The 119386-nt window shown below is 43.9% G+C and overlaps 4 protein-coding genes and 1 long non-coding RNA gene across 11 annotated transcripts; 2 read left to right on the forward strand and 3 right to left on the reverse strand.

Moving 5' to 3' along the window:
- Window positions 1-7746: 7746 nt before the first annotated feature.
- Window positions 7747-11693, reverse strand: UQCC6 (ubiquinol-cytochrome c reductase complex assembly factor 6). Its single transcript, XM_073323804.1, has 3 exons — window positions 11601-11693; window positions 11077-11223; window positions 7747-8190 (listed from the first exon to the last, which is right to left on the reverse strand). The coding sequence occupies exons 1-3, from the start codon at window positions 11604-11606 to the stop codon at window positions 8095-8097; spliced, it is 249 nt and encodes an 82-aa protein (XP_073179905.1). The 5' UTR covers window positions 11607-11693; the 3' UTR covers window positions 7747-8094.
- Window positions 11694-11795: 102 nt separating this feature from the next.
- On the forward strand, window positions 11796-34803 carry TDG (thymine DNA glycosylase). Of its 5 annotated transcripts, XR_012156152.2 has the most exons (11): window positions 11796-11990; window positions 16480-16628; window positions 21199-21416; window positions 21940-22009; window positions 25844-25979; window positions 26067-26149; window positions 26231-26325; window positions 28102-28273; window positions 28624-28752; window positions 30372-30571; window positions 34666-34803. XR_012156152.2 is itself a non-coding variant. In XM_073323733.2 (10 exons), the coding sequence occupies exons 1-10, from the start codon at window positions 11878-11880 to the stop codon at window positions 30509-30511; spliced, it is 1305 nt and encodes a 434-aa protein (XP_073179834.1). In that variant the 5' UTR covers window positions 11796-11877; the 3' UTR covers window positions 30512-32636. The 5 variants fall into 5 exon arrangements, 4 of the variants coding, with proteins under 4 accessions (XP_073179834.1, XP_073179859.1, XP_073179848.1 ...); XM_073323733.2 differs by lacking the exon at window positions 34666-34803 and having other exon boundaries at window positions 30372-32636; XM_073323758.1 differs by lacking the exons at window positions 11796-11990; window positions 34666-34803 and adding an exon at window positions 13477-13533 and having other exon boundaries at window positions 30372-32636.
- On the reverse strand, window positions 32821-71886 carry GLT8D2 (glycosyltransferase 8 domain containing 2). Of its 2 annotated transcripts, none has more exons than XM_078850544.1 (10): window positions 71828-71886; window positions 47990-48034; window positions 44782-44877; window positions 43465-43633; window positions 41955-42072; window positions 39607-39691; window positions 37261-37373; window positions 36371-36537; window positions 34697-34809; window positions 32821-33457 (listed from the first exon to the last, which is right to left on the reverse strand). In XM_078850544.1, the coding sequence occupies exons 2-10, from the start codon at window positions 48006-48008 to the stop codon at window positions 33285-33287; spliced, it is 1053 nt and encodes a 350-aa protein (XP_078706670.1). In that variant the 5' UTR covers window positions 48009-48034; window positions 71828-71886; the 3' UTR covers window positions 32821-33284. The 2 variants fall into 2 exon arrangements, with proteins under 2 accessions (XP_078706670.1, XP_073179892.1); XM_073323791.1 differs by lacking the exon at window positions 71828-71886 and adding an exon at window positions 50699-50935.
- Window positions 71887-81674: 9788 nt separating this feature from the next.
- LOC140906344 (uncharacterized) lies at window positions 81675-86933 on the forward strand. Its single transcript, XR_013635299.1, has 3 exons — window positions 81675-81748; window positions 85203-85480; window positions 86580-86933. It is a non-coding gene; the product is annotated as an uncharacterized LOC140906344 (long non-coding RNA).
- A 2289-nt stretch (window positions 86934-89222) lies between these two features.
- LOC140903086 (C-type lectin domain family 2 member B) lies at window positions 89223-111723 on the reverse strand. 2 transcript variants are annotated; one of them, XM_073323827.2, is made up of 6 exons: window positions 111302-111723; window positions 107389-107463; window positions 103594-103754; window positions 94792-94895; window positions 94332-94490; window positions 89223-93916 (listed from the first exon to the last, which is right to left on the reverse strand). In XM_073323827.2, the coding sequence occupies exons 1-5, from the start codon at window positions 111654-111656 to the stop codon at window positions 94373-94375; spliced, it is 813 nt and encodes a 270-aa protein (XP_073179928.1). In that variant the 5' UTR covers window positions 111657-111723; the 3' UTR covers window positions 89223-93916; window positions 94332-94372. The 2 variants fall into 2 exon arrangements, with proteins under 2 accessions (XP_073179928.1, XP_073179919.1); XM_073323818.2 differs by having other exon boundaries at window positions 89223-94490.
- Between the last annotated feature and the right edge of the window lie 7663 nt (window positions 111724-119386).

The raw sequence follows: 119386 nt of genomic DNA on the forward strand, positions 1-119386 counted from the left end.
ACCCCTCACCTTAGCATCTCCCATTGAGTAGTTTAAGTGACTCCCAGCTTAGAATGCAATCCACAAAAGCCAGCATGCTAAGGTACCCAACTCAGGCTTTGTGGAATCTGAGTGGTGTTCCTGTGATGATTTTTTTTTCCCTAAGCACCTAAAAATTAACCATGGAAATGCTGAGCATCACAAAACCTAAATTCCTTCATAGATCCTAGCCAAAATCCCATCAACTGTATATGGCTGGTAGAATTGCTCAAAGCAGCTGGCACAGTTGGAGATACAGGGCAGATCTCAAATGAGCTTCCTTTGAGTGCTGCTCATACAAATTGCCTATAGTATGGACTTAGCTTAGTGCCATAACACAATAATTGATGGCTTCTAGTCCTCTAATACCTTCCCACAACTCCCCATCCCATGACTTATCGGGTTCCCAGGTTGGAAGTTAACTACATACAGATTTTTTAAGGCCATAAGAATCTAGTTAGACCTCCAGCATAGCACAGACCAAAGAACATCACCTAGAAAACTCTGTGTTAAAGCCATAACTTCTGTTTGAACTACACTCAGATCTTTTAGAAAGGCATTCAGTCTTGCTTTAAAGACTTCAAGTAATAGAGAACCCACCACATCCTTACATAAGTTGTTCCAAAGGTTAATTGTTGTTAAAAATCTACTCATTTCTCAACTGAATTTGCAGTTCAGTGAATGTAGTGTCTATGTACATGCTCTCTGTGTAGCTAAGATGGTAAGATTTTTCAGTAGCAGTGTCCATTGGTCAGGGCCTGTGACTCCTTGTGCTCTGAATTGAGGGCATAAGGGATGGCGTGGACTACCGCTTCTCCAGTTCTCTACAGCTCATGATCCAAGGTGTCCACATCTTTGGCTGGCATTCCCCATCAAACTTTTCCAGTTTTCTTGTAAATAGTTTTAGTCTTAGCTAGTTCTTATTGTTAATCATGTGTAGGATGGTTTGGGGGAAAAGGGTCCTCCCCTTACTCCCACCATCATTTGGAGCACATAGTATGCCCAAGATTCTAGGCTTTAAGCCCTGACTGGCCTGCCCTGGGTCATCCCAGTTAGAAACCCTCAAGAGCTGCCTATACTGTCTTGTGGAATCACATGTTCCCTTTAAGTATGAAAGCTGCTGCTCCTTTCACCTTTGGACAAAAAAAAAGTCTTAGAAATTCCAATTCCCCAGGCACTTAACGGAGCTCTCTCTGAGTTTCCAGTCCAGTCCTGTGCCTTCCTGCTCCCCTCCAGCACCAACACACCATAGCTTCAGATAAGCTCAAGGATCTGTCTAAACAGGCATGAGGGAGGGTAAAGGTAAACACACCCTTAAGAGGGATAAATTACCTCATCTTTCTTTTATAAAGAGGACAGCCTCCCCCCTACCCTCAGTACCAAGAGAGACTCCACACCCCCGTGCAAGTGTGTCTGGAGTTCATGGGGAATGTCTGTTGGCACCAACAATAGTGACAGCTCAGTGCACTCTGAAGCTGTTGACGCAAGGGATGGTTCTGAACACTGCAAGAGAGAGAAGGAACCTTTCACTTCCTGCACTGGCAGTACTGCACTACAAGAAGACTGCCTCACACAAACTTGCACCACCAGATTGCCTCGAGTCAGGAATCCTTCCCACTGTCTGCCAGACTAGCATATTCTTGAGGATCTAGCTATCTATAAAGTTGCCAGTCCTTTCAGTCCCAGTATTGCCCATGAATATTCCTACACCAATGCTGTGTCAGATGCCAATTCTGAGTAAAGTCACGCTGTCAAGGCTCCGACAACAGTTCACCGCTTACTGGTTCCTTCCCTCAGAGTGTCACAAGGCAGATGGTACCATCAGTTCCACCAGTGGAGTCAGGCAACTCATTCCTCCACTGAACAGGAAGTGATACCAGAAGTTTCACTAACAGTCCTGAGGTGAGAAGTGGACCCTGATAGGGCTTCCAGAGCTTTCCCAATGCCACCACATCCCCACACAGAACATTATTGGCCTAATGACCAGTGATTCCCCCACGGGGTCCTCCTCTGATCCCACTCACTGGTCATATTATAATTCCTTAAATCCCTATTTCAGAGTTCTGAATTACAAAGACCCTGGGCAATGCTTTAGACAGAGATCACTACCCGGAGAGGATTTTCAGGCCCCTCTGCCCCCGGAAGGTTTTAGAGGAACAACCACTACCACCAGATCCGCTGGCAGCACTTTCTTCTTCATGGATGAGGCAGTGGCACCAGCCTCACCTTCACCACTAGATGACTATAAACAATATTAGGACCTTTTTAGGGAAGATTACAGATAGTCTCCAGATCCCTTTGGAGGATGTTCTATCCATAAGCTTCTGGAGATCCTCTTTAAATGAAGGCAACTTGTTTGCAGCCCTCAATTAGAAGGAAGCCTACTATCATATAGACATTCATCCAGCACACAGGAGATTCTGCACTTCACAGTGGTCCATGAATACTTTAAATACAGGGCTCTTCGCTTCAGCTTATTGGCAGCACTGTGAGTTTTTACAAAGTTTCTCTCTGTGGTAGCAGTGTATCTGCAGCACCAAGGCAGCCCTGTATTTCCACAGCAATTGGCTGCTCAAGGGACAGCCATACAAGAAGGTGCAGATGGCAGTCCTCTCCTCACTCGATCTCTTTCACTTGTTGGGGCTTCACGCAGCTCTAGAAAAGTCCACTTTGACACTTATATACAGTTACAGATTTTATCTGAGTGAACCTGAATTCAATTTCAACCAAAGCATACTTACCACTAGACAGATTCCTCATGATATGGGATCTCAATGCCCTACTCCGACTCAGCCACCAGACAACAGTCTGGTTCTGCCTGGTTCTTCTAGGTCACATGGCTGCCTGTACCTGTGCAGGGGCATATGCAGAAATTTAAATTTGACTGCTTTTGGTGGGGCAATTTCTGTGTCCCCACCACAGCTTCAAGGCTGGAGGAATTGTCAGTTCCTGCCAGGGCAGGAAGAGCTCGCTCTCCCTGCTGTGGCCCCAGAGCTAGAAGAGCTGTTAGCTCCGCCGCAGCCCTGGGGCTGGAGGAGTTCTATGCTCATGCCAGTTGTTGTGGGTGTGCCCCTGCTTGCCGCCCCCACACACACACACACATACCTCTGTGGCTATGTAATACCTTTTGTGAGACTTCACCTCTGTTGCCTCCAGGCATGGCTGAAGACAGTCTACATCCCAAGCAGGCACACCCTGGACAAAACAAGTTTTGCTCCCTCAGGGTGTCCTCACATCCCTCACTTGGTGGGAAAACAGACTGTCTGTGTAGGGATTTCCTTCATCCCTCTACCACCCACAAAGACACTTATGGATACCTCCCTACTGGCCTAGGGAGACCTGGGTGACTATATAACTAAGTGTGCTTGGAATCCACCAGAATCCAAACTGCACGTTGATCTTCTTGAGCTTCAGGCACTTCATGAAGCTTGCAAGAGGTTTCTACCCTTTCATCCAGTGCACACATCCAAGTCATGTCAGACCACATCATTATAGTACATTATGTAAATAAGCAGGGAGGAGCAAAGTCTTCCCTACTCCACGTGGTGTGATCAGACTCTGGAACTGGTGCATCTGGCATCAGATCACGCTCAACAGTTCACCGACCAAGAGCAGTGAACGCCTTATCAAACAGCCTGAAGCGCTTCCATCAGGATCACAAATGGGAGCTCCCCTCTTTAGTGGCACAGATCATTTTCTGGCAGTGAGGTTTCCCATCCTGGGACCTCTTTGTAACCCAAGCAAACAAGGAATGCCCAGACAACTTCTCCTGAGCTGCACAGCAGCACAACTCCAAAGGGGACTATGTCTTTCTGGTACCATGGTCAGATCCACTCATGGACGCCTTTCCTTCCATTCCTCTATTATTTTGCAACCTCAAAAATGTCAGGCAGGACAAGGCAAAAGTAATCCTGGTAGTACCTTGTGGCGGAGACAATTTGCGTTCACCACCACCCTGTAGATAGCCTCTCACCCATGAATATATCTACAACCGCTTCTGCGCCTACTGTCTCAGAACAGGGGCAGAACTAACCATCCCAACCTGGCCTCTCTATCTGGCAGCCTGGTTTTTGGATGGTCAACAGATTTAGAGATCATGCTCTGAACAGGTCCACTCCATCTTCAACAAACAGCAGGAGACTCTCTACAAGAAAGTACTGTGTAGCCAAATGGAAGTTGTTCTACCTCTGGCGTCAACAGCATAACTTATCTCTAGAAGAGTCTGGGATCCCTTTTATTCTGGACTATGTTCTTTCCTTGAAGACATCAGGCTCATCTGCCAGTTTCCTGCGTGTGCATCTGGCAGCTATCAACGCCTTCCTTCTCCGATGGAGAACTCCTCCATCTTTACCCATCCCACAACAGTGTGAAGTTCCTGAAAGGCATCATCAGAGCCTTTCCAGCAGCACTACGATGTGCACTGGCCAGGAACATGAACTTGGTACTCTTGGCACTTATGAACCCACCATTCGAGCCTCTGGCCTCTTTTGTATCTCTCCATAAAAACAGCCTTTCTAATGGCTATCACCTCTGCTAGAGGAGCGGGTGAGCTCGAGGACCCCCTGGCGGATCCTCCCTACACAGTGTTTCACTGGGAGAAAGTGTCCTCAAGATTGCATACCAAGTTCATCTCGAAGGTTCCCTCTGAATTTCACCTGAATCAGACTGTTCATTTGCCCATTTTCTATCTAAAACCTCATAACAAACAGGGAGGACAGGAAGCTCCACTCTTCAGATGTCCACAGAGCTTTAGCCTTCTACTTGCAGAGGACTAAGCCCTTTAGGAAGTCTCTGTTCTCAGCAATGAAAACAGTCTTGAAGCAGCATTCCCCATAGACTCCCGAGATGGATTTCAGAGTCTGTTCTCCTCTTCTGTGAGATTATGAAGCCCCTTCCCTTCCCTTCCAGCTGTCAAGGCAGACATTACTAGAGCACAAGCTGTCTCAGTGGCCTCCCTGCAGGGAGTTCCCCTCTTGGAATTTTGTAGCGTGACAACTTGCGGTTTCATTTGCATCATTACTAGGCTTTGCGCCCGTGTTTAAATTTCATCTGGGATGCCTCCTTTAATTCAGTGATTTTACAATCTGTGATGCAGCTTCCTCGCACCCTTCTCCACAATGAGTACTACTTGGGAGTCACCCACTGTGAATATCCATAGGGACCAGCACTCAAAGAAATGGAGGTTATTTCCCTTATAGTAAGTGGAGTTCTTAGAGATGCGTGGTTCCCATGGGTATAGTCCATGTGTCCTCTTCCCTGCTGTTCAGACTGTCACCTGATTCACAGTGAAGCAGGAACTGGAGAAACAGTCAGTCCACAACACCCTTTAAACCCTCAGTTCAGCAGAGGCACAAGTACGAGACGGCACAGGTGCAGACCAACAAACACTGCTCTTGCAAAAGCATCCAGTCTCAGGAACAGGGAGCATATGTACACCCACAGTGAATACTCCTGAGGACCACACATCTCAAAGAACTCTAGTTACTATATGGTAAGTAACCTCTATTTTCCAACCATTGGATCTCATGTCTTTTTCTGCTAGATTAAAGAGCTCTCTACTATTAGAAATTTCTTTCCTATATAGGTACTTGTAGACTGATCAGGTTACCTCTTAGACTGAAATTCTTAAACCTCTCAATATAAGGCATGTTTCCAGATCTCAAATCATTCTTGGAGCTCTTTGCTGAACCACTTCTAATTTTTCAACTTTTTTATTTTTTTAAAGTGTGGACACCAGAACTGAACACAGTATTCCAATAATGGTCTCACTATGCTTTATACAGCGGAAATATCGCCTTCCTACTCCTACTTGATGTTCCCATTTACATATCCAAGAATCCCACTCTACTCCCTCTGACAGATGTCAGAAAGATTAGGTATTAAAACTGAGGTCACCATGTGCAACTGGAGCATTAACTGAACCCAACAAGAAGTTGCACAATCCTAAGTGTGACTGACACTCAGACCAACCGTGTGGAAAGGATCCTCCCCATCCCAGGGTTAAAAAGATAAGAAGAAATTGAAAAGAAATCTCACCAAGATTATATTTCCACTTCTATTTCTTTAATATAGTAACTATAGATTTTCTTGCTAAGTTTATACATTCTAGTGAGACCTCAAGTAACCATATTTTAGATTGTAACTCCTTTATAAATCCAAGCAAATTAGCCAAAGACAGACTGAAAACAATACCTTTAAGCAATTGTTTTTAGTAGTCTACAATTGTCCCTTTTCAACCAATTCATTTGAACAAGAGTAATCAAACTTAAAAACAAGTGCATCCTTGAAAGTGTGATAAATGAGTTAGATACTAAAGAATTATGAATCGATGATCATAAGTAAACATAGTAAGAAACCTTGATAATTTGCATCATTCCTTGATATAACTGTTGAGCCTCATGTCTGATAATTGCTTGCAAGACTGTATCGTGTATGTATAGTACACACCTACAACATTGGTTTGGTTACACAAGTGGTCAACAGTTGATTGTATACTAATGTGCTTCTGGGTGGATTAATAAATTATTGATTAGATAAGAATAGGCAAGTGTCCTGATTTGAGAATAATGTTCAAGTTAAAAGTTGATCTGAAAAGAACCCAGTATTAATATTAGTTAGCTAACACTCCCAGGACTCAGTAAAAAAGGGTTATTCTATTAAATTCCATTCTATATTGGCTATAACACATATTCAATTGACAAACCTAGTTTGTTAGATTTCAGCAAATAAATAAAAATGGACCTCCTTTCACGCTTACATAATTTTGCAGAAAGGAGGACTAGTATACATTGTGATTCCTTATTACTGGCCATCAGGGCGCAGTATTACTACCAACTTTAGGACAGTGTACACCCATTGATTCATTTACCTCCTGAAGGAATAGAAGTCAGCAGCAGTAAGATTTTGCAGAGGGTCACACAGGTTTCAGGCATGATCTCCATGCTTCATAGGAAGTGTCAGAAGGGAGTAAGAAATCACATCCATGATACTTTTGTTATAATTAAATATATATGACTTATTAGTGTAAGTTTGGCTAGAAGTTATGTTTGTTCTGGACGTTCACAACAGTAAGATGTACAACTTTTTGAGAAACCTTCATTAAAGTAAGTTTTTCTTTCTGTCTTTTATACTTATTAAATCATCGTAGTGCTTTTATTTTTACTCTTCCCTCTTTACATTTTGAAAGAGATTTCTTAAAGCAGCCCATACTGAGATGTTCCACTGCTCAGCCAAAAAAAAACCCCTGCAAGCATACACACCAACAGGACACTCAAATCCACAGTGTTTCTGCCTTTCCCGTCCATACAAGAACAGCAGCTACGCTGAATTATACATATACATAAACAGCATTATGAAAAAAGATGATTTGCTGACAAAATTTCTGATGAGAAATCTAGCATAACTGCTCATAAAAGCACTAGTAAGCAAAGTTATATTTAACCTCGTCTGCAGATACCTTGTATATATGCACATACAACTAGAGAAAATATTTAAAGCATGACTCTGTAGTATTAAATGTCCACTTAAATAAAATTTCTTTTTTTAAAAAAGGCTAATTAATTCAATGTGGTGGTGCTACAGAGAATGTCAAGCCACTGTACTAAAGAGGACTTCTGAGTCTGCAGAGCATTCTTTAATTGTAATAATTTTTATTACATTAATCCTAATAAAATCTTATTAATTTTCAAATTCCTAATAACATTTCTTTAGATGGGGAGCCAATATGAATTATACTTTCAATAGATTTTAAAAATTCTTACAGAGTAATCAAAATAAAACATTTATATTTGTTTGAAAACAAAAATACAAGGAGTTTTAACGAAGAACTTGGCTGGATTTCTGATAAATAGTATTCCTCAATTATTTCTTACATACAAGTTTTTTTTTGTTTTAAATAAATAGAAATAGATTTACAGGACTACAGCATTTCATATATGGACTTTGGGTACAATTTTCAGAAGTGCATAAGTCCGAGTGACTTGGCTTCCTAAATCACTTAGGAAAAGGAGACTCAGGATCCTAAGTTATTTAGGCACTTCTGAAAACTCTACCCTTCATGACTTCAATATTCTATGGTCACTGTTGTGAAGTATGAACTTCGCTTGATCTTTGTTTTAGACCCAAGAGTTCCGTTTTCAGTTCTCCAGGCTTAGGCGGCATTTCAGGTATAGTCTATAAAATAAATAAAACAAAGAGGTGTCAGTGCTCAAAATCTGTGACTGATATATAGAAAACTGAACTAAACAAAACAGAAAATTAGACATCCCCTGAGAGGCAAAAAAGAACACTACATTCAAGTTACAATTTTGTCTCCCTCTTTCTTGAGCTAATTGTAAACTGATCTCTAGCATCAACCAAATTTCTTTCTAATTCAACTTCAACTTCTTACATCTGGCAATTTGACTTTAATCCTTTGGAACAACTTGATCTTGGGGGAGGTGGGGAATACCTTTTCTTTTCCAAGGAACCCTTCCCACAGTACTAAATTCCATTCCAGGGATGGAGAAGAGCCACTGAAACCTGGTTATTTTATAGGACATTAGAAGTGTGGGTGGCATTTTAGTTACTAGAGATCTGAAGTGGACTGTTTTTTCACCTTCTCCCTTAAGAATAAAGCTCAAACTGATGTATCCTTCCCTTAATCGTCATGTATTGCCACATGGTTTCCTGATAAGCAGCTGTCTCACTTCAATTAAGTCATCCACCTTTGTAACTGCCATTCCAATTAACCAGGTCAGGGTGCACGTGCACAAGGACTCCCAAAGATACAATTTGAAAATGGTGGGAGAATATGGGAAGTGCTTGGCCACAGGAACAAGAGCCTCTTCTACTCTTCAGAAGAGGAATGTAGCTGTATTATGTGGCCAGTATATATTTAAATTGCCAAAGGGAGCTTCAGATTATACTCCAAACCAGCATGGGTGATTGTGGAAATTCTCATCCTCACCAGCCCTCACACTGGTCTTGAAGATGAAACACTTACACTGGGGGTGGGGGAAAAAAAATGAACCCTTCACATTATTTAACCTTTGCTGCTTTTAAAGCTATAAGCTTTTAGAGTCTTCACTAGTTTAAATAACTACAGATAAGCATTTTGTACAGCTATACATTTTGTCATTATATGTCAAATAAACCATTTCATAAAATTACTATATACTTCCTAATTACTAATCTACTGGTAGGAAAAGTATCACACTAAAACTGTGGAAAGATTCTTTAAGGATAATTTTTCTTTTTAAAGAATTCCTGTTTTGAAAAGGGCATTGTGAAACTGGTCTTTTGTTTCCTCTACTAGAGGGCAGATCTACCCCACCACTTTTTGAAATAAAGTTACACAAGTTTAAACAACAAAAGCTCTAATACAGATGGAGTGGGATGTCTTATAGGTTGCAGAAGCTCTAGGGCATTGGTTCAAATTTAAACCTGGTCACCAGTTACCATCCGATGGCTGCTGGATTAAGACAATCGGTTCAAATGAAACCACCCTGTACCTAGTGATTGCAATGTGGACGCATCTTCTATCACCGCAACTGGTACTTTTATCAGCAGCCTTATGAGAGAAGCCAAAGTTCTAATAGGCATGGAAACAGAAGTTACCCCCTCTCCCCTCGAAGGATTGCCTCCAGATCAGGGAGAAGACATATGGGTGGTACACTGTGGAGTACCTTGTGCTGGTATTGCCATAATTTCTGTTCTGTGGAGATAAAAAAAATCTGCAGTCCTGAAGAGTGATGTTAAGTATTAAATTCAGTTTCTTTTTAATAGATTTGTTCTTAACAGCAAAATTTTTATTCTATTTCCTCTACATTTTTGGGAAAGATGGAAGAATAAATAAAAAGAGTGTATAATAGCTCCATCTGAGAAGATAATAAAAGCTCAGTTACCACTGCGTTAATAAGACAGCAACTGTTTACATCGGAGCCACATAAAATACTTTACGCTCTATGCAGCCACACTTTGCATCTGCACAGGTGTAGTAATAGTAGATTATGCTAGTGTAGAAATAAGGCAACAAAGCCATGTTAATTTCAGCTCCATTTTTTGAAGCGAAGGAATATTGTGGGAAGAGAGAATGGTTTTCCTAATGTAAAAGGGACAAAGTAAGGAAAAAAAAAAGGTTGTAAGAGTCAACAGCTTGGGAAAATATGGGAGGTAAAAAGCAAGCTGTAAGACTCAGATGTCAAACCATTACAATACTTTTTCAACATTTGATTTGCATGGATTTTCACCCCTTAAATTTCTAGACAAAGTGAACTACAAATCTCTACCAAGACTGGTTTCAAAGTAGCAGCCATGTTAGTCTGCATCCGTAAAAAGAAAAGGAGTACCTGTGGCACCTTAGAGACTAACAAATTTATTAGAAGCATTTCACCTGGTTTAGGATTGAATTCACAAAAATGTCACATGCTTTCCACTCAAATCATAAGTAGATCCAACTTTGCCCAGAAGTTCACTTCGGAGCTTTAGGCCTTAATAAAACAAGTTAACCTTTTCCTGGTTCTGTGTCCAATTCCTTTAAAAAACAAAGATTTATTATATACTTTCAGGTCCTGGAAAAACTACTACCTCCGCACGTAGTATTGCGTTACTACTACAATCTGCTTCCCAACCAAGCTGTGAAAGCAACTAACTGCTGACTCTGATTTAAGTGAAAGAAGAAAACAAAATATATCTTGTAGCTATTACCGACTTGGGATTCTAGCTCTTCTAGTCTAGAGCTGAAGAGAATCTTTTAACTCCAGAGAAAAGGTAACTTTGACAAAAATACGCTTAGAAGAGTACCAATTTTCATTGCACTCTAATACACATTGTTCTTCAAAACTGAGGGAAAATCCCAAGACATGACTTTCTAGCAGCTTCACATATTTGCCTCTTTTTCCTTATTATTGTACTTACAAACAAGCATATCAACCTTTTGAAATGGAAGTGTTTTGGTATTTTTGCCACAGTGACCTTAACTATGTCCACTGAACAGCATTCCTATAGGAGAAATTTCAAAACGCATATTACTTAGCAGTTATATAAGTGAAATGAAAATCAAAACCTTAAATCACTTACAAGATCAGGTCTGTAATATCTATGCACAACTTCTGCACCTGCAAACATAGCCAGTGTACTTGCACTGAGCATTTTCAAGTAGCGAGGCCAAGATACCCCAGCGGGCATGATGAAGAGCAGACGGCACTTGAGATTGGAATACTCCAACTGACCGAGTGAAAAATTAGGGGAAAAAAAGTTGCAATAAATTAGTATGCCAACTAGCCCACTCTGAAATACAATTCGCCCTATTGGAATCTGTTAACAAGAAACTACATCCACCTTCGGCAGGAAATAGAGATGGGGTGGGGAAGCCTTTTGCAATGGAGCCTCACTTAAAAAGTTTAAAAGCAAGTAAAGAAGAAACCGTGCTTTTAAAATGTTCAAACCTCTTAAACACACTACAGAGGTAACAGCTCCCCCCGTGGACATCAGCCGACGGGATTCTTTGTCCTTACCCCCAAAGGCACCTCCACAAACTCTGGAGAGAACCCCACTGCCCAACCATGCTACACCGGTGATTAAGGCATGGAAAATGCACCTACCTGCATGCAGCAAAGCTCCACTACACCGGTCTGGCAGCGCTTGTGCTCTGTCCCGGACACTGAACATTAGGAGGAGGTCCCGGATGACAGGCTGTCCGCTCACAACAGCCCCAAGACCCCTGGGACAAGCTGGCCGACCCGGCCTTCCGCAGAAAAGGAGGAGCCGAGCGCCTCTCATCACATCATGTGACTCAGGGCAGGCCGGTCATACCTCACGTGAGTGTAGCGGCTGCTACGGAGCTACGTCCATTGCCCGTCTGTCCTCGCCTCCCCGCAAATGGGAGACCCCCATAGGGAGCCGCTGCTGCGAGGCCCCCTTCCAAACTGGCTGGGGAGAGAGGATGCTGCGGTGATTAGGGAGGCACCCTCACTGTTCCCTTGTTTGGCTCAGTAAGTCTGTGTTCATTCATATCCCTGAATGGCCTAACGCATCCGTCAGAGACTCTCTGCTCTATCCGTAGTACACAGCAGTGGCCTAAAGGCTTAGCCCACTGTAGCAACCCACCCCCCCCCCCGAGGTAAGAGTAGCATTAACTGAGTGATTGCCTTAACAGTAAAATGCTGTAGGAATAGGATAGTAACTCCTAACGCTAGGAACTGTAGTTATGTTAACAATCCGGGAACAGTATTAGGACTGGCCAAGGGTCAGAATGGTTGGTGTTTTTCATTAGTTGTCCCCGGTTCTTGGCGTTGTGTGAGTATGTGAGCGTCTCAGCTTTGGGGGTTGTTGGGTTTTTTTAGGTTTCTAGCCCTCGTGATTGTGGGGAGAAAGCTTGGAAATGTGACAACTACAGGCTCAAAGATAAGGCAAATATTTTTATGGCCGTCTCATATTTGGGGCCTGATTCATGATTTTTGGCATTTTGTGGTAGCAGAATTGTAGTTCTATGGTAACACTAGTTGCCTTGTTACAATATAGGCCCTACTCTTGCAAACATTTACATGCCTTCTTAACTTTATACGTGTGAACCATGATCTAGCAAGGCACTTTTGCGTGTGCTTAACTTTAAGCATAAGTAGCCCTGTTGGCGTCAATGGGCCTAGTCACATGCACATAGGAAGGCATGGGTATAAGTGTTTGCATGATCAGAGCTGCAGTAGCCATACGGAAATACACTAGTTCTCTGTTGTAACTCTATAGTAAGCTGCAGCGTTAAGAACTGTTACTTTGGAATACGGTGGTAGTTTCTTTTAAAGGCTTTGGAATGTCCTTTAACAGTTACTAGAGACTGCTTATTGGATTTCTTCCCTCCCTTGTGTTATGTTACTTTTCCGGCATGCACTTGCATTGATGTGCACAGAGCAAGCAACCAGTAGTATGGGCAGGTTTGATGGACTGCCTGGCAAACACTGATCACATTCTGTCTTTAGTCTCCCCAATAAGAAGTACACAGGCGCTTTTTAACGTCTTATGGTCAGCGATGCCTTAACTGTGACCAAAGCCCAGCCTCTCAGCCGCGTCCGACTTCACTGTGGCTCAGTGTGAGAGCCACGCTTACTAGGAATGTCAGTGAGCAGATTGCGGATCCCCTCTCTCCAGCCCCAGGAATCTCAGAGCGTCCCGCCTTCTGGGCTGGGAGCGTGTCTAGCGTGGACCCAGAGGCGAATGCTGCCCAGTGACCAGCCCCCCTTGCACTGCCAAGAGAAAAAGCCGGAAAGTGGGAGGGAGTCAGAGAAAACTGGAGCCATGGAACAAGCCCGGCACACGTCCTGGGTCTGTCTGTCATCTAACAGGCTGGGGGGCGGGGTGGAGGCAGTCATCCAACAGGCTGCTGTGGTCCCTGGTGGTGGTGGGAGCAGGGAGACCCCCGCCCCCTTTCACCCCATTTCGCCTCTTCTGCCTTCTCCCCACCCCCGCGAGCCTCGTGGTCATGGCCCGTGCCTGATCCGGATTGGCTGCCGTTCCCCACGTGACCGTTCGCTCGGCAGGCAGGTCGGCGGCGCTGTGCGCTTGAGGCGGAAGGGGCCGGGCAGGGGGGGGGGCTGCGCGGGGAGGGGGCAGCGGACGGGTTCTGCTGTTGGCGCTCGCGGCAGCCCGCTAGGCCGGACGCACCAGCGCTCGGGGATGGAAGCCGAGGAGCCGGGCAGGTACACGGGACAGCCGGGCCTGGGCCTAGGCCTAGGCCTGGCGCGGGGAAGGCCCCTGCCCTCCCCATCTCCCCCCGCCCCACCCCTGAGCCGGCTGCCCGGCTCCCAACGGCCGGGCCCGGCGCATGGTGACGTAGGCGGGGCGGGGCCTGGGGGCCGCCGCCGCAGGGAGGGTGCCCAGGGGGTGCTGGGCCTGTCTGTCCGCGCGTGGCAGGGTGCGAAGGGGGGGTAGAGCGGGCGGGGACTGAGGATGTCGTCGCGCGGGGGGGGGGGGGGTCTCTAAGGTGCCACAAGTACTCCTTTTCTTTTCGTGTATACTAAGGGTGTATGGAGCAGGGGCCGGGGGGGGGGCGTCTCTCCGTCTGTCTCTTCAGTTGCATCTGAAGAGTTGGATTTTATTACCCCCGAAAGCTTATGTCCAAATAAATCTGTTCGTCTTTAAAACGTCACCGGACTCCTCGTTGTTTCTCTGTTTATGCTAAGGGTGTATGGATCAGGGACCTGTGTCTGTGTGGGAGTTTGTGCCCATAGATGGGGGTTGTATTGAGCAGAGACCCTATGTTGGCTGGGTCTGTGAGTATATATGGGGAGGCATATCTGGCGTAGGCGCCTCTGGTGTGCCTGGGTATGGGTTGCAGGAGTGTCTCGGATGTCACTCGCCAGTGTTTGGTACAGTATTGCTTAAAGATACAAAACAGTGTGCATTATGCCTCAAATCACCTAGGCACCTATAACATCTTGCAACCCAGAGTGCTTCACGCACTCTGTATGTGTTAGATAAAGTAAAATAATTTGCCAACTTTGAATTTACTTAATCTTCCTTCAAAAGTCAGGTAATTCTAATTGTTTTATGCAGTGTTGTAGCCATGTCGGTCCCAGGATACAACGTAGTAAGGTAATATCTTTTACTCAGCCAACTTCTGTTGGTGAGAGAGACAAGCTTTCAAGCCCACCTAGAGCTCTGCTTCAGGTCAGAGTTCTGTATGGACGCTCCCTGACTTACGCAATCGTTCCGTTCCAGAAAGCCTTGCATAACTCAAATTTTGTGCAAGTCGGAAATGTATACCCGAACATTATGCAAAAAAACAACCCAAAACCCTCTCCTATTTCTAGCTTACGGAACTTTTTCCGTAAGTGCGAATTTGCGTAAATCGGGTCTTGCGTAACCCGGGGAGCGTCTGTATAAGCTTGAAAGCTTGTCTCTCTCACCAACAGAAATTGGTCCAATAACAGATGTTATCTCACCCACCTTGTATCAAATAAATCTAAGGCTTGGTCTGCAATACAGAGTTAGGTCGTTGTAAAGCAGCTTACATCAAGCTAACTCTGTAAGTGTCTACATTACAATGTTGCTCCCACTCATGTGGGTCCACCACTACGCTGACCTAACAATTCTACCTCTGCGAGAGGCATAGCACTTAGGTTGATGTAGTGAGAGTGACACAGTGTCTGTGTAGTCGCTGCGTTACTGAAATTTCCCATAGGTTGTCAGCTCTGCACAGGACTCATCACTGTCAGTGCCCTACACAGGTAAGCTGGTGGAAGTACTCCTGGTAAGGATGTGCACCACAGACATAGGGGGCGTAGTGTGGACATGAACCACCGCAGTAACTACTGACTTAGGTCGACTTAATTTGGTAGCTTAGGCAAAGCCAAAGTTAGTTGGATGATAGCTTTAACTTACCTAGATTGCCCACATTCTGTGTACTTGATGGTATACTTTTAAGAACATAAAGTGTAATGTGTTATAATTAAGGCTAAGATTTAGTCATAGGTATTTTTGGTAAAAGTCATGGACAGGTCACGGGCAATAAATACAAATTCAAGGCCCATAACTTTTACCAAAAATACCTGTGACTAAATCTCTACTTCTGGGGCCCCACTGCCCCCGGGGGGGGCCTGGTGGGGAGGTGGGGAGCTCTGCTTCAGTGCTGGGGGTTGACCTCCCCCCAAACCCTTCTGGTTGCTGCTCCTGGGGACCGCTCTCTGGACTGCTGCTGCTGCTCAGGCAGTCCCCAGGGTACCCCCAGGACAGCTGCTCAGGCACTCCCCGAGGAGTCAGCCACACTGGCTGTTGTTCCAGTGGTCACCGAAGCCAGCTGCCCAGGGCCGCCCAAGCAGCAGGTAGTGTGACTAGCCCTGGGATCTCTGCTCTGGCGTTCACCGGGGCTGCCCCCAGGATCGCTGCTTGGACAGTCTGCGGGACCAGCCCCACTGACTGCTACTTGCGTGGTCCCAGGAGCCAGCTGCCTCCTGAGCAGTGGCTGGAGCAGCTGGCCCTGGGTCACTCCAGCAGCGGCCAGTGCGACTGGCTGTGGGGTGCCCAAGCAGCTGGCCCCAGCTGCTGCGGAAGTCATGGGGGTCTTGGAAAGTCACGGAATCTCTGACTTCCGTGATGTCCGTGAAAGAATCACAACCTTTAGTTATAATTGTGTTATAGAAAAGTGGAAGAAAATAAGGCATATATTTAATGTGACTGTCATAATCTGAATATTCTGATTCTTGTATGCTTAATATTAAATTAATTAAAAAGGAGATGGGGTGTTCAGCAATGTTTGATTCCCACTATGTGATCAGAAGCATTGACCATTTATTTAATGGAATTGGATGTTCTACGTGTTGCTGTAATAGACTGTAACTGGAGAATGTAACATGCAGTGTATGCCAACCCTGGTTAAGAATGTCATGATTTTATTTTGATTAAGTAATGTACTGAACAGGTTATAAACTTAAGAAAATTCTGAAAGATTAATGTTATATGGCTAACAATACTAACTTTTTTTCTTTTAAGATATTATTCTCCTCTTCAGCAAGCTCAAGCATTTTATACATTTCCATTCCATCAAATGATGACTGCAGCTCCTAACATGGAAATTATGAATGAACAACAGACTGTAGAGGGCATTCCAGATCCAGACTTTGCTCAAGAACCTATTCAAGGTAGTGTGACCAAATTAGTATAACTTAATAAAATTTAAAATCTTGATTAACAAGGCTGAAAATGAAATTGATACTTAGTAGTTGATTTTCAAGGATCATTTGTCTTAATAATTTGCTTCTCTAGTCTCCTGGTTTTTCTCTTTTTGGCACTCTTTGAACAAGTGTTCAGAAACTTGTTTTTTGTAACATATTTCTAAAAGAATAATGAAAATATTGCTGCATGCATATAGGAAAATACAAAGCAAACCCTGGTTGTAGTTTTGACATTGGTCAGTCTTAGGGGCGTATTCCTTCACCCGCTTACTTCCCTGGTCCTTCTTTCATGAACAGAGAGCAACAATTGATGTTTATTGGGGTGAACTTCCAGCAAGCATGATTTCAAAGAGCCCAATAGCACCTTATTTCAATGTAACTAGTTTAAAATGTAAAAATGTGATCGTTCACTTCCCAGCTTATGGCTGCCTTTGCTGCTTAAGAACCTAAGAACAGGGCCTCAAAGCTGTCACAGTAAAAAAAGGCCTTTACACCAGCAAACAGTAATTTTTAATTCTTTCTTTTATACCTCTATAACTAGCTAAGTAATAAAAAATACACCTAAATTCTTAAAGTATAGGCCTTTACAAACAGGCCTAAATATCTATATCCTAACATTCAGCCTTGCCAAATTCTGATCTTTCATGATGAATGAAAATTTTCATAGGTGAGTAAACTACGATTAGTTGATTTTGTGTTGTGGTTTTTCTAAATCAGTCATCATGGTAAAAGGCCGGCAGCTAGACTTTTTTTTGCTTCAGCTAGTAAATGTTCATAGCAATTTTGTAAAATTAGCATAGTAGGATCTTGTTTTACTGAAAGTCTTTATTAGGGATACATATTTAATTACTTTGTTTTTGTGGTGAATTATGATCATCTGAATTTTTAATTACTACTTTAAAAACGAACTTTAACCCACCTACAAATATGAGAAGGCTAGAAAACATGTCTTGAGATACGTTTCAGTTGGGTGCTCTGAGCATTTCTAGGTAGGCCCTATTATCTTTAACCTTCATATATATCTTCCCTTTATTAGTTTTGGTGCTAAGTGTGCCAGAATGGGAGCCTGTGTAATATTGTCACCTTATTGCTTACTACTTGTAATGTCTGCCATACTTGAATGCTAGTTCTAAATCATTAGTAACTGTACTTTTCCACTATTTCAGAATTAATCCTTTATCCATATTTTGAATATAAGTGTGAGTCTCTCTGTATTAACATAATGCAAGAATGTTAAATCTGGGATGATGGTATCCCAGGCCTAATTGTGTGCCACATCTACATAAATATTTACTTTCACAGTAGTTGCTGTAACCCTTGGCAAGATTAAATTGTATAGTTCTCCATCTTCTAGTTCAAGCAGTAAATGCTCTGCTCACTCTAACAGAGACACTATATTATTCACTACAGTTAGTGCACAACTGTAGTATTGTATTTAGTACAGTTAGGCGTCTCATGTTGTGTTACGTGTTGTGATGAGGAAACAGTGTCTTTTAATTACGCTTTCATTTTGCTTTAGGTATTCCAGTAGTGTTCTGTTGAGCTATTCCAGGTCTTGCTGTAAACACTGAGAACTAGGTGAAGTCTCCTCAGGCTCATTAGCAGGGCATGAAAAACTAACCAGACACCTACTAACAAGAAGACTAAACCTACTCTTCGGAGATAGATATGAAAGATCAGGGTGGTGTGACTCCTCTGGTGAGAAGCCCATCAACTCCCAGCCTTGGGAAGGGAGAGGTTTTTGGGGTTTCCTGTTAGGATGCTGTCCCTGGACCCTGTTTGGGAGCTCCATCTGTAGTGATAGTCTGGGTAGTAGGTGTCTGATAAATTTGAAATTCAACCCTGTTTTTGCTGCTGGGATTGGGAAAGACCTTGCTCTTCTCCCTTGAGAGTCTGCCTACTGGGAGTAGGCGTGGGTCTCTTCCATTCTGTGACTACTGGCAAAGATTTCTTGCTCCTGCAAGGAGAGGAAGAGGGAGGGAGATCTGTTGTTCTATCACTGCTACAGACTTCAATTTTTTGGGTCCTCCTTCCTTATGAAATAACTCAGTGCCTGACTGCTGCTGCTTTTAGCTTTCCTAAATAGCAGCAACAAGAGTGTGAAATTAACATGATTCTTGACAGTTTTGCTGTTGCCCATTGCAGTTCTGCATAGCAGCAGTGAAATAGATTACTGTGGTGCTAATTTTGTTATGCTACTGCTTGGCAAAGTGCCACAGATGCATCATGGATGTCTGCAGACTCAGGAAGGCAGTGAGTATTATATTTTTCTCATCTCCAAGATTATTCTCATGCTGAAAGTTCTTAAAAAATAAAATAAAAGCTTAAATTTTGCATTAGTTGATGGGGTTAGGCTTATCACTTGCCATTGTTAAATGGGCATTTGAGTTTTTCAAGCCCTGTTCATTAGTGTCACAGTGTTAGGATGTCAAGAATCAGAGGGGTAGCCATGTTAGTCTGTATCCACAAAAACAACAAGGATTTTGGTGGCACCTTAAAGACTAACAGATTTATTTGGGCATAAGCTTTTGTGGGTAAAAAATCGCACTTCTTCAGACATTTTTTACCCACGGAAGCTTATGCCCAAATAAATCTGTTAGTCTTTAAAGTGCCACCGGACTCCTCAATATTAGGATGGTGGGTAGAAAGTTGTCACTAGGATCACATGTCATGACCAAAGTAGTGTCAGAACTGATAGTAAGTATAGAAATTCTATGCTAGAAGTTTATAAAGATTTTTTTTTTTCCTCAACTGCATGAATTACTTTCTGTTCATATATATCCTGGATAACAAATTCCCTTCTGGTCTCACTTTGTCAAATGGAAAGGATAATGGTGCACTCAAGTTTTTAAGTTATGCCTCACTGGAAGATGTCTATTCAGAGAAGGATAAACTCTAAATAGATTGTGCAATTTTATTTAAATTTCCTATATATGCTGTATGGCTGGGTTTGTGGTATAGGCAAGCTTATATCTTACATCGTGTGTTGTTTATCTTCCCTCTTTCTTTTGGTACACCATTCACCCAGCACCCTGAAGTATGCTAGGTGCTGAGAAACTGATCTCTAGTCATCAGCCTTTGCTTGTGTATATATAAGCTGAAGTCCCCTATAGCAGAGTAGAACTTACAGTATTATTCATTTGAATTTAGACTTTGCTGCTTCTGCCTCCACCCACAAAACAAAAGAAAAGCTTATGAAATTTTCTTACCTCTTGAAGTGTTTCCATATATGGTGTACTGTATATGGCATATTAGCCTAAATTATCTGTGTGACTACTGCCATCTTGATTTGTGTTCTGTAGCCACAACATTGTAGTTTCTTCCACTGTGAGAACTGAAGTAGTGGTAGTTTGTTCAGGGTGGTTGTTTCTTTTTTTTTTTTTTTTCAATTTATATTGCCCCCCCCCCCAAAAAAAAAAAAAAAACTGGAGGGAGACAAAAAGAACAGGAAAGGAAAGGAAGGGGGGCATGGAGGGGAAAGGAGAGCAACATCTCAGTTTCCATCTGCTTGGAATTACTAAAGATTTTTAGAAAGTCAGACCAAATATTTTCAAATTTATTTGAGATCCCTCTTCTCTGAACTATTACCTGCTGCTGGTCAGCAAACCGTGGAGGCTGTCTGCTCTGCTGTCTAAGCAATATGAGTTGGTGGCCTTTTTTGTTTTTTAAATAAATTACTATGCAGTCATAGTGGCTACTCTGATTAGATGTGCATGTAGTTTTTGCTCTGCATGTATTTTCAACATCGAAGAACTGTTAAAGGTTTTGTTTGTTTGTTTTTTGAACAATTCTCAAATAGACAAGATGGGGCAGCTAAGCATATAAGGAAATAGGAAAAACTCCCAGTATTTACTGTGGCTATCAAGCATGTAACTCTTCAAGTCAGTTATAATTTATAGCTGAACTCTGACATGTGTCTATAAAGGGTTATCTGCGAAACTTAAATTCTCTAGTGAAGTCCCAGATGGCCAAAGAATTAGCAATAAACATAGTTAATTAGGAGGTATGGTAGGGAACTTGTATATGGACTTTTGTTGAGCACATCTTAAATTTTCTATAAAGTAACCATTTTTGTGTGTGATGTTCATTAAGCCAGAACCATGGTTTTGATTTAGGTGATCCTGTCAAGTGATATTCCCTGTGAGATAAAGTAGCATTCCATTGGACAATGAGTCTAATTTTCATCACTAGCAAATGAAACCAAATGCTCCCCTTTTTCGTGTCCAGCAACTGTCAAAGCAAAATATGCCAGTACTGTCTGTCTGTTAGTATGAACCTAAACCTCCACAACGTCACTTTCTGACATGGGCTAGTGCTGTTCACAGACCAAACCTGGAATACAGAGCTTCAGCTGAAGGGTGTTTTATGTAAGGATTATTTTGCATGAATATTTTGAAGATGAGAACAGTTTTTAGTAGACAAGTTTAAAATTTGAGCAGCATATTTTTGTATTAATGTTTGACATCAATATTATTAAAAAGAGTTCTACACTTTTAGAAAAGCCATGCAAAAAGGAAACTATTAATATGTGTTTCAGAAGTTACAAAGGGAAGGAAGAGAAAAACCAGATCAACAGAGCCAAAGAAACCAGCTGCTAAAGCAGCTAAATCAACTAAATCAAAAGGCAAACAAGAGAAGATCACAGATACATTCAAAGTGAAAAGAAAAGTGGACCGTTTTAATGGTGTATCCGAAGCTGAACTTTTGACCAAGACTCTTCCTGATATTTTGACCTTCAATCTGGATATTGTAATTGTAAGTCATACATTTTAAGTAACATTTTTGAAGTCTAACTCATGAATTATTATTTACTTTATTGTTTATCTAGCATTTTCATGATGAGGTTTCACAGGATAAAGAAGCATCCAAGTTGTTGTTTGTGTACAGTAGTTTCACGCTTTCTGCCAAGGATTATAGTAACTGCATTCTAGTTTATGGAAAAAATCTTAAATTTAAATATGAGGGAAGGTGGAAACTGTTCATACTATTATTCAGTGTTCTTTCCTTATTGTTTTCCCCTAAGTGCTACACCTAACTGTTGTAAAATACATGTTGCGGTAATGCTGTAATGTTACACCTATAAACTGAGATCTTGTCTTAAATTTTTAAAATCTTGAAATAATTGAAAATTGTTAATTGAGCTCTGATTAATAGGCTTGACAAATGCATTATTATGCATTTCCAAGTAATTAGATCAGTTTGATAAACGTATTCCCTTTTCCCTTCATTATTTTAATCTGTTTTTGAAGCTACAATTTACTAATGCTTTGCTCTGTAGATTGGCATAAACCCGGGTTTAATGGCAGCCTACAAAGGGCATCATTACCCTGGACCTGGAAACCACTTTTGTAAGTTTATTGTTCTTTTCTTCTTTTTATTGGGATTTGCAGAAATCTGTCATAAGATTACAATTCAAATGAGGCTGTTTGTATTTTTTAAACACTCTCAGCATTGTCTGTAATTTAATGACAGGCACATACTACTATGTTCTATCATGTAAAGCCACACACACAAAACAAAGATGGATCGTCAGTGATTCCTCTGGTCTTGTTTATAAATGCGGGTTCAGAATTATGTAAACATAGTTACGGATTATATAATTGAAAAAATGACTTTGTTTAGTCTTAGTTTATTACAGCATATAATTAAATCAAAATCAAATGACAAATATTTGTGTTTTCATGGTTTTTTTAATAAGTCAGCGGTCACCAACTTTCAGAATAAAAACAGACCATCTTTCCCAAATACAATTTTCTGAATGCCCTACCAATTCTGTAAAAAGAACAGGAGTACTTGTGGCATCTTAGAGACTAACAGATTTATTTGAGCATAAACTTTCGTGGACTATAGCCCACTTCTCAGAAACTGCTGAGCTTGAATTAATATGCAAACTAGATACCATTAACTTGGGTTTGAATAGAGACTGGGAGAGGCTGGGTCATTACACATATTGAATCTATTTCCCCATGTTAAGTATCCTCACACCTTCTTGTCAACTGTCTAAATGGGCCATCTTGATTATCACTACAAAAGTTTTTTTTTCACCTGCTGATAGTAGCTGATCTTAATTAGTCTCTTACTCCACTTTTTCATGTTCTCTGTATGTGCTCTTATTGTATGTTCCATTCTATGCATCCAATGAAGTGAGCTGTAGCTCACGAAAGCTTATGCTCAAATCAATTTGTTAGTCTCTAAGGTGCCACAAGTCCTCCTGTTCTTTTTGCGGCTACAGATTAACACGGCTGCTACTCTGAAACCTACCAATTCTGTATTTACCTCTTTATTAACAAAACTCCTAGATGTCTGAATAAAACACAAACCCCTTCCACCCCACCTTCCAATCCCTCAAACTGGTAGTTTCCAACATTAATGGTACACCATATTTTGAGATTTAAAAAAAAAAAATACTGCTATATCTTTACAACTGCCTCATATTTATTTTAATAATTCTGGACACTTTCATTTTTCATCTGAATGTTGCTATTGGGGTAGAAGGGAGAAGTACAAAATTTGACTTAATTTGTGATTCACTGTAAACAAACTAGGGCTCATTTACCCCTTTCTGTTGTAGGTAGGTGCATAGCTTGTTTTCTGGGTTCTTTATAAAAGACTGTCTGCCCTTGATCTGTGTGAGCACCTGTTAACATCAACAGGAGTGACAAGTCCAGATTAAAGGCTGTGTATGAGACACAAGTCTGGTGCCCACATCTTGTACTGGGTTTTTGTGTTAATGGATTTTTCATTTATTTTCCTCTGAAATGAGTGTGACACTGTCTAGAATGGCTCACAACTTTGAGTGCCTACCTCAGGGCAGACACCCCAAACTGGCCGTGTGTTCTATAATTAGACTTCACCAAGCCAGTAACAAATGTGAACTCCTGGATTATTACAACAATCTTAACACTTAGTCACAGACAGTCCCCTTAGACTCTCCAGCCTATTTTGCCACCCAGACAAACTGGACTTAGTGAAAAATGGTCACTTATATAAAAAAATCACACCACATTCAGGTTGCTTCCAGTCCCATGAGACCAGTCACTTATCCCAGATTGATTGGTACCCTAGCTCTTACACCAAAGACAATGCCTGTAGCCAATCCTGTAATAAACTGTCTAAACGTTTATTAACTAAGAAAGAAAGAAGCGTTATTTACAGGTTAAAGCAAGCAAATGTACACACAAATGAGTTTCCATCTAAATCTTAAGAGTGACAGAACTGTAGTGATCTGTCTATTCAAATTGTCTTTCAGGGCAGACCCTGGAGGATCTCTGGGGATGTCTGGCTTCAATTTAGAGTCTCTGGGCCCTTCAGAGTTCAAAAAGCTAAAAAGATATAGTTTCTTCTTGACAGGGATTTGTATTCCTTTCCCCCAGAGTACAAGATGTTGGGATGAGTTTAGGTGGAGGGGGAGCAATAAACAGTCTTTTGTCCTCTGATGTTCCACAGTGGTTTGTCCGGTATCTATGGGCCTTCTTTGGTTGGCAGGCAACAACCCCTCCTGTGACAATCCAGTATTTCACACTTGATGTTTTTCTCCTGACTAGGGAGATTTACATTTCAGAGCAAACACTTAAATACTAACTTGATAATATGGGCTATAGATATTATAAGTGAGATTAATGCATGCAGCAACATACAAGCATTTCATAGAGTCTAAACACATTCTTATAAGACTAATACCTGTTTTGAGCAAAACAAACATACGTGTGACCTGGTCTGGTCCCCAGCTATGAGGTTGTCAGTTCTTAGCTAATGTATGCAGCCTGGGCAAGAACTGGCATCTAACCTGCCAGCATCACAATGAGCATTTTACTTAATGTGTATTTTATCATGAATCAGTCCAAATGTGTGCATGCTGATAAAACCATTTCGTAATATGAAGATGCTTCTTTACAGTGAGACAAACTAAACTTGTCATTTTAAACTTTTCATGCTACATCAAAAATTGGGGCGAGGTAGAAATAGTACTAAAATACGTAAGATGATAAGTACAGAAAAAGTAAGTGTGCTTACTTTATGCCAAAGAGCTCCATGGCAGTGTACAGCACATAACATAACTCAAATAAATAAAATGTTAATCTACTTATTAAAATTCAAACAATCCATGTCCAATACAAAAAGATAAGTGATGACAGGATAAGGTAGTAAATTAGACTAACAGGTATACCAAAAAATATAAGGGAAAAAACAACTCTGAAATGGTGGTAATTGGTGTGGGTTTTTAAGTAGGTGGGGAATAACAGATGAACATCAAGGGGAGTAGCTTTCATAGTAAAGATATGATTGGTTGCTGACTGAAGACATGATATCGAGATCTGTAAAAGTCAGGGGATGTGCTGAACATGCGTAGCAGTTCAGAGGAGCCTTGAGGAGATCTCATACTTAATCAAGGCTTGCACCATTTTGGGTTCCTAACATGAACAGTGTCAACTTGCTTAATATTAGAACAGCCTAGATTTTTGAAGACTTTCATTATAAAGTTAACTAACCTTTCAACTTCGTTTGTTTTGCTTGACCAATATTGCTTTCTTTTCATGCTCTTTGTTTTGAACCTCTGGTAGTCTGTAGTGGTCTGTCGTCTGGGTTTTTTTTGTTGTTGCTTTTTGTTTTGGGAGCCGCTGTTTGTTTTTGTTGTTTTGTTTTTATAGCCCTTGCTGAAAATGTGTTCTCTCCAGCACCACAATGAATTCTCCATATCTACGATAATGTTTCTAATGCTAATTTTGTGGTCCTGAGCTTCACAAGAGGAACCAAATAGAATAAGGTGGAAATAGATATTGATCAAAGTTGTTCCATTTTTACTTAAGTCATAAAATTTAAAGCTACAAATTTAACTTTTAGGAACAAAGCCCTGTTTATGGAAACAAGGAATCCCGTGGTGGCATTACATTTTTCAACAGGGATTTTCTATCTTGAATCAGTATAGAAACAATGCTCACTATAAGCAGTCTTTAAAATAAATAAACGTAGACAAGGCAATCATCTTCTGAAATGTTCGCTTAACATGGAGTATTTCTTTAGCATTCCAATACTATATACTGGGCAATCCCTTTTTTTAAATAGCTTTCATATTTTTCTTTATTTTAGTATCTCCTTAGAAATAAATACTTCATTATAGTATTTTGGCATCTTGAAGTATTTCAGAATGCAGATGAGTAAACTTGTATCTTCTCTCTTCACAGGGAAGTGTCTCTTTATGTCTGGGCTGAGTGAGGAACAATTGAACCATATGGATGACCACACTTTACCCCAAAAATATGGTATTGGATTTACAAACATGGTGGAAAGAACAACACCAGGTAGCAAAGACCTCTCCAGGTAGGAAAATGCAGGATAGTACTATATTTAAACAAGGAGTGGTAGCCAAGGTCTTAATCTCGAATGCAATTGTTTTTTCTCATTTAGCAAAGAGTTTCGAGAAGGAGGACGAATTCTGATGCAGAAATTGCAAAAGTATAAACCTCGCATAGCAGCTTTTAATGGAAAATGTGAGAATCTTAATTTTGAATCATTCTTTTTCCAGCAGCCTTCTATGTGGCGTATAATGATCTATCTTCATTTCATTTTAGGTATTTATGAAATTTTTAGTAAAGAAGTTTTTGGAGTAAAGATTAAAAAATTGGAATTTGGATTGCAACCCCACAAAGTCCCAGACACAGAAACTGTAAGTTCTTGCAAAGTTATTTCAACACTAGTGAAACCAATGAAACCCACTTACACCGGTGGTGAATTATGCCCAAAATGTGTGTGGGAAAGTGAAGGGGTCTTATTTAAACAGAAAAGAATGGGATTGGGCAAATATAATCCTTTCCTCAGCCAGACTTTTGTAGGGGTTTATAGGTTTGCTTTTGGAAATAGTGTATTATTGTCAGCAGGATAAGTTACATGCTGAAAAGGCATCTGTAGTCTGAATAAAAAAATTATTGACCATCATGAATACCCCTAATTCACCCACAAATAGGATATTATAACTTGACAACAAGTATACCATTCAGAAACTCAAAAATCCAATCTAAATACTATGGTAACAACCCCCCCCACACACACACACACACACCCCACCTTCTTTGTTAACAAGGAGGTACTCAAGCATAGACGCCGACTTCATGGGTGCTTCAGGGGTGGAGCACCCACGGAGAAAAATTAAAAGGAGTACTTGTGGCACCCTAGAGACTAACCAATTTATTTGAGCATAAGCTTTCGTGAGCTACAGCTCACTTCATCAGATGCTATTACCAGCAGGAGTGTGAGTTTGTGTGTTACTCTCCTGCTGGTAATAGCATCTGATGAAGTGAGCTGTAGCTCACGAAAGCTTATGCTCAAATAAATTGGTTAGTCTCTAAGGTGCCACAAGTACTCCTTTTCTTTTTGCGAATACAGACTAACACAGCTGTTACTCTGAAACCTGAGAAAAATTAGTGGGTGTTTAGCACCCGCCGGCAGTCAAGCTCTCCCTGCAGCACCTCTCCCCTGCCAGCGGCCCCACTGGTCACGCCTCCTGCTCCCTCCCAGTGCCTCCTGCCTGCCACAAACAGCTGTTTCACAGCATGTAGGAAGGTGGGGGAGGAGCGGGGACAGCGCATGCTTGGGGGAGGAAGCAGGGAAGGGACAGAGCTGGGGTGGGAAGAAGCAGGGGCTTGGGGGAAGAGGTGGAGTGGGGGGTAGGGCCTGGGGTGGAGGGGAGTGTCGAGCACCCCCTGGCTAGAGGGGAAGTCAGTGCTTGTGGACTCAAGGATGACCATGACACTAGTCCAAGCATGGGGGAGGGAACACGTAGTCAGGCACTGTGCTATTAGTGGTAGTAACAAAACTGCTGTATCTGAGCATGCAAGGGGATCAGTACTTTTAAATGCAGCCTTCTAAAGGTGACTTTCAGTTGCACTCTGTTGAATTTTGATGTTTCAATACAATTCTTTGAGGAAGAGTGTTCATGGTGGACTGTAAGTAATGAGTGGACCATAAAGTACTAGCATGGATGGAATATACATAGACTTGATCCACAAACTGTTCTTAAAATACCCCTTCGATGGATACCTTGAATTTTAATATTGTAACATATTGGTTGTGTTCTAATTCATAAACTCAAATACTGTATTATTCATAAATAAATATTGTAATACTTTATTGGACAAGTCACTTAATTTTTCTGAGTTAGTTTTAAATCTTAGTTTTTCTAGGGCAGATCCTCAGGTGGTGTAAATTGTCATAGCTCTGTCAGCTGATGATCTTACCTCTCTGTCCGAGGTAAGATCCTCAGCAGGTAAGCGAAAACAAGGACGTAAGTATTACCCAGTCTCATGAGGATTAATAAATGTTTGTACAAAAGCTTAAAAATATAAAGGTGATTAAGTGCTTAGTCATTCTTGAGGTTTTTACATATTGTATGCTTTACTGACCTCTAATTTAGCATTGCTTGCTTTTTGTTGTCTCTTTTGTAAAGCTCTGCTATGTTATGCCATCATCCAGTGCAAGATGTGCTCAGTTTCCACGTGCACAGGATAAAGTTCATTATTACATAAAGCTTAAAGATTTAAGGGATCAACTGAAAGGCATTACGCCAAACACAGAGGTGCAGGAGGTGCACTATACGTTTGATTTACAGCTTGCACAAGGTATAGTGCTTTTTGGTAATCTTTTTCTTAAAATGTATATGGTAGCCATATCATCAGGTTTGATATGAGAGAGATAATATATAGAATCAGCAGTTATCAGGGTAGAAGGAAATTAAGAATTATAGGAAACACATAACTATATTCCCTCTAATTTACAACAGACTGTGTAGAACTAAGCATGTTACTTATGTCATCTTTTCTTAATCTTAATTACCCATTATCTCATGGAAGGTGGGATAAGAACTTTGTTTAAAGTAAAAATACATGTATACAGTGTTGTGTTGTGTGATGTAATGTTCATGGTTTACTATTATCCTGAAGATTAAGATATTTGAGGCCTTTTTCTCCAGAGGATGCTAAAAAGATGGCAGTTAAAGAAGAAAAATATGATCCAGGTTACGAAGCGGCATATGGTGGTGCTTATAGTGAGAAAACCCCCTATGAGCATGAACAGTGTAACTTTGCTTCAAATGGAACAGGTAAAAAGTGATGCTTGTGGCTTTTAATCTCCAAGTCTTTACATACGAGGATTATTTTTCTGCATTTCTACCATTTCAGGCAGCTTCCACAGTTTTTGTTTAAAGTTTTGAAGAACAACATTTAAACTGTTAAATTTATAATTTCTTCCATATCATTTTATCAGGACATTAGGGCCCCCTTTTCTGTTTGGGGGGGAAGAGGGGAGACATTTTTTTTTCTTTTTTCCTGGACACTCATTTGTATTTAAATAAAATATCTTCTGTAACTTCAGCGACTTTCCCAAAATCAGATTTTAGGGATTCTTCCACAAATCTGTTGTGTAAAAATAACTAACCATTTACAAGTCATATATGGAATCAACCTAGTAGAGCATCATAATTATCATTTTTTGCCATAAATTTACATAGGGCTTTTCATTACAAAAGAAATGGTCATTACCTCTGAATTTATACTCTAAGAATAGCAAGACCTGACAAGTGATAAAAAAAGAGAGAAATAAGGTTATCCCGTTCATCTTGCTACTGGTGACGGAGGATGTATTCAAATGTATTTTTCCTGTATCAGGATGGTTTGTGGTTCCCATATAACTTCATAAATTGATTTGAAGGCTAGTGTAAATGCACATTTTTGTATTAATACACTGTTAAGACTGAGAAATTGAAAAAAACCCACCAAAACCACAGACAGTGTAGTGTATCCCATTTAATGTTGTGTAGGAAACCTTAACTTTTGGTATTCCCCAACTTTGAGAACATTGTTTTAACTTTATATCAAAACTAGGTTTTGCACTTAACTTTTTTGTGGATTTCTAATTGTAAAGAGATATTGGGTGTTGGGGAGAAAAAAAGAAACATAGAGCTTATGTATGCTGTGGAGCCTGAACATTTCTTGACCTGGGACAGAGCTGCTATCTTGCAGATCTTTCACAAAGTACACAATTTCAGCCCCAAGTGAATTTGAGAAAACTATTAGCAACAGAAAAAACTCAAGGGGAGAATAGAATGAGAGTTGGAACTCTGACTGTAGCAGAATAGCCATTATTAGGAATTCTGGTTTTCATTTCAAACCAAAAATGGAGGAGGTCCCATTGGTCACAACTGAAGAACAGGTTTAAATTCTATATAGGGGAACTAATGAATAATTACCAATTTCTGATAATGGTCTTTAAATTTCATGTCCTAATCTTGTGCTCTGATGTAGATTGCTTCCTGTTCATGATCTTTCGAGTTCGTTTCTTAGTCTCATATAATAGAGTAAGAAACACAATGGGGTTTGGTGTGGTGTTATGAAGACTGGGTAGGCAGGATCCAAACAAAATTGAGAATTTTTACATGTGTTTTCTGTGTGTTCATTGCTAATGAAACAACTAATTTCTGCTCAGACTTGCTCAGTCACAATTCAAATAAATATAAGTTATTTTTTAGGAAGTTAACATGGATTAGAGAGTAATGTAAAAACTGAAAACATGTCTCCGCACCACAGCTAGCAGAGCAAATAGAAAAATGGGAGGCGGGGGGAGAAATGCTTGGAAAAAATTTTCATCAAAAGCAACTTTTCTGAAACTTTCCTACAAGTATGATGCCAGCTAAACTATTAATACTTTTGTTCGTTTCACTAGAAGTGAACAATCTAGACTACAGTGGGGGGTCATCCTTCGGTGACATTCCTAACGGACAGTGGATGATGCAGTCCTTCACAGACCAGATTCCAGAATTCAGTAACAGTGGGGCACAAGAGCAAGAAGAAAGCAGTGTGTAAAAGCTGCCTCTTTGGCAGCTATGCATAAATGCTGCAGTTTTAATGCAGTTATCAAGAACGGTACCTCAGTTCTCTAACTGAAGCATTTTAATAGTATTTTACTTGTTATTTTATTATAGTCCAAATCAATTGTGTGGTAGATTTAATCCTATGAAGTAAGTAATTTTTAAGGGAATGTCCAACATTTAAAAAAAAAAAAGTAGCCCTTTTTGTATATGAGTTTTATATTTAACTTACACCATTTCTTGCAGTTTGACAAACTGCTTTCTCGTATGTGAAGACTGATTTCTTTTGGGGTTACTTTAATTCTGTAATTTGTAGTGCAGTAGTTTGTGGAATTCTACTTTTTACTGATTCCTTCATATGGGGGGATATTTTAACCCTTTTATATGCAAAGTGGAAAATGGGAACATAAAAGCCACTTGCTGATTAAGATTACCACTGTTGCTTGACAGTGTAGCCCTGCTCTCACAGGGAATAGGGTTTTAAAGTCAATGTAGTTACATGAATTGTGCATTTTCAAGGCCTGCCTTCTGTTCTCTGCCACAAGTGAGAGTTTCCCACTTTGCTTTCCAAGCTCCATCCCCATTTAGCTCATTTGCCATTTGGCACCTGGAGCCTAAGACACTTGAGACCTCATCTCCCCCACCTTGTAAAAGGGGGGGAGGAGAATCCAGTTTGTTGAGCGGGGGCAGGGCTTGAAGACTCCTGCTTAGTTGTCTTGAATAAGGCTGCCTAGTATCAGCTTCACCCTCTAAGAAATGAGGTGGAGCCGGTTGGGCTCTGTGGAGCTGAAGTGCCCTCCCTCTCCTCCATGGCTGGTCTCTGACTTCCCACTTGGCTTACACTGAGCAGCTCCTTATGGTGCAACAGTAGCACTAAATGGGGGGAGAGCACACCTTGGTACTGGCCAGCTTAGAGAGCATGCTTTCAGACAATGGGGAGGCCATACTCCCCGTAAAATATAAAAGCAGACACCTTATTTGCACATGTCACCAAGAGGGAAAACTAGCATGGGGCTGGAACAGGGATTAGGGGGGTTTCTCCTCCTTGCTTCCTCTTCCCCCTCCTCCCCCCCCCCCCCAAATAATTATGGTATGAAGTTAAAGCCACGGGCAGCTGCTATGTGAATATAAAGTCAACCCTGGAAAATAGTCTAAAGTACTTAATAGTTTGTGTTTCTAGACAAACTTTGACTTATGTGGCCAATGTAATATTCAGGGAGTGAAATGAGTTTTCCATGCTTGTGTATAAAATATCACTCTCTTTCCCTCTTTTGAACAGAGAGGGGAAGATATGTCTTGAAGTAAAAGCAATAAGCTGATCAAAACATTTAATGTTTTGGTGATCTTATGAGAGTAGGTGCTTTGTATACTTGAAATATGCACAAACTGTATCTTCTTAATCCAAACTGGTCAGATATTACACTACCAGAGATTTTATCCTTTCTTCCACGCTTTGGCATTTGCTGTCATGGATTGAATGGAACCAGGCAATGCAGAACCTAAGCCTGCTAACAACTTTGGATCTCACACACCCAGGTAGCACACTGCCAGCTCAGTGGGAGGCAGGCATGATGTTTACAGTTCTCTTCCCCAGTTGTGTGTCTTAATCCTAAGAGAAATTTTTAAATCAAGACAAAATGTGCGTTGTGGTTCTGATCATGTTTGTTAGCCTCAGTGTAAAGCTGTTCATTATGTGGTCAAAGATATATGGAAATTGTTCATTTGTTATTTAAAATGTACTGTATCCTGTATCGCTGTTTACATGGACATGTTCCTGCAGGTGCTCAAAAGTGCCTTGCATCAGGGATTTGTAACAATTCGATTTATTTTTCAACAAAAGTATGTGAAGCATGTAACTACTATTGCTGAGTAGATAGTGCAATAGTACATAAATTCTGTAAAGGTGGCTTTTTAATTTGAAGGGAAAGTTCTGTTCTTTGACAGAGGTGCCTACTAGATTATGTAGGGATAAAGTAGAGTTAAATGTACAATGACAGTTTCATTAAATATGGCAAGTAATGTGTGTGCATTCTCTCAAATTGGTGCTGTAACATGGAGGTTTTAAACCCATCTTGAAAATCTACCGGTGTTTCACAATAAAATCAGGAATTGTACTGAAATATCTTATTGCGTTAAAGTGTGATATTTTGCCCTCTGACTAGTGATGGGATCTGATTATGATGCATGTAAACACCTGCTGAATGGCTTCACTATAGTGTTTTGAAAAGAAGCACTAAGTGGCTGCACTGAAAAAGAAAATTAGACCTATTGAAATGTTTTTCATTCATTTTGGTTTAATGCTGCTTAAAAAAAACAGGACTAGAAAGCTAAAACATCTTGTACTCAGCACTAAGTACTGCTCGTATAGATTCAACAAGCAAGTGGAATCTTCTTTAGAGGATACAAAACATTGCATGAAAACCCATTCTGTTTAGTCCTGATTTTCATATTTGTAAACATTTTAAAATGTCTTTAATCAAGTAAACATATCTCACAATATTACTAGAAACTCAAGCTAATCTGAAGTTTGTATGTGTGTTTTACCCCCATACCAGTACATTAACTCAACATTTATTTTTAGGGTGAAGCTTAAATACTTAGGGTTAGTTTTGTAAAATCAGTTACACATACAGTTTTACACAATAGTTATATTACACAGAAGATAAACTGTATTGCAAAGTATGGTATAGAAATAGAATAATCCATTACGATCTTGCTGGAAACGGATTTATTTTTAAAAGCATAAACATTTTAGATGTCTTTCAGTATCAGCTATTGGGACGAATCATTTTGAACTTCCCTGATGGGTCAGGGATAAACCAGTTTTCCCATAGGTCATTATGAACACTAGGGTAATCCCAAGGTTTATACCTTCCATTCCAATGAAGTAATTTAGCTTCTTGAAGAAAATGCTCTGAATACCTGGCATCGGGACTCCACCCTGTGTGGTTTTAAACATAAATAAATCTCTAGCTTTCATAAAGTTCAGTATTGGAAGATACTATGCAATTAAAGTACAACTTTTATTAAAACTGATTTAAAGAAAAAATACACGAATTAGTATACTTTTTACTGGTACTAAACATGATGGGCTATTTTGTAAAAGAGTGTTGATAAACTTACTTCTGCGCTGCCTTCAGAGTTGGGTGGCTGGAGAGCGACAGCCGGTGGCCGGGAAGTGGGGGCTGTTGGCCTGGCACTCAGCTCTGAAGGCAGCACCCCGCCAGCAGCAGCAGTGCAAAAGGTTGGCAATACCATACCATGCCACTCATACTTCTGCCTTCAGAGCTGGGTGGCTGCTGATCAAGGGCCCAGCTCTGTAGGCAGCAGCATGGAAGTAAGGGTGTCAATACCACACCAGGCCATCTTTACTTCTGAGATGCTGCTGACAGCAGCTCTGCCTTCAGAGCTGGGCTCCTGGCCAGCAGCTGCCACTCTAGCTGCCCAGCACTGAAGGCAGTGCTGTCGCCAGCAGCAGGGCAGAAGTACCACAACCCCCTCCTACAGTAACCTTGCGACCCTCCCACAACTCCTTGTGGGTCAGGACCCCTACAGTTACAACACGTTTTTGATTTAAATTGCTGAAATCATGAAATTTATGATTTTTAAACTCTCATGAAATTGATCAAAATGGACCATGAATTTGGTAGGGCCATACAAATGAAAGGCTGCTTTACAAATAGGAGGAGGTGGCCCGCTATTGCCAATAAGATCTGGCTAGCTCTTTGTGTAAAATACCTATTCCACCTTTAATCCCAGCCCAAGGGCTGTTACAGGTGATTTAGCCTGCAACTGCTTCTCAGCCCCTGGCTTTGTAGAGCTTAATACCAGAAGGACCCATCAGATCACCTAGCCTGACCTCCTGCATGTCATTGGTGGTTACATTTCACCCCTGTATTGAGCCCAATAACTTGTGTGGTTAAAGAATATCTTCCAGGAATGAGATTAATTTGAAGACTGGGAGGGAGGAGAAGCTTCAAGTAAATAGCTATAGTAGGACAAGGAAAGCGATAAAGGGCTAATTTTGAATCTGGAAGGAAGGGGAATGAGTGCAGAGCAGTGATGTGGGATCTGAGGCATAAAGTAGTGTACTGAGGATGAGCAAAATCATCCATAGGGTCCTTAAATCTTATTTGTATTTTGTTCCAGCCCAGAGTGTTTTGAAATGAAACATACTTACCAAGATGTCGCACATGCCACAAGGGATTAATAGTGGAATATTTTCCATGGAATACAATGAGCATTGGAGAAGTGGCCACACCTCCCCCAAGGGTGCTGCTGTAGAGGTTTTCTCTGTGAAAAGGCAAAAAAGAGCAGCTCAAAGTCCTGAAATGAAAAGGAACTTTACTACAAAACCAGAAGGCAAAAGCAATAAATAGTAATGCTCTACCTAATTTACTATTAAAATCTGCTTTGTATAGATTGAAACGCTACTTCTTTACCTAATTTGAAATATGCACCTTTTTACTGGCATTCCAACACTTACAGATTTTTCTTCTTCTAATTGTGGACAATGTTTGGTGCTGTATAAGAAATCTTGCCAAAGTCTACCACTCTTACTCATGCTGAGTCGTACCTTACTCTGTAAGTAGTCCCAGCAAAATCAATGGGTTGCCTCAGGGTGGCAGAAATGAAATCACTGGGATTCCTCTCAGAATGAGGGGCTACTCAGAACCTGACCTAAAATGAAGCCAACCCCTGTTCAGAAGTGGCTAAAGTTTAAATGACTGGCACAGCATTTACAGATACAAAAGGTAGTCCACATGAGACCTGGAAGTGGTGTTTTTATTGGGGGCTCAAACGCCAGGTACAGAGAATGTGTGGGCACTTTAAAATGTAAAAACCCTTTGTTATATCTTTACAGCAATTTGCTTTAGTGTTCATGGGTATTTTTCTAAGCATTAAAAAGGGATAAAAAAAATCAAGTGTTAGGCCAAATGAGACATGCAGAATAAGTGAGAGAGGAAGGAGGGAACTGGGGAAGGCTTCTGTTCATATGCAGTGTAGTTGTAGCTGTTGGTCCCAGGATATTATTCTTCCTCCCCTGGTTCTCTGTGCTTCCTTCCCCGGCTTTCATTTGCTTTCCCAGGGTAGCAGAAAACTGACAAGTGGTCAACACTGTGATCCATTTTCATTTCAGCTCTGCTTTACTGCAGTTCGACTTACCCTGTGCGGAATACAGCAGGTGACATTCAAGTTACCAACACACGCTGACAATGGATTGATACCACAAATACTTTGTGAATAGACTCATGTCATTGACCATACACTGGTTTTTAAAGAGAATGCCATAGTCGTCCCTCACCCCCACCACTTCTCATAGTGGAATTGCCACTTTTTACAGCTTCTTAGGGTTGGGTCTTTTTCTGATTTTCAGCAGTTTATGTAAATTATGGCTTATCTTTTTAGGAAGAAAAATGGCCTTTTTTTTTGTGTTTAAGAAATGGTTCTTGGGTTGTGTAAAAAAAAACTGTCCCCTTTCCAGTATTGCTGACATTGCAGTTTATAGGGCCCACTGCAAGAAGGAGAGATCAGCCCTCCCCCTAAGCAGCCTGATCCTGAATGGGGCTGATCATCCACAATGAAAACTGCAGGTGCTCAGCACCTCTCAGGATTAGGCCTGGCTTGCTGAGTCAGCACAAGACTGCAGAGTCCCAAGTGGTCACTTGATGTTGTTCGTGACTGCAGTTGGATTAAAACAGGTGGAAATTGTGCAACATAAGGTTATCTTGCCTTACGATCTGTGAAAGGAAGCACATCTTAAGTAATGGACCTTTGAAAAATGAACAGAAAATTCAACTTTAAACAGCACATTCAGTCAGGATAAAGTGAAGACTTTGATATCTGTACATACTCTACATTTCTTTGCATCCATTTTTCTAATTGCTTTGTAATCCGCTGGTGCTTCCATTCTGTCATATTAGCCACAATTACACCAGGGTTAAAGGAGCAAGTGCTGGGGCTGATGCCAAGGTCTCTAATTGTTTGCTTCCGGTAGTCCAGATATCCCATGTATGTGTTCTAGAGAGAAGGAAAATTATATATATCTCTACTATAAATCTAATTTATGTCTAGATATACTTAGATGCAGCTGAATCTACCTCATGCACATGCAGAATACATAGGCATTGAACAATAAGCTCTGAGAACTTGATTTCTAGATGATTATTACCTGCCTTGACTTCAGTGTGAGGCACAAGGCTAAAGGACAGGATATTCTAATCATTATGTGTTAGTGATATTTCCATGGGAGTCCTACAGGGCTTTGTCTTTTGACCCACTCCTCTTCTCCCTTTACACCTTACTCTAGGTGATCTAGCGTAAGACCAGTGTGGTTATCGTAAGGCTACTGGACTTTAATGGCAGTTGCAGATGTTCCGTACCACTCAGGATTTGGTTTTCAAACGATATCTTTTGAGCAGCCCACAAAGTTCAACCCTCACTCCCTCTCAGTTAACAGAAAGTCTAATATCAATCCTATCAATACTCTCTTCTAAATATGTTGCACATGTGACCTACCAAAACAAGAAGAGTTTAGTAAAATACAAAACATACTGCAAAAGAATCAGGAGACAGTGCATCTTAAGATGATTACAGGAAACAATTCCCCTTACTAAACTATGTATCTAAATCCAAATACTACACTTTACCCTGAGAAAACTTTCATTTTGGGATGAAGAAAATCATGTTAAATCTGTAGGTAAAAAATCCATCAACAATCTGAATTTAAAACTAACATCTTACCTGCATTCCTACACTTCTCACCATTTCATGAGTAGAAGGCAAATCACAGTCGTCTGAAAAAGCTGCAGCATGGCCTGGATCTAGCTTTGTGTCATACAGTTCCTGGATGTCACCTGATAATACAGAATTGGGAGTCTAAGAATGGTTTTGTTTCATTGCCATGTATCTGTCCTTTGAGCTGTTTAGGACAATATCTGTTCTCAGTTACACTGGTACAACCCTATCAATGTCAAGGGATTGCTTGGATGTAAGGCAGGCAGAATTTTGCTCTGTGGGCATTAGTTTCAAACATAGGTCCTGTAACTGGAAGTCAAAATCCTACATTTGCATGTATTCATCTATACTTAAGGTGCCTACATGCGGATTTGAAGGTCCAAACATGAGCTGTAGCCTGGGTGCACAGATGTGCATGTCCGTACCTTGCCTCTGGATGGGGGACTGTGTTCCTTTCCCCTTACATCCCACTTTGGTTACCTGGGATTTTGTTCAGGGGAGCAGATTTTCTTCTTAGGGCATTATTTCGCTATATCTTATTAAGATACTAGGCCTCGCTGCTTGAAAAGTGGGCTCACAATATCCATAGACTAACTCCAGCAGCTAAAATGTTCACAGTGCTCCTGGCTATACCAGTGATGAAGTAAATCTGTTTTGATTTGCTAGGGACCCCAAATAGAGCAATATTAGCATGAGGTAATCCAAATCCTGGAAATGAGCAGGAACTGCATCATCTTGTAGGGGCAACGCACCAGTTTGTTTGAAAACCTGAAATAGGATTCATGTCCCACAATGGGACAGTGTTTGAATTGAAGGGACACTGTTAACCTATTTATGGTTCAAAATTGACCTACCTTAAAATTGTTATGCTCTGGGAAGGAATTTCCTCTAGATTCTAAACAGCTTCTGTTTTGTGAGATGTAAAACAAAACAACAAGAAAATCAAAAGCAATGCTTTTGGTGTGACACACCAAAATTCAGTGTGTGAACCTCTTGTTGCTTTGCAGAAAGCACGTAGCTAACAAATACTATTTCTATAGAGCTAAATCCTGAAATCCATATTCAGTGTTTCCTCTGCAAAACTCCTATTAATTTCAAAGGGAGATTTGACTAGGCAAAGACTTCAGAATTTGTTCCACAGTTAATATTCCTGCTAATATTATTGATAATAAAAAAGGCAGAGATGTTGACTCCATTGGAAAGGTGTATGCAAGTGAGGGGGAAATCTATTTTTTCCCCAAATAGTATAAGGTGGAAGAAATTGCATCATCAAGCTTATCGAAAGGGAAGGGAAGGCAAAGAAAACAAATCCAACTTTAAAAAGTGATCAACAGTGCCCTTTTAAGTGCTGCTGCTCTGAAATCTACATCTGAAGGCAAGAAAAACTGCACAAAAGCTGTTGGAAACAAAATGAACCAAAAACTCTTTGCTGTTGTAATTCCCCTGACTTCAAAGGTGTTACTCCAGAGATTAATTTGACCCAATGTCCTTGGACGCTCTACTGCATATGGATTTCATAAGGTTTAATTAATTAACATTTGCAAAGTTACTTCTGAGATCCTTGGATGAAAGGTGCTATAAAATAACAGGGATGTGGAAGAATGCTGAAGGGGAAAAAAAGACAAAACAAGAGAAGACATCAACACTAGCAGGAAGAAAGAACAGAGAAAGTGGCAAAGAAAGGAATGAACAGACTGAGAAATCCACCTGACGAAGATAACTCTGCCTCTACTTAGCTTTTGCTGTATGGATGTGGAGGAATTTTCCAGCATTTGAATTGTTTCCTGATTTGTCTTTATCAACCATAAGATACAGTATCAATGAGCCTGATTCTGTGAGGTGCTGAGTGCCCTTAGGTTCCATTGATATAAATAGGAATTGAGGGTGCTCAGAGCAACAGGATCCAGGGTCTTTTACAACCTGATCTGAGTAAATTCTTCTCTCTCAAGAATAAGCAGTTATTTGGGGTAAGGATGGGGGGATTGAAGGTCATCTTCACATCTACCAAACAAAATAGGAAACGTCGAGTCCGTCTGTTTAGAGAGGAGTATCGCGGCCTGTTCTAGTGAAACCATGCTTCTTGAAATTGCCTCGTACACTCATGCACAGCAACTGATCAGATGCCATAAACACTGAAAGTCACCCACACACCGACGATCAGGATCAAATATCCAAAAGTAGAAATTGGCCCTTTGCTTTTCCTTTGTTAAATACTATGTAAGGGGGAGTGTGAAGCTGTCATAAGTGCAGCACTCCAGACAACATCCTCAATTTCCTGGTGAGCATTAAAGCAGCTGAATTTCCTGCGGCAAACTTCTGCTACATTCCAAGAATTTTTGGATGACAGCTTACCTTGCACAATCACATCATCATCCAAATATATGACTTTCTCGTGTTTGTGGATAAGCAGGGGGAGATAATATCGAACGAAGTTCAGCTGTTAAAAAAAAACAATCAAAATGACAGACGGTAAGTGGCACAATGGCTTAATGCAGTCATCTTGAATGTCTTTTTCAGGATTCAAATGTGACTTAGTCACCTCATCACTGTATATTGTCCAACGACCATTTACTGATTGCCACAATTTTGAACTTGCCTCCATATTTTCTTTAAGACAATGTCGTCCTGGCCCCACTGAAGTCAATGGGAAATTCCTCCCAATGACTTCAGAGGGGCCAAGCTTTCACTCAACAACTTTGTAAATATTAACTACAGATTCTCTGTCAAATGTTGGGATTATGCTAAAGCACACGGGGTCCATATTCTTCCTTAGTATAACTCAGATGAAGTCAATGGTGACACAACAGGCGTGCATCTGACTCACAATGCCACAAGATAATGTTAGAGACGCCCCAGGAGATCACCTTTCTCCCTGTCTCAGACTTAGTCTGCTTACATTCAGAGATTTGTCCTGCCACTTTAATTTTAAAAATACAATAGGCCAAGTGGTCAGTATTTATTCACAGTGGCCCAGATCTAGGTTTGCCAACTTTCTAATCACACAAAACTGAACTCCTGTGTCCCACTCCTTCGCTGAGGCCCCACCCCCACTCGCTCCATCCCCCCTCCTTCTGTTGCTCACTTTCACTGGGCTGGGGCAGGGGGTTGGGGTGTGGGAGGCGGTGAGGGCTCTGTCTGGGGGTGCAGGCGGGGGTTCCAGGCGGTCGAGAGGTTCAGAGCGTGGGAGGGGCTGTGGGCTCTAGCTAGGGGTGGAGCTGTGGATGAGGGGTTTGGGGCACAGGAGGGGGCTCCAGGGGGTGAGGGCTGGGGAGGAGGGTTTTGGGGTACAGGAGGGGGCTCTAGACTGGAGCAGGGTGCTGGGGTGCAGGGTGTGTGTGCGGGAGGGGGTGAGGGCTCCAGCTGGGGGTGCAGCTCTGTGGTGGGGTTGGGGTGGAGTGGGGGTCCCAGCGGTGCTTACCGTGGCGCCGAGGAAGCCTGCCTTAGCCCTGGGCCCCTGGCGTGCCACCAACCGGACTTTTAACGGCCTGGTCGGCAGTGCCGATCAAAGCCACCAGGGTCACTTTTTGACCAGGCGTTCTGGTCGAAAACCAGACACGTGGCAACCCTACCCAGATCTTCCACTGCAGGGTAGCAGCTTTTCACAGCACTCTCAGCACAAAGCGTTCCTAAAGGCAGCACAGCCAACCACAGGAGAATCACCCCAGCATAAGGGATTCCACCAGTGGCACATAGCAAATCCTATACTTCACACGGTACCTACTGTGGGAGCAGGGGGCATTGCAGAGGAAAAGAGTGTAGCGAGGGTTGCCAGTTTTGGCTGGAGGTTTCTTCACACGACATAATCTTTAATTGAAGATTCATCTTTAATTCCTGGGAAACTCCAGGACAATACTGGAGGGTTGGCAACGCTAGAAAGGGGACAAGTTTGCAGCTTCCTTGCATTTTAGCAGTTCTTGTCTTCCACATCAGTCACTAGCAGTTGCAGGCAGCCAGTGGAATTTAGAGTAGCTTTCAGGCTCTAAATTATGCTGGGAGGGAATCACTAGCCCACAACATAGTCAGCTCAGGGTTGCAGCTGAGTTTAAGTTCTTAAAGTTATAATAATAAGCCCCAGGGTTAAGCTCCCAAACTGACAACATCCCCATGCAAGAAGATGGGCAAATTAGCAGGGACTTTGCTGCAATGATCTCCTCTCTTTGAGTAATGTCTCAACATTTAATTGTTGGTTTCTTCTCTGAGTGATATGTAAGAAAAAAAATGTAATCCTCTGTTAGGAGTTATAGTCTCGGAGGGCAAGGCAGTAAGAGTGATTATTTTGATTACATCTCTACAAAAGTGTTATTTTTATGGATCTCTAAAGTGCTAGTTAAGCTTGGTTTCCCCGCTGGCCAGCCCAAGTATATGGCCTGGCCAAGATTTAACCCAGGTCAGACCAGGATTTAATCAAGTCAGGTCATCCACAAGGAAGGATGTCCTACAGCATATAAAGGGGGTTGTACCTCAGGAGATAGAGCAGGAGAGCAACAATGTGGAGTAGAAGCACTTGCCACAGGAGGAATGCTAGTCTAATAAGAAAACCATCCAACATTACCACCAACTGGTGTGGTGCCTCTAATACCCCTGTGGTTCTGTATAAAGGGGCAGAGCACAAAGAAGATTTGAAGTCTTCAATGTGCATTAAAATCTTGGAGACTATGACAGCTCTGTTTTGGTGATATGTGTGGTATGTGCTTACTCACAGGCTGGAGTAACTCAGGGCGTGATGCATCTGGTCTTATTTTTCCTTTTAGTACCATAGGGTTGAACTCCACAATTTTATACTTTATTTCTTTCAATTTGGTATTTTCAATCCATCTTCTGAGATGAAAGAGAAATGATAAAAGTGTGTTACAGAAAACCACAGAGATCTTCAGTATCAAATGTCAGAGTGCTTAATGGCACATGCCCTGACTATATTTAAGACTACTGGTTTTAAAACAAAACACAAAAAACTTTCAATGAAAAAAAAATACAATTTTTTGTATTTTTTTCACAACTTTTTACTTCATTCTGTGACCAGCTCTGTACGAGATTCTCTTCTTGAGCCTCATCTTGACAGGTATTTGCACCGTTTAATGATCTTCCAGACCTGGGTTCGAGTCCCTGCTCCACCACAGACTTCCTGAGTCATCCTGGGCAAGTCACTTATTCTCTCTGGCCCAGTTCCTCCAAGGTACTTAGCTTTGGTCTACACTGGGGGGGAAGGGGGGAGTCGATCTAAGTTACGCAACTTCAGCTATATGAATAACGTAGCTGAAGTCGACGTACTTAGATCTACTTACTGTGGTGTCTTCACTGCAGTAGGTTGACTGCTGATGCTCCCCCATCAACTCTGCCTGCGCTTCTCGCTCCGGTGGAGTACCAGAGTTGATGGGAGGGCACTAGGTGGTCGATTTATCACTTCTTCACTAGACACGATAAATCAACCCGCTGGATCGATCGCTCTGGAGGTAAGTGTACACATGCCCTCTGACTGCTACCTTCCATTGATTTTAAAGGAAGTTAGAAGCCCAAATACTTTTGAGGCTCTGGACCGCAGTTCCTTATGTGTAAAATGGTGTTAACAGGGCTTTTCTACCTCACAGATGTGTTGGGAGCACAAATACATTAAAGAATGTAAAGAAACTATAGTAATGAAGGCTATATAAAAGTGCTAAAGAGAGAGACTCCTGAATGAGTTTGTTTCTTCATTGAGATGGCCCCTACACTGATGGACTCATTCCTCTTTGGTATGCACCTGGGTTCAATCCACCCCACTTTAAACAATATCTACAACTTTGTATGACCATGGTTGGACCCCATATCTATAACCTTTACCTCTCCTTTTTTCTGTGTTAGCCCCACTCTCTCTGTTGTTCGCCTCTGAAGTTGAAGGCGCAGCCCTGAATACGGAGCGGTGCAAAGCCAGAGGGAAGGATTGTGCAGGAGAAACACACACACTGTACCATCTTGCAGCATGGCCTCCCTTCTACCACTAGTTGGTGCAGGGCTGGCTTAGATTAGTCCCCTTTTGGGGTGGCTGGTGCCCCTAGCAAGCAGCAGTCCCTGTACCCAGGGGACTGCAGGATCTGTGACTGTGATGGCCTTTGCACAGCAGGGAGGAATGACTCCCTGGGCCCTGCCCCAATCCCTGTGCACCCATGCAAAGCCCAGTAACAATCTGGCCCTAACTAAGCAGCAGAATGAATCGGTTTTGGTAAATCCCGTTACCGGATATGTGGAATTGTGTTCTTTAGGCCAACGATGTAGAACAAAACATTAGCATCCGTGTTGCTGTAGATGCTGCTGATTGCTGCTACAGCTGCGCCCATTCTACCCGTAGCAGCACATATCACCACTGGAATTTCTTCTTCCATCTCCTCGGGACTCTCCAAATCAACTGCATATAGCAAAAACCCAAATTATTGTACAGAATTCAGCACCATCTTATACCAGACCTAGTCTCTGAATTGTATAAACTAGAAACAGAGCAAAAGTGTGACAGCACTCAGGAAGCTGCTAAGGGGTGAAGAGCTGGGGAACGCGATTAGCAGTACTGCGATTGGTGCACATAAATACCAAAATAAACACCAAGGCTAAGTCTACACTAAAAGAGCTTTACTGATTAGGAATGCACCGAGATACGCCACCATCAAAGCTCTTCTTGTGTGGATGCAGCTGTGCATTGTACATTATAATCACCTCCCACCAGTTAAACAAGCTATAACTTCTAAAAACACGGGTTTCCCGATATAACTGTGTCCACACAAGGGGCTTCTGCCAACACACCTTTGTTGCTCAAGAATCACACCTTTTCACACCCTGACTTATGCCAGCAGAAGTCCGTAGTTTAGACCTGGATTAAGATCTGAAGCCTTTCACCCCTAACATCTGGTCTGCACTTAAAAGTTTTACTGGTATAACTATGTCATTTAGGAGTGTGATTTTTTTAATCAACATAGTTATACTAGTAAAATCCCTAGTGTGAAAGCAGTTATACCCTATAAAAGTGACTTATACTGGTACAGTTTATTCCCTACATTTTACACCAGGATAACTGCACTCAGTACAGTTAAAGCAGAAAAACTTTCTAGTGTAGACAAGTCCTTAGTTAGTGGTTGGCTGGCTCAGGTTGGTTATTACCTGTTGCCGCTGTTTGATAGCCTGTTGGAAATGAACTAGTGGTCTCAATCTATTCCCAAGCAGGCAGATTCCCATCATTAAAAAACATCCTCACAGTTGTTACCAATTGACTTCTCCGTTAGTCTCTGCAAAAGTTGAGAATGTGACCCAAATCCCATTGACGTCAATGGAAGAATTCTCATTGGCCTCAAGGAGAGTTGGATCAAGCCCTGAATCACAATGGATATTCTTAGCCACTACTGACCTGGTATTACTCAAATCAGCTGATCTAGAAATGAACAGTTCTGGGTCCTAGATTACATCAAAATAACACAAGCGATTCTGTTATAAATTCCTATTTATCCTACAGCAGGAACAGAAACCAGAATAAAATAATGGAATAGAATAAAATAATGAGCTACTTACTTGTTTCATTATTTAATGTAGATGGCACCTTGTGAACTTTATTAAACAGAATGACACAGATGGTCAAAACAAGTAGGAATAATAAGATCTGATTAACTGAAATAAAGAGGACAAAGGTTAGTATAAAAATTAATGCTAATTGTTCATATATCTGTATTTTTATTTTACCAGCTACATGACTGCCATTTACTGTATTTCTGTATTTGTTTTGAAAATCTCATTTGCCATTTGACTGAATTAAAAACAGAAACTGCTTGTAACATTTATTTAGAAATTCGCACTGTAGCCTGTGTCCAGTATAATCAGGACTCTGTAGTCAGTTCTTTCCAGATGTTTTGGTTTTCAAGGATGTTCTGATTGCAAGTACTTCCAAAATAGGAAAACTGTGAAATCGTTAAGCCTCTTATTCAACGGCTACTTACCCTAGGAAAATTGCCTGTTGCTGAAAATGGTTGGCAGCCATAGGTTCTATCCCAATTTTCTCCTTAACTATTGTTGAAAATGATTTTAACTGCTTTTGTAGATGAGAGAAATCCATTTTCATCATAGTTACAGAAAGCAAGATACAGGCTTGGTGGGGAATGGTCTCAAACACACTTTCTATAGTGGTGCTGCAAACTGTTTCCATCCCCAGAGTGGGATATTATCTACTTCATACCAATATGAGTATCCTCTGTCCCACACAGAATGCTGGTTCAGCCACCTTTGTGATTCTGACCTCACAGTTCTTCTACCCCTCAAAAAATACACTCTATGGCCCAAACATGGGTAGGGCTAGGTGGGCAGAGGGAGCAGTGGGCAGGTGGGGGACAGGATGCTGTCCATCATCCCCAGCAGTCATTGCTTGGAAAAGGTAATACAGCCTGCCGTATATGTGGTAATAAGTACTATATTCAGTAATAACTCCTTGCAGAATCAGGTCCTAAGCTAAGGAGGAACTGACAACACAGGGAGGGGGATGAAAGTGGAAGGACGAGGAAGAGAACATAATTATGAGGTCACTTGGAAGTCTAATACACATATCTAGAGGGTAACGAAAAAGTGCACCATTTTTCTTTGTTTGTATAACTGAATGTACTGATTTTAAAATGTGTAAAAGACGTATAAAAAGACGTAAACTGATTTTGGAACTTTTTTTCTGGCTACCCTGTGGTCCTCTAGTTGCCATAGGATTTCAGAATTAACACTACCTGTCCCTTTCCTTTATCTCAAACCTCTTTGGGTAGACCTTCAAACAGTGAAGCATGTCAATGAACTAGTTCAGCTATTCAAGGTCTATTTGAGGATAACTCTAAAAGCATTACAAAAATAAACTCGGCATGCCACAGAAACTGTGCATGTTCCAAATATTTGTAAAGGTATAAATATTTTGATTCAAGTACTTTACTTAGCAAAATCAAAGCATACAAAAAGCAAATGCCTTACTCTATATTTGGATTTTTCACCTTCTACCAGAGTCTGTCTTGGACTGAATGCTTAAGCAATCTAACATAAATCACCCCTGACTGAGAAGGATGTTACTGGAAAGGCTAAAGGTAAATCATCATCATCAATGAACTTGCTGAACGTCATCTTCAATTCTATTTTGTTAGTTATGTAGCATCATAAATGTTCTCAGAATGGGCAAAATATACAAAAAACATAGAATACAGAATTCTGCCCTCAGTTACACCTGTAAAAATCTTTTGAGCGGGATTGTCAGCTGGTGTAAATTAGCATAGCTCAAGAATGTCAGTGGAGGTATCCTTGTTTACACCAGCTGAGGATCTCACCCATTAACTTCAGTGGGGTTGCATGGATCTAGTGAGGGCACAGTCTGACCCACTTTAGCTTGATCCTGAGGGGTTTTGAGAACCCTGAATCCCATTGGGCCAAATCCTAACTATGGTGCTGAGCATCTACCAGAGCTCTGCAGGAAAGCTAAGCTCAGCACCCGAAGGCATTAATTGTGTCTTGAATATGGAGCCCTCCTCCTCAGTAGTGGCCACAGAGCTGCTCCATAGCCAAAAAGATCCATCCATTCCCCCAGAGGCAGAATTCCAGGAATCCATCCCCTCTGCTATATTGGTAAGTGATGTCAAGTGGGAGGCAGTGCCTCTCAAGATGTTCCTGCTTGGGGGATGGAGAGCAGCTTACTGACAACAAGGGAAGCAAGTGGCCTACGGAACCAACTGATAGCATCACAACAGAGCTGTTAGCCAAGCAAGCAAAGGACTTGTCCACATTGAGGGTCGCCATGTTCCAAGAAAACTGGAATTTGGGAGCTAGCATAGCCCCTTCAAACTCCCAACCATCCACTTTTTGGAAGGCTCAGAGTGAGCCCCAGTCCCTGGATTGCTCTGTCTCACTCTTGCATACTGCTTTATGCGGTTTAATATTGCCTCAACACTGCAGTAGCTTCCATGGCTCCTCCATGGGGAAGACAGAAGGATCAGGTTCTGCAAACGGGTATAGGAGGAGGTGGAATTGCTTACATGCAAGAGCTTCTATAACTCCACCGGACCTAACTGTGAACCTGATGAGAAGCCATTCTACAGCCTCACTGTTCTCAGTGTCAATCAGGCCAACACAGAGTGGCACCTCTCAAGATTTTCTCCATTGATTCAAATTCAGAACGGATGCGCAAGATGATGCAAGTTACACATCGATGAGCAGATATAAGACAGTCTACATTTGTATAATTTCCACACCGAAGACTGGAAGAGAGGCAGGTCATAGGAAAACACATAGAAGGAAAATGTTAAACTAGCCTCTTCCACACATTTTAAATTTACTCCCCTTGAGATCTATTACCAGACACTCAGTATATAAATTACATCAGTTTAGACTCACCCACTTTTACTAACTTCTAATTTACACCACATTACACTTCATTTATGAATCTGGCCTATTAACTTCAATGGAATGTGCAGGTGCTAAGCATGTGTCAGGATTAGATGCTGTCATTATAGCCTTTAATACAGCAAAGCACGTGAGTATTCCCATTGACTTCAATGGGGTTAAGCACATGCTTAAGCTTTGCTGATCAGGGAAGGGGTTACTCATCATAAAGTTAGGAATGGTTTAAGTGCTTTGCAGAATTGGAGTAATAAATTAGCATGCAACGCTCCTATACAATCTCCTGTAAAATTTTTACATGATCTTTATCTAGCTGTTCAAAAAAATATGTGAATCAAATTGATACTGAAATGTTCTGAATCTTTCTTACTTTTCCTTAACAGAGCCATATGTTCCTTTGGTTAAGAACTGTGATCTGTAATCCAAAAAAAAAAAAAAAAGAGAGAGAGAAAGAGAGAAGTTATAAACACAGTGATGAATATTTCTTTAGTATTTTATGGGTTCAGTTTTGCACCATTAGTTTTGCCTTTGACTTGAATGGAAGCAAGATTGGATCCTAACATTGAAAAGCTTTTCATGGAAACATATTACATTTGCAATGTTTTGGGCAACCATTTATGACTTTATATAATCCAGAAATTAAAACGCAAAAATGTTTTAAATACGTGAACCAGTTTCAAAGCTATATAACTATAGTGAAACAAGTAATGTTTTGATAAACTCAGTACAGTCACTTATATCAGCAATACATACATTTTATAACACAGATTTTTTTCTTAATGTAAAACAGAAAATAAAACACATCCAAATATACAATGTGTTTACAAAATGCATCTGTAGGTATTTTAATCTGTTGAAATTATCCTTGACTCCTCATACAGCAGAACAACAAATGTAAACACCATAATGCCATTTCTAGATCTTGTTATAATCAAACACACAGCAACATAGATATTGCCATATTAAATCAGATAAAGGATCTATCTAGCCTAGAATCCTGTCTCTGTCTTGGGCTGTGTCTGCACTGACAATTTTAGGGAACTCTTCCACCACTGCGATAACATCAGTGTAATTTCACAGGTAACAGCAACCAGGGGACAGCATAATTCAACAGGTCTTAGCAACAAGGGGAGAGCGTTGGTGTGGACTGGCCACGAGCGTTTTAACCACATCATCTATAGCACTGGAGCAACTAGAAGTTTCCTTAAAACTGTAATTGTCGTCAAGAGCTGAAAGTGGTCAGTATCAGATGCCTCTGAGGAAAGTATTAAATCCCCTTAATGGACATTTATGGAAAAATCCCACATTTACTTATATTTTGGAAGCCAAATTACCTTTTTCTTTGTACTTTAGGGAGTACAAATTTAGAAAATCTTAATAGTAAAAATCAGATTATGATTTATTTTTAAATTTATGGGTCCAAATTCAGACCTGTCACAACTCCCACTGATTTTAATGATGGGCTCATCATACAGATGTTGTGTTGCATCATTTAAAAAAACATAATATTACTTATTTTGTTTCTTCTCTGGACATAGGCCTTTAAAAAAATCCCTTGTAAACCGTTCTTTTTAAAAATAAAATACCCCGCTAGGCACACATTTGGAAACAAAAAGGATGAATTAGTTTGACACTCCTGCAAGGGCTCTGATGACAACAGTTTGTTGTGTACCAGGAGCACAGCCAAGGCCTTTCTCCTGTCCCTAGTAAGAGCTGCCTTTGGTGCTAGCCAGTCCACATTCCTCATGCTCCCAAGCACAGCTAGCCTTCTGGCCCCTCTACTACACCTATGGAGGGTCAGTCATAACCTGGAGCAATATGTTTAAGGGGAATTTCTTTTTACATTCCAGTCTCCTGAGGCTGGTAAACCTATGAAAGCAAACTGAAAGGTCAGGAAACAAGTTATTGAAGACATGAGATGAGATATCAAAAATTAAAACCAACAAGAACTACACAGCACCACAGGCTAAAAAGAAAACAATGTACGCTTGTGACATTTCTCCCTCTAGCAATGTAGCTATTCATGGCATCTCAACCCCCTTTTTCCATATTTTCATGTCTGGAGATACAGATATTATGTTTGTTATTTTTAAATATAATTCATTTTGATTAATTGAGAAGGGAGAGGAGGCTAGAGTGGAATGAATTCTTGAAAGCTGAGTCACAAAATACAGTTATGTCTTATTGGTTAATTCTGAGTTTACGAAAGATCTCGAGTCAGTCTCCAATTTTGATTGACAAGTTAAATTCTAAACAGAACACATAAACAGAACAGTCTGTATGCATGTAAATATTGTGACTGGTTTGAAAAAAACAGATTAATAAACATAGTGTAAGGTAATTGTTATCTTAGGGCTAAATTCTTACCAGATCTGCACAGTTTATCTAGACTCCAATATTCTGCTCTCTCCATATGCACAGAACCCCCTTGATTTACATATGTAAGTAGATCAGGCGATCAGTCAAGAGAAGAGCTTTGCCTTTAGAAATCTCCTCTCTTGTGCACAGAACACAAAATATTTTTTCCTTTCTAGTCTGGAAATTTGAATCAGTAATTTTTGTAAGTGGACAAAATTCTCACTCCTGGGGTGAAATCCTGGCCTCACTGAAATCAATGGCAGTTTTGACATTGATTTCAATAGGACCAGGATGTCACTCTTGCAATTAGAATTTGTCCCAAACTGTAAATGTAACTTGCAGTCACTACGATGTGCAGCTGGCCTGTCAGAACCCTACACTAGCTCCAGAAATAATTAAAGCACTCCGAATCACTCCAAGTTTTTAATCTTTAAAATCCAAACCTAGAAAGACTCACATATAATAAAAGTTTTAGTTCAATATTTGAAAAGATTCTTAATATCAGTGGCCTGCATTTTGTAGCTTTTGAAGAAAGAAATGAACACGACTTGTTACTCTGCAAACATTTACCCCTAGTTTTCCTAAACGCGGATTACTGGAATCTGACGTCTCTAGACACAATTGCCAGATCATATAACAAAATGAGGGGCGGCAGCAGGGAAAGCTGCACATGAAACAGTGACATTACTGTTTAGATATTTCCTGCTTAATTAGTCTTTACCTTTCAAACGCAGCACAGCACTCACGGCTTCTTTCTCCAGAAGAATTACAAGGCGACAACACTCGGTTCCTAGCTCACCCAAAACTGCAAGTACTCATGCCAAAACTGCCGTGCCCATGACTCCCCTTGGAAATCCTAGGTACATGAGCCTTAAAGGGCCACAGTAATGCTTTTAAATTGGGAATCCTTTTTCAAATCCTTCAAGTGTACTTTGGAGAGGTGCTGGTTTTTCTTTCCTTTTTCTGCCTCTGAGAAGCTGCTCAGAATCCAGACATTGCACTGACGGAGTGAAAGAGCCCCATAAACCACTTCCAGATGTGCTGAATGATGCAGCCCCAGATCTGGCAAACTCCCCTCAGATCCTCCTCCGGCAGATTGCAAATAAATCCCATAGGAAACAAAAGTCCAGATGGGGGAAAAAGCAAATACCTCCAGAAGCAACTTCAACAATCACATGGTCTCGAGTTACATCTTTATTTAATTGTTATTTTTGGTAATCATGAAGAGATAACTATTGGTAAGCAAGAATCAAGTAAGAAGAATGGGCACAAATCCAATGTATTAACATAATACATGACTATTGTGAACACTAATATGACATCAATAAGTATATTAATTCTTAGAAAATACTCACAATTAAGGACAGCATGATATGTGTCTTTAACAATCGCTGTGGATTAAAGGTATTAGGCTGGCTTTTTTCTTAGCATCCTTATTGACAGGTTACATTTAAAAAGAAAAATAAACCAATTGTAATCTCAATAACAGCAAAGCCTGAACATTTGCAGTGAAATTTCTCCCCCGCCTCCCGCCAATGAAATCAATGGCAAAAATCTTATTGACTTCAACAGGGCCAGGCTTTTACCCTTGGAATTTTGCTGGAATCTTTAGTACTGATACTTTGCCACTGGACTACTGTAACAGAAACAATTTATTTTTATTTTTTGGATTACGGATTTTTTCTATTGTTTTATCACAGTTTCTATTACAGTCAAGCTCAAGATGTAAAAATGTAATGTGGATTTCAAACGTGCTAACATTTTCAAAAGCGTTCACATCCATGATGTTGGTTTGTCTCTTTATAAAACTAGGGGACATTTACAAAATTCAGCTCTGAATGAGGGTTGTGATTTTGAACTCTGTCCCTCCCAAATCTTGGGGAAGTTATGGAATGGGGGTTTGGTTTGAACAAAAAGGGAATTTGGAATGTCAAAAGTGATTACTATATGTGGATATACCTTCCCTCCTGACACCCTCTTTGAACCTTTTCTTACTCTTTTTTCCATGTCTATTTCCATGCCACCTCTTGTGCTTGGAATTTCCTCCCTCCCCTTGTACCAGTCAAATGCCCTTTCCCCATTAAAATATTTTCTTTACAATAAAACCATGGGGCTTTCAGGAGGAAGTATTGAAAGAAGTATCATACTATACTACTATTCTATACCAGTAGCATCATACTGTACATACTATTCTAAACTCTTTTTAAAGTATTAATACAGCTTGAGACAAAACGCAAGATTTTAGGGAGCCTCTGAAGATAGAATTTTTTAATTTCCAGGCAACAAACTAAAGGTATATGTAAACTTAAAGCACTACCGAGGCACAGCTGTAATCCGTAGATGTAGACGCTATCTATGCTGACGGGAGGGGTTCTCCAGTCAGTGGAAATAACCCAGATCCCCGAGAGGCAGTAGCTAGGTCAACAGAAGAATTCAACCTAGTGCTGTTTACATCGGGGGTTAGGTCGGCTTAACTACACCTCTCAGGGGAGTGGATTTTTCACACCCCTGAGAGAGGTAGCTATGCCCCTATAAATTTCTCATGTAGATCAGCCCTAGGTGGCTGATTACCCATGAAGTGAGCACATTGGGCAGCAGGGCAGGAAGGCTGGGCCCTGCTCTGCTTCAAGCATTTGCCCTGACCTGGAAGTTTTTTGAGGAAATGTATCCGGAGTGGCTGAAAAACTTCAGCCATTTGGGCCAAACAGCAGAGGGTCATGAGGTCAGGCACCTGGGCCTTTCCCATGGGAGGGCAGAGCATGGCAGAGCCAGAGGGGACCAATCCATGCCACAGAGAAGCTGGTCTCTGAGCCCCTTCCCCACTCACCAGAAGCGCTTGCAGTTGGGGACAGAATATTCCCCTGACTCAAAACACCCCTCCCTGCCCTGACTGATCTGTGGCCAGGCTCCTTCCCAGGCGGGGCAAGGGAGCTGAGCACAGAGGGAAAAGCCTCCCCCGACACTGCCTGCCAGGGGAACAGCAGCCGGAGCTCTGCCCCACACCTGGGGACAGCAGGCAGCTGGGGAGTCCCAGGCCCCCTCCTCCCAATGACCAAGTGTTCAGGTCCCCCCGTGATGTCTGACCCTCACTTAGTGGGAGGGGCTGCTGAGGAGCCCCCAGGATCACGTCACCCATATCCCCTCATGGCCAGTGTAGTATCCCCCCCAAAAAACCCACGTCAGAATTTGCTACCTCTCCACCAACGAGAAAGGCAAGATGTAGCAAATTGTGACAGAGGAGCAAAAGAACATCTCTACTGGTAGCACAATCCGTCAGACAGCAATTTAGCGCAGGGGTGGCCGACCAGTGGCTCCAGAGCCACAGGCGGCTCTTCAGAAGTTAATATGCGGCTCCTTGTATAGGCACCGACTCCAGGCTGGAGCTACAGGTGCCAACTTTCCAATGTGACGGGGATGCTCATTACTCAACCGTTGGCTCTGCCATGGGCCCTACCCCCACTCCACCCCTTCCCACCCCATCCCGAGCCTGCCATGCCCTCGCTCCTCCCCCCTCCCCCCCAGAGCCTCCTGCATGCCACAAAACAGCTGATCAGGAGGTGTGGGGAGGGAGGGGGAGGCGATGATCGGGTGGGAGGTGCTGGGAGCGGGGGTGGGTGAGAGCTGATGGAGGGCTGCTGACGTATTACTGTTGCTCTTTGGCAATGTACATTGGTAAATTCTAGCTCCTTCTCAGGCTCAGGTTGGCCACCGCAGGTTTAGTATAATGTTACAAACTGCTACAGTCATAATTTGCTACTTCCCACCTTTCCCATCCTCAAATCCAGTGGTAGCAAATTAATGGATGTGGTTACACTTGGCACAATTTGATACCTCTCACCCTTCCCTGTCCTTTGGTCCATGGGTAGAAAATTATGATGGACAGGGGTACACTTGTCAGAAATTACTCTCTCTAGCTTTGCCCATCCTCTGCTCTAGAGATAGAAAATTGTGATGAATGGGGATACACCTGATACAATTTGCTAACTCTTACCCTTCCCCATCTCCTGATCGGGGGTAGTAAATTGTGATGGTTAGGGGGACACCCATCACAATTTACTGCCATTGTGAAATCTCTGTTTTACATTTGGACACAAATAAAGAAAGGTATTTTTATAATTTGGAAAAGCATTCTACAGAGTTAAACCACAAGTCTATTATATGTTAAATCTTGAATGAAGGTATTGTATTTTCTTTATTAGTCTCTTTCCAGTGTAGATTAGAAACTGAATGGCTTACAGTAAACAAACATTTAATGTACACAAAACATTTAAACTATTGTAAAACATTGTGAACAGTATTTGAAATACTTAACGAATACATTTTAAACACAAGCTATCAGGTGGAAAATCCACTATTGTTCCTTATACAAACTTCGCCTCTGCCCCCTTTGTCACTGTTACACACATTGATCAAGTTTTCAGAAAAAAATTTGCACTTCTCTACTTTGGCACAAACATATAAGCATATTGCCCCCTGATTTTATTCTGTTTTCTTATGCCTTTTCCTCACTGCTCTAAAATCAAAGTGCCCTGCCCTCACTGTGTTTTTAACCTCAATAGAGATCCACACATTAGTGTTAGCCCATACTGAACAAAACAAATTTCACCTTTCTTAGCAGGGAGAAAAAAGCCTAAGGGCTAGATTCACAAAGGGACTTAGGCATTGCAATGCCCAGTTTCATAATGCCTAGCTTTTAAGCACCAGGAAAGTCACAGGAACACCCCTGTGATTCACAAATCATGAGTTAGGTACCTAAGCTCCCTATACAGTGAATGGGGGGAGGGAGAGAGAGAGAGAGAGAGAGACCTCAGAGTTGGATCCACAAAAGCCAACACTCTAGGTGGGGAGCTGCCTAAGCCAACCAATTGGAGATGCTGCCTAGAGAGGTGTGCGCTAAGCCCCACCACCTCACAGAGTTTGGTGTCTAAGTCCCCTGTCACGGTTCCTCCCCCACTCTGAACTCTAGGGTACAGATGTGGGGACCTGCATGAAAAACCTCCTAAGCTTATCTTTACCAGCTTAGGTCAAAACTTCCCCAAGGTACAAAATATTACATCCGTTATCCTTGGACCGGCCGCTACCACCACCAAACTAATACTGGTTACTGGGGAAGAGCTGTTTGGACGCGTCCTTCCCCCCAAAATACTTCCCAAAACCTTGCACCCCACTTCCTGGACAAGGTTTGGTAAAAAGCCTCACCAATTTGCCTAGGTGACTACAGACCCAGACCCTTGGATCTTAAGAACAATGAACAATCCTCCCAACACTTGCACCCCCCCTTTCCTGGGAAATGTTGGATAAAAAGCCTCACCAATTTGCATAGGTGACCACAGACCCAAACCCTTGGATCTGAGAACAATGAAAAAGCATTCAGTGTTTTACAAGAAGACTTTTAATAAAAAATAGAAGTAAATAGAAATAAAGAAATCCCCCCTGTAAAATCAGGATGGTAGATATCTTACAGGGTAATTAGATTCAAAAACATAGAGAACCCCTCTAGGCAAAATCTTAAGTTACAAAAAAGATACACAGACAGAAATAGTTATTCTATTCAGCACAATTCTTTTCTCAGCCATTTAAAGAAATCATAATCTAACACATACCTAGCTAGATTACTTACTAAAAGTTCTAAGACTCCATTCCTGTTCTGTCCCTGGCCAAGACGACTACAGACAGACACAGACCCTTTGTTTCTCCCCCTCCTCCCAGCTTTTGAAAGTATCTTGTCTCCTCATTGGTCATTTTGGTCAGGTGCCAGCGAGGTTACCTTTAGCTTCTTAACCCTTTACAGGTGAGAGGAGCTTTCCCCTGGCCAGGAGGGATTTCAAAGGGGTTTACCCTTCCCTTTATATTTATGACACGCCCCCCAAATCTCAGCTAGGGTGAAACACTGGCTGGGATTTCTTCCTGGAGCTCTAGGAAAACAGAGTTAATAAGACACATGCATCTCTAAATATACTACCAAGTACATAAAGACTAACAATATTTTCCACATCTCAAGGACGATTTTAACCAGTTGATTCTGGGAAACTTTCACGGGAGAGTGCATCAGCCACTTTGTTAGAAGCTCCTGAGATGTGTTGGATGTCGAAATCAAAATCTTGGAGAGCTAAACTCCACCGAAGAAGTTTTTTGTTAGTTTCTTTGACGGTGTGAAGCCACTTTAGTGCAGCATGGTCGGTTTGCAGGTGGAAACGCCGTCCCCAAACATATGGGCGTAGCTTTTCCAGAGCGTAGACAATGGCATAACATTCTTTTTCAGTGACTGACCAGTTGCTTTCCCTCTCAGACAGTTTTTTGCTGAGAAACACTACAGGGTGGAATTCTTGATCAGGTCCTTTCTGCATTAAAACTGCTCCCACACCACGCTCGGATGCATCTGTGGTTACTAGGAACGGTTTGTCAAAGTCTGGGGCCCTTAGTACAGGGTCAGACATGAGTGTCGCTTTAAGCTTGTTAAAGGCCTTCTGACACTTTCCGGTCCACTGAACAGCATTTGGCTGTTTCTTTTTGGTTAGGTCTGTCAGTGGGGCAGCGATTTGGCTGTAGTGCGGTACAAATCGTCTGTAATAACCGGCCAAGCCTAAGAAGGATTGAACCTGTTTCTTTGACTTTGGGACAGGCCACTTTTGGATAGCATCCACTTTGGCCTGTAGGGGGCTGATAGTTCCTTGACCCACCTGGTGTCCAAGGTAAGTCACTCTGTTTAGGCCTATTTGACACTTCTTAGCCTTAACAGTTAGTCCTGCCTCCCTTATGCGCTCAAGGACTTTTTGTAGATGTTCCAGGTGGTCTGCCCAGGAATCCGAAAATATGGCCACATCGTCAAGGTAGGCGACTGCATATTCTCCTAATCCCGCTAGGAGACCATCTACAAGTCTTTAGAAAGTGGCGGGTGCATTTCGCAGCCCGAAAGGGAGTACATTAAATTCATACAGCCCGAGATGTGTGATGAAGGCTGACCTTTCCTTGGCAGATTCATCTAGCGGTACCTGCCAGTACCCCTTGGTTAAGTCCAAGGTAGAGATGAACTGGGCCCGTCCCAGTTTCTCTAATAGTTCATCAGTGCGTGGCATTGGATAGTTGTCTGGGCGAGTTACAGCATTTAGCTTACGGTAGTCAACGCAAAAACGTATTTCCCCATCTGGTTTGGGAACTAGAACCACTGGAGATGCCCTTGCACTTTCAGAGGGGCGGATTACACCCATTTGTAACATATCCTGGATCTCCCGTTCTATAGCAGTTTTAGCTTGAGGAGACACCCGGTAAGGGTGGACCCTAATTGGGTGAGCATTACCTGTGTCAATGGAGTGGTATGCCCGTTCAGTCAGTCCTGGGGTGGCTGAGAACGTTGGCGCGTAGCTAGTGCACAGCTCCTGGATCTGCTGTCGCTGCATACGCCCAAGGGTCATGGAGAGGTTCACCTCTTCCACACCACCAGCACATTTCCCTTCGTAATAGACACCTTCAGGCCACTCAGCGTCGTCTCCTCCCTGGGCTGTAAACTGACAAACCTTTAATTCTCTGGAATAAAAGGGCTTTAGAGAATTAATATGATACACCTTAGGCTTTCGGTTGGAGGTGGGGAATGCTATGAGATAATTAACAGCTCCCAGGCGCTCCTGGACCACGAATGGCCCTTCCCACGATGCTTCCATTTTATGGGCCTGGAGCGCCTTTAAGACCATGACCTGGTCTCCTACTTTGAAGGAACGCTCTCTGGCATGTTTATCATACCAGGCTTTTTGCTCTTTTTGAGCATCCTGTAAGTTTTCTCTAGCAAGGGCTAAAGAGATTCGGAGGGTGTTTTGTAGGTTGGTTACAAAGTCCAGAATGTTAGTTCCTGGAGAAGGTGTAAATCCCTCCCATTGCTGCTTCACCAACTGCAATGGCCCCTTAACCTCACGGCCATATACAAGTTCAAATGGGGAAAACCCTAAACTGGGATGTGGTACAGCTCTGTAGGCAAAGAGCAACTGCTGCAATACTAGGTCCCAATCATTGGAGTGCTCATTTACGAATTTACGTATCATGGCCCCCAAAGTTCCATTAAACTTCTCCACCATGCCATTTGTTTGATGATGGTAAGGAGTGGCAACCAAGTGATTTACCCCATGAGCTTCCCAAAGGTTTTTCATAGTTCCTGCCAGGAAATTAGTCCCTGCATCTGTGAGGATGTCGGAGGGCCAACCTACCCTGGCAAAAATGTCTGCTAGTGCCTGGCACACACTTTTAGCCCTGGTGTTGCTTAGAGCTACTGCTTCCGGCCATCGGGTGGCAAAATCCATGAAAGTCAGTATGTACTGCTTTCCTCTGGGTGTCTTTTTCGGAAAAGGACCCAGAATATCCACAGCTACTCGCTGAAATGGAACTTCACTGATGGGGAGTGGCTGGAGAGGAGCTTTGACCTGGTCTTGGGGTTTTCCCACTCTTTGGCACACCTCACAAGACTGGACATAGGTAGAAACATCCTTGCCCATTCCCTCCCAGTGGAATGATCCCCCCAAACGGTCTTTGGTCCTGTTCACCCCAGCATGGCCACTAGGGTGATCATGGGCTAAGCTCAAGAGCTTGGCCCGGTATTTAGTTGGAACTACCAACTGTCTCTGAGGATGCCAGTCTTCCTGGTGTCCCCCAGAAAGAGTTTCCTTGTATAAAAGTCCTCGTTCTACAACAAACCTGGATCGATTAGAAGAGCTGAGAGGCGGTGGGTTGCTCCGTGCCGCCGTCCACGCTCTCTGGAGGCTTTCATCTGCTTCCTGTTCGGTCTGGAACTGTTCCCTTGATGCTGGAGACATCAGTTCCTCATTGGATTGGGGACATAGGCTTGGTCCCTCTGGAAGCGATATAGGGGATGGAGCTGTTTCTGTTGACTGTGAACCGCTCTCCGCTGGTGCACTATGTTGGGATTCAGGCTCCGGCTGAGCCTCTTGTGTAGGGTTATCGGCTGCTGCCAGTTCAGGTTCGGTGGGGCCCTCTGGTGTTGAGGTTGCAAGTACTGGATTCAGTGCTGGCACGGGGTCTGGTGTTGGTTGTTTGGCTGGTTCCGGTTCTGGGACTGGTTCCGTCTGGGTCTCTGGGACTGGATCCACTACTGCTGTTGCAGACATTGGCCTGGGGTCCGGGTCCATCACCTCTGACCGGGCCCTGATAGAAGTTTCCAGAACAGAGCTAGGCCTCACGGCTTGTTTAGCCTGGCTGCGGGTGACCGTTCCCACCCTCTTGGCCTGCTTCACGTGATTGGCCAAGTCTTCCCCCAACAGCATGGGGATGGGATAATCATCATAGACTGCAAAAGTCCACATTCCTGACCAGCCCTTGTACTGGACAGGCAACTTGGCTGTAGGCAAATTGAAAGAGTTGGACTTGAAGGGTTGAATCGTCACTTGGATCTCTGGGTTGATTAAATTGGGGTCCACTAAGGAAGCATGGATAGCTGACACTTGTGCTCCGGTGTCCCTCCACGCGGTGACCTTCTTCCCGCCCACACTCACAGTTTCCCTCCGCTCCAAGGGTATCTGGGAGGTATCTGGGCCTGTGGACCTCTGGTGTGATTCCGGTGCAATGAACTGTAATCTGTTGGGGTTCTTGGGGCAGTTGGCCTTTACATGCCCCAGCTCGTTACATTTAAAACATCGTCCAGCTGACGGGTCACCGGGGCGAGGTGGGTTGCTGGAGAACGGGGTGGTGGGACGATAAGGGGTCTGGAGGGTTCTTTGGGAGGTAGGTGGGGCTTTGGGCGGCCCCCGGTAATAGGGTGTGGTCTGGGGTGGTCCCTTCTGGTCTCCGCTCCAACTGCGACCAGTTTTCTTCTTCTCTGCCACCTCCACCCATCTGGCTCCAATCTCTCCTGCCTCGATTACAGTTTTGGGTTTCCCATCTAGGATGTATCTTTCTATTTCCTCAGGAGCACCCTCTAAGAATTGTTCCATTTGCATTAGGAAGGGCAAATTTACTGGAGATTCAACACTTGCTCCTGATATCCAGGCATCCCAATGTTTCACAATGTGGTAGGCATGTCGGGTAAATGACATGTCTGGTTTCCACCTTAGGGCTCGGAACCTCCGACGAGACTGCTCGGGTGTTATCCCCATTCTGACTCTCGCCTTGGATTTAAACAGTTCATACTTGTTCATGTGTTCTTTAGGCATTTCAGCTGCCACCTCAGCTAAGGGTCCACTGAGCTGCGGCCTCAGCTCTACCATGTATTGGTCAGTAGAGATGTTGTACCCAAGGCAGGCCCTTTCGAAGTTTTCTAAGAAGGCCTCAGTATCATCACCTGCCTTGTAGGTGGGGAACTTTCTGGGATGGGAAGTGGTACCTGGAGAAGGATTGCTAGGGTTTGTTGGTATATTCTGCTGGGCCTTTATCCTCTCCATCTCTTCCATATGCTTCCTTGCCTCCATTTCCCTCTTGTGGGCAGCCTCCTGTACCTCCTTCTCCAGCCGCATGAGTTCTATCTGTCTTTCATGTTCCCTTTGTTTTTCCTCAGCCTGAAATTTGGCTAATTCCAGCTGTAGTCGAGCCGAGGATTTGGCCATTCTAACCTCTCTGTTTTTAACTAACCTTACACCCGAGGTTTAGAAATAAACAAACAAAACTTGGCTGTAAAATTTTGCTGTGCTGGAATAGAATACCTATTCTCTGATAGTGATTGTCAGCCTACAGAAAAAGACAATTCCCTTGTCTCTGCTCTGGGCCCAAATTAAAGCAAAAAACCTCCAACTACTTGGAAACCTGCTTACCCAGCCCAAAGAAAAAAAAAATTCTTTTCAAACCTGTGCTCCTTGTAAAACAAAAAAAAATCAAAATCCTAAAAAAAACCCTGCCACTTTTGTCTCCAGGCAAATGGGTAGAGCACACACCCCCTATTTACTTTTAGGAAGAAAAGAAAAAAAAAAAACACCTCTGGGTTGGAAGACTGTGAATTTCCCTGCAGGAGTTAAGTACCCTGCCTCCAGGCAAAGAAAACCTGCAATTCACAAGATAATCCCCTTTTGTCTCTGCTTGGCCACAAAGCAGAGAGAAACCAAGCTGCTTTCAGTTTCAAAGCTGCTTTCTGGACTTCCTAAAAATTCCTTTTTAAAATCTGTATTTCTAGTTCAAAAAATCTCAACTGGATCTCAAAATGATTTCAGGTTAATCCCACCACTGTGCCACCATGTCAAGGTTCCTCCCCCACTCTGAACTCTAGGGTACAGATGTGGGGACCTGCATGAAAAACCTCCTAAGCTTATCTTTACCAGCTTAGGTCAAAACTTCCCCAAGGTACAAAATATTACATCCGTTATCCTTGGACCGGCCGCTACCACCACCAAACTAATACTGGTTACTGGGGAAGAGCTGTTTGGACGCGTCCTTCCCCCCAAAATACTTCCCAAAACCTTGCACCCCACTTCCTGGACAAGGTTTGGTAAAAAGCCTCACCAATTTGCCTAGGTGACTACAGACCCAGACCCTTGGATCTTAAGAACAATGAACAATCCTCCCAACACTTGCACCCCCCCTTTCCTGGGAAATGTTGGATAAAAAGCCTCACCAATTTGCATAGGTGACCACAGACCCAAACCCTTGGATCTGAGAACAATGAAAAAGCATTCAGTGTTTTACAAGAAGACTTTTAATAAAAAATAGAAGTAAATAGAAATAAAGAAATCCCCCCTGTAAAATCAGGATGGTAGATATCTTACAGGGTAATTAGATTCAAAAACATAGAGAACCCCTCTAGGCAAAACCTTAAGTTACAAAAAAGATACACAGACAGAAATAGTTATTCTATTCAGCACAATTCTTTTCTCAGCCATTTAAAGAAATCATAATCTAACACATACCTAGCTAGATTACTTACTAAAAGTTCTAAGACTCCATTCCTGTTCTGTCCCTGGCCAAGACGACTACAGACAGACACAGACCCTTTGTTTCTCCCCCTCCTCCCAGCTTTTGAAAGTATCTTGTCTCCTCATTGGTCATTTTGGTCAGGTGCCAGCGAGGTTACCTTTAGCTTCTTAACCCTTTACAGGTGAGAGGAGCTTTCCCCTGGCCAGGAGGGATTTCAAAGGGGTTTACCCTTCCCTTTATATTTATGACGTCCCCACTGAAGCAAAAGTATGAAGCTAATGCACCCTAAAGTCTCAGAAACAAAAAGACAAATTAAAAGATGCCCCCAATGTATTCATTTATTTATTTATTTTAATGTCATGACTTTCAGGTGTCAAATTCATGATTTTTGAATACTGGTGGTTATCAATCTATTGCAGGGTTGTATACCTATATTCAATAAAAATTACAGTAGAAATTTGCCTTTGAGAAGGATTTCATACAAGATAGTATAGCGCCCTTTGGCAGGGGTGCTGGAACAATTTGTATAGTGGGGGTGCTGAGAGCCATTGAACCACACTGTAAACCCTGGATATGATGGAAAACACTTCAAGTCAGGGGGTGCCACAGTACCCGCAGCACCCCTAGTTCCAGCACCTATGCCCTTTGCCCCAGATTTTTAAAGGTATTTAGGCAACCAGTGGGATTTTCAAAAGCATCTAGGTGTTTTCACCCATTAAAAATCTGGCCTGTGGTGAATATTTGGGAACCAAGTTCTACACATAAGTGATTGTGTGAAAATTAGCACTAGGGTCCTGGATAAAGAGGCAAAATAATGGTTGACAAAGGCAATCCCATTGGTGGGTCAAAGGAAACGGAAGAAATTTTTACACGAAACCAGAAAATCAGTCAGCCTTAAAGTCACGTGATCCCAAAGAATAAACTCGTGATTTAAAAAGAAAAAAGAACAAAAATTTAGAATAAAAAACTAATGTTGCAGTACAAACAGGAAGCATTGCACTAGAAACACTGGGAGATGTGATTGCTGAAGCTACTAGCAACGATCAATATTTTCAATGATTATTTGCTATTAAAATATCAATTCAATAGCAAGACATCCATCTGCACAATGTTAATGATGAAGTGCTAAAAGAAATAAAAAATAACATTTTGAAAAGCAAATAATGTAAAGGAGTGTGTCAAGGTTCCTTCCCCACTCTGAACTCTAGGGTACAGATGTGGGGACCTGCATGAAAGCCCCCTAAACTTATTTTTACCAGCTTAGGTTAAAACTTCCCCAAAGTACAAACTATTTTACCTTTTGCCCTTGGACTTTATTGCTGCCACCACCAAGCATCTAACAAATATATAACAGGGAAAGAGCCCGCTTGGAAACGTCTTTCCCCCCAAAATCCTCCCCAAACCCTACACCCCCTTTCCTGGGGAAGGCTTGATAAAAATCCTCACCAATGTGCATAGGTGAACACAGACCCAAACCCTTGGATCTTAAGAACAATGAAAAAGTAATCAAGTTCTTAAAAGAGGACTTTTAATTGAAGAAAAAGTAAAAAGAATCACCTCTGTAAAATCAGGATGGTAAATACCTTACAGGGTAATCAGATTCAAAACATAGAGAATCCCTCTAGGCAAAACCTTAAGTTACAAAAAGACACAAAAACAGGAATATACATTCCATTCAGCACAGCTTATTTTCTCAGCCATTTAAAGGAATCAGAATCTAACGCATATCTAGCTAGATTACTTACTAAATTCTAAGACTCCATTCCTTTTCTGTTCCTGGCAAAACAACACACAGACAGAAAGAACCTTTGTTTCTCCCCCCTCCAGCTTTGAAAGTATCTTGTCTCCTCATTGGTCGTTTTGGTCAGGTGCCAGTGAGGTTATTCCAGCTTCTTAACCCTTTACAGGTGAAAGAGCTTCGCCCACCCACCTCCTGGATCCCAATAAGGCCAGGAGGGATTTTAAAGGTGTTTACCCTTCCCTTTATATTTATGACAGAGTGAAACAACATTTACAGTGAACTACAAGAAAAAGACACCCCAATTCAGGTAACCAGAGCAGCTCAGACAATTTTGTGAACAGCTGCCAGACGTATCCAGACATAGAAATGGAGAAGCGATTCTTTTAAACACTAAAACATGGATGATAATTAGAATTTGTGGAGGGATGCAGTGCACGGTCATAAACTATTCCACACTGATTCAATAGTGCATCAGGTGAGATAGGGAAGAGCTGCCTTGCCTAGGCCTTTAACAGCACAGCCTTGGGAAGAGAGTACTAAGAGAGGTACCGTCCTACAGGGAGAGGGGTAAGAGGGAGCCCCTCTGCCCCTCACATCCTATTTTTGCAGCCGTGACAGCTGGCTCTCCCCACTGGGGGTGGATAACTGTCACCCCCCACCCCCTGACTGGCAGTGCCCATGCCCAACCCCTGCTTCCGCCCATCCCTGATTCAGCCCCTCTCTGCCCCCTGCCTCCAGCTGTTTGTCCCTCCTGGGTGGTCCACTTCCCCAACACAAACTCAGCCCACCCCCGCTCCCCAAATCTGCTCCCAGCCTTCCAACCCCTGTGAGCAGCAGGGAGCAGATTGTCTGTCCAAGTGACTGTGAGGTCAGAGTCAGGGCAGCGGCTTCAGCAGATGTTACTGAGCATGCTCAGCACATCCGTGCTGCTGAGCAGTTAGTAGGCGTATGCTTAGCACCAGCACAGCTGCAAATTCTGACGGGCAGGCACCGGGCAGGGGTCGCTAGCTAGTCCCATCTCTCTCCCGGCTGCCCACTGCTCTGGGCTTGCACTGCGCCCTACAGCTCCCATGGGGCGGTAGCCGCATTCCCCTGAGGGGACAGAGAGGGCAGAGAAAAGGGGTGGCCAGATGTGGATCTGGCAGCTCTGGCCAGCTGAGGATCTGGCGCTGCAGCCATTCATCCTGGTTTTAAAGCTGATTTTTTGGTACATAGGTGTATATGCAAATACGTTACCTTGCATATAGAGATTGAACAAGAGTAAGTGTCCTTATTTCCCTAATCCCCTCTCCCATACCTTCCTCTCTTCGCACAGATAGCTTGTCACAGACAGTGATCTCCCTCACTTCCTCAGGGAGCTGCTTCTGCTTGGCTTGTTCCTGTAGGTTACAGTAGCCTTTTCCCACTGTCATTTCCCCAGCAGTCTGTTATACAGTGGGCCTATTAAGAACTGAAATGTGAGCCACAAGTGGCGGTGACTGTAAAATGTATTAGAGTTAGGGAAAAGCTGCAGTGTGTGCAGACTCAAAAGCATTGTGGTGGGGAATGAGAATGGGAAATGTGCTGCCTTGTGGTTAATGTCACGGGGGAGAGAGGGAAGGAAGGGAGGAGGGGAAGGAGTTGTTGCCCTAAGCAAATACCAAAGATGAGCTGCGTGTAAAACTAATGTTTCCATGCTTATTTAAACTGTCTGTTATGGCAGGATTGTTTGTACCAGTACAAACTAGACACATACACTATAGAAGAGCTAGATATTATGATTATTACAATACAAGCCATATCTGAGTAAGATTTGTGGAAACTGGGGGAGACATTTGTGTTACTAATGCCATATTCTCTGCCTTTTTAACTTCATTTGGGTTGTTCAGGATCCAGTAAGCAAAGACAGAAGTAAATGTGATTACTGATTATCACAGACAGTGCTCCTCCATGTCACACTCCTATATGCACTGTTTGGTTCTCCTTAATACTACTATTATTTAGACCAGGGTTGCTCAAACTTCATTGCATCATGACGCCTTCTGACAACAAAAAATACTACATGACCCCAGGAAGGGGGAATCAAAGCCCAAGCCCCACTGCCCGGGCAGGGGGGCCAAAGCCCAAGCCCCGCCACCCTGCGGGGAGGGGAAGGGCAAAGCCGAAGCTTGAGGGCTTCAGCCCTGGGCAAAGGGGCTATAATCTGAGCCCCACCGCCCAGGGCTGAAGCTGAAACCTGATTGCCACTGCCCAGGACTGAAGCCCTCAGGCTTCGGCTTCAGCCCTGGGCAGTGGGGCTCTGACTTTGGCTTCAGCCCTGCGCCACAACAAGTCATGCTTCACAGCGGAGAGGGACTATAAGGTACATCTTCAGTGCCAGAGCATTCCCTGTTCCTGAAACCACCACTTCAGATACTCCCTCTCCTCGCAGTCTTGGCTGGGAGTCTCTGCTCTGTTATCCAGACTTCTGCATTATCCCAATCCCTTCCTTGTCCCCCAGCATGAGATGCATGTACCTCAGGCTGAGGAACAAGGAAGGGATTGGGATAATGCAGATATTAGGATAACAGGGTTTCGGATAAACAGGCGTATACTGTATCTCATGTCATCATTTCTCTACGATTGTGGGGACTTTGGGCAGTGGTGCACCTCAGTCCCTCCTATTCTCTGCCTATGGCACATAATAATTTAAACTCCTGTGGGATATAATACTTTAGTCTAATTTCAGTTGTTGGGTTTAGTATGTGGGTGCTGGTGGCCTGTGATATACAGAAGGTCAGACTAGATGATCTGTCTCTAATGTGCTTTTCACCCCAAATTAGAAGCTGCACATTTGTGTGTCTTGTGAATCAGATAAACTGTCTTTCTACATGTGAATAATGTCTCTTTTTCTATTGTAAGCCTTACAGAAGGTAGAATGCTTATACAATCAAAATGTATGGACTAAATCCACTAGATTTAAAAGACAATATGGGATTTATTTTGTTGTTTTTTTCTAAATCAAGGGTTCTCAAACTTCACTGCATTACGACCCCCTTCTGACAAGAAAAATTATTACATGAGCCCAGGAGTGGGGACTGAAGCCTGAACCTGCCCGAGCCCCACTGCCCAGAGTGGGGGGCCAAAGCAGAAGCCAAGAGTTTAAGCCCCAGGTTGGGATCTGTAACTTGAGCCCCACCAACCAGGGCTCTTTGGCAAGCAAGTCTAATGCCAGCCCCAGTGACCCCATTAAAATGGGGTGGCGACCCACTTTGGGGTCCCAACCCACAGTTTGAGAACCGCTGTTCTAAATGATGGTTGCACTATAGAAGTAGTAGGAGTCTCATGCAGGGATCCTAGAAATCTGTTTGTCATGGGAAAATGTGGAAAAACCATCCTGTGACACCCCCACAGGCTCACTGCTGGCATTGGCAATCTATCAGCAGCATGGATCTCTGGCCGAGTCCCCAGTGCATCCCAGCAGTGGGCCAGAGCACTTTCCCCTGGCTTGGGGTGGAGTGAGCTAGTGAGAGGCAACTGACCCCAGTGCTCTGCCAAACTCAGCTTCACCACAAAAAAAGTGACAGAACGGCATTCTGGAACATTCTGGCACGACTCAAGCCCTGGTGTCTCCTCATTTTCATGGTTGAAAAATTGCTTATATCTGGAATACAGAATCATTGACCTGAGGTTATAGAAAGTGGTATTTACCCTAAAGGAACAAATCCCACCGCATTCTAAACTTCCTGCATGAATGATTTTTTCATGTCCCGCATTTTGGGTTGTTGTAGGTTGAGCTATATGGATTCCACAATCTAATTACAGATAGTTGCCTGTTTATTTATAGACATTCCTATGGCACTCATCACTGTAGTATTTGAGTGCTTCACAGCCATGTCTGACTTAAGCCTCACAACACTCCTGTGAGGTAGGGAAGTATCATTACCCCAGGTTTCAGAGTAGCAGCCATGTTAGTTATCATTATCCCAGTTTCAGGTATCAGGAAACTACGGCAGAGAGAGACCCAAGGCTATACAGGAAATCGGTGTCATAGCCAGGATGAGAAGCCAGATCTCTAGCTCCCGATTCTTAGATCTCACCTCAAGACCTCCCTGAAACAAATAGCCTGTGTACTTTGGCTATCTGAGTCAAATAAAAAGTTAGAGGTCCTGCACAGCAAATTTAAATGGAGTTATGCTCAAACAAAGGGGAAATGTTTATTGGCAGGCCTTGCAAAGGGAGGGGATGGGTAGAAACAGATAGTGCCCCAAGGAGCTTGTGAGGGGGAAGAAAAATTATGTAATATACAATTCAATTTGCCTGTACAAGCCAGGGAGGTGGATGGTGCCTGGGTGGTTACCAATGCTGCTGATGCTTGGAAAGGGGCTTGGGAAAATATAGTATTAAGGACGTGATGTTGGCTAGACCAATAGTTCTACAAAGATGCTGTAGGAGACATTAACCTGAAGACTCTTAGCTTGGGTAGCTAGGCTTTGGCAGAGGTTCCACCATCAGCCAAGATTTTTTAACTTTTTATTTTTTCTCTCCGTTGTACATTACATCAGTGGTTGCCAACCTTTTCTCTGCCTTGGCATACCTCGATCTCCAGGGGCTCTTCCCCTCACCTCTGGCTGGCAGCTGCAGGAGGGAAGGGGAGGGGCAGAGGAGGTGACCCATTGCTCTGCCCCTGGACGTTGAGGGGCAGTGAGGCAGATGGCCAATCAGAAAGCGGCCTTTCCAATCAGAAGGTGGCCAATCAGAACTACTTGTTCTCATGTCGTTTTTAAAAAAATTCCATGCACAACTGTTTGGGCCTGACCGCACACCGGTTGGGAATCACTGCATTACATACACATTTAGGGATTCTCCTGTGGGAGACTAGCTCAAGGGAAAAGAGAAGTTCAGTCTCTGGCCTATTTAGTCTTTTAGCCTCAAATCTTACATTGTGCCCAAAGTATTGCATTTGATGTAACAGTGCTCCTTGCCCTATTTTTACCAAGCTTTTGTTGGGACCAGGGAGGGGATTTCAATTCAGTGAGACCCTCTCCACAGTTGGAAACTCCATGGTGGCTTTCTCACAGACCCATTTGTTGGGGTTGAAACAGCTCTCAGCCAGAATCTCGTCCACTCCACAAACAACACAGCTATGGCTGTCGCTGCTGCCAGTAACATGAAGCCTAATGGAAGAGAGTGTCAGAGAAGTAGATTTTACTCCAGTGATGTGCCAGTTGGGCATGTTAACAGCTTTCACTAAGAGAGCTTTCCTCGCAACCATTTGCGTTAAATAGATATTAACAGAAGCAAGCAGTTTTAAAAAGTCTGGCTAAGGATTTCCTGCTCTGCCCTGCCCTCACCTCAGTTATTCAAGTTTCACTCCTTTGGTATTTGTGATGTCATAAACCTACTAGTTCTCCCATTGTCCATGGAGTCTCTCAGTTAAGAGAGGGTAGGCAAGACCTGAATTTCTAATGTAGGGGTGGAAATTTAAAATAAAATACAAAACAAAACCGGAACCCTTTCAGGCCACTTTTGGCAAGGGCCCAATATGTTGTTTTCTTTGCAGGTTATCTAGAACAAGCCCAAGCACCTCTACACAACAGGTTAGGAAAGGAAAGGAAGAATCCTGTTTTCAAGTCAAACTACAGGAGGAATTTTAAGACTGTAAGCACTATGGGGCAAGGACAGCCTTTTTGTTCAGTGTTTGTCCAATGCTAGCACTGTGGGGCCCTGGTCCATGACTAGGACTCCTAGGTGCTATGATACTACACATAATAAGTGGGCAGAAAGTACTGATCCCAACTGGCATAATCTTGAGATGGACGAGAGTACGATGGGAATGCAATATCAACTGATGCAACCATGGACACTACTAAAATGTCAAAATGCCTACAAGAGATCAGCTCTTGGATGAAGAGCAATTGGCTTAAGCTGAATGCAGGCAAGACCCAAATGATGCTGGCTGGAGAGGGAAAATGCTTTGAAGAACTAGATGAGACATTGTTATGACCTTCGACTGAAGGCACACAGCCCCCATTCTTCAAAGTGATAAAAAAGCTCGGGGGCCGGTTGGACTCCTTACTCAGCTCCTTGGATCCAAGGAGCATTAGTATCTGAAACTGCCCTCTTTCACTGTTAGCTTGCTAGGAAACCTAGTTCCTTCCTTCCAGATGAGGACCTGGCAATAGTGATCCATGCATTTGTCGCATCGAGTCCGGGTTACTGTAATTCACTGTATCTATAGCTGAATGTGAAAAAAAATGCACAGGCTGCAGTTGGTACAGAACGTGACTGCCTCCCCTCTCCATGGTTTAGGCAGTTGTGAGTACATCAGGCCTGTATTCAAGCCCCTCCCTGGCTTCTAGTCAGCTGTCAGTTTAAGGCCTTGGTTACTATTTCTCAAAGCAGTTAGCGAATTAAGCCCTAGCTTCCATCGAAGATCAAATTTTGGTCTATGAACTGCTGAGATCGCTGTCCACCTCTGGGACAAATCCCAGAACTGCCCACATGACAGCTGGGCACAAAGTATTCTGAGCCAACGGGATGTGGCTGTGGAACAATTTTCCAGAGGAGACCTGGCAAATCAAGAGTCTGGCTGTCTTAAGGAAATGCTGCAAAACTTTCCTCTTTAAAAAAGCCTTTCTGCAGTAAGAATGACACTCAAAACACTGACTCCTTAAACCCCCACCTACTGACCAACCAAAAATAGGAAATTAACAAAATGTAAAACAAAACCCATTCCCCAGAAGTTTTAACCCCCAGAAGGGAGAAGTGCCAACAACTCCATGAGGTCCACAAGGGACTTTGCACTTAGTATAGGTCTTACAAGGAAGGCACTGATGGTCAGATTTCTAAAGGTATTTGGCACCTAAAGATGCAGATAGGTGCTTCTGAAATTCCCACTAGGCATCTATGCACCCAATTTCATTCACATCAATGAGAAGTAGGTGCCTAGGCACTTTTGAAATTCTGACTAGGTGCCTACCCACATCTTTAAGCACCTACATGCCTTTAAAAATCTGGCCCCAGATACTATAGTGGTGGGCAGCAGTATAAAACAGATCTATTTAATTAATTAAATAGAGGTGTTCCTCAAAAGGAATGGTAGAGGTGGTCACTCAGGTACTCCTAATAGCCATCCCCTTCCCTAATAACTCAAGAACACAGGAAAACACAGCAAATTACAAATGGATAAAATTAATTTTTGTTACACAAGACAGTTGACCTGTGGCACTCACTGCTGCAGGAGGTGAGAGCCTACTACTGTAGCTGGTTTTAAAAGAGGTAGCATAATTGCATGAGCAGTAACAGTAGTTGTAGCTCAGTATCTTGTTTCAGGGCATGAAATGATCACCTGTGTGTGACAGAAGGAATTTCTCCTATGCACCGACCCCTGCTCCAGTTGTGCAATGTTGAACATAGGATTGCATTCTGGGGGACTTTCACCTTATTCAAAAGCATCAAGCACTGCTTTCTGATACTAGGGCTGTCCTTAGGGTCTTAGTGTCCACCCTCCCGCTTCCCTGTTCTAATTTGACCCTTCCTGCAGGCTCCCACCACAGCTGGCTGCTGCAGCCTGGTGAGTCTTCCTCCGGAGGGGATTTAGTACTTAAAAGTGAAAAAGCCTTTCAGCCTGCCAGACCTATTCGCACCACAGTGAAACTGTTAAAGAGCCATGAAGTGAGCTGTAGCTCACGAAAGCTTATGCTCAAATAAATTGGTTAGTCACTAAGGTGCCACAAGTACTCCTTTTCTTCAAGTGGTAAGGAAGCCATTTAACAGGCATTTGCCAACCCCCAGGTATACACTGTCAGTTTTACAAAAAACAGTTGTCCATTACTGTAATATTTATTCAGAACATGTTAGTCTACAGGACCTTAGTTTAAAATTTGCTTTAAAAATATTTCATTAGTGTGTTGCTGAAGATTATAAAATCAGATCTCTAAAAAATCCTTGCATAGATTTTTAGATGCACAATCTGAGTATTCATCTTTAGCCTTAAATGCTTGGATTGTCATACATATCATTTTTTAAATAAATCCTTCAAAAGACCACCCTTATCTAAAATACACATGTGAACCCCGGCTTCAGTTGGGCATAAGGGCACCAGTTTAAAAATACTGCGTAGGGCCCCATAAATCCTAAGGACGGCCCTGTCTGCCACAGACAGGATACCAGACTAGATGGGCCAGGGGTCTCTTCAGTCCTGTGATCTTTTCATTTAGTGCAGTAAGGACATTGCATAAACAATAGAATCCTTATTTGATCCAAATAGTTTAAAATTAATAATAATAAAAGGGAATGGATTCAACATACTTCTCTGCTGGTAACCCAGCACCAGTCACCCACAGCCATCCGTCCTTCCCCTTACTGAGTCCAACCCAATAGTAGCCTTTTTCCATCTTCATCCTGTTCATAATAAAGGTCTGGAAGATACAAGACCAAAACTGTTTCAGATTGACAGGATAATATTAATTAAGGCAAAAGAAAGAAAAACATGTAACCAGTTGTCCCAATGCTCTTACGGGAAATAATCCATAAATAAAATTATAATAATGTGCAGTTTCATGACAGCTTCCATTCTAGAGCTCTTTATGAATATCAGCTAAGTCTTATTAACCCCATTTTAAAAATGGGGAAATTAAGGTACAAAGAGTGAAATTCACCCCTGTGCAGCAGGCCAATGAATGCCACTAAGTGGTGCTTAGACACTGTTTTTGACCTTCTGAACATAGGTGAATTTGACCCAAAGAATTTACGTAATTTGAAAAGTCATACAAGCTTGTGACAAGAGTAGGAATGGAATCCAGGTCTCCTGACTCCCAGACCTGCATGTTAACTGCAAGACTATTCTTTCTGAGCCCATATTAATTGAGTGCAACACTCACTTCCCCTTGTAAAAAGAAAAGGAGAACTTGTGGCACCTTAGAGACTCACAAATTTATTTGAGCATAAGCTTTTGTGAGATGCATCCGATGAAGTGAGCTGTAGCTCACGAAAGCTTATGCTCAAATAAATTTGTTAGTCTCTAAGGTGCCACAAGTACTCCTTTTCTTTTTGCAGATACAGATTAACACGGCTGCTACTCTGAAACTTCCCCTTGTGAATACATAATAGTCCCCTGGGAAAGTGGTTAAAACACCATATCTAGAAACTTCTAAAGAAATGAGTTAGATAAAGAACAGTGAGCATATTTTTCAAGGAACAATACTGAACTGGCTAGTGGGGTGCGGGCACTGGACTAAGTGCAGCCTAAAAATAGTAATAATAGTAATAATAATAATAATAAGGCCTTTCCAGGATTCTCTGATGTTAGTATACTTTGGATAGAAAGATCTCTATTACTGTACTTTGTCCTTAGACAGAAGTAGGATACTTTGAAGGGACTCTGGTTAGCTTGTGAAGTGACATGGGGCCTTATTGGCATAATCTCACTTCCCCACACAGGAAGCTGCCTCAGACTGGTAGGGCTTGGCCTGTGGGGCTAACAATCACTCTGTAGATGTTTGGGCTCAGGCTGGAGCCTGTGCCCTGGGACTGTCCACCCTCACAGGGTCCCAGAGCTTAGGTTTCAGACTGAGCCCAAACGTCTACACAGTCATTTGTCAACCCTGGAGCACGAGCCCAAGTCAGCTGCCCCAGGTCAGCCGTGGGTTTTTATCCCTGTGCAAGCATACTCTCAGGTTAGGATAATGAAGGCCCACGGATCCCAGGAGGTGGTGGGGGTGGCAGCCATGATGGTGAAACTCAGTCCTCCCCAGAAGTCTTTTTCTTTAAGGATTCACAAAAGGAATGGTGGGTGGGATAGTCTGTCCCTCATTGTTTTGTTCAGCAATTAGGCCTAATAACTGACATACCACTTTTAATTCATTAATATCTGGCTCCACATAATGTTTTAACAAGCATAATTTCAACAGTCCTTGGATTATATCAATGTGGTCTTTTTGGTTTAGGCTAATCCAGTCTCTCTGATTCTTTTGCACCCGCTTATAACATTTTTTTTTATTGAAAATAACTTAGCCTACTTTCCATGGTAATTTTCTAAGCAGGGAAAAGTTATTGACCAGTTGTCACAACAGGACATGTAGCGAAAAAATCAGAGAAGACAGACTTTCAAGGAAGCAATTCCACCATCCCCTAGTATAATAATAGGGCATTGTGGATATACATCCCACCAGCACCTCGCATTGACCATGTCAGAAACACGATACAGGGCTAGATGAGCCTTTGGTTTGTTCCACTATGGCAAAAGCTGAGAGAGAATAATGGATTAGATGCACCATTGATCTGATCCAGTAGTGGTGCAGTAGATAAAGGACCCTGGACAAATGGACTCCTGGTCATGTCTGGTGTGTCAGGAGCTTGATACAGACCATACAATGGTCTGACCCTCTGTGGCAGGAAGTGAGCTACATTTGACTTCCTTCTGGTATGGTATTTCTTATGTTCCTTTGTTGGATCGCTCCCCCTTTCTCCATTAGAACTGTGAACGAGGTGTTTTCTCACCTTCTCCTCCTCATTGTCAATCACAGCGAGGCTGGCTGCCTGTGAGCTGCAGTACCACTTGCTATCACTCCAGTTTTTTTTCTTCTCCGAGAAATAGTAGCATTTCCCATGGTGCAGAACCCATCCAAGTGGGCAGTACTCACACTGGGCATGTTCTACAGGGTAAAGAAAGAGTCCTATAAAGAGATCAATGGAGTATCTCCACCCTCCTTTTTCCTCTCATTATCCAGCTCCCTCTCTCTTTCACAGACCATCCTTTCTTCTCAGATGTGGAGCTTGACATGGCAATCCCTGCCTTTGTCTACTCAAGGCTAGACTGCAGGAACACACACTATCTGGGGACTCCCTTAAAAACCAGCCAGATGCTTCACCTAACATGGAATGCAGCTGCCCGCTTTTTCTAAGTGGTGCAGAGCAACAGCAGCTTATTATACCCATGCTCCTTTCTCTTCCCGAGGTGCCAAGTCATCGATAGGTGATAATCAAAGCACTGATCATCACCTATAAGACCCTGTTTCTAGGCCGCAGCTCTCTCTCTGTCCAGTCATTGCACCTATGCTCAGCAGGAATGCTCCTGCTGCCTGCCTGAGCGGGGCTACTCATGGGCACCATAGACAGGATGTTCCAGTCCTCACCTCTGGAATTCGCTTCTGCTGGAAAAAATATCTGATCTGACCCTGGCTCCATTTAAAGTGTGATGTAAGATCCATCTCTCTGTTCAGACTTTATAGTAAGTGCAGGTTGCGGGAATGCCATTCAGACCACTAGGTGGTCCACCCCATGTCCTTTTTGGGTAGCCAGTTTGGTGCTGCAGAGGGCGATGGTGTATTTACTGTCTATTTGGGGAGAGGGGAAAATGTTTCTAAACCTGCTCTAAATTATTCAAAGTACACCAAGATACTACAGTGATTGGGGCTTTATAAATGCCTACAGTCATAAAACTATGAACTATTATTAATAAAAGATACAGGTTTCTGCATGCTTCAGTGATGCATAGGAAGGAGAATATCACGAGGCTGTTACCTGCTTTCCCGCTCTCTAACTCCCCACAAAAGTGTTCCCTTAATTTGCCCAGCATCATCACAGTACTTCTGTGAAGGTCATCGGATGGATTCTGGGTATTTCCACTGAGTTCCTCAGACAAATTCTGGGCACTGTTGAGGCAGCTGAGACTAGAGCCTTGAAAGACTTAAATAGAAAACACATAGAGATATAAATACATGTAATGAATTAAGCAAAATGAGTAGCTGTGTCACACAGTAACCTTGCTTGGAGTGCCCTTCTACAGCAAGCCACAGCATGAGAGGCACATCTGCCTCAGTTTCCCCTTTCTCAGAGTCCCCAGTGAATAGCCCAAACTATCTTTGAGTACAACCATAGCCCTTGCAGGGTTAATTACCAAAGTCCCATGCACACAACCCATAACCCAAGTCCCATAATCATATTCCCAACATCAAATCAATCAGCGTCCTTCACCACAGGCTCTGGCATCCCTCACCATACCTCTCTCCCAGTCTTCCGCCCTCTCTGTCCCTTCGGCTTCAGGTCTCTGGCTCCACGAGCCAGCAAGCATCTCCCTCTGCTGCTCTCAGTCTTAAGCTCTCTCCTGGCTTGTCTGTCTGGCTCAGGAAGGTCAGCTAGCCAGCCACTCCACTGCCTTCCTAATAATTCCCACCTCTTTCCAGGGAAGGCCTGCAGAGAGGCATCTGCTCCCTATAGGCTCTACCAGACAACTCCTCCCATCTCCTGGTCTCTGGGAGCTCTGACTGGCCAGGTTTCTCTCCCTCTCAGCCCAGGTGCCCTCTTTTGGGATGGTGTCCCTAACCCCTGTTTGCCAGAAGCTGGGAATGGGCCACAGAGGATGGATCACAGTCACTTGATGATTATTTGTTCTGTTCATTCCCTCTGAAGCATCTGGCATTGGCCACAGTCAGAAGACAGGATACTGGGCTAGATGGACCTTTGGTCTGACCCCAGTATGGCCGTTCAGAAGTTCTTTTAAAACAACTGGGAGACAGCTGATGAGTCACAGAGGCACTGGCCCTGCTCACTCCTAAGGGCAGTGTCACCCTATGATGAGCTGATAGAGGAAAAATGAGGCCCATCTAATATTGTCCTTTTTTTGCCACAGATGGCCTGATTGTCTCTCCAAATTGCCTGTGGCAGAGGTCTGCTTTTATGCCTCAGTCATTGCTTTACACTTGTCTCATCCTGCCAAATGGACAAGTAGCAGGAGCAGTGAATGAAAATGCCAAGCTTTTCTAAATGTAAACTCTTTCCCTCTTCAATGGGCTCTCTTTTCCTTCCATCAATTAAAATGGCTGAGCGCTAGAAATCTCTAGCTGTTGTGTTTCCAGTGTAATATTCAGGGCAGATGGATTAGGGATGGAAGATATGATCATGAAAATGGAGGTCCTATGGCATGTCTAACCCATTATTGAACTAACCCTCCCCTTCTTGTGACTTCTTGGCTTTGAAACAAGGAGCCAGAACTTACTCAGAACAGTCAAACCCATCACAGTCCCAAGCAGAATGGTCACCGCTACTCCTAGGGATATGGTAAATGGATGGCAAAATGGAGAAGACCTGGAAGAAGCTGCAAGTACAGAAGGAGCTGTTAGCATAGTTTAGAATCAGGGGTTGGCAACCTTCGGCATGCAGCCCATCAGGGTAATCCACTGGCGGGCCACAAGGCAGTTTGTTTACATTAATCGTCCACAAGCACAGCCTCCCACAGCTCCCAGTGTCCACGGTTTGCCGTTCCCGGCCAATGAGAGCTTCAGGAAGCGGCGGGCTGCCACTTCCTGCACCTCCCATTAGCCAGGAATGACAAACTGCAGATGCTGGGAGCTGCGGGGGCTGTGCCTGTGGACGGTCAACATAAACAAAATGTCTAGCGGCCCGCCAGCAGATTACGCTGATGGGCCACATGCCGAAGGTTGCCGACCCCTGGTTAGAAACAGGAAGACACCCACCAAGGCAAAGGCCAGCTGGGCACTTTTATTCATCCTAACCCATAACAGAAGGCAAGGGGGGCACTTAAAAGGAAAGAAAGTTAGAATTGCCCAACAGACGGCACTGATCTGGGTTACTACTGAGGCACATAGCTCTGTAGGAATTAAAATATAAGAATAGCATCTGCAGTGACTCTACAAGGGTTACATATTTCCCTCATTCCTAATGCTTCAGGGCATAAACTACTCTCTGGAGGTCAGGAAGAAATTTCCTTTCATGGTATATATGGTGCAATGGTGCTTCATATGGGGCATTGTGGATGTTTCGATCTCCTCTTTAGCTCAAACAGGAATTCATTTAAGGAAGTTCTATGGCCTGCGTTATACAGGTCAGATCAGATGATCCCAATGGACCCTTCTAGTTTTATAATCTATGAATCTAGGGACTAAGTATTTTGAACTATGAACCTATATACCATCAAGCCTCCCGTAGTCAATGAGATTGTACCAGCCTCCTGGTTGGAGGAAGAGGACATTTCTATCTCTATTCTGTTCTTTGGTGGTTTACTTTCCGTGAATACAGTGTTGGTAAAAGGTGCTGGGTTGCGAGTCCAGGAACCTGAAGCTCTTTGTATATCTCTCCAAACAGGTATAGTATAAGCAGTGGCAGTACAAGCTTCCAACACACACATCAGCCCCCCATCAAAGTGACTTGATCATGATCTGAAGATCCCTCTTCAAGGGCTGAGTAGGGAATTCGGTCTCAGTAAACCATTCATTCCTTGTGAGCGAGCCAATTAAGGGTAAGCAATCCCAGCCATGGAAGTGGGTTTTGTGATGTGGACAACTGTCCAATCAGAAATTAGACTGCAACCCTAAATAATTTCACACAACACACTGAACAGCTGGCAGATGGGAATGATTTCTGATCACTCCCTACTGACCTGCATAGAACAGATAGGAACTGATGGCACCTAAAGCTGAGTGGGTCAGTATCCCCTTCCATCCCCCCTGAATTATTCAATCTCCACATGCATAGGGCAAGATTGGAAAAGGTGACTTCTGCAGAGGTGAAGGCTCTATTTAACCCATTCCCCATGACCTGAGAGTGGATGTAAACTGTGCCCTAGAGATAAAAGGTTCTATATGCGATCTCCTTGAGTCATTCAAACCATTGAGGTGGAGCTGCATGGCAACCCATTTCCCACTACTCCCAAATCATTCAGTCACACCTCACCCTCTAAATTCTTACTCTACATTCTCTAGGTCCATGATACAAATATACTTGCTTCCATTTTACTCAGAGATCAGATAAGTTACAGCCGCGGTTCTCAACCAGGGGTATGCAGAGGTCTTCCAGGGGGTACATCAACTCATCTAGATATTTGCTTATTTTTACAGCAGGCTACATAAAAAGCACTAGCGAAGTCAGTACAAATTTAAATTTCATCCAGACAAATGACTTGTTTATACTGCTCTATATACTATATACTGAAATGGAAGTACAATATTTATATTCCAATTGATTTATTTTATAATTATATGGTAAAAATAAGAAAGTAAGCAATTTGTCAGTAATAGCGTGTTGTAACACTTTTGTATTATTATGCCTGATTTTGTAAGCAAGTAGTTTTTAAGTGAGGTGAAACTTGGAGATATGCAAGACAGATCAGACTCCTGAAAGGGGTACAGTAATCTGGAAAGGTTGAGAACAGCTGAGTTGCAGTCCTTTCCTTCTGTAAACCCCTCTCCAAATATATGCTAGATGACCACTCTCCTAAGAGAACAACGAAAGATGTAATTAGCTTTGGCTTATTCATTGCCCTAAAGCAGAGGTGGGCAAACTACGACCCACGGGCCACACAGAGGGCAGGGGAGTTGTGGCGGTGGCCAGGGGGCAGGGATGTGGATAGAGGGCGGAGCAGTCAGAGGGCAGGGAACAGGGGGGTTGGATGGGGCAGGGGTCCCGGGGGGGCAGTCAGGAAGGAGAAGGGGGGTTGGATGGGGTGGCGGGGAACAGTCAGGGGCAGAGGTTCTGGGGGCAGTAAGGGGACAGGGAAAAGGGGTGGTTGGATGGGGCAAGGGTCCCGGGGGGCAAGTCAGGAATGAGAGGGGGTGGTTGGATGGGGCAGCAGGGGGCAGTCAGGGGTTGAGGGGGTCCAGGGGTGGTCAGGGGACAGGGAGCGGTGGATGGGGTAGGAGTCCCGGGGGGGCCGTCAGGGGACGGGGGGGGTTGGATGGGTCAGGAGTCCCGGGGGAGCCGTCAGAGTGCGAGAAGTGACGGGGTCGGATAAGAGGCAGGGGCCAGGCCACGCCTGGCTGTTTGTGGAGACACAGCCTCCCCTAACCGGCTCTCCATACAATTTTGGAAACCCAATGTGGCCCTCAGGCCAAAAAGTTTGCCCACCCCTGCCCTAAAGTGATTTTTTTCTCTTTTTTTAAGAATCACATTTCTGTTTTGCTGCACTGGGATAGCACATACCCGCGTGCACGCTCGCTCTGTGGAGCTTTAGCTGATGTTTACATAAATGGGCAGGAACCTGTGGGTTAAGGCACCATTTTGTGATGACTTCCGGATATAATTACTTTATAAATAACGTATTAATTTCGCTAAAGAGTAACCCATAGAAGAGTGACAAATCCTATCAGTGGCTTCAGTAGTGCCAGGGAAAAGCTGTTACCCAGTCACTCTCTTCAAAAGTGTTTACAAAAGCAGCCGGTATAGGCTAGGCATATTAGACATTATCTCATGTGCAAATGGGGCTTCTGTAAGTCTGTTAAGACTCTTGGCCTGATTCTCCTCTCACTTATGCTGGTGTAAATCAGGAGTAACTCCACTGACATATGAGTGAAAGAGGAATCATGCCCTCTCTGTTCAACGTATTCTAACCTATCTGTGGTTATGGCATTATCAAATCTCATTAAAGAAAAATATAATGAAAATAAATATGCCTATGCACCCTTATAGTACTTTTCATTGAAGGGTCTCAAAACGTTTTATAAATATTAAGCTTCACCACATCCAGAAACAAGTACATTTTACAGACGGGGAAACTGAGATACAGGAAGTTTAAATAGCATGCTTAATTGGAGGTCATGCAGCAAGCAAATGGCAGAATTGGATAAATACCGAAGAGGTATGTCTATATGGCAAGCAGAAACATGCGGCAGCAAGTCTCAGAGCCTGGGTCTGTGAACTCTGGCTCACACTACAGTGCTAAAAATAGCCTGAGCTCCAGCCCAAGCCTGAACATCTACAAAGCTATTTTTGCACTGTGTCATGAGCCCTGTGAACCCCATTCTTTAGAGCCAGACTCGCTGCTCTGGGTTTCTGCTTGCCATGTGGATGTACTCAAGGAGTCCCGACTAGAGCTGGACAAATAACTGATCTTTTAGTTTGATGGCAGTTCAAAAAAAAAAAAAAAACCAACGGGGGGGAAAAATTGGTTCAGGTTGAACTGAACCTGATTTGATTTTTAAAATTTTTGATGAATCAATAAAGGGTGTTCAGGCTCTGCTCCAGAGCACGGATTCAAAGCCAGATCACCTGCATCCCACCCCTGGACTAAAGGTTGGGGGGCTAGCAGCAGCACCACCACCTCCACTATTTTGTGACTAGCCAATATTATTTGTACCAAATTTGCACATACTGTTGGGTCAGTCAAAACTGTATTTTTCATCAAATAAAGCGTGCAGAAATTTTTGCCCAGCTCTAGTCGTGACTCCGTTTCCTGCTCTAGCCGCTAAATCACAGGTTCTCAACCTTTTTCTTTCTGAGGTCCCCCCAACATGCTATAAAAACTCCACGGCCCACCCGTGCCACAACATCTGGTTTTCTGCATATAAAAGCCAGGGCTGGCATTAGGGCGTAGCAAACAGGGCATTTGCCTGGGGCCCCATGCTACAGGAGCCCCCGTGAAGCTACAGCATTTAGGCTTCAGCTTCAGCCCGCCGGTGGTGGGGCTAAGGGCCCTGAGCTTGAGTCCCATGTAGTGGCTGTGGGGCTTCGGCTTTCTGCCCTGAGCCCCAGTGAGTCTAATGCTAGCCCTGCTTGGCAGGCCAGACCCCTGAAACCTGCTTGCAGCCCCCCAGAGGGCCCCAGACCCCTAGGTGAGAACCACTGCACTAAATCAAACTATCTGGTGGTACATGGCACAGAAATAAACTCTGGAGATGTTATTCTTACTTCCATTCGATCTTTTCCTTCTTCCTTTGAAGCGTAGGGCTGTGTAACCATCCTCCCCCTCTTCCATCTCTAGCCTCTTTTGCAGAGTGAAACCAAGAGAAACAAACAACCCTTTCTGTCACAGCAAAAGCAACCATGGAAAGTTAGTAGGAAGGAAGGGGCAGTGAGAGGCTGGTCACTTATGAACTTTAACCAAAGTAAACCGCACAGGATGCTTGTATTTGAGTTCAGAGGACACAGCTTAGTGCATGCCTGAAAGGTAGGGCTTGTTTTTATAACCAAAGAAGAAAGAAGAAAGGATTTCATGTAATGTGATTATGTTGCATTCTGTCACAGGAAAACTGCAATGAATGAAGGAACCCTACAGCTCCCGCTTGAGGTAGGAAAAATGAGGCCACTGTTAGAGGTGGAAACAGACCCTAGGCCTGCTGCTGCCTAGGCCTGCCCCTTAGGCACAAAACCATCCTTCTTGGCAAGTGGCCGAACCATTCAAGACAAGGCGTTCTAAAGCTGGGGCGAGCGTGCGGGAGCAGGCTCCTTTCGGCAAGGAGCTGAAGAACAGGTTGAGGCTGCAGTGCTACAGACTTTACGGTAGCTCTCCCCCTGGGGCGAATTACAGTACCGCGCGAGGAGGGGGTCAGCACGCAAGCTCCTGGCCGCGACCTTGCTCGCGTGCGCGCGCGCGCCCTGGGGCATTGTCTGCCTAGAGTCAGAGCTGGGCGGTGGCGCGGGGCGCGCTGCAGCTGCGGTTGCTGAGCGGTCTGTGCGCGGGGTGCTCCGGCGGCAGTTCCGCAGGGAGCTGCTGCGTGGGAGGCGGGGCCGGCTGTGAGCTGGAGAGTCTGCAGCCCACAGATCAGCGGCATAGCGAATGTGTGAAAGCCAGCCGGCGGGCGGGGCGGCTCGGCTGCTTTGCGCTTTGATGTGGCCTGCTTGAGTGGGTGGTTTCTTTGCTTCAAGTGAGCCTCCGCTTCCAAATCCAATCACTGTGAACTCCTGTGCACACGGTCAGAGGTTGGCTGCTGCCTGACCAACTTTTGTTGTGTGCGTGCGGGCTTCAGCTATTTAAGTACAGCCTTAAGACAGGTTTCAGAGTGGCAGCCGTGTTAGTCTGTATTCGCGAAAAGGAGGACTTGTGGCACCTTAGAGACTGACCAATTGATTTGAGCATGAGCTTTCATGAGCTACAGCTCACTTCATCGGATGCATTCAGTGGAAAATACAGTGGGGAGATTTATATACACAGAGAACATGAAACAATGGGTGTTATCATACACACTGTAAGGAGAGTGATCACTTAAGATGAGCTAATACCAGCAGGAGGGGGGAGGAAGAAAACCTTTTGTAGTGATAATCAAGGTGGGCCATTTCCAGCAGTTGACAAGAACTTCTGAGGAACAGTGGGAGGGGGGAATAAACATGGGGAAATAGTTTTACTTTGTGTAGTGATACTCAAGGTGGGCCATTTCGTTGTAATAGGTGCAGTAGCATCTATACCGGTAGACCCAAGTTAGCCTGTGGGACATGCAGGCTCAGCCACAGGCATATCTGCCCTGCACTTGTTTGGTGGGTGTTTTCACTGCTGCTGTGAAGCCAACAGGCTTGTTCTGTGCTCCTGTCAGAGCCAAGCAGAGAGTGACTCCCAAAGCAGAGCACTGCACTGACTGGCAGGGTACAAGCCCTGCTCTGCCTCTGTGACATATGTGGGGAGAAATTCAGAATGGGAGCTATTGCTGCTTCTTTGAATCCTTCCCAGTAAGAGCCTTCTGGTCCCACCCCAAATCACCCCCTCTTTCTTTACTGTTCACATCTCTCAAATCCTGCAAACAGGCACGTTTTTAATTTGAAGGAGGTGCCTAGTCCTGTGGGGTTAGTTGAGTGTAGGGCTGCCAACTTTCTGATTGCAGAAAACCAAACACCCTTGTGCTTGCCTTGGTCCGGAAGCTGTGGCCAATGGGAGCTGCGGGGATGGTGCCTGTGGGCACGGGCAGTATGCAGAGCCACCCTGGCCGCCCCTGTGCCGAGGAGCCAGAGAGATATGCCAGCTGCTTCCAGGAGCCGTGGAGCCAGGGCAGGCAGAGAGCCTGCCTTAGCCCTACTGCGCCGCTGACTGGACTTTTAGTGGCCCAGTCAGCACTGCTGACCGGACCCACCAGGGTCCCTTTTCGACCGGGCGTTTCGGTCGAAAACTGGACTCCTGGCTACCCTAGTTGGGTGCTTAAAGTTAAGCAAGTGCTTGTCTGCAGGATCAGGACCTTGTCACTTAGGGCATGGCACTACTCACGTGCTTAAAATTAACCATGTACTTAAGTGACTTGCTGGATTGGGGGCAGAGTGTTCAGCACTTCGCAGAGAATCAAGCCCTTAGCCAGGCTAGACAGAGAGATGGATTTCCATTTAGGCACAGGAGGCATGTGCCTAGGGGTGTCTAAAAGTTAAAAGGGGTAAAAAGTGAGAACCTCAGAGTTACAGATACCTCGGGAATGGAGGTTGTCTGTAACTCTGAAATGTTCTGTAACTTTGAAGAAGAGGTTATGGACTTCAGCCACATGTGGTGGGGGGGGGGGCAGGTGGAGAAACAGAGTTGGGGCTTCTGACTCTTGGAGCACTTGGGCTCAGGGCAGGGGGCTCAGGGCTTCTGCCCTGTGGGAGCACTGGGGCTCAGCACTTTAGATATCGGGGGAGTGCTAGCTCCATTCCCAGTTTCAGCCTTGCCAGGGCTCTCCACGGCTCGACTCTCTGCTTCGGGGGAGGACGGGAGGGCTCTGGGCTTTAGCTCCAGGGGGAGTGCTGGGGCTGAAACTGGCTAAAGCCCCAAGCCTTGATGCCCCCCGTGGGTCTAAAGGAAGGAACAGAGCTGCGGGGCTGAAGCCCAGAGTCCCAGCACCCCCTACAGTGCTGAAACCGGGAGCAGTCGTGGTGCTGAAGCCCTGAGCCCCCCACCTAAAGCTCTGTGCCCCGATGCTCCCGAGGGTCAGAAGCCTGGAGCCTTGACCGCCCCTCCACCACCCTGCAGCTGAAGCCTTGAGCCCTAAGATAGTACAGTATTTGCATTTTTTTTTTTTTTTAAAGTCTGTGCTGCTGCCTGATTGAGGACTTCTGGTTCCACAGCGTGGCCTGTTGACCCCTCAGTCTGTAACTCTGGTGTTCATATCTTTGAGGTTCTATTGTATTTAAATTATCATTTATATTTCTTTTAGTTTAATTTTTTACGGAAAACACAAAGGTCCGCTGTAGGCAGGGCAGGGCGCTGAAGATGCTGTGCCTAGGTGCATGTAAAGTGTAAATCTGGCACTGGCTAAACACACTTCTCTCTTAGTTTTTCCTCCCAGTTTAATCTTTCCAGCTGTCTAACCATTTTGGTTGCTCTTTGAACTCACTCCAATTTACCTACCTTTCCGGTAAGTAAATGCAGTTTTCCAGCTGCACTCCCATATATGGAAGGACTTTTACCTCCGTGCTGCATGACTCCTTTGTTTGCAGTTCAGAATTGCATTGGCTGGCAAATGACTTTTTAGTTAGATGTGTCTGCAGTGGGATGCCGCTTGTGTTAGCGAAGAACCTGGCCCAGGGACATAAAGTGAGAGAATATGCCAGTAGTAGCTGTTACTGAGTGTGGTCAGGAGAGGGTTCTTGTTGTAGAATATATTAATGATAAAGTAAAATTATGATTAATACAGTGAAGGCAAACTCTTTCTTCCCTAACAATGTTGCCCAAGAATGGGATGAGAGAACAATGGAGATCAGCTCTCACAGAGAGAGAAACATCAAACTTCATCAGCAAATACTGAGAGAATGCTACCAGAGGTGAACCCTGAGATCTCCTTAGCAGAAGCAGATTATCTTACAATCATCTCAAGTATACCACATACAGATACAAATGCCACCAATGTAAATTCTGTTGTAGGAGTAATTATACCAAGCTGTGTGGTTATTCTTATCATTCAAAATGAATTTAACAAATGGTGACACTAAGTTGCTTTTATGGTGGGAAGGGGGTTGTCTCATTTAATATGTGTCGAGATTGTGTTTCCACCTCGATCCATAGGCGCCGACTCCATGGGTGCTCCGGGGCTGGAGCACCCACAGGAAAAAATTAGTGAGTGCTCTGCACCTGCCGGCAGCCAAACATGAGAACAGCATGAGGAAGCAAGCCCTATAGACTTGAATGAGGATAAATCCTTATAAAAATAGGCCCTGAAGACTTTGGGTCTGATTCTGCAAACCAACTTCCAGGAGCATCAGATTCACATCTGACAAGGCCCTGCTCCCTCCTCGTGTCCAGGCCACCTGGCCAGTGGCTTGGCACAAGCAACTCTAAGTCTGGTAACTATGATAACAACCTTGCAGAACCTGTGTGTGTATGAATGAATGTGAAATTGAATGGAATGTTATAGCTATAACTGACTGCTTACTATGGTTCTTTCTGTATTCACAATGAAAGCAGCATATTGCCTTATCCCCTTTAATAAGATCCTGCTGGTTTTTATTTTCCTGGTGTAACAAATGAAGATGAAAGGTGCCTTCTTCCATTCCCTGGCTTCCTTGAGCCCAACTTCTGAAAGCATTGTGATTATTTAGCTATTCTACTTGGGCAGGTGAGGTTAACACAACCCTTAGTGAAGCATTTTATTTACTGGTGGGGATATTTGTTTTGGTTTAAAAAATGGGGCAGCCCCTCCCAGTGACAGCAGCATTACTAATTAGCATGGTGGAACCAGAGCTCAGAGTGCTGCTGGCTTGGCCGATCGGTGGGTGGGTTCAATAAATGGGCCAAATTTAAGTTTTAAAAAATGTATTTGACAATTGTGAGGTGTGTTAGCGGAGTCACGTCCCCTGGGAAAAGATGTGACTTGGGGGCAGAGGAAGCTGTGCAATGTTTCTGACCCACAAAACAGATACAGTGAGCAGTAGAGCAATGTGGCTTCCTGCCTTGAGACCAGCTATGATGGAGGTACGCTGCTTAGCACCTTATGTCATCCACTGCACCTGTGCAGTGTGAGTGGACCATGCTATCCAGTCAGAATACATTTAAACAAGAGGCAACATGTTACACACATTCTGTACTGGTATAAATGATTACACTAGATGCCAGGCTGGGGAGAATGAGGCCTGTGTTCCTAAGCAATTGTTAAGACTAGTAGTATTAACATTGAGGGGTTTTAATGCAGTACAACGGTAACAGAAGCACCCTTCCTAAAAAACAGCCTTTTACTGGGCATATTTTCAGGAAGTGCTCTTGTGGATAACAAATGCTAAGTTCTGTCTTATAATCATGCAGGAAACAATCCACTAAGGAACTGGATGCTTGTGGTCATTGACAATGGTGGAGTGTGTGTAAAAGGAAGACGTGAGTAAGTGATTTTCTTTTAAGGGTTTTACAAATTTCTGAAGACCTAAAACTTTGTTTCTTTTTCATTTGTAGTCCTTCTGATACCTTGGCTGGAGGTGGGGTTATAAATGCAATGCAGACATTAAGCATGCAACTTCCAGATTGAGAACGCTGACATTCTTCAACAGTGACTTTGGCACAAAGAATCAGTGACTATCAGAATGACAAGAATGGGAAATAGCCACAATCCTGCCCTAAAAATGCTTCAAAAGCTGTTTGAGGTTCACCACATTTTAGACACCAATGCCATGCTTCAGCCACAAGTTTAGCTCCTCGTATGTCTGACCTAACTGATTACACATATCATAAAGGAGACCTGCCGAAAAGGGAAAATAAATGTGTGCTTTTATTTTGTGTTTTATGATATATAAAGGAGACCTGGAAAAGTGCTTTTCGTTATATTTTTAGTTAGAAATATTAAGATTACCAAGTCTAGTCTTTCCTGTTTGGCTGGAGGACTAGATGGAGCTTTCTGAACCTGCAATTTAAGAGGCAAAGTGTTTAATCTTTCAGAGTTCTCTCCCAACTGTGTGAGTTAAATTAATGTTAACTAAAAATCTCTTCAACTGCTCAGGTTGCAGTCTATCAGAGGTGGTGTCATAATCCCACTCATTTTCCAATCATCCATATAGAGTTCCAGGCGAACAGAGAAGACAAGATCTAATATTTCTAATCTATCCAAGCAGGAAATGGTCTGGGGAAAAAAAAGCTTTCAAGCCTTCATGGTATTTTATGGGAAGTTTTTTTTTAGTACAGCATCTGCAACCCACTCTTGTCTCTCTCAGATCATGTTTAAAGGATAGATATTACATGAAACAAATATAATAATTATACTGAATTATGTGAGACCCAAGGAAAATGTGTTCTTAGGACCTCTTTAAGAGGGGAATCTTTATTAGAAGCACCTTTCATGGTATGGGCCTCATTGGAGGTGTCCTCGGGACAGCAGAAGTCTTCTGCGAGTTCTGACTCCAGCAGCAGGCTGGAAGCGTCTGCCTCCTTTGGTGGCTCCTGCCCAACTGAGCTGCAGGGTCCACCTCTTATACTTCCTGTCCCTGTCCTGCCATTCCACTTCTGGCATGGTGGCCTAAGCCTTCTGGGTTCCGCACACCAGGGGACGTCGGACTCTCCCTCGCTGTCAGTCTCTGAGGGAGGGCACTCCCCTTTGCTACAGCACCCCAAACACAGCTCCCAGAAATTTTTCCCTCAGTGGTAGCCATTGGGTTAGCTCTGGTGCACACTCATAGCACTAGTATAAAGGGCCCAGCTGACCCTGTGCCCCCTCAGTTCCTTCTTTCCGGCCAATTCCAAAAGAGGGGTTGTAGGGTGGGTCTTAGAATGGATATATGCAACATATCTTGAAGAACAACAGTTACAGAAAGGTTTCAGAGTAGCAGCCGTATTAGTCTATATTCGCAAAATGTAAAGGAGTACTTGTGGCACCTTAGAGACTAACCAATTTATTTGAGCCTAAGCTTTCGTGAGCTACAGCTCACTTCATCGGATGCATTCAGTGGAAAATACAGTGGGGAGATTTATATACACAGAGAACATGAAACAATGGGTGTTACCATACACACTGTAACAAGAGAGTGATCACTTAAGGTGAGCTATTACCAGCAGGAGAGCGGGGGGAGAGGGGAACCTTTTGTAGTGATAATCAAGGTGGGCCATATCCAGCAGTTGACAAGAACTTCTGAGGAACAGTGGGAGGGGGGAATAAACATGGGGAAATAGTTTTACTTTGTGTAATGACCCATCCACTCCCAGTCTTTATTCAAGCCTAAGTTAATTGTATCCAGTATTCAAATTAATTCTAATTCAGCAGTCTCTCATTGGAGGCTGTTTCTGAAGTTTTTTTGTTGAAGAATTGCAACTTTTAGGTCTGTAATCGAGTGACCAAAGAGATTGAAGTGTTCTCCAACTCATGAAAAATCTTGGAGTTATTGTGGATAGTTCTCTGAAAACGTCCACTTGATGTGCAGCAGCAGTCAAAAAAGCAAACAATGTTGGGAATCATTAAAAAAGGGATAGATAATAAGACAAGCAAATATCGTATTGCTTCTATATAAATCCATGGTATGCCCACATCTTGAATACTGTGTGCAGATGTGGTCGCCCCATCACAAAAAAGATATATTGGAATTGGAAAAGGTTCAGAAAAGGGCAACAAAAATGATTAGGAGTATCAAACAGCTTCCGTTGAGGAGAGATTAATAAGACTGGGCCTTTTCAGCTTGGAAAAGAGACGACTAAAGGGGGATATGATAGAGGTCTATGAAATAACAACTGGTGTGGAGAAAGTAAATAAGGAAGTATTATTTACTTCTTCTCATAACACAAGAACTAGGGGTCTTTGATGTTCCCCTGGTGTTATCTGGACCGGTGATCTGCTAGGTCACTCCAATCCTTTACTCTGGGAGCCAGCTTACCCTGCTCTGCTGTGACAGCTTCTACTCCTGGGCTGCTTGGATTGTGCAACCAAATGACACTAGCCAATATCTCCGATCCCAGACACAACCCTAGGAACCTCTGTCTTCCAGTGTCCAGTTATTCACCCTGGACACTGCAAGCTTATATGAGTTTTTCAGTTTATCAAAGAAATTGATATGTACCAGGCTTGTTATCACAAAGGGAATCTCTAACACACTTCAAACCAAACGCACTGCTTCAGGTAGAATGAACAAATTTATTAACTACAAAGATAGATTTTAAGTGATTATAAATCAAAGCATAACAAGTTGAATTTGGTCAAATGAAATAAAAGCAAAACACATTCTAAGCTGATCTTAACACTTTCAGTGCTCTTACAAACTTAGATGCTTCTCACCAGACCCAGCCAGGCTCTCCCCTTTCGCACCCCCCACCCCATTCATGGTCAGGTGGGCATTACCTCATCATAGTCCCTGACTGACCAAGGGAAGAGGGGTGACTCACTGGAGAGTCCAACAGATCCTTTGTTGCTGCCTAGGCCAGTGTCCTTTGTTCCTGTGAGGTTGGGCTGGGTTTGTCCCATACATGCCCTGATGAGGTGTGAACTGCTCCTCTGTTCCTGGAGTTTTGCCTGTGCTTGTTTTAAGCCATGAGGACATTTTCAGCCCCATAACTATATACATGAAATTACAACTTATAACATGACTATAACAATGCTCAGTGCATCATGAGCCTTCCGAAGACACCTGACATGACAAGCTTTGCAGTGGATACCACACAATCATCTTATAAGGATGAACATGGGAGTGCATGGTATTCCCGTGAGGTACAGAACATCACAGGGTCACCAAATGAAATTAATAGGCAGGAGGTTTAAAACAAACAAAAGGAAGTAGTTCTTCACACAATGCACAGACAACCTGTGGAACTCTTTGCCAGAGGATGTTGTGAAGGCCAAGACTATAACAGGGTTCAAAAAAGGACTTGATAAATTCATGGAGGATAGGTCCATCAATGGCTATTAGCCAGATTGGGCAGTGATGGTGTCCCTAGCCTCTGTTTGCCAGAAGCTGGGAATGGATCACTCGATTACCACCTGTTCTGTTCATTCCCTCTGGGGCACCTGGCATTGGTCACTGTCAGAAGACAGGATACTGGACTAGATGGACCTTTGGTCTGACCCAGTATGGCCATTCTTATGTTCTTAATCCCAGGCCTACTGGTCCTATGGAGCATACAGCAGTTAGTTGGTCTGGACTCATAGAATTAAGCTTGTCAGAACTGATTAGCCATCTGCACTGGAGTATGCCCAGCTCAGGCTACAAGCTTTGGTGACTTTGCACTCTTATGAAAAGGTCACATTAAGTTTTGAGCCCCAGGCTATTGTAATGTTTTTATAATTTGTTTTTTAAAAATAAGAGCCTGAAGTTAGGTTACATCCATATTTAGGCACTTGTCTGATTTTCGAGTGTGTTAAAACATGGGAGTTATTCAGTGCTTAGTCCATTGGCATCAGATGCAGCTGTTTACAATATCTTTGCATCACCGCTGTACCCTTCCATAAACACTGCCATGTAGTAATCCATACCCCGCAAGAAAGCATGAATAGGATCAGAATAATTGCAGGAGATATTTGTGTTAATCCTCAATTTCTCAGTCAGTTATGATAAAACAAATAGAGAGAGCAAGAGACAAGACACAGACAGACAAAAAAATATATACAAAGACATTATATAGCTGAGTTTTACATACAACTACTTGTTGGTAAATATTAATCTTTTTAGTCCTCTTTCTTGTATATTAAATTAATTTTCATATTAACTATTACCCCAGAATCTTTTATATTAGCAAAGACTGTCTTTGAATTCTAAGTCCCAGAGTATTGGTTCTTAGCCTGTGAGTGACTTGTGTTCAGGAATTTCCCGTATTGGGCTGTATCTCATTATTGCTGGTGTCTTCAAGCTTGTGGGAATCTGAATGTCTAAGGAAAAGACCCCTCAAACTAATGTGTGTCTACAAAAGTATGTTACAAATAAGACTGGGTGATTGATAAGGGATGCCTATGCTCTAATTATGTTCTGTGATTAATAAGAGGTACTTGTTAGAGCAAATGTTTTTTGTAATGACTGAAATTAAGGACCCATTAAAAGATGTTTAACTCATTAAGAACTGTCAGTTGTCACAGATGTTATTAATTATGACCACATTAGAACTCTTTTAGCTTATCTATTCGTGTAGTACAGGAGGTGGTAAAATATGTCTTCTTTCCTGTATTAATCTGATTGATAATGATTTGAGATTATCAAATAACAGATTCAAATGGAATTATTTTAATCAAAGATTATCAAATTCAAATATGCTGAACTTCTATACACAGGTTTTCTATGGATGTATCTCTGCAATGTACATATTTTTTCCCAGACCATTATAAAAAGTGATCTAGGGTCTTTGATTAGATTTTTATTATAATAATTATTTCTGATAAGATGGTCAACTGAACTATATTTACCATACAGTTTGGAAAACAAGGTATTTTAAAAACATGTATGGATCAGATTTTCAAAAGCACTCAGGTGCCTAAAGATGCAGATAAACACCTAGTGGGATTTTCAAAAGCACCTAAGAAGGTTAAGATGGGACTGAGTCAGACTTAGGCACCCAACTTACTCATGTGTTTTCTAAAATCCCACTAGGCGCCTACCTGCATCTTTAGGTGCCTAAAAGACTTTGAAATTTGGCCCCATGTCCAATTATTTCCCAGGATGAGCAAACACTGTAGATACATAAAACAGAAGCCAAATGCCACCCTCACTTTCTTTGCTACTTCTATACATTTTTGTCCCTCCCTGTTCTGAAAGATGCTTCACATTCTGAATTAAAAATAATGAATACATTGAGAAAAGTGTACATGATCTAGTTTAAAAAATAGTTATTGATAAAAGGGTTGTGTTAAAAATATACAAACTTCAAGTATCCAACTGTTTAAAAGTGTCTAATACTGCCAGGTACCTTCAGTGGGACATGAGGATCCTAAACACCATACTACATCTATTCTCACATGGCCTTAATATGCAATTTGGGTTTCTAGGCAGGTTAGAGTTGTAGGCTTTGCAGATTTAGAATTGATTTTGCAGCTTGTCAGAGGAGCGTGATCCTAGCTTCTGAAGTGTGTCTGGCAAATAACCCAGAAATCTAAAGCTGAACAAACAATTAGTAAAAATTATAACAACAGATTCAAGATATGGCACTGGAACTCACCCCTGGCTACACAGATTGATAACGGCAGATACCTGAGATAACAGGTTTTCAACCTGGGAGCTGTGACCCTTGTCAGGTCACAAACAAGTTTCAGGAAGTTGCAACCACCTTTCCCTTCTTTATAGCTAGATAGAAGGAGGATCTTGAAAATTGTTTCTGTTTTCACATAGGATCACTGTATAGAAGAAGTTTAGACCCATTGCCTTAAAACAGCCATGATATAGCACTTAAGTTATAATTGGCTTTCTAGAGCATTTTATGTTAAGGAAGGCCCAGCAAGTGGGAGCTGAATTCTGCAACAAAACTCTTTTGTGTCTGTGGTAAATTGGAAATCCTGCTATAGATTCAAGTACATTTATAAAACAAACACACACACACACCCAAATCTCTGAAATGGACTGAATTGAAGTGGGTAACATGAACTTGAAATCTAGTCAATTAAAAAAAAAAAAAAAGTTTTTCTCCCTGTTGCTGTTGGAAAAATCCACACAAATTGCTGGGAAAAGAGTGAACATTAATTTACATAAAATGCTGTTCACAAAACAAAAGTTATTTTTCCCCTTAATCCCTTGTCAGTGTTAGAAATTAAGAAAAAAATCCAGACAGACTTTTTTCTGTTAACAACAAAATGAGGGTTTCAAGGGGTGAGTGATGTAGTTGAAGCATGGGGAGGAGGTAGCAGGAGCATTTGGGAAGAGCAGGGAAAGGTTATAAAGTCATATAACCAAGGAGCCAAAGGTTCTAGTAGGGTAAATGGTGAGGAAAGGGCAGAATTCCTAAGAAAAAATTAAAGATTACCAAAATTCCTAGTATGTAACTGTTGCCTAGCTTCTTAGAAATAACATCACTGACAAAGAGGCAAATGGCGTGAGATAAAAACTAAAAAAGTGACATGGACAATGACTAAAAACAAAACAACAGGCAAGACAGAGAAGAGAAAATATAAATGGCGGGGAAAAGCTCATGCTGAGACTCTCTCTCCCCACATTGTGGTTTTTTTGTCTTTTTTTTTTAAACAATGTAATCTTTTTATGTGTCTGTGAATTACCTAAGTGTTAGACCTGTAATAGAGGTCTCCCTATGAGATGGGGAGCAAGCAGATACCGGAAACAGTGTTGGTATATAATACTCTAAATGCTCTTCACTGATTACAAAACAAACCTTACTCACTCCATATTCACACCCCAAACATACTATACCGGAGTCCAAAAGTCAGAATGTTCCCAATGGCCAGTCGAGGTTCCTTCCATCAGGATAAGATCATAAGATGCGGGGAGCTGGTGAAAATCACATCTATATCCACATGGTTCTCTGGATCAATAAACAACTTCGATTTGCAAAAAAAAAAAAAATAGGCACCCATTCATAATCCATTCCGTCGCGTCATCGGTCCTTTGCCTTTATTAGGCCTTCTACCCACACAACTCCAAAGAGACAATCCTGGGTGGGCTGCCATGATCCAAGACATGCCATTTCCTCCAATTCTTATACAATATTATATCAGTCCAGCTGTTGTTATTTCCTTTTCTGATGATTTTCAGTATTTTTCCTCGGAGCATAAGATTGTTTTTGCACAAAGAGTTCTAATAGTCCTTGACCTTAAGTTCTTGCTTCAGTTGCTAACTTGCAACACATGCATTCATGTCAAGCACGCGTCATTCATACCAGGGCTCAATGACCTATAATGTATTACATGGACATATGAATCACTATGTGTATACACACACACACACACACCCACTCCCCAACAAAAGTACACTTTTGGGTGCTGACTCTTCAGGACAATGTCTTCACTGAGTTTGTACAGCATCTAGCATAATCCAGATCTTGACTTTGAACACTATCATAATACATATGTAGGTATATATACACACATACAAATAAATAAGTGCAGATGTCTACAGGAGCTGGATTTTGCTTGTGATGGCACATCAGTTACAGGCATCCCCAATGCACCTTGCAACAGGCCTCCAATTACAGCACTTTAGATCTTATGTTCAGGAGAGCTCTATCTGCTACATTTCTCTAAAAACTCTTGTTAGAATTTAGAAGTTGTAATAAACTCCACTGGGAAAAATCAGATTATGTTTGTACCTTGCACTACTAACAAACCCTTCACTGGAGATGACTACTACTCATTTGGACTCTTTGACACAGATCCAGCGTCTTGAAGATGTGCAATCTACAGTAACAATTTTGTCACTGTTTAGGAAAGAACACTTCAGCTTCGCGTCTTCATTTTCCAATTGGATGCTAGGGAGAAGAAAAAAAATAAATGGGAATGAATCACTTCTGTTCTGAAGATAAATGTTTGTGAAAAGCCAGGATCACCAATCATTTCTACAGCTCCAGATTTATGCAACTAAAGACAGAAGCAATGAGCAAACAACCTATTTGTTGTTGTTGCAGAAGTTAAGTGTCTTGATGAGTTACAAATAATTACATACAATGTCTCTCAACTCTGCTTTGACAGCAACTCATTTTCTTTCTGGTTTCAGTCAGACATATGCCGATACCCCCCACCAAGTTTCTAGTCACAGCTGAAAAAACATACACATCATTAGTAAATGGAGATCCATCATCCCACTGCCATTCTGCTGCTTCCTTTCTTAGCCCAATCCAGTAGTAATGGTTCTGTCTCAAGCGTTCGATGTTCTCCTGTAATTGAGAATAGCAGAATTTTTTTTTCCTTCGTGGCCCATCCTAAATTGAACCTCCCTTCTTATGCAATTTGCTCTACACAGGACAGGAATAGCTTTCACTATTGATTTGAATTTAAAAAAAAATACTTACCCATTACCACCAAAACAATTATTCCTTTGGGTAAAAGGGACCTCAGGCCTCAATACATGAATATATTTAAGAAAACTAGATTCCAGGCAGTTGACAAAAAGATGTGCATGAACATTTACAAAGCAGGAGTCAACCAATACCAACTTAAGTCTCTGCATTTCCCTGCATAAGCTGCTAATAAACTTACTATTTTTACTGGGTATCGGGGTTGGGGGGGGTGATAACTAAGGCAGCAAAAAAACCCACTGGATGCTAGTCAATCATTCAAGAAGCCACTGTCAACATGAACATTTTTTCTTTGAGTGATTGCTCATATTGATTCCAATTAGGTGTGCACACGCCTCATGCACAGCCGTCGGAAATTTTCTCCCCTAGCAGCATCCATCGGGTTAGCTGCGGAGCCCCCTTGAGCGGCACTTCCATGGTGCTCAAAAAATGACCCTGCTGACCTGGCACCCCGTCAGTTCCGTGACGGTTGTTGGAACTGTGGCATCTTGCTTAGCAAGTTCTCCATGTTTTCCCTAGCTTGTTTCATAGTGGTTCTGTTAGTACACCTCTACCCGATGTAACGCAGTCCTCGGGAGACAAAAAAAGGTCACCGCCTTATAGGTGAGACCGCGTTATATCGAACTTGCTTTGCCCCCCCGCGTTCCTTGTTCCCTGACCGCCCACTCCAGAGACCCCCATCCCTAATCACCCCCAAGACCCCACCCCATACTCAACCCCCCTGTTCACAGTCCCCTGACTGCTCTGACCCCTATACACACCTCCCACCCCCTGGCAGCGGTGGGAAGTGGAGACCAACCCGCTCCACTCCGCCACCTCCCAGCCGCGGCGGGAAGTTGGGGAAAGGAGGCCCCCCCACACTCACCTGCGGCGGGAAACTGAGCGCCATGGCTGGGAGCTGGCGGTGGGTGTGGGGGGATCCCTTCCCCCAAGCCCCCTTCCGCGAGCGACACGGCTGGGGCTGGGGCGAGGGAAGCGGAGCAGGCTGCTCCCGGCCCCCCGCTAATCCCCCAAGCCACTCTGGGACTGCAGGGCCCCCAAAAGTGCCCCCCAACAGCTCCTGTCTCCCAGACCCTGGGGGCGTGGGAGCCCCTGACTGCCCCCGAGACCCTCCGCCCCTTATCCAACTCCTTGGTCCCAGCCTGGCCCAGCACCCTTAACACACTGCCCAGAGCAGCGTGTCGGAGCTTTACCACGTTGTATGCGAACCTGTGTTATATCGGGGTAGAGGTGTAGTTCTTCTTGTTTTCTTACTTATATAGTTAGTGGCAGTTGGGTTGCGGGGCTGGGGGTTACCCTCCACCCGACTGCTTTTCCTTGAGAGGGCTCTCATGCCCAAGTCCCCGGGATTCAAGCCCTGCAAGTCCTGCTCCAAGCCCATGCCAACAGGCGACCCCCATGACTCTTGTCTGAAGCGTCTGTGGGAGGCTCACCAAGCCGAAAAGTGCAGGATCTGCAAAAGGTTTTATCCTAGGACCAAAAAGGAGTGGAACTTTCGCCTTAAGCACCTCCCAGCCTCCTTTGGTGTGGCAGGATCCAGCACCAAGTTCTTTGGTGCGCAGCGCCCCGGCAGCAGTAGTGGAAGCAGCACCATGGATGGACTCTGGCCGAGACCTGCGGCACTGCTGTTCTCAGCACCAAAGCCGGTGGCATCTACCTGGCACCACTCCCACGCCCCGGCACTGAAGCGGCACTGGAAGCAGGAGAAAAGTGGCTCTCCGTCCCAGAGACCCATCCCTCTGGAGCCGGCCGCTGTGGTACGTCCCAGAGAGGAGTGCCCAGGGGCAGTCTGTGGCCACGGCATTATCGACTTCGGCCCCACAGGGGAGCCGTAGAGTCTGGTGCCCTTGGACTCCCCAACCCCGAGCATTGTGGATGTCCAGCTGCCGTCCACCCCAGACACATTTGCGGCCGCGAGGGACCTCATTGCCATGACGGCACCAGGGTCTCCTCTGCTCCACACCAAGCCTCCAGTGCCTCAGTATATGGCACCGTCTTGAGGCAAGCCAGCATTGATCCTACGGTCAGCACTGTTGGTCGAGCCTCAGCACCACTCAAGATCTCGGCACTGCTAGGAGTCCCTGCAGCACTCCGCACGCCGGTTGCGTCAATGCTACCAGTCATGGCACCACTCCGCACACCAGTCGCCTTTGCAGAACAGCTCCCAGTCCCGGCACAGCTCCCCAGCCTTGCGGCGCTGCCCTGGTCCTCGTGGTCCCGATCCTGTTCCTCGGGGTTGGAGAGAGCGTCTCAGTACTCAGAGCAGGACTGGCGCCGGTTGGACCGTGGGTGCCCTGATGTGGGAGCAGGGCCATAGCAGGGGCCAACTCAGTGGCCATTTTGGACTCCGTGGGCATACCACCAGACCCAGCTTCCTGGTCGCCCACCTCTGAACAGAGGGTGCCGGAAGCCTCAACCAGTCGGCCCATCTCTAGGGGTGCAGAGGAGGCATCATGCCTCCTTCCCCCCTCGGAACCACTTCCAACTCCGGTTCCTGAGCCGGAGGTGGTCAGCGACACAGGGCATTGAGCTCCCAAAGAGCAGGAAGATTGGGATGACCCTCTCCTCCCCCTTGGCCTCTTTGTCATCCTCCCCTGAAGAGGCCGTAGCAGGCACCTCTGTCTCTGGGCCACCCCTCATAGACAGCTGCGCCCACCAGGACCTTCTGCGCAGGGTGGTGCGCAATATGGGCCTGCAGGCAGAGGAGGTGGTAGAATTGGAGGATCCGCTGGTAGACATTTTGGCTCCGGAAGGTCCGCCCTGCCCCCCATCAAAACCATTCAGGCCAATGCCAAAACCATCTGGCAGACCCTGGCCTCCATCCCCCCTACGGCCAAGGGGGTCAAACACAAGTACTTCGTGCCCTTGAAGGGGCATGATTATCTCTTTATGCACCCGCAGCCCTGCTTCCTGGTGGTTGCAACCATGAATGAGAAAGAGAGGCAGGGTCAGCAGGCCCCAGTGTCCAAGTCGAAAGAGGCCAAGTGGCTGGACTTGTTTGGCCGCAAGCTGGACTCCACGTGGGGGGCTCCAGCTCAGGATTGCCAACCAGCAGGCATGCCTGAGCCGTTATAACTTCAACTCCTGGAACTCAATGCTCAAGTTCAAGGAGCTTGTGCCCCTTGAGTCCGGGAGGAGTTTGGGGCCCTTGTTGATGAACGCAAAACGGTGGTACAGATCTCTTTGCAGTCCTCACTGGATGCTGCGGACTCGGCAGCGCATACTTTGTCCTCTGGAGTTGTCATGAGGCGCACCTCTTGGTTGCAAGCCTCGGGCCTGCTGCCTGAGGTTCAGCAGACTCTGCAGGACCTGCCCTTCGACGAGGTGGGCTTGTTGGCGGAACAGACTGATTCTAGGCTGCATACCCTAAAGGACTTGAGGGCAACTATGAAGTCCCTCGGTATGCACGCCCTGGCAACCCAACAGAAGGACTTCAAGCCCCAGCAGCCGCAACAGCACTCCTACCCTCTTTGACCAAAGCAGGACTTTTACAGGCATAGGGGACGGAATAGCAGAAGGAAGCCTTCCAACCCCCGTCTGGACAAGGCCAGGGCCCAACCAAACCATCGTCGGGTTCCAAGCAGACCTTTTGAAGGGACGCTCGAGGATGGCGTACCGGACTTACCCCCGGATCCTTCCCCACCATTTTTGAATAGTCTATCCCACTTCCACTGTGCGTGGTCCCAAATAACTTTGGACCAATGGGTCCTTCACAAGGTGGAAGCGGGATACTCTCTTCAATTCTGCTCCTACGCACCCTCCCATCCCCCTTCCCTGTCCCTCTTCAGGGACCCCTCTCACGAGCAACTCCTTATTCAGGATGGTCAGGCACTCCTCGCCATGGGAGCGGTAGGGAAGGTTCCGTGGGAGCTAAGGGGCCAGGGGTTCTACTCCCAATATTTCCTAATTGCCAAGGCCAAAGGGGGCCTCAGGTCCATCCTGGACTTGCACAGGCTCAACAAATTCATGGTAAATTTGAAGTTCCGCATGGTCTCCCGAGGCACTATTATCCCCTCCCTGGATCTTCAAATGCCGCCCTCGACATGAAGGATGTGTACTTCCACATATCAATTCATCCGGCGCACAGGTGCTTCCTGGTCAACCGTGAACATTACCAGTTTACGGTCCTTCAATTTGGCCTTTCAACAGCCCCCCCCCCCCCCGAGTGTTCACCAAGTGCATGTCGGTCGTGGCTGCCTCCCTCCGTCAACAGCAGGTGCAAGCGTATCCCTACCTCGACGACTGGCTATTTCGGGGCCGCACCAGAAAACAGGTGCAGTCCCAACTCTGCCTGGTCAGGTGTACGTTCAAACGGCTGGGTCTCCTCCTCAACGTGGAAAAGTCGACCCTGGAACCGACCCAGAGGTTAGAATTCATTGGGGGCGGTGCTGGACACAGTTCAGGCCTGAGCCCTCCTACCGGAGTCCCGTTTCCAAGCTATCACGGGCATCATTCAAGGCCTTCAGCAAAACCCAACCTCGACAGCAAGAGCGTGAATGAGTCTCCTTGGCCACATGGCTTCTTGCACGTACATGACCCGGCATGCCAAGCTCCGGCTCAGGCCGTTGCAGGCATGGCTCACCTTGGCCTACCAGCTGGGGCACAACAGCTTGAATTCAGTGGTCATTGTGCCGGGACAGGTGTTCACCTCCCTTCGCTGGTAGCTCAACCCCTGAGCGGTGTGCGATGGAGTCCCCTTCCACAGCCCCCAGCCTTCCTTGTCCCTGGTTACGGATGCGTCAGCTATGGGGTGGGGAGCACATCTGGGGAACCTTCAGACTCAGGGCCTATGGTCACAGACTGAGCTCTTCCTCCATATCAACGTCAGGGAGCTAATGGCGGTGCACCTTGCTTGCTAAGCCTTCCAGGCCCAACTGCATGGTCACTGCATGGCGGTTCTAACGGACAACATCACGGCCATGTTTTACATCACCAAGCAAGGGGGCGGCGTTCGACCCCCCTCTGCCAGGAAGCCATCTGACTATGTGAGTTCTGCATAGCCCATTCCATTCACTTGGTAGCATCCTTTCTTCCTGGGATCCAGAACACGCTGGTGGACCGCCTCAGCAGATCCTTCCACTTGCACGAATGGTCTCTCCGACCGGATGTTGTACACCCCATCTTCCAAAGATGGAGGTTTCCCCAGTCAACCTGTTTGCCACCCGATGCAACACGAAGTGCCCAGCATTCCGCTCCTTCCAGGGTTGCAGCCCAGGCTCCCTCACAGATGCATTCCTGCTACCCTGGACAGGTCGTCTGCTCTGCACCTTTCCTCCGTTCCCTCTCGTGCACAAAGTCCTGCTGAAAATCTGCAGGGAGAGGGCAAAGCGGATTCTGATAGCTCCAGCATGGCCTCGCCAGCACTGGTACACCATGCTGCTGGAGCTGTCTGTGGACATACTGGTCATGTTGCCTCTCCTTCCCGATCTACTCACTGAGGACCATGCTTGCCTGTGTCTTCCTGACCTGCGGTCCCTCCACCTCACAGCTTGGACACTGCATGGCTGAACCTCGTGGAGCTTCTGTGTTTGGACCAAGTAAAGCAGGTCCTGCTAGGCAGCAGGAAGCCCTCTACTAGAGCCATCATATATTTTGTGTTGGTGTGACCAGTGCTGCACACCCTCACCGGTACCCCTTATTTTAGAGTACTGCCTGCACCTGAAACAGCAAGGCCTGGCAGTGTCGTCTGTAAGGGTTCACCTCGCTGCCATCTCAGCCTTCCACCTGGGCACATCTGGCCACTCTGTCTTCGCCTACCCTATGGTTGGTCGCTTTCTCAAAGGCTTGGACTATCTATACCCTCAGATCTGTCAGCCTGTCCCTGCGTAGGATCTTAACCTGGCCCTTTCAAGGCGCATGGGGCCCCTGTTCAAACCACTGGCCATGTGCTCCCTCCTGTATCTTTCTTGGTCTCCATTATGTCCGCGAGACATGTCTCCAAGCTGAAGGCCCTCACCTCAGCACCGCCTTACACGGTCTCCACAGGGATAATAAGGTGCAACTCAGACCGCACCCAGCCTTCCTCCCCAAGGTGGTGTCGAACTTTCACACCAGCCAGGACATTTTCCTACCCGTCTTTTCCCCAAAACCTCATGCTCGTCCCCGGGAACAGCGGCTGCATTCCCTTGATGTCTGCAGAGCCCTAGCTTTCTACACAGAGTGCACTAAGCCGTTCAGAAAATTGACCCAGCTATTCGTAGCAGTGGCGGACCGGATGAAAGGCCTCCCAGTCTCCTCTCAAGGAATAACCTCCTGGATCACGTCCTGCATCCGCACTTGCTATGAGCTGGCTGAGGTGCTGACCCCAGCTCTTACCGCACACTCCACTAGGGCCAAGACCTCGCCAGTGGCGTTCCTGGCCCAAATACCGATCCAAGAACTCTGCAGGGCAGCAACTTGGTCCTTGGTGCATACCTTCACCTCGCACTACGCCATTGTCCAGCACGCCAGGGACAACATGGCTTTCGGTAGGGTGGTACTACAATCAGCATTCCTTAACTCCGACCCCACCGCTTAAGTAAGGCTTGGGAGTCATCTAATTGGAATCGATATGCGCAATCACTCGAAGAAGAAAAAATGGTTACTCACCTCTTGTAACTGTTGTTCTTCAATGTGTTGCTCACATCCATTCCAAACCTGCCCCCCTTCCCCTCTGTTGGAGTAGCCGGCAAGAAGGAACTGAGGGGGTGCCAGGTCGTCAGGGTCATATATTGAGCGCCATGGAGGCGCCACGCCAGGGGGCTCCACAGCTGACCCAACGGATGCTGCTGGGTGAAAAACTTTCTGACAGCCGTGCACGCAGCGCGCGCACACCTAATTAGAATGGCTATGAGCAACATATCTCGAACAGTTAAAAAAGGTGACTAACTGTTTTTCCCCACTCACTGCTATGGATTCCTGGGGGAATGACACTCCCTCACAAATCCTACTCTTGGTTCATGAGTAAGGCTAAGATTTAGTCATGGGTATTTTTAGTAAAAGTCATGGACAGGTCACGGACAATAAACAAAAATTAATGGCCTGTAACCTGTCCATGACTTTTACTATAAATACCCATGACTACTGTAGCTGATCTGGAGGGCACCAGCCACCCACTGCTCCGAGGCCCCTGGGGCCACTGTTCAGGCAGTCCCTCAGGCCAGCCGCTGCTCGGGGCCAGCAGCTCAGGGGTCAGCCCCACCATTCACTGTGGAAGCCATGGAGGTCCCGGAAATTCATGGAATCTGTGACCTCCGTGAAAGACTCGCAGCCTTATTCAGGAGTATTGATTATTGGCATTATGACTTGAGTAAGTGGTATTTCAAACGAAGTAGTCTACTTATTAAAAAAGACAGGGGATTAATTTCTTCCTGTTCCTAATATTGTGTCCACGGAGATTTCTATTGAAATCCATTTGCTTCCTCCTTACTCTTTTCAGTATTTTATAGGGCTTGTAGATAAAAACGTAGGGATAGATGCAATCTTGGAAGGCCGCCATTGTCTCCACAGATGGAATTGAAAAGATCTATTTTGAAGGGGAAGACTTGCACAACATAGAACTAACTTCCACCGTAATTCACAAAAAAAAACACAAAAAAGTCATTTCCATCAACAGCAGAGGCTAATGAGATTGTTTCCACATAGTCACCACTTTATTCTAAAAGTCCTCAGAAAGCCCCAGCTCCAGGGCTCTCACTACCATACTTTCCTGCACATCTCCACAAATTCCTCTTACCCTATTCAACTGCCATTATTCCTAAATTTGCATCCCATTGCCCATACTTAGCTCTTGTCTGCACTATAAACTTTGATTGTCATTTTATCACCCATGCATGGGAAGGAGATAGCCACTGGGCTTTTCCATGTAAGGATTATTTAAGAACAGTTTTTCAGCAGGCACTCACCCTTTAAATAACAGAGTTTCTTGGTTGACTGATCCCAGAAACACTATGAGGTCATTTACTGCATCTCCAAAGGGCCAGTGAAGGACTATTCCCTGTAGTTCATTTTCTAGTGTTCTGTCAACTCTAGTTTTGAGGTTCTGAAGCAATGGGGTTGCCATCATTTCCCTACTTCATATCCTATTATACCCCATACCCAAACATTCAGTCTCCACTTTCTTATGTTCATGCCATTACTATTGGCTCCACTCTGAGCCCCAATTATCCCAAAAGACATAAGTCATTGATTTCAACTGGAATTATTCATATCCTGTAGTGGAAGAATAGCATGTTTTCTCCTCTGAATATTTGTTCCACTATTTTACAAGTGACTGTGAAGATAAGTGGTCCATCCCAAATACCTATTAATCCTCTCTCTCACCTGCCACCACACTGACCTTCTGTTTTGACTTTCTGGAACATTCCCCACCTGCTCTATTTCTAGAGGATGATAATGCAATATTTTACCTTTAGACTGTGGGTGCAGCATTGTCTTGTCTATAATTCTCCCACAGTCATTTATATTGCTGTACAAATAATCAATACAGGAAACCTCCAGAACGGACTTCATTAGGTACATAAGATAAGTCAGTAATGGGATGTTTGTTAAAACAGGTACAGTAGTTTCACATTCTCACCAGTTGCAGTTTCTCTTTTATCACAGGAAGTGTTGCACCATGTGAGGTGCAGTACTCCTTACTGGCATCCCAGCTCTTTGTATCAGTGGAAAAATAATAACAGTTCCCTCCAAAACATATCCAGTCTTCTGGACACTGCCTGACCTGTGGAGAGAGAGTTCCTGGGAGACATAAGGCAAACAGCATAGTCACATTCTAAGACATGTTATTTTCTCCTCAGCCATATTACAGGCTGCTGAGATAGAGTAGAACACCTGAATATCACTAAACCTCAGTCTGAATATCATTGAAATTCCAGCTGAAGTTCTAGAGTGCCCGTTGTCCTGGACAAACTAAATTTGAATAGGTACCTAGTGCAACCACCCTACCTGTGTCTTGCAATTTCACAAGGGCACAATGTTCTTCACTAGGGGCTCTGCTACCCTAGTGATAAGCCGTGGTATGAAAGCCATAAAAAGATAGACCCACTTTCTGTCCCAAATTTTCTGCAATGTTGCTGTGTATTGTTAAACAGCTGCCACATAGCACTTACAGTGATAGCTGCATTTCACTGGTGGGAGAAATGATTCCTCTCTCTATAGGCTGTAAAGCACTAGTGTGTGATAGCTTCAAAAATCCAAATAAGAGCTTGTCTTCAGAGGGAGTTATTCCAAAATAGCTGTTCCTGATTAACTCCATGTGTGGATGTTCTTATGCCAGAATAAGAGTGCCTGATTTTTCAGAATACTTAGCATTTTTTTTTATAAATAGTGATTTATATGTTCAAAGCACTATACAGCTATTAATTAATCCTCACAACCCTAGGCAGGTGGGCAAATATTATCTCCATTTTGTAGATGGGGAAATTGAGACAGAAGAGCAAGTCATTTTCCCAAAGGCCAGAAGACAGCAAGTCAGTGGCATAGTGCTCCCTCTTCTCCTTCTGAAGCTAGTAGCAGTGCTGCTCTCTGCAGGCAGTTGAAGTGACCGTCATTCCCTCTGTGCTGCACACAGGATGCAGAAAGAACAAAATGCTGCATTTGGCAATCTGGAGCTGCAGTTAAGTCTTGACTTGTCTCCTCACAGACTAAAGGAGAAGGAAAGCAGCTTTTGGTTTTCCTCTGAACACATTTGGAGTAGAGGAGGAGGAGGGAGCATGGGTGAGGAAGAAAGGACAGGAACGGAGGAAAAAAGGACAGGAAAAACTGGTTAAAGGTGACACGCAAAGAAAAGGGTGGGGAAGTTGTCTTTAGTTTCTTATGACATATAAAAACCCAGAAAAAACAAACAAACATTTTTTAAAGTTATTCCTCTGGCAACTTATCTTATGCATAGAGCTCACAGTGTTTTTCCGAGAAGGCAAGAGCTGAAGTTTTCATTTAAAAAACCAAGCAGAACAAACCCCTTCATTTAAAAATAATCTCATAGTCCTTCTCTATAAATAATAATGCAGCAGGGAATAAAGTGCCCATATCCCTTATTTTTCTTTTGCAGTTTACCTCTAAAGCTAGAAGGAAAAAAAAAGTGAAGAAGCAGAGTGGAGAGTAAAACGTAATGTGAGAGACAGAAAGAAAGTAGCTAATGAAAGGGAAAGAAAAGAAACAAAGAGATACAAAAGAAAGCATCAGATGAGACAGAAAAGTGAATACACTGAAGAAAATGAAGCAAGAGACAGGAACCAAATTCCAGTCTCACTCATACCCATGTACTCCTGTAGGATTCATACAAGGTTCATGCGCTTGGCAAAATTCAGGGCACACCCGGAGTGTTGTGCTGGACCTGTGCACACACAGCTCCTCTCAAGGGCATCAACCTTGGAATCTCGCCCAGATGGCATGAACCGTGGGAAGCCTCCCAGGACTGGGCTCAAGGCCCGAGAGCAAAGAATGCGGTAGATAGAAATTGGTAAATGAGAATGTTAAACAAAGCCAGTGTATTCCTTTTATCTGTTGGAGAATGTAATGCGCGGGGGGAGAGAGAGAATAAAGGGGAACGTGGAAAGCTGACAGGCAGAAGTCGGTTAGTAGACCAGCCTGCTTGCTTGCTAAAAGCTGTGTCCTGTCTTGTCATTGAACCGCCACATACTCCCACTGCAATTCCCAGTTGCTTTCATGTAGCATAAAGCTTTGGTTACGAGCTCCAATAATTTGACACAGCAGCTACCAAAATCAGTTCAGAATTGAGAACTAGGAAGAAAAGGGATGATATTAATGAATTGTGTGATTTAAAGGCTTGTATCTACCGTGATGGCACACAACATTTGTTTCCAGCTTTCCATTGGCATATGCTGTTTATATAGTACAGTGATGTAGCTCTCTGCTACTCAGTTGGAGAATATAGTATTGTGCAGGGAGAGCTTAACCACACCAAAGCACAACGCTAGTTGATGTGCAATTGAATCAGACAATGAGAACAACAAGGGCTATGAGACCAACCAGCACAGAGCAGCTGCCAGTCCTTTCAAATATCTCATTACCTAATTCAGGCATTATATTGCAGCAAAAAACCTGACACCACAATTGCCACTTTTCAAAGATATGTACAAGGCACCTCGCCACAACTCATCAGCAGAAGACCAATCTTGTACTACATTACCAACCATCTCCACAACAGATGTGATCACACTGTGGTGAGCAGAATGGGAACAAGTTGCTCCCTTTGTAAGAAACTCCTTCTACATCACTCATGCAGATCAGAGACTGCCTGGCTTTGAGCTGCCATGCTATCTCTGGGGCAAGCTCAACCAGTTCAGATGCAGGGTGAAGTGCAGGAAATGACCACACCTCGGGACTCAGGAACAGCCATCTGTGTAGCTGACGTGCACCTGGAGACACCATACATCTACTGAATGGCTGCTCATCTTCTGCTGGTCTACCAGGAGACCTTTTCATACTCCATACCGCTGACCCTGAAGCTATCGAATGGCTAAAATATGTGTCATATCTACCTAGCTCTTTTGACTTTTTTATTTATACATTTCTGTTTTATTTCTCTGCTTTATATTTTGAACCTTTTCCCATCTTTATTGTACCACTTGTGCATTTGCTAATAATGGGCTCTACCCTAAAATACATAGCAGAACTCTCTAGTCCTGCTGGTTTTCTAAGGTATCAGACCTCAGAACTGTGACTTGATTGTTTTCTAGGCATTGATTCAGGATTTGATATCAGTTACCAGTCCTTGTAACTTTGTAGTTTTCAATCCTTTCTGGTTAGCTGCACACAGAACACTATAAAACAGTTTGAGGGGACAAAACGACTACTGAATCCAATTAAGCTGATGAGGGGAATTTCAGAGAAAGAAAATATAGTAATTCAAGTTGGAACTAGAATGCTTTAAGTATTTTGGATCATGAACTGATAAACCAATTTGAATTCTGCTGCTGTTTAAAAAGGAGTATACAAAAGAAAAGAAAATGCCAAATTTGAACTCTCCTGAGAGTGAGCACACAATACAAATTAACAGGGAGCTGCTACAGTAAGAATTTAGCGGTCTCAAAAATCAACATTGTTTAGTGAATGGAGTATGGGGTGGAACAAACTAAGGTTGGGAAGCTTGAATAAAATGGAAATACCGATACTTAACCTGAGATAGGTGTTCAGATTTTAAATGTGTATCCGATAACCAGGAAGTGTCATGCAAGTGCTATATATTACTTAATGTACCATCAGGAGTTTTGGCCAGGGATGCAAGGGAGAATCTAAGCCTTCTTCATATTGTGGGCATTTGCATTAGTTTCACTCTCACAGTTCTAGAAACAAGCCAGAAGATGAAAATGTCCAAGGAGATGTTCTCCCCTTATTCTAAAGCCCTTACCTGTCAGAAGCAACACCAAAATAACCACAGTCTGTACACCAGCTATTACTTTCCAGAGGATGTTGGAGTACTGACCTGAAATCAGAAGAGTCAGCACCAAGTCTTATTATTCTGAATATAATGCTTATGAATGCCTTGTCTTTTTACATTACTTTCCATTGGAGGTTCTCAGAGCACTTAAGGAATTAAAATGACTACATCTACTTTAAACAGTGACATTGTCTGAACATTGTAACAAGTAATCCCAATGATGATGATAAGTGAAAAATTAAAGAAAAAATTAGTTACTTCTATTTTTCAATATATTTTATTTATGTGATAGCACTCTTCATTGTCAGTCAGTCTCTGTGTTACTTTCAGATAGCAAGAGAAAAGAAAACATTTTAAAAACAGAAAACTATAATGGTAAAGTTAGATACAGTATCATGGGGACTCAAGATTAAGTGTGGGACCAGGAACTACTTTTAAAGTCTTTTTTTTTTTTTTTTTGAAACTGACTAAGTTTCAGGTTGGCAGTATCTCTGTAAGGCCTACAACATCCTTGTGAAGCAAATATGGGTAAACAGAGATATGGAGATTTAAATATATGGGAGGTGCCTTGCGACAACACATCAGCAGAAGACCAATCTGCACTATGTTACCAACCATCTGCATGGCAGATGACACATGCTGCAATGTGCAGAATGGGAACAAGCTGCTCCCTCTGTAAGAAACTTCTTCCGTATCACTCATCCAGATCAGAGACTGCTTGGCTTTGAGTTGCCATGCTATTGCATTGTAGCTAGATCAAAGCTAGCTTGTGTAAGAAGTGCTGCAATCACATCTCCTGACTGCAGTGTAGACATAGCCTTGACATACCCATAGTCACTTTCCCAAGATCACTATCATGAGGTCAGGCCTACACTATAAGGTTTTGTCAGCCTCGCTATGAGGTCAGGGATGTGAATCCTCCTCCCCAGCAGACACAACTGTGCCAGCAAAACCCCCATCATAGACCCAGCTGTGTTGACAGAAGAGAGCTAACATCATGCAGGGAGGTGCCACTATGGTAGTGACAAAAAAAATCTTCTTTTGGCATATCCTGCATCTATACTAACAGGCTCTGCCAGTCTATACCAGAACAGTTATATTGGCAAAGCATTTGCAGTATAGACAAGGCCTCACAGTCAGTGGCAGAGCCAGGTACAGAACATGGGCCTTGTAAGGATAAATTCCCAGACTGAAGCACTAAACCAGTCTTTTTGTTGTTTAAAAAGGGACACCATTAGTTGAAATCTAGTCATTTCAAAAATTTAAAAAGCAGATTCAGCTATTACAGGGGTTCTCAAACTGGGGGTCGTGAGGTTATTATGTGAGGGTCATGAGCTGTCAGCCTCCACCCCCAAACCTTGTTTCGCCTGCAGCATTTTTAACTGTTAAATATAAAAAATGTGTTTTTAATATATAAGGAGGTGGTCACACTCAAAGACTTGCTGTGTGAAAGGAGTCACCAATACAAAAGTTTGAGAACCACTGAGCTATTAGTTACTAGTTGTCCAAGTTCCATGCTTGCATGGAACAATTTACAGGACTGGAGTTTCATACATCTCTGAATTATTTTGTCTATTAGAATTACTAGAATTGAGAGATTAGAAGAAAAAACCCTATTTTTTCAGATTTTTTGTGCATTTGCAATAACTTTGTACATATCTCCTTTGAAAGTCTGTTTCTCCCTTGCTGATGGGACCACACACACACACACACACAGAGTAACCCCTCAATGAAAGTCATCCCAGTTAATGTTGTTTCGTTGCTGATCAATTAGGGAACATGCTCATTTAAAGTTGTACAATGCTCCCTTAAGACGTTGTTTGGCAGCTGTCTGCTTTGTCCATTCTTGAAGAAAGAGCAGCCCGTTGGAGCTAGCTGGTGGGGGCTTGGAACCAGGGTGGACTGACAGCCCCCCTATCAGCTCCCCACTCCCCTAATTTCGCTGTGCAGCAGCTGCCCAGCAGGCTATCAATTGCTGGCAGTTCAGTTGTTCCTCCCACCACTGCCATGTGCTGCTCCTGCCCTCTTCCTTGGAGCTGCTCTCCAGAGCATCCTGCTTGCTGTGCAAGGGAGGGGGGAGGAGGGGGATTAATGTCAGGATGTCCCCTCCCCCCTACTTCTGCCCCCTGCTTACGCCTTCTCCATATAGAGCAGGATGGGGACAGGCCAGGGGAAGCTTGGTGGCGGCAGCTGCTGTCTCAACTTCCTGATCGTTTTAAAGGCAAGGTACTTAGAATGGTGTCAGAATACTTAACGGAGCAATGCGTCTCTCTCTCACACAGACAGGGTGTGTGTCTCTGTCTGCCATACCGTATCCCCTCCCTCCATTCGTGCCCCCTTGTAGAGTGTGAGGCTACATTAACAACATGTTAACCCTTGAGGGCTCAGCCGAGTGCTAGTTCATCATTTAGCAGTAAGACATTCCCTGGGAAATATCCTACCCTCTAACTTAACTACCTTATCCAAGCTTCACAATCATCATTGCTGTGTACAGTATTAAATTGTTTAAAACTTATACTGTGTGTGTGATATATATAGTTGTTTAAATATATATAGTTTTTTGTCTGGTGAAAAAAATTTCCCTGGAACCTAACCTCCCCCATTTACATTAATTCTTATGGGGAAATTGGATTTGCTTAACTTCGTTTTGCTTAAAGTTGTATTTTTCAGGAACATAACTACAAGCGAGGAGTTACTGTGTGTGTGTGTGTATATATATATACACACACATTCCACTGTAAACCAGAGTGCAAACTCAGATTTGAACCCAAACCTCCCTACCATCTATACACACACCTGTCTGACTCACCACAGCAAGCACTCAGGACCTGAGTCCTAGGACTTGCCCAGGGGGTGATTTGTAGCCCAAGTCCCACTATGACTTGGGTTCAGGCCCTGTCATTTTGCAGTGGGGATACAGGTCAAGCGATGAACCTGAGTCAGAAGGTCTGTGTGGGTACATCTACACAGCAAAAAATAAAATAAAATAAAAAATCCATGGCAGCAAGGCTAAGAGCCTGGGTCAACTGACTGGGGCTTGTCCTGTGGGGCTAAAAATAGCAGTGTAAACATTTGGGCTCAGGCTGAAACCCAGCAAGTGGGGAGGGTCTGGGAGCCAAGAATCTAGCCCCAGAGTGTGAGCTGAGCAAGCTTGAGTCAGTTGACCGGAGCTCTGAGAGTAGCTGCTGAGGGGTGGGGGTGGCGTTGCTGTGTAGCTGTACCCATAGTGCAGCAGGCTCCAAGCCAGGAGCAGAAAAACCCCTTGTTTGAAGTAGAAAAGATTTAAAGGCATTTCAAGGGGCAGCTCCTCCTAGAACTAGATTTTTTAAAGCTACTGAACTCCCAGCCATTTAACCTGGGACCAGGGCCGGCTCTAGGCACCAGCAAAACAAGCAGGTGCTTGGGGCTGCACATTTCTAGGGGCAGCATTCCGGTGCTGGCTATGCCTCCCCTAGAAATGTGCCCCCAGCTCGCCTCCGCCTGCTCCCCTGAGCACCCCCCCCCCCACGCCGCTTCTCCTCCCTCCTAGGCTTGCCCCTTTGGCGCCGGTAGCCTGGGAGGGAGGAGAAGTTGAGGAGCCGCCGGAAGCCATGGGGAAAGAATGCGGCAGGCCCAGGGGAGGAGGCGGTAGGGCTGGGGATTGGGGAAGGAGCGGGGGGGGGGGGCACGAAAAAAAAATAGGGGCATCCAAAAATTGTTTTGCTTGGGGGCAGCAAAAATCCTGGAGCTGGCCCTGCCTGGGACGGTCCTCGAGGGGGACCCTGTAGGGATCCCCCTGCCCTCCCCAGGCGGGACACCCGCCCACAGGCCCGCCAGCACCAGGAGCGGGGCGGCTGGAAAGTGACCCCACGGAGCTGCCCTGCTGCCTTCCCTCTCCTCTCACCACAACGGCGCTTCAGCGGCAGGCGCTGGGGGCTCGGAGTCTCTCCTTGCCCGTCGCCATCGCCGAGCGGGGAGCAGCTGCCGCTCGCAGGCGGCTCGGCCTTCGCCAGGAGGCTGCAGCCGGAGGTGTCCGCGCGTCCCTCCGCATCCGAGGCGGCGGCTGCGGGGCTACTGGGGCCGGAATCGCACTCGGCTCCGGAGAGCGAGAACTTTCCCACCACCGCCTCGGGCGAGTCCTGCCGGCGCCGCGGATGCCAGCGGATGCTGGAGTCATAACCGGAGTCCGGGCCCGGCCTTTCCGCTGTCTTCGGTCCTTGCACAGGCGTCCGCAGCTCCAGCTCCGGAACCGCCTCCATCAGCACGGCCGCCTGCTCCGGAAAGGGGGAAAATAAAAATTCAAATTTGGCGCGAGCGCCGCGGCGGGGAAACTCCCCCTGGTGGCCCTGTGCCGCTTGTGGTTTACAGAGCAGGCTCAGTAACCCCCACGGGAGGCGCCGCCGCCCTTCTCCCTGCCCTTCTCAGCCCTAAGAGTCTGCGGACTGCTTTTTACAGGGCTTGCAAAGGGGGGCGGCAGCGACTGAACAGGGGGCGGAAATTGACCGGTTGGGGGGGCTCGAGTAGCTGGAAGTAGGGTTAGGATAGTGGCTGAAGGCAAAATCAGGGATGATGGGGGGGGAAGAAGACGGAGTTAAACCCTGGGGTGAGGCGCTGCCAGAGGGTAAAACCCCAGCACAAGGAGGGGCAGAGGGGGTAACAGCTCCCCTTCTGGAGTGAGACACCAGTGTTTGTTTTAAAAAAAAAAATAGGTGTGTGGAGCAGAGGGGCTTTTTTGCACGTCACACAAATTGAACATGCTCAGAAACATCTGCTGAAGCCACTACTCTTCACCCTGCCCTTGTTAGCCCTAAGATTCTGCTGACTGCTTTTTACAGGGCTTGCAAAGGGGGCAAATCAGAGGAGGGGGGTGGCCAAGGTCTGAGCAAGTGGTGAAAATTGACTGGTGGGGGGGGGGGCAAGCAGCTGGAAGCAGGGTTAGGATAGGAACTGAAGGCAAAATAAGGGGTGAGGGAGGAAAGGAGATGGAGTTAAGCCCCAGGGTGAGGCACTGCCAGGGGATGTCAGAGGGCAAAACCCCGGCAGAGGGGGTAACAGTTACCCCAGTGGACTGAGACACCAGTGTTTGGCAAAAAATAGGGTAGGGGAAGCAGAGGGGCTTTTTTAGTTCCCCTCCCACAGACAGTACTTCTCAACATGGGTTTCCTAGGGCTGGGTTCTTAAAGGCACAGGCAACTGAATGCCTAGTCACTGCAGCTCCTCTTTGATGTAACCTACTGAGGTGCTGCAGCAGAAGACTTAACTCAGTGAAACTGGGCCTTCCCTATACCCCCCCACAGCTCCCCAGTGATCAACTAGTTACAACCATGTCGCCAATTTTGTCATTGGTTGGAAATTTGAATTGAAATTGAAACAGTAATATACACTTTAAAAGCCTATACAACATATGATAAAATACTTGTACCTGAAAAAGTATAATAGGTTTGAAAAGTATGAAGAAAGACTAGCTTCCTCACATAGCTGTTGTTTTTTCTGACAATGTTGGCGCCTTGGTTTCGGCAAATTGGCCAACCTTATCATTTAAAATTATGATTTGTAAGCAAGGTCTGAATGAACTCTCCCCTGACAGCTAATGATGAGCCAGGGTGGGGGGAAGGCTTCAGGACCAGATTGTATTTCCATGAACTCACCTACCTTTCCTAGGTATCCACCAGGAAGAGTTGTGTTGCCCAAGTGATCAATTTTGGCTGGTGTTGGGAATTTCTGTACTAAACATTTTTATTATATTATAATTAATTTTTACATAAGAATATAAGAATGGCCATATTGGGTCAGACCAATGGTCCATCTAGCCCAGTATTCTGTCTTCCAACAAGAAAAGGAGTACTTGTGGCACCTTAGAGACTAACCAACTTATTTGAGCATAAGCTTTCGTGAGCTACAGCTCATGAAAGCTTATGCTCAAATAAATTGGTTAGTCTCTAAGGTGCCACAAGTACTCCTTTTCTTTTTGCGAATACAGACTAACACAGCTGTTACTCTGAAACCTGTCTTCCAACAGAGGCCAGTGCCACCTGCTTCAAAAGGAATTAACATAACAGGGCAATTATTGAGTGATCCATCCCCCTGTCGTCTACTCCCAGCTTCGGGCAAACAGATGCTCTCAGAGCATGGTGTTGCATCCCTGCCCATCCTGGCTAACAGACATTGATAGACATACCTTCCATGAACTTATCTAGTTCTTTTTTGAATCCTTCTTTAGTTTTGGCCTTTACAACAGCCCCTGGCAAAAAGTTCCACAGGTTGACTGTATGTTGTATGAAAAAGTACTTCCTTTTGTTTGTTTTAAACCTGCTGCCTATTAATGTCATTGGGAGACCCCTAATTCTTGTGTTATGTGAGGGAGCTTTTCACTTTCTCCACATCAGTCAAAATTTTATATCCCCCACATAGTAGTCTCTTGTCCAAGCCGGAAAGTCCCCCAGTCTTTTTAATCTTTCCTCATATGGAAGCTCTTCCATACGCCTAATCATTTTAATTGCCCTTCTCTGTACCTTTTCCAACTCCACTATTTTTTTTTTTGAGATGAGGCAATTAGGACTGCACAGTATTCAAGATGTGAGCATACCATGGATTTATATAGTAAAAGTGGAGGAGCTTGGTTTGCCAGACTGATCAGCAAATCCAGTGCTGACAAACTATGTGAAAAGGCTGCAAAACACCAGTCCTCTGGACTGCATCGACATGCAGAAAGCCTTATAAGCCAGGTTTCAGCGTAGCAGCTGTGTCATTGTCAAAGCCAATTTTAGAAGTACTTAATGAGGCTGTTAAGAATGCTGGAGATACAACAGTTTATGTGAACAAACATGGCTGTCACATCATACTTTCTCTTTAAGCAAGCGATACCACACTCTACAAACTGGAGGACAATGTTAAGTGCATTGTCATTTGTTAATCCAGAAGTTGGACACTGTTTCCTACCAAGACCAGCAAATGCTCACTATCTTTCTACAAGAAATTCAACTGACTGGTTAGAAGCATGCAGTGCCACAGTGACTCAGCAGTTGAAAAAGTGAAGAATTTCTCACTGCATTCAGAAAATGTGCATACATGGCTGATGAATGCACTGATGCAAATGGTTGTCAAGTGTTAAGTCACTGCCTATGTTATCTTGATATAAGTGGTAGGTCAGTAGATGAATTTCTAGATGTTCAGGTTATAGAAGACACATCGGCTGCATCTCTAAAACCCACATCTTAGAAGAGTTAAATGCCTGTCAATTGAACGCCAAACAGATGGCTGCTTGTGCATGTGATTGAGCTGCAAACCTCCCTGGAAGACATAGTGGAGTACAAGCTTTGCTCAGAGAAAAGTGTAACTCTAATCTCTCCAATACACACCTCAGGGGGCCATCTATTCCAGCTAGCACTAGTACAAGCTGCAGAATCTTGAAAAGGCATTTCAAAAGATATAAATTTAATGTCATCATTATACTCTTTTCCAGAAAGTTTTCAGGGTGGTAGCCGTGTTAGTCTGTATGAGTGGGTTTTAGCCCATGAAAGTTTATGCACAAATAAATTTGTTAGTCTGTAAGGTGCCACAAGTATTTCTCGTTCTTTTTCAGAAAGAGTCCAAAAGGACTGAATGACTTGGAAAACACAGACGATACATTGGGACAGAAGTTCAAATGAGTCCAACCTGGGAAAATCCACTGGCTTTCTCATGAGCGATCCTTGGCTGTTGTCTTAAAATTACTGTAAACATTATTATTGGCTTTGGAAAGTATTGATCGAGATGGGACAGATCTAAGTAGTGAGGCTGGTGGACTACTTTTGCTACTAAGTTCAGAGAACACAATCTCCAGTCTCTCTTGTAAGTCTACTGGTGAAACCACTCACGTCATTAAACAATGCCAAGCAGGCATCTGCTACAACAATAGTAGATCTCTGTCCAGCAATGGAAGTTACACTTGGATCAATCGAGAGAGATATCCATTGAAAACATACTGGAAAAAGCAAAGACTTCCATTCAGAAGTTGACTAATTAGGGCACTTGTATGAATTCCTTAAATGAAGAAGAAAAGAAATGTTTTTGTTAAGACAGCTGAAAAAGTAAAGTACACTGACTTGATTCTTACAACAACTTTTGGATTCCATCAACCTCTATGTAGCTTTTACAGATGCCTGTCTTATAAAACACTGAGAATTGAGTGGAGTGGGGCACTACCAGCAATGGGGCTGCCATGTGATCAGGACAGAATAGAACATTTGAACACAGACTGGAATATCATACGATGAACCAATGTAGATTTGGTTTCAACTTCTTCTTTATCATCACTAATGGTGCAACCCAATTTTGTGCTATGTTTCCTGGAATGAAAGAAGTAGGAATTCATCTCTTTCTACTCCCAGTCACAACAGCTACAGTTGAGCATTCTTTTTCCTCATTGAATATAATTTTGTATTCTGAAAGAAGTCGCCTTCTGCCCGATCATGAGCATATCATAAAGGACTGGAAGTATCTGACACATGATAAGACACCAAAAATGAATGCACTGCATGCGAGAAGTTCATTAACAAAGTTGTGCAAAATTACAACAAGAAACCAAGAAGGATGTACATATAGTGCTTCATAGTAGGCTTGCATAGCCAACTTTAATTTGTGTGATGATTTAAAAACATGAGTTAAATCTAATAAAATGGTTGTGAAACATTTTTCAGTGTTTACTATGGTGCCATACAGCCCACCTTTACCCTAACAGTCTCACCTCTCATCAGTCCTCACCCCTCCCCCTGTATTTTTGAACACCCCCTCCACCCCATCTCAATTTCTGTGGAAAACACTGCAGTGAAATATTTTTTCTGTGCGATACTTGTTTACATCACATTCTGTCAACTGTAGTATTCAGCATCAATTATCCTCCTAATGTAAATAGCAGGGTAGGTTTGTTTATTTTGCTAGGCTGCTTGGCTGGCTCATTTGTTTGTGGGAGAAGCCTGAACCTCTAAAGAGCTATTCATCTCACATCAGTTTTTCAATAGAACTCTTTGCCTCTCCACTAAGGTTTCTCTGAGTTTGAGATCCTCAGTAGCAACAGTTATAATCAATCTATGTCATGTTTTATAGAGATCATGAGCACTTTACCAACTGCAGGCTCAGTTATGGCTCTAAAGCTTGAGCAATGTTGAGGAGGACGAGAAGGTGGTACGTCTTCAAGCAATGGTGGTAGGAGAGGTGTTTGTGCTGGTGGAAGCCAGGGGAAGCCCTGGGGTCACCAGGAGCACTGGGGAGTGCGGGTTGCCCTCACCAGTACAGAATAAGTGTAGCAGCATACACTCCACACAGTGCATGGCTCCTCTGGGGTGCTCAGTATAACTGGCAGTGCCTTCTGCCCCTACCCATTTGCCATCAGGGTATTTAGGCAGCAGCAACATTATGGCTTCCACATGCATGGGAGTGTTTGGGGGAGAGAAAGGACTTTTTGGCCCTCTTCTCACCTCCGCCACCGCTAATGCTTCTGTGTGATGGCAGCCATATTTTGACCCTGTAATAAATAGATAGGAACTGCTTCTGCCAGGAAAAATTTCAGGTGAGCATAGATGCTCCTCAGTAAGGGAAATAGGAAATCCAAAATACTTCTCTCTCCTTTCTACCCAGCCACCAGAGAATAAAATATAGCTGCATGGGGACAAACCCATCTGGCTCATATTTACCCTACAGACTTCAAAATCTCTTTCTGAACAAGCCCTTTCATCTCCAATGAGATATTATCCCGGGAGCTTGCTGGAATCTACACGCCCTTTGATCAGAAACCTTTCTCAGTCAAGGCAACAGGATAAGTGACTTGCTGCCTGTGCCTGCCTGCTGAGTTGATGAACTGAAATGGTCAGAGATCACACCAGCATAGAAGTATATTGAAGGTGAACCCTAATAAAATTAAGAGTTTAAATTATCCTCCACATGTCCCGTTTCCCACTAACATGAATCCAGGCAGGGTCGTTTGGAAGCTGAACAGTTTATGCTTCCATCCCACACCACTGTCAAGTTTTAGCAAATTAGGACAAGTCAGCATATAAGAACAATCATATGTATCAGTAACTACTAATGGTAACAATTCACTACCTCTCCCTGCTACAGGTAGCAAATTCCTACCAATAGCAGTTTCACACATCCCCGAGTGTGAGAAACTACATCAGATAGCAGTTTTTAGCGAAGTAGGACCTGTTGCTACTGCAGGTAGCACATTCCTACAGATAGCAGTTTCACACACGCTATGGTGTGCAAAACTGCTCTCTGTAGGAATTAGCTACATCAGCTAGCAGTTTTTAGCAAATTATGACAAGTCAGCAAATAAGCACAACCTTATGTTCTTGGTGGTGTTGGGGGACTTTAACTACCCAGACATCTGTTGGGAAAATAACACAGCAGGGCACAGATTATCCAACAGGTTCTTGGAATGTATTGGAGACAATTTTTTATTTCAGAAGGTGGAGAAAGCTACTAGAGGAGAGGTTTCAGAGTAGCAGCCGTGTTAGTCTGTATCCGCAAAAAGAACAGAAGTACTTGTGGCACCTTAGAGACTAACAAATTTATTAGAGCATAAGCTTTCATGGGCTACAGCCCACTTCATCGGATGCATAGAATGGAACATATAGTAAGAAGATATATATATACATACAGAGAAGGTGGAAGTTGCCATATAAACTGTAAGAAGCTAATTAATTAAGATGAGCTATTATCAGCAGGAGAAAAAAAACTTTTGTAGTGATAATCAAGATGGTCCATTTAGACAGTTGACAAGAAGGTGTGAGGATACTTAACATGGGGAAATAGATTCAATATGTGTAATGATCCAGCCACTCCCAGTCTCTATTCAAACCCAAGTTAATGGTATCTAGTTTGCATGTTAATTCAAGCTCAGCAGTTTCTCATTGCAGTCTGTTTTTGAAGCTTTTCTGTTGCAAAATTGCCACCCTTAAGTCTTTTACTGAGTGGCCAGAGAGGTTGAAGTGTTCTCCTACTGGTTTTTGAATGTTATGATTCCTGACGTCAGATTTGTGTCCATTTATTCTTTTGCGTAGAGACTATCCATTTTGGCCAATGTACATGGCAGAGGGGCATTGCTTGTACATGGTGGCATATATCACATTGGTAGATGTGCAGGTGAACAAGCCCCTGATGGTGTAGCTGATGTGGTTAGGTCCTATGATGGTGTCACTTGAATAAATATGTGGACAGAGTTGGCATCGGGCTTTGTTGCAAGGATAGGTTCCTGGGTTAGTGTTTTTGTTGTGTGGTGTGTGGTTGCTGGAGAGTATTTGCTTCAGGTTGGGGGGCTGTCTGTAAGCGAGGACTGGTCTGTCTCCCAAGATCTGTGAGAGTGAGGGATCATTTTTCAGGATAGGTTGTAAATCTTTGATGATATGCTGGAGAGGTTTTAGTTGGGGGCTGAAAATGACAGCTAGTGGCGTTCTGTTATTTTCTTTGTTGGGCCTGTCCTGTAGTAGGTCACTTCTGGGTACTCTTCTGGATCTGTCAATCTGTTTTTTTCACTTCAGCAGGTAGGTATTGTAGTTTTAAGAATGCTTGATAGAGATCTTGTAGGTGTTTGTCTCTGTCTGAGGGATTGGAGCAAATGCGGTTGTATCTTAGAGCTTCGCTGTAGACAATGGATCATGTGGTGTGTCCTGGATGGAAGCTGGAGGCATGTAGGTAAGTTTAGTGGTCAGTAGGTTTCCGGTATAGGGTGGTGTTTATGTGAACATAGCTTATTAGCACAGTAGTGTCCAGGAAATGGACCGCTTGTGTGGATTGGTCTAGGTTGAAGTTGATGGTGGGATGGAAAGGCTGCTCTAGATTTGATTTTGACAAATAGGGAGGAACTGGTTGAGAATTTGAAAGTGGAAGGCAACTTTGGTGGAAGTGATCATGAAATGATAGAGTCATGAAAGGAATAGTAGGAAGAAGAACAGCAAAATAAAGATAAAGGATTTCAAGAAGGCAGACTTTAGCAAACTGAGGGAGTTGGTAG

The sequence above is a fragment of the Lepidochelys kempii genome, chromosome 1, assembly GCF_965140285.1.
Source record: "Lepidochelys kempii isolate rLepKem1 chromosome 1, rLepKem1.hap1, whole genome shotgun sequence".
Lineage (NCBI taxonomy): Eukaryota > Metazoa > Chordata > Testudines > Cheloniidae > Lepidochelys > Lepidochelys kempii.

Bases quoted from the DNA above. Each gene is read 5' to 3' on its own strand.
- LOC140903086 (XM_073323827.2), bottom strand. From the start codon at position 111,656: ATGGAGGCGGTTCCGGAGCTGGAGCTGCGGACGCCTGTGCAAGGACCG. The intron at 107,464-111,301 runs GTGAGAGGAGAG...TTCTGATTTCAG, and splicing joins GCCGCTGAAGCGCCGTTGTG to GTCAGTACTCCAACATCCTC. The intron at 103,755-107,388 runs GTAAGGGCTTTA...TATGTCTCCCAG, and splicing joins TTTGGTGTTGCTTCTGACAG to GAACTCTCTCTCCACAGGTC.
- TDG (XM_073323733.2), top strand. From the start codon at position 11,878: ATGGGAGACCCCCATAGGGAGCCGCTGCTGCGAGGCCCCCTTCCAAAC. The intron at 11,991-16,479 runs GTAAGTCTGTGT...TTTTCTTTTAAG, and splicing joins CTGTTCCCTTGTTTGGCTCA to ATATTATTCTCCTCTTCAGC. The intron at 25,980-26,066 runs GTAGGAAAATGC...TTTCTCATTTAG, and splicing joins GGTAGCAAAGACCTCTCCAG to CAAAGAGTTTCGAGAAGGAG.
- GLT8D2 (XM_078850544.1), bottom strand. The intron at 37,374-39,606 runs GTAAGCTGTCAT...CTGTATTATCAG, and splicing joins TGATGATGTGATTGTGCAAG to GTGACATCCAGGAACTGTAT. The intron at 33,458-34,696 runs GTAAGTATGTTT...AAAACCACACAG, and splicing joins GTGGCATGTGCGACATCTTG to GGTGGAGTCCCGATGCCAGG.
- UQCC6 (XM_073323804.1), bottom strand. The intron at 8,191-11,076 runs GTAAGTGATTTA...TTTATTTTATAG, and splicing joins GATATTACAGACCTGATCTT to ACTATACCTGAAATGCCGCC.